This window comes from Carassius gibelio, chromosome B9, assembly GCF_023724105.1.
Source record: "Carassius gibelio isolate Cgi1373 ecotype wild population from Czech Republic chromosome B9, carGib1.2-hapl.c, whole genome shotgun sequence".
Classification (NCBI taxonomy): Eukaryota; Metazoa; Chordata; class Actinopteri; order Cypriniformes; family Cyprinidae; genus Carassius; species Carassius gibelio.
In genome coordinates this window covers 27,036,825-27,158,720 of record NC_068404.1, presented here as the reverse complement: position 1 = coordinate 27,158,720, position 121,896 = coordinate 27,036,825, and the positions used below count along the sequence as shown (strand labels likewise).

At 35.4% G+C, this 121,896-nt stretch overlaps 3 protein-coding genes and 2 long non-coding RNA genes across 7 annotated transcripts; 4 read left to right on the top strand and 1 right to left on the bottom strand.

Moving 5' to 3' along the window:
- Positions 1–10,411: 10,411 nt before the first annotated feature.
- On the top strand, positions 10,412–14,913 carry LOC127964590 (uncharacterized). The gene is made up of 5 exons (XR_008155078.1): positions 10,412–11,155; positions 11,309–11,500; positions 12,870–13,015; positions 14,013–14,364; positions 14,512–14,913. It is a non-coding gene; the product is annotated as an uncharacterized LOC127964590 (long non-coding RNA).
- A 758-nt stretch (positions 14,914–15,671) lies between these two features.
- On the top strand, positions 15,672–18,370 carry LOC127964510 (tetratricopeptide repeat protein 21B). Its single transcript, XM_052564730.1, is given in 7 exon segments — positions 15,672–15,728; positions 16,428–16,604; positions 17,171–17,213; positions 17,216–17,278; positions 17,382–17,399; positions 17,402–17,445; positions 17,852–18,370. Coding segments are annotated over 7 exon segments (468 nt in total). The 3' UTR covers positions 17,918–18,370.
- Positions 18,371–19,294: 924 nt separating this feature from the next.
- On the top strand, positions 19,295–37,616 carry galnt3 (UDP-N-acetyl-alpha-D-galactosamine:polypeptide N-acetylgalactosaminyltransferase 3 (GalNAc-T3)). Of its 2 annotated transcripts, XM_052564719.1 has the most exons (13): positions 19,295–19,438; positions 20,361–20,556; positions 21,555–21,583; positions 21,660–22,139; positions 24,695–24,867; positions 30,547–30,696; positions 31,126–31,360; positions 32,659–32,776; positions 32,964–33,164; positions 34,756–34,887; positions 35,049–35,150; positions 36,020–36,172; positions 37,394–37,616. In XM_052564719.1, the coding sequence occupies exons 3-13, from the start codon at positions 21,570–21,572 to the stop codon at positions 37,505–37,507; spliced, it is 1,872 nt and encodes a 623-aa protein (XP_052420679.1). In that variant the 5' UTR covers positions 19,295–19,438; positions 20,361–20,556; positions 21,555–21,569; the 3' UTR covers positions 37,508–37,616. The 2 variants fall into 2 exon arrangements, with proteins under 2 accessions (XP_052420679.1, XP_052420678.1); XM_052564718.1 differs by having other exon boundaries at positions 19,296–19,438; positions 21,555–22,139.
- An 8,287-nt stretch (positions 37,617–45,903) lies between these two features.
- LOC127964545 (cysteine/serine-rich nuclear protein 3-like) lies at positions 45,904–89,425 on the bottom strand. Of its 2 annotated transcripts, XM_052564764.1 has the most exons (6): positions 89,314–89,425; positions 87,883–87,914; positions 54,188–54,366; positions 50,423–50,682; positions 50,048–50,344; positions 45,904–48,919 (listed from the first exon to the last, which is right to left on the bottom strand). In XM_052564764.1, the coding sequence occupies exons 1-6, from the start codon at positions 89,314–89,316 to the stop codon at positions 47,804–47,806; spliced, it is 1,887 nt and encodes a 628-aa protein (XP_052420724.1). In that variant the 5' UTR covers positions 89,317–89,425; the 3' UTR covers positions 45,904–47,803. The 2 variants fall into 2 exon arrangements, with proteins under 2 accessions (XP_052420724.1, XP_052420725.1); XM_052564765.1 differs by lacking the exons at positions 87,883–87,914; positions 89,314–89,425 and adding an exon at positions 61,998–62,216.
- Positions 56,364–75,720, top strand: LOC127964546 (uncharacterized). The gene is made up of 4 exons (XR_008155068.1): positions 56,364–57,904; positions 59,774–59,936; positions 60,310–60,442; positions 75,424–75,720. It is a non-coding gene; the product is annotated as an uncharacterized LOC127964546 (long non-coding RNA).
- Positions 89,426–121,896: the final 32,471 nt, after the last annotated feature.

Below are 121,896 nucleotides of genomic sequence, written 5' to 3'. Positions count from 1 at the left end.
AATAATAATAATAATAATAATATATATAAATATTTGAAATAAATAATAAATATGTAATTTATTTATTATTATTAAAAAACTACCTACATTGACATTTATATACAATTTCCATAAGATCATAATTATATGAAAAATAAATAATTCATTAAAATGTAGAAATCATTAGTGAACAAACACTGAAGAGCACATTTGGCCACAAAATACATCCGAATAGATCATCGAGAGCATTTTCATGATTCAGAAACTGCTGGCTGAATCTATTAGGACTTGATTAATAATTCATCGGAGACCTCAGATGAGCTCTTATGTGAAGATGACTCAGTCTCCAGTCTTCTTCCCTGTACAGAAGATTTTCTAGTTATTCAATAATACTCCGTCAGCGTTCTCGTTTTTCACCACACCACACCCGGTTATCATGTCATTTGTGGTGTTTATTTCTTGTTTTCCACTAATGGTCATTTTAGATCATGCAGAACAATTCAGTTAGCCTCTCATTTGAGCCCATCAGTAAGACAATAACTTAATAATTTAAGAAAACGCAATTAAGCAATTTGCCAAAACCAAGAGGTTTCCTCACGAGAGCCACAGGCCAGATGCTCAGTCATATCTGCAGAAGCTAATGGCTTCAGTCAATCTGGTTAGGGTTTGTTCTAAATGTCTTATATTTATACTTCATATCTTATTCTTATATCGTATACTTTAGTTAGTCGATCATTTAAGTTTGTGCAGCGGTATGATATTTTAAGTTTATAAAAACTTAACCTGCTCATTAAGAAAATATTTAGAATTTTGAAGTTTAAAAATCTCAGTTGGAATGTTCAGTGCTGCCTCTCATTTGCATACTGAGTTGTGATTGGTCTTCTTTCTTGTTAATTTGCATACTAAATAATCATTGGTTTGGTTTTTGAATATTCAGAATTCAGAGTTTATTATAAGCATATATATATATATATATCCCTTATATATATATAGTTATCCCTAAGGCATTTATTTGATGAAAGTTCAGTAAAAACAGTAATATTGTGAAACATTAACTATTTAAAATAAGTTTCCTAAATGAATATATTTTAAAATTTAATTTATTCCAGTGATGCAAAGCTGAGTTTTTAGCATCATTTCATCTTCAGAGTCATGCAATCATTATTTGCTGATTTGCTTATTATTATCAATGTTTTTAATAAATAAATAAAAATCTTTAATGAATAGAAAGTTTAAAAAGAACAGCATTTATTTGTAGTCTAAATCCTATGTAACATTATGAAAGTCCTAACTGTCACATTGGATTAATTGAATGTGTCCTTGAACTGTATTAAACGTGTAGTATGTAATTTTTGGCCACCAGGGGTCACTCAATCAAAATAATAACATAAGACGTACTTTGATGACGTCGGGAAAGAGCGTAACGCTCATGGGAGTTGTTGTTCATTGGAACACGCGCCATGTCGCTCCCTATCATTCCTCACTCATTCTAACTTAGTATTTTGACAATCACGTCTTTTCGAACGGAGAGATATAGACGGTTTCAACGGCAACAACATAAACAAGCGTTACTGCGCGTGAGCGCTTTTGTGGACATAACTTAACTTCCGGTAGACTTCCAAATAGAATCAATAACAACAGCAAAGTCCCTCTAGAGTAGATATTTTTTGATAACAAACAAAATGTTTGCTGCGTGGATCAGGCGGACTTAATGAAAATGCAAATTCATTATTTGCCAACAGGAGATGTTTTAAAGCATAGACATAAAGCGCGAGAAATAGAAGTTTCCCCAGTAACAGCTGTAAACAAAGCAGAGCTGGTACGCTCACACGCTGCTATCAGGCATATAACATGCAAGCCCTCCTTCAGAAATACAGTGATATAAAAACACCTGTGCCTCGTTTTGATATTTAAACATAAATGTAAGGAATTATTATTATTATTAAACGTGCGGTACGCAACGTTACTCAATGAAGTCTTTTTGAAAAAAGATCAGTTTTAAAATTGTGGCGAGTCTCAAAAAATAAATAAATGTATGGAAAACACACCCCGCAGCACAACCACCTGAGCCCAACTTCTACTCATCACCTTGCCTTTAACTGCGTTTGTAGAAGGCACCGCAGCCAGACCGATATACGCGACCGTGCGCCCGATGAAACCGTCTATATGAATTATGAGACCCCTATCAAATCAATATTCCATCTAGCTAGTAGTAATATATGTTAAAAAACAGGGCCGCCTTTCGTTAATAATTATAATTACGTTATACTATGATATCGAACAAGTTAGAGAACTGCATTTGAAGCTACTTTATTCAGTTAGATATAGAACAAATGTAGATTTACATGAGAGCTAGTCCGTTTGCGTTTTACACAAGACATAATCGTTTCACAAAATATACGGATAGATACAGTTAGCTGATGGATGCATACCTGTTTATCAGAATGCAAGCGAGTTCGGCATCTCTCTGTAGTTTCAGCTTGTCACGAAGCTCTCTCTATCTTGGAAATGCAACTCCAATATTTACCCGTGTCTTGTTGCTTCTCTTGTCCCAAAACCATCTCGGGTCATTTATTTCACCCGTGCGTTTGCGCTTCACAGAACGTGCAGGCAAAGCATAATCATGATCCATAACTAAGTTATTGATTGAGGTTTAAATACGAATATAAACAATATAAATATAAAATATAATAGTCTCGATAAAGGCTACTACTTTTTCTTCTGCGTCTTGTCTTTGTTTCTGTTCACCTTTGTATTTGGCGATTCCGCAGGAAGTTAGATAAACTAGAGGGGTCAAAGTTTATATGACGTCATAGACGGGCGACAAAACGGAAATAAAGAAACGTGATGTGTCTTCGAATTAAACTATAATTTTCTCCGGATTTGAAAGTTCGTGGAAACTGTCAGGATGATGTAAGTACACAACTAAAAAATATATATAACATAGATATAGTGATTTCTGCTATTTTTAAAGCAGAAAAATTACATATTGCGCCTTTAATTTCCTACAAATTTTTTTTTGTTAAAATCAAATTTTTACAAGATGATATGTGTTTGAACTACACATGCATTGTGATGAGGTCATGTGACAATAATGTAGTTCGAGTCTTTTTGAAACATTCCGTATTAAATTCCAAATATACTCCAATTTGATTGTTGTGTGCAACCAACTGAAAGCAGTGTGTCAAAGTGTCAAAGCATCATAACCTAAACCGACCTAAAATTAATGACTAGTCTAGTTGACGCAGGCACTGTAACATTTATGACACATTCAGACAGACACAAGTACAAAAAGATCTCAGTTGCAAAGTTTAGTGCTTAATGACTAATGCTTGTCAAATCCCAGTTTGCAAAATTATATTGCTCATAATCAGTGATGCATTTATCTATCGATCCATTTAAATATCCATTTACTGATTCTCACTTATATCTTATTAAAAGTCCTATGCAACCTTTTGAGATTAAAATATTGAGAGTGTCCTTCCAGTGTGTCCTGAGGTCACCAGATGGATCGATGAGGATAACTACAGGAAAACCACAATGCAGTGAGACACATCCAGCAAATGGAGCCCAGACTTACGATAAGGTTTGAAATGTTCTTTAAGGAGCTGTTGTAAATGTGCAAGAGCACTCACCGTGCTATTGATCAGAGCCTGGGCTGTCTGAGTAATGGTGTATATTGGCCTAAACGTGTTAAAGTGCTTTTGACACTGAGGTCATAAAAGCACAACTTCACCAGCAGCAAAGCTTCTCCATGGTTCAGTCCACATATTTGAGGTGAATTTTGAGGCAATGCATTGAAACATTGAATGGAAACATCATGATGTGCATTCATTGTTAAAGGAATAGTTCGCACAAATATTAATGTACTGCTGAAAATGTACAATGTATTGAATATGAATTTGTTTCTACATGTGAGCAGGTTTGGAGAAATGTAGCACTGCATCACTTGCTCACCAAAGGATGCTCTGCAGTGAATGGGTGCCGTCAGAATAAGAGTCCAAACAGCTGATAAAAACATCACAATAATTCACAAGTAATCCACACCACTCCAGTCCATCAGTTAATATCTTGTGCAGCAAAAAGCTGCATGTTTGTAGCAAATAAATCCATCGAGACACGTTTAACTTGTATTTAAACGTTACTACTTTGTTCAGAGAAAGTAGTATTCCAGGTATTGTCCTTAATCTCTAACATTTGCAATAGCCCAGAAAATAGACATCTTTAAATTGTTAACAAAAATAAAAAATGTGTTAGCTGTGTTTGCCTCAGCGGGACATATGATTGGATAACTAGACAAACAATGACTATCCTGAGCCATCTCACCAGACGTACATAATCTCTCTGTATCATGATCCAACTCATTTTCCAGCGAGAAAGTCGTTTATTGTCTTTGAATGTGCGAGACTTCCCTTGCATTAGGTTCGGTAGGTAAATAAATAGGAACAGTATACCGTAGAGTGTTTTTATGATTATGATAAGACTTACAAAAAATAAGACGATGAAAAATGCCAGTTTGCAATATCAAGCAGCATTATGTGGGCTGTTTTGTGCATGAGGAATAACTGGACTCCTAAATCATTGCTGCGGGTTGAAGTGACCCAAATTACGTGATATTTAGCCTTTGGAATACGAATTTTACATTCTGGGAGACATCTCCCCCAAGCACGACTGGGCGAGTTTTGGACTAGTTTTGAGTAGTAATTGAGTTTTTTTCTTTTTTTTTTTTGATTCTGGCAACCCTGCAACGTGCCTGTTCTTATTCATGGCATTGGCATCCTCACTTTACAGCATTTTTACACGAGTGCCTAAAACTTTGCAAGGTACTAGCTTTGCAGGCAGGTTTCTCAAAGTGTCTTGGAGACATTGCCACAGTTCTTCTGGATTCAGTCTGTCTCAGTTTGTTTTGTTTCTTCATGTTATTCCAGACTGATGATGATGATGATGAGATCAGATCTCTGTGTGGAGCACTGGCTGCTGTCAGACTCCTTGTGCAAGCAAAAACATCACTGGATTATTACAATTAATGGCAAAAATAATGTTTGGAAATTTAAACTAATACTTCCTACTGACGCACTACAGCAAAAGGTAGACATTTTGCACAGTACTGTAGATAAGATGAGTATCACTATCAGACCGGCATGTGTGGACAGCGGTCTGATCATTGTGTGTTTGATGACTCCAGATGCTGATAATGATTATCTGTCAGGGTGTGTATGGAGCTGTTATCAGACAGGCCGGGACAGAATACACAGCCCTGTGTGTTTAGACTGGGACGAGGGCTGAGGACACCAGGACTGATTTACGTGATCGATGAGCTCAAACTGGGTTGTGTAACCCCCGAGTCTCTCATTAAGGCTGATGAGGATGAGAGCACATTTTCATTTCACATGCTGTGCGTACAATGTGAACTGGACAGCAGGAGTCAAGCGGACTGAATGGCCTCTGATAGGGAGTTTATGAAATACTAAAAACTATATTAACCTGTCAAACCTCTATATGTTTTGTGCCAGACATAAATCTGTATTGTGCCCTAGGCTATTTAAAAAAAAAAAGTATATGTGTGTGTGTGTGTGTGTATTTAAAAAACTGTGTTTTATCACAGTTTCCACAAAAATATTAAGCAGCACAATGTTTTCAAAGTTGATAATAATAAGAAATGTTTTCTAAGCTGCAAATCTGAATGATTTCTGAAGGGTCATGTGACACTGAAGATGGGAGTAATGATGCTGAAAATACAGCTTTGAATCACAGGAATAAATTAAATTAAAAAACAGATTCAAATCTAAAACCATATTTGAAATTGTAATAATGTTTCACAACATTTACTGCATTTGTTTAACCAAAGTATGCAGCCCTGGTGAGCAAAATAGACTTTAAACAGAGACAATTTGCTTTAAATAAATAAATAAACAAACAAGCATCTCACCGACCCCAAACCTTTGGTCACTGTATATTTTTCTGTCTATATTTAAACTAGGCCTACATATGAATTTATAGCATGAAATTAAATTCAAGCTCTGATCAGGAGTTATGTCACCAGGTGAAACATAGAGCTAGTTCAGAAAATTATTTGGTTCTTTTCATAAAATATTTTATTAATAAATTACATCTTTTGATGTTATAAACGCCATATGGATATGTATTAATATAAATGTATATGTTCTAAATTTTAGTAACTCAAGTCTACTCGTCTCTAAGCACAGAGTAAAAACGAGGTTGTGGAGAACTGGCTGCTGTGAGACTCGAGGTTGTGGCGCCACCCTGTGGTGAGCAAGTGGAAGTGCGCCACTGTTTCACTGACTCGTCACTTCCTGGTGCTCATAATAATAATAATAATACAGCTGAGCACCAGAATGTTTTGTGGAAATACATGTAAGTTAGTTTATAAGTTGTTTCATATAATCATAAGTAAGAGAAAGGGACGAAAAAAAATATTTTATGGCTCATATAATAAAATGATATAGCGAAGGAGCTCATACTCACAATGATGATTGAGAAATAAACGAACACGTTCCTCCAGAGCCTTGTGGTGATTTCAACTCACTTTTTTAGTATGGACAATTATGTACTGATAATCAGGTAAACCCAAGATCAATCCAGTAGTACGTGTTCATTTTGAAAAGTGACTAACAATATAGTTAGAAGTTATTCTCATGTTTACTTAATAAAAATAAAAATAAGAAAGATTTCACAGCAAAAAGACACGTGAACCACGAGCTAATGGTGGACGTTTTTACAGTTGCTAAAATAGTTAACTATTAATCAGATGACAGTTTTTTAATTAATCAGATTAGTTTTGACGTTGGTCATTTAGCAGAGGCTTATTTTAGAAATGTGTGTGTTAAATGTGATACAGGACGTTTTAGAGAGTAAAGAATCATCTATAATACCTACTTTTTAATAAATGACCAGTCAAGTTTTGATCTGAAAAGTTGCTTGTTTAATAATATATGGTTTTCCAGTATATTGAAAAACTTAAAATGTGCTGAATAATAGGACTGACTCAGTTAATCAGCTTAAACATACAGTATATTCGGTTAACCCTGCTGAATTTATTGCAAGCTTCAAGATTGCATGTTTCTCTCCTGATTAAAACGAGATGACTTTTTCACTGAAGAAAGCACTATTATGAATAGAGGACTTGTATTTTAGCCAGAGGCAAGGGTTTGAAGTTAAACACATCTTAATGATTTGTTTCTTGCAGAAATGCAGCTTTATACATCACAAGATGTTAACTGATGGACTGGGGTTGTGATGTCAATATTAAATGTCTCTTTGTGTTGCATGGAACATTTCTTAGCAAACAGGGTTGGCGTGATATGAATGTGAATAAATAATGACAAAAGATGTCTTGCCTGTATAATGTGATGTGATCCAGGAGCTTCAGGGCCACAGTGACAAAGCCAGAAAGTATGTGGACAAAATGATCAAGATCTCCAGTGGACTTTTCTAATGCATCTACCCTTTAGATTTCTGTTGAGGCGGCTTTTGATGATGGCAAAAGGAGTTATCAATCTGCCTGCATCAAAAGCATAATCTGATGGCGGGAAAAAATTCAGCATCTTGCAAATTCTGCAGCAAGATGCATTATTAAATGTGGCGTGTTCATTCATGGTGATCATAAAACACTACACTATGACTGTTTCAGTTCATAAAAGTATACAGGTGCATCTCAAATTAGAATGTTGTGGATAAGTTCATTTATTTCAGCAATTCGACTCAAATTGTGAAACTTGTGTATTAAATAAGACTTAAACTACTTCAGTCTGTGTGCATTGAATTTGAGTTGAATTACTGAAATAAATGAACTTTTCCACTACATTCTAATTTATTGAGATGCACCTGTATATATATGAATAAATATTTAAACATCAGGGCGCCAAAAGTATAGTATGACTCCTTTAAGTGATTATCAGTGCTATTATAGTAACAACAACAAAAAAAAAAAAACATAAAACTTTTTTAATTTTTATTTAGTTAACTTAGTTTAATGTGCTAAAATACAAATAAAACAATAATAATAATAAAAATAACATTTACTAAAAATGGAATTAAAATTTAATAAAAAATCTAATTCAAAATATTAATAAAAAATGTTAAAAGTATCTCAATGATAACTAATAACTTGGATTATTTCCAGATTGTTCGCATATTTTGCTGTTTATTTAATATAGGGATCATTGTTTTGCAGGGTATTGCACTGAAAGGCTGGATTGATCCACGATCTAACAAAGATGCTTACGCAAAGAAGTCTGGGAAATATTTTGACGAGGCGCTGAAGGAGAAAAGTGACATTTTTGCTCTGATGGGAAGTAACTCTATTTCTGATCACCATTTAATAATTCAACAAACATATATTTCCTGATTGATTTTCACTTATATAGATGCTCATTTTTAAATTACTTTTTTCAAAGGATAACATCTTAAAGATGGTGTGTAAATGTATATATATATATATATATATATATATACTTTTTTTTTTTTTTTTTATACAGTTTAAAATCAAAGTGATTCAGAGGCTGATAAATGTTAATTTCTTGTCTTCATCTCAAAAATATGTTATGTTAAACTACCGTATTTTCCGGACTGTAGGTGCGACTTATTTATCAAAATTAATTTGACATGAACCAAGAGAAAACATTACCGTCTCCAGCCGCCAGGGGGCGCTCTATGCTGCTCAGTGCTCCTGTAGTCTACACTGAAGACATAGAGCGCCCTCTCGCGGCTGGAGACAGTAATGTTTTCTCTTGGTTCTAAATAAATGCGACTTATGTTTTTTCCTCGTCATGACGTATTTTTGGATTGATGCGACTTATACTCAGGTGCGACTTATAGTCAGAAAAATACGGTATGTTAGAGATAATGAAAAAAAGTAGCCATTCTTTTAATGGCAATTAAATAGCAATAATAAAAATAAAATAATGTATTGTGCATAAATGAAAGGCAATGCAATTTGTTTTGTAATGCTGTGACTGTGTGTTTCATTCAGGTACATTATTATGAGCTTTGTCAGAATTATTCTGGTGCTTTAGAGACCATCAACCAGGTGACTGTGAGTTAGCCGTGCTTTCTACCTGCCCTGGTCAAGACGATGAAGCTGCTGTTGATGCTACAGGACCGGGAACAAACTGTGGATGCAGCTCAGAGGTAAAACCTCATTTAATGGTTTCAGTAATAGTTGTTGTTGTTTTTTAAATACATAAATGCACTCTAAACGCTCTCAAAGACTTTCAGAAGTGAGCTGCATTCAAGTGCAAATAGAAATGAGATGTGATTGCATGGATTTGTACAGAAACACTGGATCATTGTTTCTGTTTCCCTGTTGGATGAAGGCCTAGTGAGCGAAAGAATGAAAAGAGCCTTTTAGACCTCAAAGGATCTGTGTGAAAACCAGTTCTCTCAGGTGGAGCTGGGCTGTGATTATTCAAGCTAATTTGTGTACAGTGTTTGCTCTAAAATTGCTTAAAAGAGACATTTTGTAAAAATCTTTGGAACACAAAAGCAGTCTTAAGTGTCTGGTGTATATTTGTAGCAATAGCCAAAAAAACATGATATTATATTTTTATTTTATGCCAAAAAATCATTTGGATATTGAGTAAAGTCAAGTTCCATGAAGATACTTGGTAAATACCCTATTGTAAATATATCAAACCTTTTTTTTTTATTAGTAATATGCATTGCTAAGAACTTCATTTGGACAACTTTAGCTATTTTCTCAATATTATTTTTTTTAAATTCAGATTACAGATTTTCGTCCAAATATTGTCAGATCCTAACAAACCATACATTAATGGAAAGATTATTCATTCAGCTTTCAGATGATGTATAAATCTCATTTTCGAAAAATTGACCCTTATGACTGGTTTTATGGTCCAGGGTCACATATAGTTCTCTCTCTCTCTCTCTTCAACATGTCTCATTTATTTTCTTCTTTTTTTCAGTGTGTAAATCAACTCTCAAATCTGATCAGTAATCTGGACATTAAAGCCCTTCTACAGGATGTCTTTAGCGCTCACTCGAGTGTTAATACTCCTACATGTAATGAATATGGAATACAATATAAATATCAGAAAAAATATTAAACAAAATTAAAGTGACACTATTATAGGTAATGAAAGGTTCACATGTATATATATATATATATATATATATATATATATATATATATATATATATATATATATATATATATTTACAGTAACTCACAGTTTTTTTTAAGATTAAGATATGGTTTTTACCCCTGATTTGCCATATATATATATATATATGGCAAATCAGGGGTAAAAACCATATCTTAATCTTAAAAAAAACTGTGAGTTCTTCGAACAATGTTGCACAGAGACTCTTTCCAGAATATTTTCCCAGAATTAAATAAAAAGATAAAGAAAAGCATTTTTGTAGAAGCATATATCTTTGATTCAGATTCAGCAGTGATCTGGTTTATTAATCCACTTATGTTGTGTTTACACATTGACTCATCCACAGTGCGTTACAGAGCCTGTTTACATAAGCCCAGACTCAGTTCAGCCCACGCTTAAACAAACACACACATCTGCCTAGCGAAATAAAGAGATGCCACATTTTTATTTGTAGACGAAGAGACGTATGTCAAAAAACGAATCTTCTTTCTTTTTTATTTTATAAGCTTTGCCTGGGGAATTAAACTGTACAACATTAGTGAACGGATTCGTTAGCACATGACATGGTCTTAAAGCACACGATGAACAGAATCATCTTTAAAGTTTGGGTAACCTGTGTGTTTGTGTGTGTGTGTTAGGAGCTGTTGTATCTTTGGGCTGTTGTATCAACTGATTTGGGCTGTTTTCACTAGTAAATGGTGTGTGCTTATTTCTCTCCTGATTCAGACAGGACAACTTTTTCCACTATAGAAAGCAGTATTATGGATAGAGACTGGAAGCAATATCTGGAAGCAATGTTCTGAAGTAAAAAATGTCTTCATGATTGATTTGTTTATTATAAACATGCAGCTTTTCTCTTCTCAAGATGTTAACGTATGGACTGGAGTGATGTGGATTATTGTGATGTTTGTGTGGACACTCATTCTGACGGCACCCATTCACCGCAGAGGAGCCACTGGTGATCAAGTTATGCAATACTACACTTCTCCAAATCTGTTCTGATGGAGAAACAAACTCATCTATTTTGAGCATGAGTAAATTTGAGCATGTTTTTCATTTTCGTTAATAAATCTATATAATAAACACTGTGTGGTTTATTAGTGTTATTTTGGTCTGTATTGTAGTAAAATAAATATAATGTTAGCTAGTGCTTTGTTTTTGGGGTTAAAAGTTGTTCTGAATTCCAGCACGAGGCAGCTAAAGTGATGCAGGATGCCTTAAATGAGTTCACTGGCTCTCCAGAGGAGCCTGGAGTCAGAGCTGGCACTAATGTGAGGAGATATGGAGCTGAGCATGCTCAGAAACATCACGTCTATATACAGGCCAAAGAAAAAATGACAAACATCTACTTGAACCACAGGAAAGAGAAACGCCTTTAGGTGAGCTGCTATAGGTAATGCGTTTTCATTTGTCAGATTTACTCCTCATATTCACTACATGTTTTATAGCTTACAGAATATGTTTTTCACAGTGTATAGGTGAATGTCATAAATTCATATCAAGGGTATTTTCACCTTAAAAGCAAAACAATATGTGACCCTGGAGCACAAAAGCAGTCCTAAGTCACTGGGGTATATTTATAGCAATAGACAAAAATACATTATATGGGTCAAAATTATAGATTTTTCTTTTATGCCAAAAATCACTAGGGTATTAAGTAAAGATCATGTTCCATGATCCATGACTTAATTTTTGATTAGTAATATGCATTGCTAAGAACTTAATTTGGACAACTTTAAAGGCTCAGAATCCAGATTTTACAATAGTTGAATCTCGGTAAAATATTGTCAGATCCATACATCAATGAAAAGCTTATTTATTCAGCTTTTAGATAAAAAAAAAAGATGACTGGTGACTTATGACTGGTTTTATGGACCAGGGCCACATATACTTGACATAAAACTTATGCTACACAATTATTGCATAATAATAATACATCTTTTCCTTTTTTTTTTTTTTTTGCATATTCAACTTAATATTTGATGACAATCACATTTTACATAAAATATTATTAACATAACTGTAATTCATCAAACCAACTAATTCATGTGGTGATAGTGTTTTGGGTGGCCTACAGTATTTAGGACAAATAGTCAAGTCCTCATACCTTCCTGATACTCGGCGAAGTCTACTTGATGTTCAGGAGGTGGGAGAGACTCTAGTTGTTTATTCTAATGTTTACATTTGTGTTGAATGCCGCAGTTAGCAAAGATCTTTGTTTAGAAACTCAAATATGTGTTTTTTGTTTAATATGATGTCTCTCTCTATCCCCACGCAAATATTTAGCACACAGTGTAAACAGTGATTCATTATCTGACTGGAAAATTCATTGAAAATCCGGAAAACCCTTTTATAAAAATTTTTATACAGGGTTCCATTAAAGACTTTACTTATTTATTTATTTTTTCAAATATTTATAATTACGGTTTATTATAAAAACTAATTTCTACTTTAATTGTCATTGCTCTCACTGGTGATATTAAAAATATCAATTAATCATTTATTGATAATGCTAAAACAGTACTACTCTGAAAGCATCCAAAAGCTCACCCTACATTCACAACCTCCTAAATTCATTAATTTATATTTCATGTAGTATACAAATATGTTTTCAAGTATGTAACTTAATATACTTTGGAGGGTGAGAAGATGTTGACAGAATGTACATTTTCAAGGTGAAGTGTTCCTCTAATTTCACGCCCAAAGCAATTGTTTGAATTGTTGTGAAACTGTTCTTCCTCCTCTCAGGTGAGAGATGTGCATTCATCAGGAGCAGCCCGACTCTGTGTCTGCGCAGAAGATCTGCAGCCAAACACTGCAGCATCCAGCATGGCTACGAATGAGCCGTCAAGTTTTACAAAGAGGCGCTTGTGTACTGTGAAAGTGACAGCAAGGTCAGTGTGGGCCGGATCAGTGAGTCCAGTGTGTTCCTCTGCAGCTGGATCTGTCCATGTGTGGTGCTGCATTTGAACACAGCACTGCATTTGACTGCAAACAAATCAATCTCAAAGACCAGATTAAAAATGCCTTCCAGGTATTTAAAAAGGCATTTGCTATAAATATAGACTTTATTATATATTATTAAATAGCTTATGTATTTGTATTGTTGGGAATTCATTGAAGTACACAATTTGCAAAGCAAAGGCACCTAATTGTATGTTCTCTTTGCTTTTGAAATTAGATTGACACAAAAGCACAAAAAAGGATTTGATTGTGATTTCAAAACAGTATAAATAATAATGTAAAATTGGCAGATATGGCCAAAACTTAAATTAAAACAAATTGTTATTTAAATGTTAACTTAAATTAAAATATACTATAAAAACCTATTATTTCATATAGCTCTTAAGGCAGTCTCCTTTATATTTAGTTGAACATGATTTACTAACACAACTAAAACCAAAGTGAAAGTGTGCATAAACTATATAGACATGCATACATCTCCTAAAAATGCTGGGTAAAAAATTACAATGAAAAATAAAAATAACATTTGACTCAAAATACGATTAAAAATTGTAATAGGTCCTCACTTATACAAAAAAATAAAAATAATAATAAAAACACTTAAATTAACTTAAAACATATTAAGTTGTTGTTAAAATGAAAATAAATAATATTGTACACAATATATATATTTTATATATATTAAATTTTTTTCAACAAAGCTAATTATAAGCATTAAAGTACAGTACATTTATATTCATGCATTTTGCAGATACTCTTATCCAAAGTGACCCATGTGCCAAATGAAGAAATGTTTTTGAATGTGCAAGTTAATTTATTGAATTATTATTTTTTTTAAATGCATCCATTATAATGCATTTAAATAAGAAATGCATGCAAATAAAAATGTGAAAGTTTTTGACCAAATTTGATTCTTTTCCAAAGCAGCAGATGTTTCAGAGTCCCCTGCGAACAGCTGCGCAGGTAAATGTGTGTGTCTGTGTCTCTGATCAACAAATCTCACACAAGTGGACCAGTCCATTTATTTTCTCTCCATAGTAATTGATTTAAACAGTAACATATAAACATTCAAAACTTTTTTTTAATTCAGTCATGTTAAGGTATTTTTACACTAAAGCTTGCATCTTCTCCCACAGCTCTTAGTTTTTTTGTTTTTCCTTTTCTTATAGGTGAACTTCTCTTCTCTGTGTTTGTTAGATGATGGCAGATCTTATGTTCAGGATGCAGGACTATGAACAGGCTGTATTTCACTTCCAGCAGCTCTTGGAAAGGAAACCAGGTGTTTGGTTCATCTCCTGACCTTTCCAATGATTACGCCATTGTTGCAGCAGCCCCCTCGGCTTTCCTTCCAGATACTCGTCTGAAACACAGGGGAAACCTAAGCAACCAGAAAGCTTTAATGAACTCATTTAATCTCTTCCTCTAGACAACTACCCGACGCTGTCTCGCCTCATTGATCCGCTGTGCAGAGCCGGCAAACTGCAGGAGGTTCCAAGATTCCTCGAGATGGCAGAGAAACACTCATCGAGGGCCAAGTTTGAGCCTGGATACAACTACTGCAAAGTGCTCTACCTGTGCTATGAATGTAAAACATGGGAAAATAGAGGGTTTTGCTTTATGATGGTAATATAAGGTTTCCCAAATAAGGTTTTGTGAACCCCTGGGGGTCCATCAGGTAATGAAAGCTAATATACCAAATCACATAATTTTTATTATTATTCTGAATTAATTTTGATTTTAAAGTCAAAATAAAACACTTCATAAACAAGTTAATTTATTTTTAATTTTTTTGCATATATTTGTGTCATGTGACCATTAACGGACTTCAGACAACCATGAACATGCAAAAAGTATTGAAATATTAACTTAAAATGTATATTAATATTAATAATATATGTGTGTGTACTTTATATATTTATTATGTATATATAAATACACATGCATGTATATATTTTTGAAAAAATATATTTATATTGTAAATATATTTATAAATAATATAAATTATAAAAATTTAAAAATATGCATGTAAAAATATTTTCAAACTATATACATGCATGTGCATTTATATATACATATTAAATATACACAGTACACGCATATTATTTAAACAAAAATCCTTTATTTTTGATGTGATTAATTGTGATTGTTTGACAGCACTAATATATATACAGTATATATATATATTTATACATATACATATATATTTATACATATACATACATATATATATATATATATATATATATATATATAATTTTTCAAACTGTTTAAAATAGGAAATTAATTTAGAAATATTTTTATTCTGATATATGCAATAAATTATAAAAAATAAGGACATGAATGTTGATCTGCTTCTCAAAGGTACACTGGTGAACCTAACGATGGATTACGACACTTTAATAAAGCCAGGAAGGACAACGACTGGGGCCAGAACGCAGTGTACAACATGATTAAGGTTCATCTCAACCCTGACAATGAGACCATAGGAGGAGAGGTGTTTGAGAACCGCGTCCTGATCCGTCGCTCAAGATGCATCCCATTAGTGTCTTTAATTCTCTATATGCTGTATTGCACACATGCACTTGGATGCGTTTGTTTGTGTTCAGAAACTCTACAGAGAAGCAGGAGTCGGAGCAGCTGGTCGTGAGAACAGCGGAGAAGCTCTTAAAACAGCTGAAGCCACAAACCCCAGCGGGACACGTACAGCTGCGCACCCTGCACTACTGATATCTGGCCACCAAACAGAAAGCCAACGTGGAAAGAGCCCTCAACGTCTTCATTGAGATCGCAAACAGTGAGAGGTGTTAAACACACACACACCTACACATGCACACTGCTTTTGTATATGCCTGAATCACTCCTTCAAGACAAACTTAGACTTGAGTTCAGAATATTTATCTAGATACAATGCTTTAAATTCATCAAAAGTGATAGGAAACACATTTATAATAATATATATCAGTATATTAGAATGAATTCTGAAGGATCATGTGACACTGAAGACTGGAGGAATGATGCTAGAAATTCAGATTCAGGATTATATTACATTTTAAATAGTATAAACACAGTATTTTTTATTAAATAAATGCAGCCTTGGTGAGCAAATCAGGCTTCGTTCAGAAACATTTGTAATTTTATATACATATTATACTTTGTCTATTTGTGTCTTTCAGTTATGCACTACATAACCTTAAAGGCTGTTTCTCAAGCAATCAGAAGTCAGAAATCTCCATTTCAGTATCACTTACACCAAACTTTACCGTTTGTTCAGTTCTCTTCTTTAATGCTTCACAATGACATTTACTCAACTAGCTCTGAATGTCTGTTTGTTCGTCACTGAAGGATCATGTTCCTGCGCTGCTGGCCATGGCCACTTCTTACATGATCCTGAAGCGAACCCCTCGAGCCCGAAACCAGCTCAAACGCATGGCCAAGATGAACTGGAAGATCATTGATGCGGACGAGTTTGAAAAGAGCTGGCAGCTTCTGGCCGACATCTACATCCAGTCAGGAATAAAGGTGACACTGAATCCAATCAGCTGCAGTGTATATCACAATTTCTGTGGCCAATTCAGCTGAAAAATAGTAAGAGATAAGCATATTTAGAGGTAGGGTATTTGATTTCTGAGAGGCTAGCAATAGCAACTTTAAAAACATAAGATCCCACCCTCCCTGCAAATCACTCTCCAATGCCACACCTCCTCCAAAACACATGAACAGTTAACAAAGCAAAAAAAAGCACGTAGTCAGAGATGATGTGACTGAATGGAGGCGGGGACTAATTTAAATATTCATGAAACTGTGTATACTAAATGAGGTAAGGGTGCAGAGTTATATTCAAGGCATGAAGAATTTTTTTTTTCATAAGGCAAATATGCCGTTTTGATTATAAAAATGAGTTTTAAGGGTCAAATTGAGTGACTACGGGGGTAAATGTCTCTTTTTAGATGATCCAGTGAATTAACTTGATGAACAAACCAAAAGTGTCCTGAAACCCTAAAACAACAACTTGCTTGCAAACTTTTTGGAATCACCAAAATATTAAAAACTGTTACAGAATGACGTCTTAACGTGTTTTATAACAGTCCTGCTGCAAGTCGTACAAGTGCATGGGCTACATTATGGAGAAGGAGATGCTGCCATGAATTATGATTTGGCCTGGAAGTACAGCAATCGAACTGACCCCACTATCGGTAATATTAAAGCCCCTTTGATGCCCTGTACTGTTCTCGTATGTGTGTGTGTGTGTTTGTGTTCACATCTCTTATTGACATCAGCATGATGTTTGTTTACCAGGCTACAAGCTCGTGTTCAATTGAAGGCCAAAAGACACGTGGATGCTATAGATGTGTGCCATAAAGTGAGTACACAAGAAATCCTGCTGCGAATATATAAACGTCTAAATTAGTAAACACTGTGCTGAAACCAACAGTCAGACTCCAGAAGCAAAATCACATTTTTTACAAATAATGTTTAAACCTTTCTATACAGCCCATACCATACCTTGAACTATTCAGTGATAATAGTGCAATCAGTTTCAGTGCAATCTCAAACAATTGTGCAATATTTATATATTTGGCAATACATTTTAAATATATAATAAATATTTAAAATCAATTGTATAGTAAGTAGTTTTATATTTGTATCATCTTTATTTGAATAATTATAATACAATTTGTATCTAATTATATTATATTTTAAATTTTACTAAAAATAAATAAAAATGATTGCATCTTTTTTTTCTTTCTTGCTTCTCATACCCTCAGGTTTTGGATGCACACCCCAACAATCCACGCATCTTGGACAAATCAAGAAAAGCTTTAAGATCATGACAGAAAGACTGGTTCAATATTTTTCCTTATGTACACAGAAATAAATAAACATTTGAAAACACTTATGTCAGGCCACAGATTTCACAATATATATGCACATTTTCTGTATGCAGTAAAGTACACTGCACAGAATACTGAATCCCACAATGCAATGTGCTTGACCTTGTATTCTCAATGTGTTTGCATCTTTAGTTGACCTGGTTGGCAAACATCAGAACATTTTTGCCTAAAATTAAATCAAAACTGCAACTTTTTATTTCCAAGATGATAACGGTGAGGTCATGTGAGAACAATGTATCATACTACTGTTTGACTGCATTGTGTGGAGTCCTGGCAAACTGCTGACTTCATACTTGTACATGCTATATAATGCATACTCTTTTTTTTTTTTTTTTTTTAAACAATGCAGTATGCAATATGCATGGCTTTGTTTAGAGTTCTTCAAATTCAAATATAAGGCAGAACTTATTTCTCCAAGTTTTCAGACATCAAGAGCACAAAATGGATTTAGTCCCAAATATGTGTTGTATGTGCCACTTGAACTCAGGGCATTTTTATTTTTCCATTACAGATACACAATTATTTAACCATCTAATGCTAGTGTCCACTACAGTCTTTTTAACCATTGATGGTGTGCTGTTGCATCCAATATACATGAGAGTGTGTGTGTATATATATATAATATATATATATATATATATATACACACGTATGTACATAGGTGTGTGTGTGTGTGTGTGTGGATTGGATGCAACATCACACCATCAATGGTTAAAAAAGACTGAATATAAACACACACACACACACACACACACGTGTATATATATATATATATATATATATATATATATATATATATATATATATATATATATATATATACATACACACACACACACACACACACACACACACACACACACACACACACACACACACACACACACATATATATATATATATATATATATATATATACATACATACAAATACATACACACACATTTTAAATAATATTGCTTTCTTTATAATTACATGTATTATTTGAATATTATATTTTATATTATATTAGGCTATACTTTTTAATTTATATGAAGGCATATACCCAGGGATCAATTTCCTGGAATTTGTCCAAATCTACTCTCAGATGCGGGTTTTTCGAGATTTCCAGAATAAACTTTTATCTTGACAGTGTTACGGAAAAGAACTTCAGTTGTGCAATAAATCCACATCAATTTGATGTCAAATAATAAACTTCAAATTTCATCACAAGCAGTTCAAATGTCAACCTCCAGCAAGAGTCCGACTTTCTCACTAAACTCTATTACAGCGAGATTCACGACACAGTGGGAAGTAAAGTCTCCAGGATCCTCCAGATGAACACTCTGAGCCTCTCTGGTATTCTTCTCTTGTCCGGTTCGTGTCCGGTTTCTTTTCTTTACCCTGCAAACACAGAAGCTCTTTATGAAGTCCATGTGCACGGGGACACGGTGATTAAAATCCTCAGGCTGAGCGTGTCTGGTGAGTGTTTTCTGCATCTATCTTCTGTTTAATAGGGCTAATTTATCGCGGTAATACGTCTAAGTGAGATACTTAGTGAGTTTAACGCAGTCGAATGTCATCCATCACTGAGGTCAGATGTCGCGCAAAGTGATTCTGCATGAACAAATGTATTAGAGTCATGGAAAAAGGTGATGCCAGTAACGGGACCCTTCGCTTGTGGAGGATTTAGGTTTGTGTCACATAAATATTTAGAGGAAATGTAGGGTGCGAATTATTATGGGGGTCTGACTCCACTATAATTCAGGTTTAAGTGTCGCATGTAGAGTATATTTTGCATGAGAGTTATTAGTTTGTTACTTATTGTTGAGTTTAAATTATTTATTTAAAGCAAATAGAAATGTTTTTGTTTTATATAAAAAGTCGTAGGAAATTACTAAAATAATTTTTTTTTTTTTTCATAAAAGAATAATAATTTGCTGGTGATTCATATATCGCGTTCATGCTCCTTCTACTAGCAACATCTCCGTGACAGTCGTGTTAAAAAGTATAAAAAGAGGATATAATTTCTTTATTATGTAGAGAGGAAGCTAGAGTCTAAGGACAACCCCCCCAAAATAAAACCTCTTAATTTTTTATTAAAGAGACAAAAACTTTTTTTTTTTTTGGTTAAAATGTTTCCCTAATAAAAAAAATAAAATAAAAAAATACATGAAATGGCAAATGAAAATTTTGTAATTTTATTTTCATTTTCATTTTGCACCAAACGTTGCACATGAAAATGTAAATACAGAAATGCATTGCTATTTTACATATTGCATTGTGATTTTGCATATTACATTCCAAATTGAAAATATTGCTACCCATATGCTTCCATATATAAGAGGAAGAGCAACATCTTTTAATTGTTCAAATGTTGACGTTGCTGGACTCGCCCTAACAGAATGAAGGCACATGTGGCGCTTACGCACGCGTGACGCAAGTCCCGCCCCTTTACCTGAGAGACGCGCACCTGGATCCAACGACGCGGAAGTCCTGCTGAGATGACTACACTTTGACATCGCCGTGGTCAACACTTCTACTGTGGGAGCTAAAAAACTATTTTGGATATGAACTTAAACGATATTTAAACGCAATCGGTATGTCTTTCTGTTTCTTTGCTCTCTCGACTTTGTTTACGCACGATAGCGCACGAGAACTGGACACTGATTCGTAGTTTTAGACAGATGGTGTTATTGTGCTACTAATGATTAACCCTAAAATGACTCAAAATGACGGCTATAAAGCAATGAGTGTCGTGTTAAATTGACTTTTTTATCTGAAATAAAAGGAATACTTCAATTACCGTGTCTAAGTTGTAAATGTATATGGATTTCCCCCCATTTTATGAAATGTTATATAATTATCCCGTTTAAATGAATGTTTAGTAAGAAAGTAAATCGCAAACTGTCATTTGCTTTTCTCCAAAATACAAAATCTTCTGGAACAGCATTTGATTTAAGTGATCATAAAGACATCTTTTTATTGATAAAACATGTTTTGATAAAGAAAAATATGCATCTGTTGATTATTATTTAGGTGTACACATTACAAGGGGAAACCTGCATGCATAATGTTTCACAAAGTGTCAAACCGCACACAGTTGGCTGTCTGAAAAATATTTTTAGTAAAGCATATGCATCTAATTGTATATCATTTTTGATTCACGTTATTTTGGCTTTCACAATATACACTACCCATTCTAGGGTTACCAGAAATGTACAAACAGAGAAGTGTTATGCCTCATGAAAATGTGATTTTTAAAAAGATCGACAGAACTGTCAAGTCTGATATTTGTAATATGATTAATACTTTTCCATTGGTTAAAAGGGCCAATTATCATTTGGAAAGTTTCTGTTCGAATTCTCTCCAAGAGAATGTTGTTAAAGAAATTAAGTTCACAAAATTACCTCTCAAGCGAAGAATGATTTCCCAGCCACCTAAAAGAGGCTTAAATATCAAAGAAAACATTTACGTTGGACATTCAGAACTGGAATTCCTAACTTTTCCGTTCTCAAACGAGTTGTCAGGAGTGTTGGACTTGTTTGCAGTGCTCTGCTGCTCGTATATCAATGTTGTCTTTTGGTCCCATTCACAGGTTTGACAGGCGGTGATGTTACGCACGGGGTGTGTGTCAGGTGAAGCATTGTTTCTCACACTCTGAGTGCCGGCTTCGCCTCAAAAGAATGACGTTCTTCCGCAGGCTTCTGCGCAGACGACTGCACCCGTGGAAGCTGGCCATAGTGGCGCTGGTGTTCGTGACGTTCCTGTTTCTGATGCAGCGAGAGGTGGTCAGTCAGAACCCCCAGGACGAACCCTGGCTCAAAGAGATTGTGGAGAAACGAGACGGCGTTCTTGAGATGGTCATGGGGGCGGTGAATAACCTCCGGGACGCTATGCCCAAAATGCAGATAAAAGCTCCGGTGAGGAAGCAGGAGAGCCAGGGCAGTCTGGGCTGTCTGTCCGGATACTACACGGCTGCTGAGCTCCGACCGGTCCTTGAAAGACCACCGCAAAACCCCACTGCCCCAGGGGCTTCTGGGAAGGCTTTTCACACTGACAATCTGAGCTCGTCGGAACAAAAAGAAAAGGAGAGGGGAGAAGAGAAGCACTGCTTCAACTTGTACGCCAGCGATCGGATCTCGCTCAGCAGAGACCTCGGCGCTGACACGAGACCTCCAGAGTATGTACAGTACTACCTGTTTGCTTTAGACACTTCTACAGACATTTAAAGGGAATAGTTCACATGAAAATGAAAATTAGGTAAAAATGTTCTCACCCTCAGGGCATCCATCAATGGTTCCATTCATTGGAGCACATTTGAATAAATTTAGCATTGCTCTGAAGTGAATGGGTGCCGTCAGTACCAGAGTCCAAGCAGCTGATGAAAACATCACAATAATCCACACCACTCCAGTCTGTCAGTTCATGTTTTGGAAGAGAAAAACTGCATGTTTCAAAGAAACAAATCCATCATTAAGACGTTTTAACTTTAAAACATCGCTTCTGGCTGAAATATGAGTCCTCTATCCATTATATTGCTTTCTCCAGTAAAAGGATGTCACGGTTGAATCTGGAGAGAAATATGCACAGATCCAACACTGTAAGTGAAAACAGTTTGAAACAAATATATGTTGGTGGATTTTGATGAGAAAGGGACTTTTTCACTGGAGGAAGTGTTATTATCGAATGTGGACTGGTATTTTGATCAGAAGAATTGTTTTAAAGGCAATGACTGAAGTGGTGTGGATTACTTGTGAAGTTTTAAACAGCTGTTTGAACTCTCGTTCTGACGGCACCCATTCACTGCAGAAGATCCATTGGTGATGTAATGTTACATTTCTCCAAATCTGTTCTAATGAAGAAACAAACACCTTGGATGGCCTGAGGGTGAGCAGAATGTATTTTCTTTTTTTCATCAGTTGTTATTATTTGGATGCAATATCGGTCTGTTTCACTTTTTTTTTTATTCCCACAGAAATATCAAGGAATTTAATTAAAAAAAAAAAAAAATTATGCCTAGCTTTTAATGATTTAATACGATGAATTTTGCGTTCTGTGAGCCTCATTCTTGAAACATGAGCAAAGTAGATGTGCATTAATCTATTCTTGCATTTAGTTCAATAAAACTATTTATGTAAGTATTAAATTATGACTTCTTTCATGTTTCATATAATAGTCCCTGTAAATGCAATCTATATGACATTTTACCTAGATTAAAAAAAAAGAACTAGAGTAAACATTTTAGAAGGTCCTCGTGTAAAACTAACATGCAACCAACCAAAAATAACATGAGGAGACCACCTTGTAGATCGAAGTGGTAGTATAACTCCATTGCCAGCAAAGAAAAACACACAAATACAATGAGGTCCAAAAGTCTGAGACTATTTTGCATTTTCCAAATTTTTTAACAAATTTGGAATATCTAACCACATCATGTTTTTAGTATTTGTTATGTGGCATATAAATGCTAATTCTAAAGGATTTTGAAAGGATTTTAAAATATGTAGAATGTTAGTGTGAATAGAATCTAGAGGAGAATCTGTTTATCTGTCAGGATAATCAGAGGCTCTGTGGAACTACAGACTAGCTTTTGTCCTCAGACACGTTATTTAAACATGTCTACGCAGATATTGCTACCAATTACAGACTGAGACAAAAGTGAGCTTTTTCTCTAATTAAACACGTTAGTTCTTGCCCTGATTGCTTTAGTGGAGTGATATAGACAAAACCAGAGTTCCTTTTGGTTATTGTAATACAAAGTGTCACATAGCACACAATTCTGAGTCCGCAGAATGAAATCCAGATGAGGACTGAGTGACGTAGCCGAAGTAAATTTAGAAATTTATGCATTTACTCTAAAAAGGCTGAGAAGGATGATTGTAATTCACCATCAATTCAACCAAACAGCCATTATAGCTAAATGAATTACATTTTTATTGCAAGACATAGCATACAATATAAATCTAGTTAAATTAATTATGTAATATTACCACCAATATAAAAATACACGGTACTAAACAAGTATTTTAAGGTGATGCAAATGAAATGTTGAATCAGTGTTGAACTGATTCAAAATCACGGACAGTTTCTGATTCTCAGGAATCAATCTAATCTTATTCAAATGTAGAAATAAAGACAGAATTAGGATTTTCATTTATTTATTTATAGTTTAATCATTGTGATACTGTTATATATTTTTTATTTTGCATCAGTTTTATAATTTTAATTTGTTTAAGTTTTAGTAATTTTGCTGTATGTTTTGGACTTTTTCATTAGTTACCGTTTTTTGTCTATTTAGTTTTTATATATGCATTTTTGTTTAAATTTTAGTTATTTTAGGACAAATTAAATGAACAGACATCTTTGGACTTTAATAATGTATTACTAAATTCAGAAATTAACATAAATTAAGATTAATAAATGTTTTAGAAGTATTTTAAATGTTAGTTAGTTAGTTAACAAACAAAACCTTTCTAAAATGTTACCATTATTTTGTATGGTATATTTTTATTTAATTTTATATTTGTATTGATATTTCAATCAATGTTTATTTTATTTCAAGTAACTTCATTTATTTTTAAAGGTTTTATTTTAGTCTTTAGAAAATATGTTAGCTAATTAGGTACAGTATATTGCCTGGCCCTAATCTAGACATTTCACAGACATCTGTTGAATAAAACAACCCCCCCTTCCCTTTATTTCTCAGTCTGTCTGTTCTCTCTTTTCCTCTCACAGATGCATCGAGCAGACATTCAGACGCTGTCCACCCCTGCCGACCACAAGTGTGATCATCGTCTTCCACAACGAGGCGTGGAGCACATTACTGCGCACCGTCTACAGCGTCCTGCACACCTCCCCTGCGCTGCCCCTCAAAGAAATCATCCTCGTGGATGACGCCAGCGCTGACGGTAACTCACCTCTAGCCTACAGACCGTCCGTGTGTTTTAATGGGCGTCCGGTTTCACTCAAGCATCCCGCTTTGCTGAATTCCTGTAGGCCTGCTGACACCCGGCGCTCGTGAAGCAGGTTACTACAGGAAACAGAGATGTTTGGGAATGTTCTCAGAGGAGTTTTGCTCAGCCGGTGAAGCTATAGAGGCCTATCAGCGGACTCTTAAAAAACAGATCTTTGACCGGTGGAAGAGCCTTAGAGCAGTGGTTCCCAACTTGTTTTGCTTCAGAAGCCAAATTTGATATTAGACCTCAAGTAGCGACTCAATAAAACACAAAAATGCATGAATTTTAATTGGAAGACTTTACAATAAGTTCCCATTTGTTAACATTAGGTCATTAACAAAGATAAATATCTACTGTTACAAGTGTATTGCTCATTGTAAGTCTATGTTAGTTAATGCTTTAATGAATAGGGCCTTGTTGTAAAGCATTTAAATTCCAGCAATATCAATATGCGTATGATTTTTCTGAATTAACTAAATTGTTCTTAGCAACTAAACCATATTATGTACGTTACACAATTGCATGTGGTCATGTCTGGTTTCTTTTACCTTGTGTAGTTTTATCCATGTTTTTTGAGGATGTTTTTGTGCATTACATATGGGAGCCCATTTCCACCACTGAGAAAACAAACAAACAAAAAAAGGTTATTGCGACTTTATATCTCACTATTCTGTGAAAAAAAGCCAGAATTGTGAGATGATAACTTGCGATTCAGACTTTTTTTCTCTCTCGCAATTGTATCATGTTTGTTTCATTATTTCTCATAATTGTGTGATTCAAACTCGCAATTCTGTCTTTTTTCTTATAATTGCGTGATACAAACTGAAACTGGCAATTCTGAATGTTTTCTCAGAATTAGGTGATTTCTTATCACACAATTCTGACTTTTTTTCTCATAATTGCGTGATACAAACTAACAAATCTGTCTTTTTCTCATAATTGAATTATACAAACTCAGAATTCTGACTTATTTTCTCGTAAGTGCTTGATACTAACTCTCAATTCTGACTGTTTTTATCTTAATTGCATGGTACAAGCTCGCAAATCTGTCTTTTTTTTTTTTGTCATAATTGCGTGATGCAAACTTCTTATTTTCCACAGAATTGGTTGAATTGTATCACGCAATTATGGTAAAAAAAACTGTGAGAAAAATGTCACGGTTTCCTTTTTTTATTTTTTATTCAGTGGCGAAACAGGCTTCCATAGTTGCACGACCTGCCAATGATATTTAACTAACTTTAACTGAATGGCAAATAAGTTGGCCCCAAAATACCACATATTTGATCATTAAAAAACTGTAATATTATAAAATATTATTACAATTTAAACGAACTGCATGAATATATTTTTTTCTTATTATGCAAAGCTGAATTTTCATCATCATTACACCAGTCTACAGTGTCACATGATCCTTCAGAAATCATTCTGTTACACTTATTTACTGCTCAAGAAACATATTGTTATACATTTTTTGTGGAAAACTTTATTTATTTATTTTTCAGGATTTTATGAAGAATTTAAAAGTTCAAAATAACTTTAGAAAAGAGAATATAAATTTATATATATATATATATATATATATATATATATATATATATATATATAGTAGGTGTGTAACGGTTCACAAAATTCACGGTTCGGTTCGATATGATACAATGATGTCACGGTTCGGTTCGGTACGTTTTAGATACAGCAAAATGTAAAAACATCTCAACTTTTCAGAATGCTGCAAGCGCACTGCGGGTCATGTGACAAGAACTAACCAATCAGCTTCATCCTGAAAGCTCAGCCGAGATGAAGGAACAGCTGATCGTAGTTGTATATGGATTGCAATTTTGAAATAAATTTAGTAGCAGAGCTACTGCAAGCGATTTTTAGAGCTGCAAATCCATTTATCCTTTGCTGAAATTTCCGCGTCTCATGGAGACAGACGCCTCAGGAGTGCTTTTGCCCGAGCGCTTTGGAAAGGAGGAGAAAGCGGCACGACTAGCGTTTTCCACGCGTTTTTAGGCACGATATGTGAACGGCCCCTTAAGGCGCTCGCTCACTCAGCACGCGCTGAAGGCTCGTTGCAAAATGTCTAATGCATTTAACAGACCAGAAATAGAAGATCCTCCAATAACCAACAGGTCTGGTGTTTGGGTGCACTTTGGATTCCCTGTAAACTATATTGGTGTACCGGTGTCTAAATGCTGCGGGGATAGTTTGTTGCGTGTATATTTCTCCTCTTTTTCGTCTTTTCCCAGATACTGACACACTTAAGGTGATGTCGGCGTAAATGAGTTGACATGTTTCAAGTATTCCCGCTGGTTTTTTTTTAAAAATTTTATTCCCGCTGATGTACCCTATTGTCATGTAGCAGATGCGACATACCGTTGTTTTTTTATCCACCACTCTCTTGCCATCACCATTATAGCTTAAAGGGAATCCAAAGTGCACCCAAACACCAGACCTGTTGGTTACTGGAGGATCTTCTCATTTCTAGTCTGTTAAACGCACTGGCCACCGCGTACCGTGCATGAACTGCTCGCTCACTCAGCGCGTACTGAGTGAGCGAGCGCCTGACTGAGTAGCCTAACATAAACATATAAGTTGGTGTTTTTTCTTCTTCGGGGGTGTCAGGGGCGTTGTCTGTTACGTCGTTTGGGTTATTGGGCTACCTTGTTGAACGCATATCATTATATTTCTCTTTTTTTTTTTTTTTTTTTTTTTTAAATAATTAATTAGTCCAACGAACCGTTCGGTTCATAATACGTACCGCGTACCGAACCGAAAGCCTCGCAACGAACGGTTCAATACGAATACGCGTATCGTTACACCCCTAATATAAAGGTAATGGTTCTTTTCATGATTAGTTGTATTTAGCTTAGATTAGTTATTATTGTTTTCACACTACTGAACAGATCAGAACAGACCTGCTACTATCCATTATGGGTTGAGAACCACTGCACTAGATCTCATCTATCGTTCCCCTGGTTGAATCACACAGGGACTGAATTTTCTCTCTTGGCTGCACGCCATGCCAGAAATTAAAGCCAGGGAATTGGCTTTCAACTTTTCTTTAACACTCCCTCTTCTTTTAATTACACCCTCGGTCTCTCTTTCTCAAGCAATTCCAGCTTCTGCTGAGAAAGACCAGTTCTGTGTGTAGATCCCCGCCCTCGGAGCAGGCCAAAACCTATAGGACGTCCCGCTGCGCTGCTGTGAATCATTTCAGCCGCTTTCAGCAGGCTTAGTGTTGCACCTTTACTCTTAAATGATTCTGAGGAGGATAATACATATTATGTGATATCATAAATCACAATGTCTGGGTCGGGAAAGCCACTATTAAACTGCAGCTTCCCAAGAGACTCATAATTTAAAGTAGTTAAATGGTCAAGAAACTCTCCCTGCTGATTAAAAAAAATTGCCTTAACCAGACCAAAGAGGTTAGACTGGCCTGTTGTGATGGTTTAGGAGGATTTTCAGGGACTTGTCAGTTAGTGAGCCTGAGAGACCATCTTAAAGACCAGCAAACCAGACTGGTTTAAGCTTTTTTTTTGTAATGTGATGTAGCTTTAAGGGGTAGTTCACCCGAAAAAGCAAATTTTCTGAAGATATTCTGAAGAATGTTTTTTTAACCAAACAGCTTATGTTCCCCATTGACTTCCATAGTTTGGAAAGAATACTATGTAAGTCAATGGCTGTGTTAACTGTTTGGTTCCCGACATTCTTCAGAATATCTTCTTTTGTGTTCAGCAGAAAAAAGAAACTCATACAGGTTTGGAACAACTTGGAACAATTTTTGGGTGAGCTATCGTTTTTCATAGTTAGATTCACTACTAATACACTACTATTCAAGTTATTGATTTTAAAAAAATAATAATGCTAACTTGAAGACTTTTCTACGAATCGGTGCTCTTTCCAACAATAAATCATTTTCTGTTCAGTTTAGTCCTTTTATTTGTGCATTCGTGACACTATTTTTAGGTAGTTACTCCTCAGTTCTGTATAATATATAATATTATACCAAAGTGCTGGTCAGTGGCTTTGCCCTGAGGGCTGCTGGGAGACTGTAGACTGATGAAAGGAGATATTTATACTTAATGAACCCATACACACCCATATCTACTAGATTAAAGGTGCTGCTTGAGCTTTCTCCTGATCCTTTGCTAAAAGAGTATTATTATGTCTTTTACCCCAGCATACTGAATCTAAAACATACCCTGACTGAATACTGAATCAGTTTGAAAGAAGAACATTACATTTAAACATACACCTTTTTAAAAGTAACAACTTTGGAAGAAGTTGGAAGAGCACCAGGTGTAAAATAAGTCTGAAATGTGTTCCAAAACCTATTGAGTAGCATTGCTGTATGCAACATAGGCAGCTGCCTTTTCAGGGAACATCCAAATATTAAAGGGATAGATCACCCCAAACATTTTTTATTCTGTCATTAATTACAGATATTAATTACTTTGTTCATCTTCAGAACACAAATTAAGATATTTTTGATGAAACCTAAGAGCTTTCTGACCCTCCATAGACCGCAAGGATCCTTACACGATCAAGGTCCAGAAACGTAGTAAAGTATATCGTTAAAATAATCCATGTGTCATCAGGGGTTCAACCGTAATTTTACGAAGCAAGGAGAATACTTTTTGTGTGCAAAGGAAACAAAAATAACAACTTTATTCAACAAACTGTCTCCTCCACATCACCCTAAAGCACTATTTTGGAGAGTATCACATACGTAAACAACATATGCAACGTATGTACGCAGATACGTTATTTACGTTCACATGAATGCACAAACAATGCAAACAACTTACTACCTTGCTCTCTATGCGAGGGTCAGAAAGCTCTCAGATTTCATCAAAAATATCTCAATTGGTGTTCTGAGGATGAACGGAGCTCTTACAGGTTTGAAACGACATGAGGGTGCGTAATTACTGACAGAATAAAAAAATTGGGGTGAACTATCCCTTTAAAAATATACTGTTGTTCACAAATATGCAATTGGTAAGAGTTTTAGATTTTTTTGAAAGAAGACTCTTTCTGCGCACCAAGGCTGCGTTTATTTAATCAAATATACAGTAAAAAAAAGTTGCAATCATGAAATATTATTTTAATATAAAATGTTTGATCTGTGAATTTATTTAAAAATAAATTACAAAATGTATTTCTGTGATGCAAAGCTGAATTTTCAGCATCATCACACCAGTCTTCAGTGTCACACAATTCTTCAGAAATCATTTTAATATACTGATTTGCTGCTCAGGAATCATTTCTGATTATTATCAATACTGAAAATACTTAAAATTGTTATGGAAACTGTGATACATTTTTTTGTTTGACGAATAGAAAATGTAAAAAATATGGTAGAATTTATTCAAAATAGAATTTTTTTGTAATATTATAAATCTTTCACTTCACTTTTTATCGATTTAATACATCGTTGCTAAATAAAAGTATTAATTTCTTGGCAAAAAGATTGTCTAATTGTCTAATTTCATCCACCATCTGGATGAATATTTTAATGCATTCTGAGAAATAATAAATTCATTAGAATTTTGCAAAAGGGAAAGTCTAACAATAATTGACTCTAAAATGCACAAGCCCACATTGTTTTGACATTTCTCTTTCTCACAGAGCGACTACAGGACGAACTGGACGAGTATCTGAAACAGCTGCACATCGTTCGCGTGGTCCGTCAGCAGGAACGTAAAGGCCTGATCACTGCGAGGCTCCTCGGGGCCTCCGTGGCCTCGGGCGAAACCCTCACCTTCCTGGATGCCCACTGTGAGTCACTTTAAAGAGCCAGTCCCTCCCACTCAAATGTGCTGGATTCACATTAATAGGGTTTGTCTCTTAATAAAAACACACTCTTTATAACAAGCCTGTGGTCAGTTAGAGCTACTCAGCGCTGGAACGAATCTGATGCTTTTTAATTCCGTCTGAGTTTAGGCTTGTTAAACATTCATGAAGTGTTTCTGTCCTCCGCTGGTGTGGTTGACGGAGAAACGGTCAGCCAGAATGCAGAAATGAATCAAATTTATTAAGAAGACAGTCTTATTTATTCATCTGGGCTGTGTTGATGCATTAGGGTGTTTGTTAGTAGGTACTTTTGAAGTAAATGAGAGTAAGAGGTGATGGTGTAGCCTAAGGAAAGGAATGTAGTGGAAGACTTCAAAGTGATTTTATCATGCAACTCCTGCTTGGTTTGTTTAGGTGAATGTTTCCATGGATGGCTTGAGCCGCTGCTGGCCAGGATAGCGGAGAACTCCACCGCCGTAGTGAGTCCTGACATCACTACCATCGACCTGAACACGTTTGAGTTCATGAAACCCTCACCGTACGGACAGCATCATAACCGGGGGAATTTTGACTGGGGCCTTTCCTTTGGTTGGGAGACCCTTCCGGATCATGAGAAACGGAGACGCAAAGATGAGACGTACCCTATTAAGTAAGAAAACACAGTTCAGAACAGTTCACGCAAAAAAATAAACAATGACTTTCCGGACCTTTTAAACTTACTTTTATAAAACGGATGGTTCTGATCCTTGATTCTGATTGGCTGAGCTGCGTTCGAATCTGTTGTAAACGACACTACAAACTAACACAGTTTGTTTACTTTTGTGTGTTGCTCATTGGAACACCAACTGTTTCTGAGGAACTATATTGTTTGGTGGAAGAATACTGAATTATTAATATCATAACATAACACTTTATTTGCTCTGTTTTATTCTGTGAAACGTATATGGAATAACCTTTTTATAAAAGCACTGAGCCCTGTGAAGCCGTGGTTCACAGTGAATTTATAACGGCTAAGTGGTTTTTAGTAACACCCCTTAGCTGTTATAAATTCACTGTGAACCATAGCTTCTTGTGGCTAATTGCTTTATTGAAAGAATCACCAAGGCTGCATGTAATTGTAAAAAAAAAAAAGTAAAATCAGTAATATTATTACTATTTGAAATAACTACTTTCTATTGGAATATATTGTAATAAAGCAATAAGCCACAAGAGGCCCTAACAACACCCCTTAGCTGTAATAAATTAACTGTAAACCACGACTTCACAGGGCTTATTGCTTTTATAAATCGGTTATTTCATACGTTGTAATTTTTACAGAATAAAACAGATCAAATAAAGTGTAATGATTTAAACACCGTACAAGCTAACCGACACTTGTTATAGCACTTCTATATCATTGCTCATTTTGTTGTTTTTGATTGCTTCCATTGTCTTCATCTGTAAATTGCTTTGGATAAAATCCTCTGCTAAATGAATAAATGTAAATGTAAATAAACTGTATTCTTCCACCAAACAATATAGTTCCGAAATAGAACTTCCGGAAACAGTTGTGGTTCAAACAAAGTGGTTGCCAAGCAACACACAGAAGTAAACAAAGGTGTATGTTTATAGTGTAATTTACAACAGCTTTGAACGTTGCTCAGCCAATCAGAATCAAGGACCAGAACTATCTGTTTTGTTAAATGTAATTTATTCCTGTGATGCAAATTCTCTTTCTGTTTAGTGCAAGAGAAAATGTCACACAGGTTTGAAACCGCATGACTATTCTTTAAATGATTTGACAAAATAGATTTGATAATACTCAGGCGCTTATTGGATTTCATTGTTTGTTTTCCATTAAACCGTTTTATTATCCATGCACACACAAAACACACATATCAGTCATTTTCTGTCTAATGAAACACATTCAAAGAAACATTTACCCTCTAATCACATTTGCCCTCGCAGGACGCCAACGTTCGCAGGGGGATTGTTCTCCATTTCCAGAGATTATTTCTACCATGTAGGAAGCTATGACGAGGAGATGGAGATTTGGGGAGGAGAAAATATTGAAATGTCCTTCAGGGTGAGTCAAAATAGGTTTTGCATGCATCTTTTATTATAAATAAAAAAAGATTTTAATGACATTGTCTTTATTTTAATATTTCGGTCATGTAGTTTCCTAAAGTCTGTCTGTGTTTGATTGAATAAAGCTTCCTTTTCTTCTCAAATTAGTTGACATCCTGACCTGCTGCTCTCGTCTCATCCTTCAGGTTTGGCAGTGTGGAGGGCAGCTAGAAATCATCCCCTGTTCAGTCGTGGGCCACGTGTTTCGCACAAAGAGTCCGCACACCTTCCCTAAAGGCACGCAGGTGATCGCTCGCAACCAGGTGCGTCTGGCTGAGGTCTGGATGGACGACTATAAAGAGATCTTCTACCGGAGGAACCAGCAGGCCGCTCAGATCGCCAAAGAGGTAATGTTCCCAGAATCCCCAGGCTTTTTTGTAACAAAAGCAAAATTGCAGTTCTGTTAAGATGCTATGATGGATTTAATTGGAGCAATAGTATGGAGCAAAGAGTAGTGTGCTGCTCCCAGCATATGAAGAGCTGTCTCACTCCTGTTACTGATCTTCTGTCCTTCTCTTTTGCCTTCATTTGAAAGGACAGTAATAAAAGAAATAAATAATTTTTCATTTAAAAAAAACACACACACACACACACACACACACACACACATATGTCTGGTCAGCTATCCTTGTGGGGACTCTCCATAGGTGTAATGGTTTTTATACTGTACAGACCGTATTTTCTATCGCCCTACACCAACCCTACACCTAAACCTAACCCTCACAGGAAACTTTCTGCATTTTTAGATTTTCAAGAAACTTCATTCTGTGTAATTTATTAGCTTGTTTACCCGTGGGGACCTCAATTTGGGTCCCCACCGTGACACGAGTCCCCATGAGTCTGTGTGTATTCAGGTTTAAGTCCCCACCAGAATAGAAAAACAAGTACACACATACACACACACACACACACACACACACACACACACACACACACACATATATATATATATCTGTGTGTGTGTGTTTGTGTATATATGTATGTGTGTGTGTGTTTATAACTTTACACTTTTTTTTTAAAATAAATGTATTTTGTAAAATCTTGTTATTATTATGAATATATGTTCATCAAATATATGTGGCAAAAGGGTTATGAACAAAAAATAATAATGATAATAAAAAACAGTAAAGCATATATTTAAAAACCATTTTAAATAAATGCAATTGTTTTATTTGTTTATAAAATAAATTATTAAATTGAAATGAAATTGTAATTATTTAATGTTCTTATTATTGATCATTACTGCATTTAAATAAAGTATTTAACCCTTATAAAGCATTTTAACCCTACTGAGATCATTTTCTAAGTATTTTATTATATTTGTGTATTTTATTAATACATTTTTTATTAAACTGCCACACAACAGTTGGGTTACACAAAAAACTGCAATTGTTTTTCAATAAATAGAATTATTTAAATAAATAAGACAATTAATTCAATATTGAAATAAACCTCTACACTGACATAATTAAATTTCTTTTATTTACACAAGTCATTAAAAATATCTTATGTTGTTACACAAATAGTTTTTTAAATAATTAAGATTTAATACAAAAGTTAACTAAATAAAGCCTTATACTCACATAATTTTAATTAACTAAACTATTTATTATATTATTTACATTTTATTTACATAAACAATTAAAACTGCCAGCCTACACTTGTTACACAAATTGGTTTTGCCTGCACTTGTTGTAAAGGCATTGTGGAGTTAAGAGTTCAGCGACTGAAGGCCTTCTGGCAGGCTTTCATCGTGCTGGTCTTCTGCGACATAAACCACAGAAATCCCTTAACATTCTCAATGTGCAGCCAAGACCTGCTGCTGGTTCATAAGCGTAGACAGACAGCTTTAAAGTGAAGCCTCAGACAGCCTGTGGGCAGCTTTAATATGAGATTCAAAGGCAGTTTCTGTAATGAAGCTACCGTCTCTCTCCACAGCGCTCTTTTGGAGACGTCTCAAAGCGTGTAGGTCTCCGGGACAGACTCCAGTGTAAGAGCTTTTCCTGGTATTTGAAGAACGTCTATCCGGAGGTCTTCATGCCCGATCTCAGTCCGCTGCAGTTTGGTGCGGTGAGTGTGTGTACAGTGGCTGGGACGTCCCTGTATTTCTCTGGTGTTTTGTCTGGCCGCTGTGCTTTCCCACCGTGCAGCGGATCTCCGTTCTGTAAAAGCTTGTTTGAACAGCTTTCATGTTACAATCCGTTCCATCTCCTCCTTCTGTCTCCCTGCAGATAAAGAACGTGGGGAAGGAGGCCTGCTTGGATGCGGGAGAGAGTAATGAGGGAGGGAAGCCTCTCATTATGTACCCCTGCCACGGGATGGGAGGAAACCAGGTAATTAAAGCAGGAACAGATTGTCCTGTGAATCAATCGATGGAATTGATCACATGAAACCACTCTCATTTTTAAACTGTTTTGGTACATAGAAATAATAATCACTGAATTCAAGTGAAGGTGATTTATTACTTTCTTTTACATAAAGGAACATTTTCTATATATTTATAAGCTATAAAACTATACAAATAGTCCATGGAATTTGAGCTCTCTCTCTATATATAAATATTATATAATTATAATATATATAATTTAAATCAGATGAAGGTGCTTTTGAAGTACTTATTTTATCATATATTTTAATTAATTGTTTATAAAAGGAACAAAAAATACTCCATGCACAATTTCGATGTTTTATTTATTTATTTGTTACCGTATCAGTAAAAAAAAAAAAAAAAAATAGTCCATATAGCTCAAGCACTATATTATATAATATATTAAATATCAGTTTATTTAATATTATGTAATAATTTAAATCAGGAGAATTTAATTATTTATTTTTATATATAAATGAAACAAAAACTACAAAATAGTCCTTGCAATTGCATTGGATGTATGTATGTATTTATTTTCCATTACAGGAACAGTAAAAATTTAATAAAAAAAACACTGTTATGTAATAATATAATATAATATTTTAAATTAGGTAAAGTTGATTTTATTGAGTTTTATTTTACATTGTTTGAACACAAGCATAAATGATATTTGAATGATTTTTAGTTTCTATAGGTGCATCTCAAATATCATTTTAATTAGTTCCCCTAGATCTGTTTTTCTGAAGCTCTCAGGAGTTTCCAGGCAATCATCTTTATCTGTTTCATGAAATGTTTTCTGCTGGTGAAGGTCATTTCTCTCCTCTGCTCGTACAGTATTTCGAGTACTCGACCCATCACGAGATCAGGCACAATATTCAGAAGGAGCTCTGTTTGCACGGGACGGATGGAGTCGTCAAATTAGAGGAGTGCCAGTATAAAGGTCACAACACCATCACAGGACCTCAGCAGAGATGGGAGCTCAGAGAGGTACAACGCCTTTCTTCACAAGCCTCTGATCTTTAGACTAAATCTCAAACAGCCCGAGGCCATGCTGTGTTCCTCAGCTCACCCCTCTCTAAAGCCAGCATTGTCTTTAGAGGCTTGTCATCTCCTGTTGTGCTTGGTAATGCTCGGTTTTATCAAAACACTGATGTGCAATATGTCTGGCTTTGTTGCAAAAACTAGTGAGCCTCCTTGCTGTTTGCGGTTTACATAGACAGCTGCTTTCTAAGGGAGCATCCAAACCATCATGTGACCTTAAACATGATAGATTTGGAACAGCAATGATGCAAAACTCTAGCAAGCATATCCAAATATTGAGCAAAATACATGCCAATTGAGATTCTTGTGCTCAAGGCTGCATTTTATTGTTTACATAAAAAACGGTAATAGTGTGAATTATTGTTCTAAATTAAAATAGCTGTTTTCTATTTGAATATATTTTACAATATAATTTATTCCTGTGATGCAAAGCTACATTTTCAGCATCATTACTCCAGTCTTCAGTGTCACATGATCCTTCAAAAAAAAAAAAAAAAAAATTGTTATTTGCTAAAATAAATAAGTTAAATTAATTCAGTATTTTCTGCTCAAAAATTATTTGCCTTTTTTTTTATCATTAATTTAAAATCCTTACTGAGCTAGAAAAACAGCTAGATCCAGCCATAGATGGATATATTTACATTCCATTATTTAATCAATGAATCCAATTAATTATATTGTGAAATATTATTATAATTTTAAATAACTATTTTCTATCTTAATATATTTTCAAATGTAATTTATTCCTGTGATTCAAACTGAATTCTCAGTCTTCAGTGTCATGTGATCCTTCAAAAAAAAAAAAAAATTCTAAACTAAAATAAAAATCTTATTTATGGTAATTAATTTGCCAAGTGAATTGAATTAATTCAAAGTACATTTATAATCAGCATTTCTCTTGCTCCATCTTCAATGTGTTTTTATTTTTTACACCAATCTTATGGCATTACACTATGGGATTGTGTGCTAAAAACACCTATAATGCTTTAAAATGCAGCCTACATAAGAAGCTCATCGGTGTAACATCAAAACAAAACTTTCTGATCAGACTAAACCAATTCAGGAACAAAGAAAACGATAGAAAAGAGCTTGCCGTCCATCTACTGCTAATGTTTGGTTTTGTGGATTGGCTGATAGATCCTGCTCTGTTATTTACTCCCTTCACAGGATCAGCTGTTCTATAACAAGGGCTCAAAACAGTGCCTGACCGCTCGACATGAGAACCCCTCTCTAGTGCCCTGCAGTCCAGCTGACAAGTACCAGCTCTGGGTCTTCACATGAACGGCGGAACCAGTGACACACACACACACACACACACACACACACACACACACACACACACACACACACACACACACACACACACACACACACACACACACACTCTCAGGGTCCAAAACTTAACTTCTTGCCACAGCTGCCAATGAATTCAGAAAAGTTTACATGCCAAAATTATTTCTTACTGGCCATGAAAATGTCGTTTACAGTATTTTTTTTTAAAATATTTATATATAAATACATTGACAATTAAATACAGAGCATATTGGTTTGTAATCTAGAATTTTTTTTTTTTTTTTTTACCATAAATTTCACTATTTAAAACAGTTTTTAAAAGATCTATTTTGAAGAACCTTAAAAAAAATCTAAAGAACCTTTTTCAACTATAAAGAACATCTTCTGCATTTGAAAGGTTCCATGGATGTTCAGGGTTCTTCACAGAACCATTGATGCCAATAAAGAACCTTTATTTTTAAGAGTGTGTATGAATGGAATTTCTACTCTTGCACAGTACAGGCTGTTCAATAGAGTTTGTTTAGCAGAAAAAAAGTTATATTTAAAATGAGTGTTTTCAATTAGATTTGAACCGTTTTATCCGATTGATTTGGTATTGGATGGTTTATAAGTATATTTGGGAATTACTTAAAAATATGTTAAAACAAAGATGCCAAAAGTTTTAATGTAAGGGGGCCAAATATCTAACTTGATTGAGGGCTAAAAGTAAATGGTGCGGGATATCCAACTATATTGTATTAAAATGTTACATTTTTAAGTAAAGAAAAAATAAAATATTAGGTTTTTTTTTAATCCTCAAATTCACTTTGTCTTTTTTTATTCCAATGCAAATATAAATCAAACCACAACAAAAAATCTTACAAATATGATAAAAAAATTTCACCTATACATATATATATATATATATGTATATGTATATATATGTATATGTATATGTATATATATATATATATATATATATATATATATATATATATATATATATATATATATATATATATATATATCAAGGTAATTACAGACCAAACTGTGGGCATCTTTATATTACAAGTATTGAAAGCATGACCAGAATTATTAAATTCTCATCCTTATTTATAATTAACATTTATCTTAACTCATTCACCATCTTAGACTTTGCCTTCCTTTTCAGAAGATGCTTTTTTATGATTTATGATCAGATTTATATACGATCAGTCTCAATCACAGTTAAAGTGAGTAATATTGCTGATCTTTATAATAAAGTCAAAAACGAACCATGTGTTATTTACTTGCCAAAGCAAAAATATTTTGTGTCTGATGCATTGCAAGTGTTAATTTTGGACCCTGAACACACACAAGCACAAATTACCGGACAGAGTCTTCTGTATGACACAGACCTTTAATTTATTTTTGTATGTGGAAAATATTGCTGCTGGAGAAGCTGAAATTTCTATCTAAAGACCAAAAACGGAGCACATACAGACATTCCTGACTATAGGGGCTGAAGCACGTACAGTGATGTGAAGCCTTTCTCTCCATTTCACTCCATTATGTCTGAAAGACTACAGGAAATGTGTCCTCATGCGGTGACTTTTCTAGTTTTTATACCAGATGAGCTCAACCACAGTGATGCTGAGTATCAGTTGCATTCTCTTCAATAATTCTTCAAATAATTGAAAGCAACATGCAGATATCACAGCACCAAAGACTTCCTGAAAGTATTTGCTTCATATTCACTTTTCACAATGTGAGTCTATTCGTTTCTTGAAATGCAGTGAAACAACGTTCTGCAACACATTTTCTGCTCTGTAACTTATTAAAAAAATAATGTTCTGTTGTAATTTAAGAATTATTTCTGTAAAATGATTCGGCAGACTTTCAGAAATAGGTTCTGGTCAAACTGAGACACTTCAGCTTTCAACTTTTCAGCGAGGATTGACAATTTACACTATTATTAAGTCAACATTTGGTAGTATTAGCTGCAGAAAAAATTTAATATTATTTTTTTATTTTAGAGTGCAGAAACATGATAAAAATGAGATTCACTAAAACTAAAATAGTAAAATTAATGTTCATGTAAAATGGTTTCACCATCTAAAATTGAAATTTAATACTTTAATCAGTAAAATGAGACATGATGGAGACATGAAAATGTGTTGCAAAGCAGGAATGATGCTCATTACAGGTCAAAAAATGTTTTTAATGGAATTTCTTTGGGATGGTTTAATGTTTTTAGCCATTTAAACCATTTTTTGTTTTATTTGACCAAATTTAAATATGTTGTGTTTTATTAGATTCTACTTTTGTATATTTTGACATGCTGTTGAACATTGTGAATATTTGATTAGAGTAATACACAGTAAGCCTGAAGGCAGAGTATCACACAGTGGATGACAGACACCGGCAGTAGAGGGCGCTGTTATACAAGCGTCTGCCTTCACAACATTCAGTCTTGACATGAAGAACAGAATAAACGGCAAAAGATCAGGCCAGAAACCTGTTTTTAAAAATGACATCAGGTGTTTACATCAATCAGAAGATTCAAAAATGTTTTTTTGAAACACCGTTCCATAATAATGCCATGAAGTGATGCAGATTAATTGTCTTTGCTTAGAATATATTTTGTAACATCAAAAAATAAAAATGAATGAGTGAATTTTTTGTAAGTGTTTCAGAATCACAGAAATGTAATACTTTAGATGCTTCTATCTATCTTTCTGTCTGTCCTTCTGCCTTTGTGTCTGTCTATCTGTCTCTTGTTCTGTCTCTGTCTTTATGTGTGTTTGTCTCTCTTTCTCTTTGTCTGTCTGTCTCTCTGTCCTTCTGTCTGTTTGTCTGTCTCTCTGTTCTGTCGTCTGTCTGTGTCTGTCTCTCTGTCTTCATGTCTGTCTCTCTGTCCTTCTGTCTGTTTGTCTGTCTCTCTGTTCTGTCGTCTGTCTGTGTCTGTCTCTCTGTCAATTCAATTCAATTCAATTCAATATTGCTTTATTGGCATGAATGTAAATTATACAATATTGCCAAAGCTTAGTGTACATATATAGAAGAAATAGAATAAATTATAACAAAAAAATGGACATCACAGTAATGGAACTGATTATAATAACATCTTATAATATTAAACTAACAAATTATAACATTTGTGTGAACGTTTGATTCCACAGTCTTAAACTTACATATAAATACACAAACATACTAAGGGTCACTGTGGTGCACAATAGGGTCAGACACACTGAGGTCACACACACACACACACACACACACACGTTCACCTGCTGTCTCTCAGGCTGTGGCACGTCCACACGTATCTCGCAGCCAGTGCTGCTGTGTGTCCCTCTCCTAATATTATTTTTAATTTTTCTGTTTCACTAATTGCTGTAAAGTTCTGTATTAAATTTGTGAATTTGTTCAAGTATAGTTCTCTTATGGAGGTGTATTTCTGACAGTGCAGGAGGAAGTGCGTCTCTGTCTCGATCTCTCCTGTCTGACAGTGAGCACACACTCTTCTCTCTTTGGGTAACCAGCTCTTTCGGTGTCTGCCCGTCTCGATGGCTAGACTGTGCTCACTGAGCCTGTACTTGGTCAGGATCCGTCTCTGCTTTGTGTCTTTGACACTCTGGAGATAATCTTCACATTCATAATCAGATTTTAGGGTTCGATAGAATTGTAATTTACTTTGTGTTTTAGTTTCTTGATCCCAATGTTCCAGATATGTATTTTTAGATAGTTTGGTAATTAGGTTGATTTTGATGTTTTGGTGAAAAGCAGTGCTGGTCTGAGACTGGTTAGTGTTAGTAGAGTTAGTCAGGTTAGTAAGTCTCAGAACTAGCTGACTGAGTGGACTCTTTTCAGGGTTCAGTTCTTGGGTTTGTAGCGCTTTAAAATGAAGCGATTCTGTGGGACTTGATTTCAGATGCATCCAGAATTTGAGGGATCTTTTTTGCATATTGATAAACAATGGGAATCGGCCTAATTCTGCCCTACATGCGTTATTGGGTGTTCTTCTTTGTAATTTTAGAATCATTTTGCAGAATTCTGTGTGTAGGGCTTCTGTTGGATGTCTGTCCCATCTAGTGTAGCTCTGATCACTGAGTGGACCCCAAACCTCACTTCCATACAGTGCTATGGGCTGAAGCACACTATCAAAGATTTTACACCAAATTGGAATCGGTATTTCAATATTTTGGAATTTTTTCCTGATTGCATATAGAGCTCTTCGAGCTTTATCTTTGAGAGCATTCACTGCCGAACTGAAACTCCCCGATGCAGTGAGGGTCAGACCGAGGTAAGTGTACTGCATCGTGTGTTCTAGAGCGGTGCTGCCTAGACTGAACTGGTGTCTGTGTTCCTGACACCTGGGCTTCTTCTGAAACACCATAATGTTGGTCTTGTTGAGGTTTACTGCCAGGGCCCAGTTCTGGCAGTAGTTGTCCAGCAGGTCCAGCTGCTGCTGTAGTCCCTGTGGGGTGGAGGACAGCAGCACCAGATCATCTGCGTACAGCAATAGCTTGATGTTCTTGTCTTGTAGAGAGAGTCCAGGGGCTGTAGACTGTTCCAGCTGCACCGCTAACTCATTGATGTAAATGTTGAACAGAGTTGGACTCAGACTACAGCCCTGCCGCACTCCTCTTTTCTGGGTGAAGAATTCTGTATGTTTGTTGCCAATTCGGATCGCACATTTGTTGTTCGAATACATTGATTTTATAATGTCAAAAACTTTACCCCCTACACCACTTTGTAAAAGTTTATAGTATAATCCGTCGTGCCAAATAGAATCAAATGCTTTTTTGAAATCGACAAAGCATGCAAATATTTTTCCGTTTTGGGTCTGTTTTACGTGTTTATTGATTAGGGTGTGTAGGGTGTAAATGTGGTCAGTCGTTCTGTGATTTGGAAGGAAGCCAATCTGACTCGGGCTCAGGACATTGTGCTCGTTAAGGAAGTTGTGTGTCTGTCTCTCTGTCTTTGTGTGTCTCTCTGTCTTTGTGTCTGTCTCTCTGTCTTTGTGTCTGTCTCTCTGTCTTTGTGTCTGTCTCTCTGTCTGTCTCTCTGTCCTTCTGTCTGTCTCTCTGTCTTTGTGTGTCTCTCTGTCTTTGTGTCTGTCTCTCTGTCTTTGTGTCTGTCTGTTCTGTCCTTTTGTCTGTCTCTCTGTCTGTCTCTCTGTCCTTCTGTCTCTATGTCCTTTTGTCTGTCTTCATATCTGTCTGTCTTTGTGTCCATCTCTTTGTCCTTCTGTCTGTCTCTCTGTTCTGTCGACTGTCTGTCTTTGTGTCTGTCTCTCTCTGTCCTTCTGTCTCTCTGTCCTTTTGCCTGTCTTCATATCTGTCTCTCTGTCCTTCTGTCATCTCTCTGTCTTTGTGTCCGTCTTTGTCCTTCTGTCTGTTTGTCTGTCTCTCTGTTCTGTCGTCTGTCTGTCTCTCTGTCTCTCTGTCTTTGTGTCTGTCTCTCTGTCCTTCTGTCTGTCTCTCTGTCTTTGTGTCTGTCTGTTCTGTCCTTGTGTCTGTCTGTTCTGTCCTTTTGTCTGTCTCTCTGTCCTTCTGTCTGTCTCTCTGTCCTTCTGTCTGTCTCTCTGTCTTTGTGTCTGTCTGTTCTGTCCTTTTGTCTGTCTCTCTGTCCTTTTGTCTGTCTCTCTGTCCTTTTGTCTGTCTCTCTGTCCTTCTGTCTGTCTCTCTGTCTTTGTGTCTGTCTGTTCTGTCTGAATTTCCCATTTACTCCTTTTCCCATTTAGAGATTTATGACGCAACAAGAAGCACTTTAACAAAGAGAATTTTTATTCAATACATACCGTTTAAGGAACGCACAATAAATACACATCATAATAGATCATTCATAAGAAATACTGAAAACAGAACGAGAACTGCGATTCTAATTGGTAGCATGATATGACGACTCCTGTCTGCTGCCAGTTCATCTGGTCCCGCTGTAGTACAGGCTTCAATGTACATGTGTCTTTCATATCCCATAATGCTTTATAGACTGAGGTCTGTTGTACCAGCACTGTGTGTGTAAGTCAAGAGGTGAAGTAAAGACAAATCTGGACCAATGTCCAGACAATAAATCCTAGAAGGCAAAAGCACAGATTCAATTGCTTTCATATAATCTGAAACGATGGTAAAAATTAATTAGAAAATGAAGGCATTTGCTTTTAAGTAAACCATTGGTTACTTAAGCCAAGGCAGTGATCCAATGCTGCTGCCCAGATTACCATTGCAACATTAAGATTTTCAGTCATTTGAAAACACACACCTATCTTTATTAATTTTATCTTTAAAGGCGAAGTATGTCATTTCTGCACTACTGGCAGCCATGGGTGTTTTTTTAGGATGTTTTGGGTGGATGCTCAAAATTATGAAATTGTCTAAAATACGACTTTAAAAGTAAAAAGTGACAAAATTCTGAGGTATACAGTCATAATAGTGACAAAAAATATCGCTGCCAAAGACAAAATTGACAAGAAGTAAAAAATTATGAGATAAACTGTTTGAATTTGACGATAAAAAGTCATAATTATTATAAAAAGTTGGCAATTATGATGTCAAAAGGGGAATGTGAAAAAGTCAAAATTATCACTTGTAGTCATAATTGCATCATAATTACATCTAATTTTGACTGTGTCATAATTTTGATAAGTTTCTAAAAGTTTTTTAATAAAAATTATGACATTTTTATACCTTATTTATTTCAAAGATTTTATATTTTTGAAATGTATGTCAATATCATGTGCCGAAAATGAGTTTCCATACAGAAAACTAATCGGACACCACTCAAAGCAAAACATTATGAGGTATATTTCATGTTCGTAGCATAAAGAGTTGTTTCATGTGTGAGGTTAAAGGTCCTACTTCTAGTTCTGCATGCTAAAGCTGGGATACAAGTTTTAAGCAACACACTTCACCTTTAAGGATCTGGTTATTTCTTTAACGCCCCACGAGGTCACGCTACTGTGTTGATGACATGAAAGGCATTTGATTGTCCTGTCTTGAGCTTACTGAGGGACATTCTCCATTGGACAATGACTCTCTTTCATCAAGAGGATAAACAAACGGACAGATGCATCATAAGGTTTGTGCGTCAAAAACAGCTTCATCTCAACTCGTCAGTGCTTTAAGGTAATATTTCACACAAAAATGATTATTCTGTGATTATTTAAACACCCTCATGTCATAGCATAAAGATTATTTTAAAAATTCTCTCTTCTTAGGAGACAAAATAACAGTGTTCGAGTTCGGAATGACCAGGATGAGGGTGAGTACATAATGACAGAATGTTTATTTTTGAGTGAACTTTCCCTTTAACATGGGAGGAAATCTGATGTGAAATAAATTCACTCTTTTCAATGAACATTAGCTTTCATGTGTGGCATTATCACACTGTAAACTATTGCACGTAACAAATTACTCTTCAGAATTATTTATTCAGTCAATGCTGATTTGTTAATTAATTAACCATGACAAAAAATATTCTCTTTTTTTCCTCTCAAAATCATAAGCTAAGTAAAGGAGAGAATATTTTCACTTCATGCCATAAAACATTTATCACTATAAATTGAGAAAAATCACCTTCCTGGCCTCCTTCCATTCAATGCATTCATTTATGCAATAAATGTAAAGTATTACCTTGTACAAATCTAATGTGAGTAAATTTGTATTCTAGACTTAGTAATTTAAACACTTTTAAAAATCATCTTCGCCTGACAGAAACGGAATGCTTCGTTCGCAGTAACTTGATGCATTTCAAAGTGCATTTTCATCAGAAATCCCTGTATTATCCCAAAGGTAATTTAAGACTTAAGTATCTCAGAGTTTCATAAGATAAAGAGTCTGATCATTTTCATTATGGTAATATTGTTTAAAAAGTTAAATCTGTTATCTCACTACCTTCTGTCTACTATCTGCCATTTTAAACAAATGCAGATACAATATATATATATATATATATATATATATATATATTTTTTTTTTTTGTTAGTGTCATGGAAAAATCATCCTTCATGTCTCCACTAAAAACTCGGAGATATGTTATAAAAACATCCTTTAGGGCTGTGTTCAGAATAGCGTGCTAGCATACTATTATATAAATGCAGTATGTACTGCACACCATACTGTATCCAAAAATTTAGTGCGCTTCATAAAAGTAATATAATGGGACAATTTTGTTTTTCCAGTTTGTTTTCTAAAAGTCCTTTTTTTATTATTATTTTAAAATAATTGATAGTATAATAAGAAAGCTTGTTTCTGGCACAAGATAAAAATAAAAGGTAACTACCACTTTATATCTTACAATTCAGAATGCAAGATGTAAATTCGGAATTGTGAATTTAGTCAGAATTCTAAGTTTATATCTCACAATTCTTGTATATATATATATATATATATATATATATATATATATATATATATATATATATATATATATATATATATATATATATATATATATATATAATATTTGCCATTTTCTTTCCTTTTATTTTGTGATAAAATAGTTTAGATTTTACAATAAGCATATTGGGACTGATCACAAGGCTAACAGCGCTGACATATATATCTCACAGTCCTGAGAAATAAAGAAGTCATCACTGTGAGATAACTTCAGTATTATATGCAAAAAAATAAAATAAAATTGAGATATAAAATGCAATTACATTTTTTTTTTAATCTGTGGTGGAAACAAGCTTCCATAGTACACAGATAATATACTACGCAGTAAGTAGTAAGCAAGTATTCAATTCCGAACACAGCCATAGTCATGGCACGGTACCAGATAGCCCCGCCCCCTTTAGTGCTCAGGTAACAATTGGTTGCGGTTCTGTATAATATCAGCCAATGGAAAAGTGCAATTATGTTGAGGAAATGTATTGTGTTCACAACTTAAATATCATGGTTTTGGTTTTGTAAGCAAAGGCAAATGAACAGCACACATTTTAAGAGCCGTTTTCATGCTTTCACCAACACTTTAAAGCATGAAGTATGTGTACGAAAACGCAACAGTATTATTTTCTCTTTTACAGTACATCGAACTCTTACAAAACCATAAACCAGCGATGAAAGCTAAAAAAAAAAAAAAAAACATGCTTTTATCAAACTTTTAGATATACACTTACTTCAGAATACGAACAGCAACAATATGTTTTTCCAAGGTTTTTTTTTTTTTTTTTTGCACCACTGACACAAGACACATAGAAAAGTTCTATCCACATTTCTGCTCAAAACTAGAACTTTTGAAATTACAAGAAACATTGCATGAGCCTAAGGCCAGGAATATACTTTATGCCAGTACGTAAACGCTTGGCCACCGTTTTGCAAGTGTGGACCTGAAGTTCACCCAAAAAATTACAATTCTGTCATTTATTCACCTTCATGTCTTTCCAAACTTTCCTACTTCTGCAGAGCACTGCCAGAAGCTAGTGTGAACAACTTTGGACTCCTAATAATATTGGACCCCATTTACCTTCATTTTATGGACAAAAAATATATATTTTATTAAATATCATCTTTTGCGATCCAAAACAAGTTTGGAATGACATAAGGGTGAGTAAATCGTGACAGTGTTTCATTTTTAGGTGTTCTGTCCCTTTAAGTTCTTGGTCTAGTGGTAATAAACTTCAAGGGGGCGCTATAACACCTACTTATGCCTTTAGATTCAAAAACAATGGGTCTCATTAATCACATTGCTCTTGTACGCATGAATTTGTGCTTGAAATCAATAACTTCAGTACTAAAATTTAATGTAAATGTACGGAAAAAAACTTGGAGCAACTGAAACCACAAGTATGAAGAAATCAAATAATGGTGGCATTATATCAGTTAAGATTAAGTTAAACGTTTTATAATCATGTTAAGATGAATTGTCACCACCTTTCTCCCCGTTATGGATGGCCCTGGCTGAAAGCGATAAAAGAATGCTGAAAATAAAAAAGGTTGTGCGAAAAATACCCTTATATGGTGATGGCTTGGGTGTGTTTTATGCAAATTACTAAATTGAGGTTGAGAACATATATATAGACACACAGGCAGCTCTGAAGTACGTACAAATGCTAAATATTTCACACAATTATTAGTAAATAAGACCAATTTCATTATTAAAATCAAGCTTGCGTAGCTAGAAGCGCTTGCGTTAACGTACTTGCGTAAAGTGTTTCCAACCTAAAGCTTATACGCTCTGATTTTGCAGTTTAAATCTTTTTGTTCTTTGCAAAGTTCAGTAAAAATACATATTTTTGGATCCGCCAAACGATAAACAGGAAAACGAAATGTTGATTTCGCAGGATCGAAGGTTTCTTTTATACTCTCGCTCCGCTTTCTGAATCTAAACTGGAGTGGGCTCAGCGAAAGCATCTAGTAAAGCAGGTCCTTTTGCGTTGTCCGCTAGCGAAACTTCGGGCAGGTTGTGAGACATCTCCTTTGGCTGTTCAGCTACGAAACAGCTCCCGTTGGCGTTGTAACTCATATCCTGTGTATTGTTGTTCAGATAGTTTTGGAATTCCATCTGGCTCTGCTCTCCTGATTGGCTGAGGAAGGTCCCTTTGGATTGGACGCTTTTATCTGGCTCCGATGTGCAACAGCCAATCACAGCCAAGTGGTGATTGGCATATGGCTGTTCGGGCTGCTGGGAGTAGTCCGTGTATTGGTCAGGGGTCACATTGTAAGGACCCTGAGACATGACCCTACTGGAGTCATTAACCCTGTCTTGATAAGACGCAGTGTCCCCTATGTAGGGCTCACTAGATTGGTTGGCGGAGGCTAAAAGTGTGGGCGGAGTAGCATTTTGCATTTGATAGTACTCCGCAGTAGAATTGATGAAGTAGGAGTTTCCATTAGTTTGGTTGTCAGACGCGATTGTATTCTCAGAGTAACGCATCACAGATGGGGGCGGAGCCACTTCACTATTGGCCAATCCTGTGTCAAACTCCTCCGTTTTGTCGTCATCCTCATTGTCGTCTTCCTCCTCAGAGTCGCTGTTCGCTAAACTCTGCGTGCTGGAATCGGATAGACTGCACAGACTGCTACTCTCATCTTCGTCCTCATCGTCTTCTTCATCTTCCTCATCTTCCTCTTCCTCATCCTCGTCATCTTCTTCTTCTTCCTCCTCCTCCTCCTCCTCCTCCAAGGCGTCGTCCATGTCGTCGGCGGCCTGCAGATGCATGATGGTGGTCTGCGGGACTGTATCCGGGATCGCGTATTCCAGCGCATGCTGGCCCGTAGCCATTGGGCTGCAGTGACCGTTCGGGTTGCCGTGAAAACCATTGCCTGTTGGCCCGACGATACCGGAATTCTGCTGCTGCTCGCGGCTCTTCTCGAGTTCCAGCTTCATGATGGTGTGCAGGAAGTGAGTCCGAACTCGTATGGGGTTAAACTCGATCCTGCCGGCCGCGTTGCTGCAGCCCTCTTTTGTGCAGCCGCACGGGAACGACATACGGTCCACCTGTGGACATCCAAGAACACTTGAGCACAGGTCAGTTTAGGATGGTTTGAATTACACACAGCAGGAGTGGTCTAAATAAAGCTCCTCATTCTTTTGAAGACATTGATGCACTGAGTAAAATTTAACCAGCTGTATCAGTAAGATCTAATCGGTTCTATCCGGGCATACCTCCGTTAAACTTTATCTCTGGACATCGTAATAATTTATGCTTGTTAGTCCGCCATGTTAAATTTCCGTGACAGGGTTTGTTTTACTACAGTACGGCAAAGGAGGGCTCTCTTGAGGAATGCAAATCAGCTCCTGATGTGGTTCTAGCAACTGGATGAGTCTTATACAACATGTGACAAACATGTTACTTCACCTCAAAATAATAAAAAAATGCTCAATAAAGACTAATTTTCGGACCAATAAATTTTTTTTTGCATTATAATCATGACAGTTAAGCACATTTTAACACAAGTGTCATTAGTGTCATGTGATTTATTTATTTAATTCCATAAATTATATAACATAAATGCAAATGAAGTCTTGGATTTAAAAAAATAGAATTATGTATAAATTTTTCAAACTAAAAAAATGTAAAATAATAATTGCTAATATAAAAAGAATCTAATATAGAACATTTACAATGTAAAATATTTAGACATCGTGGTCATATTTGATGTACTGCATTTCATTCATACTGTTTAAAACATATTTTAAAAGACTGAAAAATACATTATTTTTAAAATGAAAAAGTAAAATGTTGGTACGTTAATACAAATCTGACAGCTAAATGATGGCATAATACAATAAAAAAAAATTATAAAATATTGCAAAACACTACAATATATTCAATAAAAACCTGATCTGAACATTAGTAGTAAATATACAATTATTTACATAATAAAAATGTAAATTACAGTGCATTATTTTAATGGTGCTAAAAATTATTGTAACATAAAAGTAATACGCACATTAAATTTATCATCATTATTGCTGTTTTAAGGTGAAAAGTGGTTTATGTTTGTGAGACCAGCCTGAATATTTTGTTATTAAATTATGAATTATTATATAAATAATTAACTCTAGAATTCCTCTGCAATGACATCATGTTTTGTGTGCAATGTGTGTGTTTGCTGATCATACCTGACACTTGATGCCAGCGAGGCTGCATGTGCAGGTCTCTGGGTCACAGAAGAGTCTGCAGTCGCAGCCACAGTCTTCCCTGGACACCCTGATGGCCCGTAGCTCATGTTTCTCCTCCACATCGAGCTTCTTGACGCCGGATGAACGCAGCAGAGCGCGCCGCTTCTTAGTGGTCAATGGCTGAAGGAAAAAGTATTCATCCACCTCTGTGTTATCAATATCCAGGTCATCATCAGAGATGTCATCCAGCGTGAGAGCATTGGCCTCCTCGGACTCCACCGAGCCGTTCTTCGTCAACTGAGGACCATATGAAAGGTGAAATTTTAAAGACATTTGCACAGCATTATATGCGTGAAAAAAGAATCGTTTGCTTACCCGCAGCCGAATAGAGTTGAGTTTCTCCTCTTTCAGGTGATCTCGGAGCATGTCTCTGTGGATCCTCTCCTGCTCCATGGCGAACTCTCCCAGTGTGTACTGCCGCACGCAGGTGTGTCTGTTAGACATGCCCAGGGAACTGCCACCCTGACTGGGCACGCTGGTGAATCCCTGCCTCCGGCTGAAGTAATACACCGTCACCTTCTCAAAGTGCACCCTCCTCGTCCTCATTCGCTTCTCCCTCTTCAGTATCGAGGACGCTAGAAAGACATTAAAGGTAAATAAAATTACAGTTCGGTTATTCAATTTGAAGGACACTGATATGCATCTTTCCGGTAACAGTACAGTTAATCGGAGCGATACTTGGACTGGGTAATAGGGCTGAGTGATGCATTAAATATTTACAATATATTAGAATTTTACTGACTACATAAAAGTACTGATATGGTGAATTTCACAATGATTAATTAGCATTTACATGTAAATGCATTTGGTAGATGCTTTTATCTAAAGCGACTTTTCCTTTCATGGTTACCTTATAAGTTCATCCATTATCTGGGATTTTAACCTATGACCTTCACATTGCTAGCACCATACAATAAGGCATATTCAGTATGTAGCATATACAATAAGGCATATTCAGTATGTAGCATATACAATAAGGCATATTCAGTATGTAGCAGCTTTGATGCTGAGATTGTTCAGAAGTGTGTTTCAACAGATCTGTTCTTTTAGATTTAATCTAATTTATTCAGAATCATTCTGATTTAACAGTTAATTAACATTGCCTCAGCATGGCATTTTACTTGCTTTAAAATGTGTGTAGATAGATAGATAGATAGATAGATAGATAGATAGATAGATAGATAGATAGATAGATAGATAGATAGACAGATAGATAGATACATTTTTCAGGATTCTTTGATGAATGGAAATGTACAAAAAAAGCATTTATTTGAAATGGAATTCTTTAGTTATTAGTATTTACTACTATAAATGTTGAAATATATTCTTTGTAAGCCATGTCATGCAGCTGTACTAGTAAGATATCCTCCTCAGTGCGCCTCTAGTGGCCTCCTTCATTTCTCTGCATGCCACCGGCTCCTATTGTTTGGCTATTTAAAGGGGGATGGTAAATATACCCTGTATAAATATCCCCAGTTTTGGCCTCCACAAGAGTGGAGTTTCCCTGATACTCTCTCCCACAGTTCCCTTAATGTCTGACACAAACAGGACAAATAAGAACCATCTGCTGCTGCCGGTCCCCCGCCCAGAACCACCAACAGAATACATTACACACACACACACACACACATGAATGTGTGCACTGCGCTTAACCCAGTCTGACTCAGGAACTCCAGCACAGCCGTTCACTGCAAACAGAGCTTTCGAAGTACAGCGGCTCAGTGTGGAAGGAGAATTAGGTGTGAGTGAGATGTATCTTATTTAAATGCCTTTTGTCTTTGGACATGTACATGAAATGGTGAACCTCCAAAAAAAAAAAAACTGTCTTTTTTTCTAGTATTTACCTAGTTCTTTATTTTTTAATCTGAATTTCAAGATTTAAACATGGGAATTCTGAAAATTCTGAATTGTGAGATGTAAATTCAGAATTCTGAAAAAAAAGTGGATGAATTGTGAGAGATATAAACTCACAACTGTGTGAAAAAAGTCTGAATAGTGAGATAAAGTCATATTTAAATATACGTAAGCTTCCAGAAGTTTCACCCCTAAAATAAAATGAGAAAAATAATACAATTTATTCTGCATGAAGAAATTGATGCTGGTTTGGAAAAATACTGGTTTCTTTTTGCTTCTCGTTATTCTCAGTGGTGATTCTCATTAGGTTCTCATTACTGTTATCAAGTAACTTTAAGCAAAAAAAAATTCCTAAAATAGGTTCCAGTTTATGTGCAAAATATTCAGTAGAAAAAAGGTTTTCACAAAGCAGCACAACTTTGATAATAATCAGAAATGTTTCTTGAGCAGCAAATCTGCATATTAGAATGATTTCTGAAGTATCGTGAAACTGAAGACTGGAGTAATTATCAGAGGAATATATTACATTTAAAAAAATATATTCAGATAGAAAACAGCTATAATGATTTTTTTTATTATTTCACAAATTATTCTTGTTTTTACTGTTATTTTTCCTTTACTTGAATAAATGGAGCCTTAATGAGCATTAAAGAAAGTTCTTTCAAAATTATTAAAAAAATCTTACTGACCCTAAACTTTTGAGTGGGTTGCATATCATCTGCATACCCAGGTATATGAATATGGCAATCATTATCACACCACAGGGTTTGCATCTAACAGTCACTGGCTATTCGTCATGTTTACTTAGCTGAAAATAATTCCAAGAATCCATCTCAGCAGGTTGATCTGAATGTCAGTAATTTACGATTATGAGCTGCATTTCACATCACCTCTGTGCTGAAAGAGTAGCGCTTTCTAAAGGAGGAAACTGACGTCCTCTGGGACTCGCTGCACCGTGGGTCATCCACAGACATCTGGTGCACATAAACTCCTAATTATTTTTAATGACAGAATCAAAGTGAATGAGCGTCACAAAAGAGAGGTGATTGAGCTGAAGAGCGTCAGGAATGCGAAAACTGCCCTCCAAAATCAACCTCTCGCTTTATTGGCCGTTAATTAATCTCTATTTATTTTAGAAGTTGCAGACAAAAAAGCTTCCCAAATACTGCATCTTTCTAGAAATGATGACTGATGCTGTTCAGGTGAACTGCTCTTCAGCTTATCGTGAAGTCAAATCCTGGCTTGTGCGTACTTCAGCTTCTTAGCGGTTAGCGGCATGAGGCCAGATGTTTTACGTTTATTGTGGTGATGGATATCTCTCAAGCCCCTTTCAGACAAGCATGATGACGATCAATATCAAATCTCAGTGATGAATTTTCCTTTCAAAGGGCCATTTTTTTTTTTCTGCTACCAATTTCGAGCTAGCGTTTTCCCTGGGGAACGGTATTTCCCATCTTGTTTCTCATATACCCATAATTCAGTGCTTTAAAGGGATAGTTCACCCAAAAATGAAAATGTGATGTTTATCTGCTTACCCCCAGGGCATCCAAGATGTAGCTGACTTTGTTTCTTCAGTAGAACACAAATGAAGATTTTTTACTCAAACCGTTGCAGTCTGTCAGTCATATAATGCAAGTGAATGGGAATCATGGCTTTGAGAGCAATATATCATCACGGGCCACAGGGTTTAATATATATTTTTTTTTTTACTTTCAAAGCCGCGATTCCCATCACTTACATTATATGACAGAATGCAACAGTTTAAGCTACATTTTTTTGCTTGTGTTCTACTGAAGAAACAAAGTCACCTACATCTTTGATGCCCTGGGGGTATAATTATTAAAAAAAAAAAAAAAATTATAAAACTTAAAGGCGATTTTCTCAATATTTTGATTTTTTTGCACCCTCAGATTCCAGATTCAGAAATAATTACATCTCGGCCAAATATTGTCCTGTCCTAAGAAAACCATACATAAATGGAAAGCTTATTTATTCTACTTACAGATGATGTATAAATTTTGAAAAAGTTACCCCTATGGTTTTGTGGTCTCACTTATTTATTATGTTTCATTTAATTTTGTCCTTAAATTTTCTCGTCTTCCATTTCTCTTCATCAATACTGCAGAAACCCTGTTATTCTTTTATTGAAATATTTGATCTGTAATAATGCTGAATTGTCACAGCTTTCTGGATATTTCACCCTACAGCGTTTGATACGAGTCTCACCTGTCCGCTGCAGTGCGTGTGTTGATGATGAGGATGAAGGGTTGACGCTGTCGCTGCTGTCTCCGCTCTCAGTGCTGGATATCTCCTCCTCCTCAGACTCCCTCAGTGAGGAGCAGGGCGACGCCCCCTCCACCTCCTCAAACTTCCTCTTCAGAATTCCACTCATGGCTGCCGTCAGGCTGCGCCAGAGAGAGAGCACAAGTAAAAATCACATTCATTTTTTGACATTTCAAAGACATATTGTGTTATTCCAGTGATAAGTGCATTCGGATGGTACATGATTCAGTCAGTGTGATTTCGACTACATTTCCATAAAATTTTGTTTACTCACAATACTGGAAAAAAATCCAACCAATCAAGTCACTGTTACTATAACATTACACATCCATATGTGACTTTATACTTCCATAAACCATGCAAATGATTTAATAAGTCTCCCGAAATCGTTGTATCTTGACCAAATATTGTCCTATATATATATAAGTCAACTTTCTGACTTTAATCCATAATTTGCTATGCTACAGTTGGAAGATTCCCACATTAAAGACTTTTTGGTGTTTTCACACACTTTTTGCTTCAAATAAAATTCTATAATGTAATTTAGTCTCAGAGCTGGTTTGAGATATGGAGAAAATAAATGGGGAAAATATACTTCCAGAACCCAGGCCACTGAAGAAGTTGTTGCTCTACAGGTGCTGGTCATATAAGTAGAATATCATCAAAAAGTTTATTTATTTCATTAATTCCATTCAAAAAGTGAAACTTGTATATTATGTTCATTCATTGCACACAAACTGATATATTTCAAATGTTTATTTCTTTTAATTTTGATGATTATAACTGACAACTAAGGAAAATCCCAAATTCAGTATCTCAGAAAATTAGAATATTGTGAAAAGGTTCAATATTGAAGACACCTGGTGCCACTCTCTAATCAGCTGATTAACTCAAAACAGCTGCAAAGCCTTTAAATGTTCTTTCAGTCTAGTTCTGTAGGCTTCACAATCATGGGGAAGACTGCTGACTTGACAGTTGTCCAAAAGACAACCATTGACACCTTGCACAAGGACATTAATAGAGAGGTGAAGGGAAGGAAAAGATGTGGTAGAAAAAAGTGTACAAGCAATAGGGATAACCGCACTCTGTAGAGGATTGTGAAACAAAACCCATTCAAAAATGTGGGGGAGATTCACAAAGAGTGGACTGCAGCTGGAGTCAGTGCTTCAAGAACCACTATGCACAGACGTATGCAAGACATGAGTTTCAGCTGTCGCATTTCTTGTCAAGCCACACTTGAACAACAGACAGCGTCAGAAGAGTCTCACTTCAAAAAGGACTGGACTGCTGCTGAGTGGTCCACAGTTATGTTCTCTGATGACATTAAATTTTGGATTAGCTTTTGATATCAGGGTCCCAGAGTCTGGAGGAAGAGAGAAGAGGCACACAATCCACGTTGCTTGAGGTCCAGTGTAAAGTTTCCACAGTCAGTGATGGTTTGCAGTGCCATGTCATCTGCTGGTGTTGGTCCACTGTGTTTTCTGATGTCCAAGGTCAACACAGTCGAATACCAGGAAGTTTTACAGCACTTCATGCTTCCTGCTGCTGACCAACTTTATGGAGATGCAGATTTTCCAACAGGACTTGGCACCTGCACACAGTGACAAAGCTACCAGTACCTGGTTCAAGGACCATGGTATCCCTGTTCTTAATTGGCCAGCAAACTCACCTGACCTTAACCCCATAGAAAATCTATGTGGTATTGGGAAGAGGAAGATGCGATATGCCAGATCCAAGAATGCAGAAGAGCTGAAGGCCACTATCAGAGCAACCTGGTCTCTCATAACACCTGAGCAGTGCCACAGACTGATCGACTCCATGCCACGCCGCATTGCTGCAGTAATTCAGGCAAAAGGAGAACCAAAGTATTGAGTGCTTTACATACTCATACTTTTCATGTTCATATTTTTTAATTGGCCAAGATTTCTAAAAATGCTTTCTTTGTATTGGTCTTAATTTATATTCTAATTTTCTGAGATACTTAGTTTGGGATTTTCCTTAGTTGTCAGTTATAATCATCAAAATTAAATGAAATAAACATTTGAAATAAATCAGTCTGTGTGTAATGAATGAATATAATATACAAGTTTCATTTTTTAAATGGAATAAGTGAAATAAATCAACTTTTTGATATTCTAATCATATGACCAGCACCTGTATATCAAGCTTATGTTGTTCGCTGCGGTCCTCAAAGCACTCAATTAGTGATAAGCGTTAGAGCACACATCCTCTTCTCCTTTCCTGTCCTCCTCCTCACTGCCATTGATCACCAGGCCTCACAGGACCCCAGATGGAAGCAGAGAGAGAGAGAAAAAAAAATACTAATTGAATTCTACCTCAACCTTCCAGGAAGTCCATTTTGTTTGTGTTTGATTGAGTGTCTTCAGGAAAGAAAACCGATGAGTTTTCAGAGTTGCACTCATAAAGCGGTTACCTCAGCTTCAGGAATTTATTAATCAAAGTACAAAGACACAGTATGACTGAAAATAACATGAAATCAGACTCAAAGGCTCAATGCTGCTTGGAAAGACATGTTCGGAAGGATGTTGTAAAAATAAGTGGAATCTTAAGAACAGAATAAAAAATAAATCAATCTTGTTTTTACAATGAAGTGCAGTATCCAAGGTGCTGTATAAAAATACTGCCCAATGCCAGTTTATCCAATAGGATTTTTACTACCTGGGTTACCAGTTGGTGGAAAATGCATCTTATTGTAGCCATGGAAGCCAGCAAACAAACTGAGTCAGAGATTGCAGATTCTACCCGACTCGAAAAGTCTTGGTATCCACCTAAAAAGCTCTATGAGCAGAGAACTTACAGTATAAGACTCATCACCTTCTATTGTCAATTGACCATTCGCAAAGACCCGCCCCCCTTGGTTACTGTTGCTATGTTTGACAAGCCATGCATGCTCTCACTCCACACATCATGTTCTCATACAGTCACAAATACATCGCAGATCAAAGAAGGAAGACACACAAGACAGAGCAGGTTACTTTGTCTATGAATCAAAGTCACAGCTTTAAAATATTATCTCTTTTTTTTTTTAATTCAAACAATAATACCAGCTTATGTTTTTTTTTTAATGCATCGTTCGTGACAGATAGCCATAGCGTTTCAGTTGGCACAAATGGCACATGAACCGATCATCGCTTACTTTTTACTATTTACACTATGAAATAAAACATTGATAAACATTACAAGGTATTTTATTTAAACCGCAGTTTTCAAGTTCAAGTCCATCGATGGTAACCAACTCTGCTGTCAATCAATTGTACTCATTCCTTTTTCTTGTCCTCAATCTGGCAACCAAAAGAACCAAATCTGAGTTTTGCACAGGTAAGCACCACTTTCATTGTCTTTATAAAATGTGAAAATCTCGTTTTCTGCTCTGGCGTGTAATAAACCTGTTCCTGTTGTGTTGAGCCTGTTGGATTGGACAGATTTCACACAGATTTCACCCTAAACCTGCAGCAGCACATCCTGACAGTATCTTTTCCCTCTCGTCTCCTGCTTATTTCTGTAGCTTGAATTGAGCCAGCGATGAGAAGAGGGGAAAAAAGAGACACACACACATTCACACAACAGAGGAAGCAGTGCGCCAGAGTCTGGAGAGAGAGAGAGAGTCGACAGAGCTGATGAACAACTGAGATTTTGGAGGTGGGGGAAATATAAAATCTGATGGTGATTACATGATGCCCCATCCTCAAAAAATCCTAATAAATAAAAGTGAAAAAATAAATAATATATAATAAACACAACAACTACATATTGTTAAAATTAGAAACACCAAAACTGACACAATAAAAAACGAAAATACAATTGTATTATTTTATAATCGAGTAACTAATCACAATGCATACATTTAATTTGCATGTAAAGCAGTTTTATATCTTCTTTTTAATGATATAATTACTCTATATTTCTAGTGTAGTTGATTGATGAAATATAAAAATGTAAACGTTGATGATAAACGTTTTCATGACATATTTATTCAAACATGCATGAAACATGCAAACCTTTCATGTTCATAACCTTTGCCAGAATGTTCTGAGAGCATTTTGCTGTTTGCCTCGGACTCTAGTCTTAAGTGTTACACGATCTTCCAGAAATCATACTAATATGCTGATTTGCTGATCAAAAAACATTTCTTATTATCATCATAATCTGTTAAATAAGTTGTGCTGCTAAATGTTGTTTGCGAAAACCGTAATACTTTCAACAAGAGATGTTGAATTGGGTAATTTTTAGATTTAGTTAACATGATATATGAAATATGACTATAATGCATTAATAAAATACATCAAGGGATCCTGCAGCAGAATGGAATCTCGCATGACACCGAACATTGTTCCTGCTCGTTCTGGCCCAGCTGAACCTGGGCAAGACTAACCTCGGCCCGCAGGCTGCATGGGTCTCAGCTGAGGCCTATTGTTTCTGTGTGTGTGTGTGTGTGTGTGTGTGTGTGTGTGTGTGTGTGTGTGGTGAACACAGCAGCTGGAGAGCCTCCAAACCACAGCAGCGCTGCGGAATGTGTCTCCCTCTCCCTCCCATAAGCACAGAACATGGCTCTGTTCTCCACAGACACACTCAAAGCACCTACTCTCAACCTCCAGCAATTTTGTCCGGATCCAGCTCAAAATTGTACTACAGTACGCACTACAAGGACACTAGGTTACCTTTAAGGCAGCTTCCCAGTAATTATCTTAAATCTATTGATTCCAACAGGCAAATATAATCTACCTACCGGGGTAGTTTACATTTACACTTTTATCCAAACCAACATAGTGCATTCGAACGAGGTACACATTTTATCAGTTCTTGTTTTACCTGGGAATCAGACTCATAGTCTTGGTGTTAACAAAAAAAAAAAATTCTAAATAAAATAAAAATTTCCTTAAATTAAGATAATTATTTAATTATTAAAATAAAATAAAATAAAATAACCATAATTATATATATATATATATATATATATATATATATATATATATATATATATATAATTAACATATATAAGTCATTAAAACTGCAATAAACTTATCAAAATATGTAAACATAAACACAATACAAAAAATAGTAAAACTTAATAGTAAAAATAAAAAATAAATTTAACCAATGACTTCTCATGAGTTCTTTTGAAGAAGAAAGACTGAAAAAATATATTTTCTTGTAAAACGTACTCCAATAATCTTTGTTTTATTTACAACTTTGAAAAAATAATTATTAAAAGTTTGGAAAAGGATTTTAAAGTAATCTTCTAGACTGATTTCTATTTGTGTATCGGGTGCCACTTTTGAATTAACTGAAGTTATCGATTAGTGCACAACTGTAGAGAGAGATGCAAGTTTGACTTTTGCTCAAGACAACCTTTAACCAGCGTCAAGAACATAGTGAACACCGTTCGTGATTCCTACATGATTCCTGAAATTACTGTGTGATTGTGTGATTCAGTTAGATTTGAAAAGAGAAAAAGTGGTTTTGAGAAGAATAAGAATGCTAACGGTTATATTTTTTTTCCCATTACAGACTTTCCAAGCTTTCAAGGACTGCATGGAGAAACATCGTTCCTGAAAGCACCAAATATTCCCTTGATCTAAGCCCCGGACCCGTTTGAATCCCGCAGCAGTCCGGCGAGATGCGGGAGGTTGGCAATAATTGGAAATGGCTCCTCTAGTTTCGGAGACACAATGTAAGTCAATTTTCTCGTAATCATCATAATTAGTTCCCCTTGTTGAAAATCCATTCGCATTTTCCGTCCTCAGCGGATGTCGCGCTGCTCTGCGATACCCAAAGCAGTTGCCATGGAGACGCTAACACACTCACACAAATAGTGAATTTCACATTTGAGAGTCATTTTGCTTTTTTTTTTTCATTTGTGGAGCATCAACCCAACACACACACATACACAAGATTCAAAAATAAACGCTCATGCAATGCCACATCTGTAATCAGAGGGAATTCACTGGTGAAATGACTGTAAAAAAATAATCGTTTAGGAATATGATTCGGGTTTGCACTAAAGCTGCAACATTTTATGACATTAGTATTGTATTTTTACACAGCAGATGCGTCTTGCTGCTTCAAAGCGGTCGATGTTTAAAAATCCCACACTCACGACCGGGACTACAGCCAGAGGAGCAACTTTTCCCATTTCTTGACACAATGAATCGGCATGACATCTCCGGCTAACCTGAGGTAACAGGAGCTGACTGCTGTACTAGTTATTTCTCCTCTACATCTCTAGCTCTCTCTCTCTCTCTCTCTCCCTCTCTCTCTCTTTGTCTTCTCTTAGCTGCTGTAGTTTTCCACAGCACACTTGCAGCATGTTACAAGTAAAAATCCTGCAGCAGAAGCCAGCAGAGACAAAAACAGCCACTCCCCGGAGGAGCTCTGTACAATACGGACACACACATGAACAAATGCACATGTACAGTACTTCAGCGTTGTCAATGCAGCACTGACAACTTACAGCCATCAATACTTCTGGGGTGTTATGAGGAGACCTATAGTGGGTTGGGCTGGATGACCACAAGCTTTTATCACGATATGACACATGCTATATCACAATTTCTTCAAATTCAACAGAAAAAGATTATTTGTGTAAAAATGCAATCCTGTAGTAATACGTAATTTGGCATAATCCATATTTAACACATTGAATTTCTAAAAAAGGTTTATATGCTAATAAAGTAATGTGGTAATAAAATAAAAAAAGGCTTTTATATGAATTCAATCATGTATTAATGCATATTTTGGCATAATTCATATTTAATATGTTTAATCTGTAAAATAAAGATTTACATTGTATGATTTTAGATTGTGGAATATAATCTATAACCTTGTGGAAATGCATATTTTGGGATAATAATATATATTAAATAATTTATCTATGGAAAAAAAGTTTACATATATATTATCACATGATTGTAATATATTTAATCTATAAAATAAATTACATTAAAACAACTATGTGATAATACACATTTTAGGATAATCTATATTTAATATATATGTATATATATATATATATATATATATATATATATATATATATATATATATACAGTTTATTTAGTAAGAAATCATGTGGTAATACCCATTTTAAGATAATCTATATTTAATTTAATATGGAAATAAGTATTTTAGGATAATCTATATTTATATATTTCATTTTACAAATAAAAGGTGCTTCATTTTAACATTTCAATTGATAATTTTCACTTCTTATATGAAACTTGATGGAAGCTGACCAAAAGATTATTCGAACAACTAACAAGTCATCTCTCTCTCTCTCTCTCTCTCTCTCTCTCTCTCTCTCTCTCTATATATATATATATATATGTATATATATATATATATATATATATACATATATAAATAGTTGATATATTTTTTATATAATAAACAGACAATGTAGTGATGTAAACCTATGATGCACATTAATTAACTTTATTTTTTATTATACATTAATGAAGCAAGTTTTAAAGTTGCTTGGCAAACATATACAGTTAACTTAAAGCCCCTTAACAACAAGTTTCTCTTCTTGACTGGTTTGGGACACAAATCTACCACGTTACAATACGAAAATCTCTTCAGGTTAACACATTCCTATTGACATCTCATATAGTGCAGGTCAAAGCAGCAGCGAGCGCTAACAGCAGCTGACCTCAGATTTCCCATCAGGCCGTGCGTGACGCATCAGAACAGAAACACAGTGCACGAGTCATGCATCACTTCAAAATGCACCAACCTGTGTCCGCCGCTGCTGCTTTACTCTCCTCCCTCACACCGTTCAGAGCCAGATGAGACGGTCTGAATGAAGGCCCTCCATTGCACTTGGACTCGAGAGGAGAGAGAGAGGAGACCGGGGCGAGAGAGGTAAAACCGGTCTCCACTGCTGTTAGCATGCACTCCGGTCTAAAACAGACCGAAGACTGGCTCTCAGTCGCTCGAGCCACACAAAGACTCATTAGCTGCAGCCGGCGGAGGGCTGGAGATTGTGCACAGCGACGCCTGCCTGAGAGATCACATGGGTGGGAGAGAGAGAGAGAGAGAGAGAGAGAGAGAGAGAGAGCTCTGCCTGTGTTCCTGCTGTCTGCAGATATTTTTACCATCATGAGAGGGAGGGAGAGAGAGAGGGAGAGAGCGAGAGGGAAAACAGACAGCGGAGAGACTGTCGATAGCAGGCACAGCACCATAATCTGTAGAGGTGAATGAGGGCAACCAGAAAGCAGCCAAAAACACTCATATAAACAGTCAAACACACACACACTTGGGCTCAATGGGATTTGTGCTAATGAACTTGTGCTGCACTTGTGCTTCATAAATACTCTTTTACAGGCGGGGGGTGTGACTCACAGGCAGTCTCGCATTCAAACACATTAAACATCAGAGCTGGATATACAGTGTGATGGTAGAAATGCATCCGCTGCTATTTACTGTACTGTACTGTATACACGACATGTTTCTGAAGTTCGCTTTTGCTCAACAAGGCTGCATTTATTTAATTAAAAAAACAATAAAAATAGTAATATTGTGAAAAATTATTACAATTTTAAATAACTGATTTATTATTGAATATGTTGTAAAATGAAATTAATTTGTGTGATGCAAAGCTGAATTTTCAGCATCATTCCTCCAGTCTTCAGTGTCAGACGATCCTTCAGAAATCATTCTAATATGATGATTTGCTGCACATAAAACATTTATTTTTATCGTCAATGTTAAAAGCAGATTTCTTCATTTCATTAAAAATGTCTTTACTGTTACTTTTGATAAATTTTATTTTAAAAGAACAACATAATTTTAAATGGTATGTAAATATTTCTGATTATTAGAGGGCAAGGCTGTTTTTTTTTAGAAATGTGCAACATTTTCTTAATATGAGAAATAATGTAGGTGCTTGTTAAGCATAATGCTAGTTGTCGACGGCTGCCAACAATATGATTCACTGCATTACTACAGAATTCGGTTTTAAATGTTCCTCAACCAATCAGACTTTAGAATAAGAGCAATCTGTTTGAATAATCAAATGAGATGAAGTGGGTTTCATTTATGAAGAATTTGAGTCCCTGGATGATGATACACAAACAAACATAGCCACATTAATAATTATTATTCTAACTATTTTCTGTTGTATTTCAAAAAAAAAAAAACATTTAATGTAAGATATATTGTTAGTTAGTTTGTGCAATAAATAATATATAACACAAAAGTAATACAAAAAGAGAGTTAGAAAAAAATGCAATGACCATTTTAGGTTTGACTTTTTCCAATATTCATGACATCATTTTAGCAGAACTAATTAAAATGATTTAAAATATCATGATTGTTTTTTGTTGTTTTTTATCCAGCCATTAAATTTTGACTTGTTTGTGATCCTTTCTTGTCTCATGCTTTTCAAAAACAAATTTGAAGGCTTCTTTCATTTAAACTTTAGTCACAAAAACAGTGTTAGAGCTGTTCGATTAATTTCTCTGATTATTTCAGTGAATTGATTCAAAAATCTGATTCAGTGATTTATTTGTGCCATCACAGAATGTTCAAAGACTTACTTTATGTGGCATTTTTCATATATATGAAAATATTTAATAAGGATAATTTGTTTTTTATGATTATTTATTGTTTTATTGGTGCAAATGAATGACATTTCATTTTCCCGTATTTGACTTCTTGCTCGAATCACTTGGAATCTAAAGACTATTTATGAACAATGGCTTTTTTGATTGAAAAAGGTTCTTCTGAACGAATCATTTCCATGGATACACATAAATATCATGAATATCTCAAACAGACTGAAAAATATTGTGATATAATTCACCCGACCCGTCACGTGATCAGTAAATAAAGCAGGAATTTGGGTTAAGAGTGCATCTAAATTAGTCTGGAAGCTCCTGGGAGTAGAGCTGTGGAGCTATCGTTAATGTTAGCAGCATTAGAGTTCTTGCTTCAGGAAATCCTTCCTCTCGGCACAGAGAAACACAAACAGAGAGTGTGGTCATCCAGCTATTAGAGGTGGAATAAATGCAGTGTCAAAACAGCTTTGCATTCGGACCTCCTGTAATTAAGCTAAATCTGAGCCTCTCTCTCGAGTAATAAGTAAAGTCCAGCAATTAAAAATGTGGCAAACAGCTAATACCTCTCTGCAACAGAAAGCCCTAATTCCTGCTGTAATTATTCATTTTAAGCCTATCTAATTCCCGCTAATCGTACTGTATTTCCACTTGCTGGACTTAATGTGATATGAGAAGAATCTAAATCAACAAATCCTTCAAAGAAAGAATATTTAAGCACCGATCGCTCATTTTAAAGTGCTTAATCCCACCTATAACAGATTTCATAGTGTGTTTAAACTGTTTTAGTGGAAAGGCAGCTGGCTTCAGGAGGAAAGCGCTTGAATGTGTGTTTTGGATTTAATAAAGGTTTAAATCGGCGCTCTGACTGGGTTTCTGGCCGCTGATGGATTTATCCTGGAGCAGGTTTTCTTTTGGAAAATGTCTTGAGAGACAGCATACAGCTTCTATGTTACCATCTGATTTGTGGAAAACGAACCATTGAAAGCGTTTTGTGACATTGAGAAATTCGCAGCATTACAGTAGCACATTCTTGCGTTCTGCTTCTCCACTGTAAATGATTGAATACTTCATTTCCTTCCTTCTAAAATGTTTATCCTGACTCGAATCTATGGCCTTGCGGGTCCGTGACCCATTAGAGAGCAGAACAGACAGCCGTGAATGGCTCAGTGCTTGATTTCACCAGAAAAATCAAATTATTCCCTCTCGTTTCCTCTCCATCTTGGAATGCTGCCTATTGTATAACAGTCATATCTAATTTGCATTCGCTCTCTTTCTTATGGGATATCGTACCAGGAGCTCCATTACGTAAAGATGCAAAACATATGACTGGTGGTCGACACACACACACACACACACACACACACTGAGGCTCTGTTCCAAAACCTATTGAGCTGCCTACGTGGGTAGCATTTTAAGTCCTCACAGTGGGAATGCTGTTCTGAAATGCATGATTATGTTGCTTTTTAAGATTAAGCATGTATTCTTGGTGCACAGGTCAATCCCATAATGCATTTCCCTGTCCCCAGTGAACAAATCCAGGATGGTATACAAGGTGAAAGAAATGTTGATTATAAATGTATAGGTAGAGTTGATTCAATACTGAGAAGTGTAGATACAAATATTGATTTATTAATAATCAGCTATTGAAATCTATTGAAAGTCTTATTATGCAATCTGTTTAAAGTCTTTCTTTATTGGACTTTTTAGCAAAACCCTTGTTTTTGTTTTTCAGTTGAATATTTTATATTTTTTAAATGTATTTATACTTAACATTTCTTCTTGCTGCTTTCTAAAACAAGTAGAAACTTAAGACCTTACAATTTAAAATAAAATAAAATCATAAATAAAAATGATAAAATATGATAAAAAGTAAATATGAAAAAAATCAAAATCTGCAACAATGTCTGATTTTAAATTTATGTCATCGACATCACAAACGTCAAATTATCATATTATAAAACAACAAAATCTTGTGCATTTTATTGCATATGCTATTTAATAACGCACATAAGTCATTTGTATAATGCTGTGTGTGTAGAGGTCTCATGATGGTTTGGAGAAAGCAGCTCACTGGGTTTTGTAACAGACCGTGACTGCATTGCTCGAACGCTTATATTCATGTCCTATTTTGTGATTTCATGCATATGAGAAATATCGAGAATGTAAATATATTGCACTTTGTTTGCATAGACGTTCTCTGACTATATTTAGGCCATATGCAAATGAGCAGTCTGGTTTCAAATCAAATCATTGACTGTGACGGCGGCATGAAAAATGGAAGGCCGGAGCCAAAAAAAAGTCATTATTTCTGCCGCCTGAGGAATTTAAAAGCGCTTTGTAATAACTGGATGGCTTTTAGCACGCTGTTTTCTGGTGGTAGTACTGCTGATAAACTTTGAAGAAAGAACAATAAGCCAAGTCTTGACTGACAGAATGAGAGAGAGAATAAAACATACGTCATATGAACTACTCATTCAGTGCCCAAAGCGATGACTCAGCGGCAGTGATTAAAGTTTACGAGCGCTTTACAGATAATGTTGTTTCTTGGCTCTGTTTGAACTCGAAGAACAAAACCAGAAGTGTGTCACTGAGAGGCCTGTGGATGGTGCTCAAAACAACTTGTATCTTCACACAGTGAACGTCAGAAAGTAACACGTCTCTGCCTTGAACCTGTCAAAGACGTAACCTTTGAGTTTTCTCGTCAGTGCAGGGCTTTTGAATCTCGACACCCTCGTTCTGTAGTCTAGGCGTCCCTAATGAATGTTTTATAGGATGCTAGTAGTTCTGTGGTCTGTAATTAGCCCCATACTAACCTCTGCCTGCCCTCAGGTCTGGGAAATCAGCACACTGAGTCATACGGTTCAGTTCAGTATGCCTTTTTCCCCCAGCTCTCCAGATGGCTGGAAGATCTTGTGTGAGTCATGCCGATAATCAAACCCAGAGGGTGTGTGAATTCAACAGAAGTTAATACTGTTTTATGTACATCTGAAATTGGATGCTTATTAAAAGTCAATATGACATCAAAATTACTTAAAGGGGGGGTGAAATGCTATTTCATGCATACTGAGTTTTTTACACTGTTAAAGAGTTGGATTCCCATGCTAAACATGGACAAAGTTTAACAAATTAAGTTGTACGTTTGAAGGAGTATTTTTGTTCCCAAAATACTCCTTCCGGTTTGTCACAAGTTTCGGAAAGTTTTTTTCGAGTATGGCTCTGTGTGACGTTAGATGGAGCGGAATTTCCTTATATGGGTCCTGAGGCACTTCTGCCGGAAGAGGAGATAGCAGAGCAATGAGAGCACAACAGACTTCACTGATCAGAGCGAGAGCGTCGCGAAATGTCACAAAAGAAGTGTGTTTTTGGTTGCCAGGGCAAGACAACCCTGCAAAGATTACCAAAAAAAAAAAAAACAGCATTAAGGGACCAGTGGATGGAGTTTATTTTTACAGAGCATCAACGGAGTTGTGCAAGTGTTTTTGTTTGTTCCCTGCATTTCGAAGATGCTTGTTTTACAAACAAGGCCCAGTTTGACTAAGGATTTGCGTATCGTTTATTTCTTAAGGATGATGCAATCCCAACGAAAAAGGGTCACGATCGTATGTTGGAACCGCAGGCGGTGAGTAAAACTGCTTCAAATATCTCTGCCTCCTTGTTAGTGCGTCCCCTCCCATGCCAGAGACTCGGGTTCGAGCCCCGCTCGGAGCGAGTCGTTGCTGCTGCTGCTCTCATTCAGTTTCAGCCTCGGGATCTGATTCTGGATCATAAATAAACGGCTGAATCTGACTGTAAGCCATGGTTTGTTTAGGATGATGGTTTTTCCCTCATGGTAATGTCACAGCTTCCACATGCTCTCAATGCTAAAGCCTACTGGCGCTCGTGATTCTTTTGCTCCGCCCACACGTCATGCCTCCAGCCGGTCGTGTTTTTCCGGGAAAAATCGTTACAGACTATCTTTCTCTTATGAATATAATAAAACTAAAGACTTTTTGGAGATATGAAGGATGCAGTACTTCTCTATAGGTACTCAAGATTAACAGGATATTGACTGAAAACGAGCATTTCACCCCCCCTTTAACTCCGGTCGATTGTCTCTTTGTGGGCAATTCATGTGTGTATGCTGAAAAAGATTGATATATATATATATATATATATATATATGTGTGTGTTTGTGTGTGTGTGTGTGTGTGTGTGTGTGTGTGTGTGTGTGTGTGTATATATATATATATATATATATATATATATATATATATATATATATATATATATATATATATATATATATATATATATGGCATATATTAACATGTCCCGCCCCAGAAATGACATTAAAAATCCCACTTTTTCACCTGACCTTCTATATATATAAAATAGTCGAATAATTGTATTAGTCGCTTAGTTGCAGAAGAAAAAAAAAGTCACGCAGTCTGTGAAGGACAGATCGTTACCAGCTAGTCTATGGTAATACAGGACATTAGGCAGCACATCCAAACACTCACCTATCATTTATCCTTCTTAAATATGGCTTATCATCTGAAATATGTAAGTATTAGCAACTTTGCAAGGCCGCTCAATCAAGTGTTAACCTAGAGAAATGTGTGCTTTTCAAGTTTTCAAGTGTCTGTGAAGAGTGTGAACAGTAGCTCACAGCAGGACAGATCTTAAAATACTCCCTCATTTTTGGTCATACAGATAAGAGTAACACATCTTTCAAATCTGTAAAGATTCTAAGTTTATTTATGTGCACAATAACAACAACCTGTTTAAAAAAAATAATAGCAAACAGGATGCACTTTCTGCCGTCTCGGTGTCTCTGAACATTAACACAGAACTCTGTGTATATCTCTATAGAGAGTGAAATATATACTTTAGTTTCAAATAAATCAATTCAAATGGAAAACAAATATTCTCCTTACTGGTCCCCCCCCCGACACATTCATAATAATTTCTTCTGCAATGTGGCAAGCTTTATGCGTGTGCTTTAGTGCTTATTAGGATATGTAGGCAATTAAAGTCTCATTAAAATGATTTAAACGGTTTCTTAATAAACATGTGATTAGTCGACTAATGCTTAAAAAGAACGACTACTAGTCAACCAGAAAAATCCTTAGTCGAGAGCAATCCTTATATATTCAAGTTGTAAATATCTCAATATTGCAATTCAAATAATAAAAAAAGCTGCATAAATGTTCTTCACCTTAAGTGCTCCACTAAAAAACATCAAATGGATTTTGGGACGACATGAGAGTGAGTAAATAATAAAAGAACATTCATTTTTATCTAAACTATTCCTTCAATGTTTACTCCAATGAACTGCATTTGCTCTTTTATGTTGCAGTAATTTGGTGTCTTGCTGCTAGACGTCGAGGGGTGTTTGGTCCACAGAAGAAGGGGTCAGATCAGTGCATGACAGGCGAGTGAGTCTCTCTCTTTCGGTCTCGTACTGCAGCCTGCCGAGAGGGAAAGCCAGGGCAACCGCAAAGTACAGTGAACACACAGTCTCACTGGAGCCAGAGAGAGAGACAGAGACAGAAAGAGCATGTAAGAGCGCAGACAGGGAGGGAATTACAGAGGGGGAGGGAGGAAGAGCCGAGGAATGAACACAAAGGCTCTGTTCCAAAACACAGTCGGCAGCCTACAGAGGTAGGTGGCACCCTATAGCATCATAGATGGGCTTTAGACAGCATGATGAGGCAGCCCTCTAAGATGACTCATATTTGATACATACTAACTAAAACAGCATAAAATGCACTGCAAAAAATCCTGTTATCAGTATATTTTGTTCTTTTGCAGTAGAAATATCTAATAATGATTAGAATGAAATTTAGAAGAACAACTTAACATTAGTGTATTTTATGCATATTTTATTTTTGTTTCTCTTGTTTTTAACTAAATGTGTAAAACAGTGACAAAACACATATGAAAAAAGTTGCTTTTAAAGTAACTTTATTGTATTGCATAGAAATTGTGTTAAATATACTTATTATAATGAAGTATTATACTCAATATTATGTGTTTTATGCTTATTAGAGTTTAGTCTAATCGATTTAGATTTATTTGTGTAGTGCTTTTCACAATAGACATTGGTTGAAAGCAGCTTAACAGAAAACCATGATCTTAATGTTTATAATATCTTAATATCTTCATGCCTCATATTCACGTTTAGCAGATTAGAGGTGGATGACAGTATAGATTACATTTTGTGAAGATACGAGCAATCAAGCAGTTGAGATTTGTTATAGTACATCACTCTTCACCAGTATACTGTATTTATGCAGAAAATTTGGACATATTTTATACATTCAACTATATAAAGAGCTGGGCGAAAATATAATAACGTAATATAAAAACATGAAAAACAACGCAGTTGAGATGTGCAAACCATAAGTTGAGTTTCTTGTCTTTCTTCTTATTTAGTAACATTTTTATATGCTTTTGTAATGTCTCCTAGTTTTTTATATTTGTATTCAGGTTTAAATAGATTTATTTATTATGATTTATTTACTAATTTTATTCAACTAATCAGTGAAAAATTTCTCATTTAAGTTTTCCATCTCTTCATATTTAATTTTATTTATTTTTTTCAGTTAACAAATATTATTTTTTAAGGTGTTCATTTTTATTAACAACTATAACACACCAGAGTTTCTGTGCATATCTAGCCAGATGTAATGACAGAAATTTAACTACAGTTTTTCAGTATTAGCTGTTTTTAAAACAGAATAGCTCCTATATCAAGCTACGTTTTTACAAGTAATGTCTCACTATGGTATATGGTTTTATTTTTTGTCAACTGAAATTAATTGGCACATGCAGAATAACAAAGTGAGCTGAAGCGATGTATATATTTGTCAACATTTGAAGTGGATCACAAAAGTTGTCTTTAGACAAAAACACATTTTGGATTTAGGTTTTAGGACAGCTTTGATGAAAGGTTTTGCTCCACATCAAATGTTGACTAGTATATTTACAGTATAATGTCATGGTAGTATTTTTTGCACTAATTCAAATTAAAGATACATTGTTTTGAAAATATTGTTAACACTTTAGTATAGCATGCCTATTGTTAACACATTGGCTGTTTATTAGTAATTATAAAGCACATATTTTGCATGACCATTTTCTACATCCCTAATCCTACACTGTAAAAAATTACTGTGATTTTAACAGTAAAAGACTGTAAAAATGCTACGGTAAAAACCTGTTAACTGGTTACCAGTAAGTTTACATACTATATTCGGTAAATAAATGTAATTACATTTAATGCAATTTTACAGCAAAATATTGATAAAAAGTTTTTGGTTTTTTTTTAAGTGAAAAAGAAAATGTCATTGTACAATTTAACAGTATAACAGTAACAAACCATAAACTGACACTCTCAGAATTTCTTGCATGGTGATTCATATTTGATGTTTTTTTTCTTATCAGTTGTGTAGGGGTAACCTATCTTACATCTAATGTTGTTAAATTAATGTTTATTGCATTATTTCAGTATCCAAGTCACCGTGATGGGGTTTAGTGTTTATGTGAATGACGCTGTGTGCACCTATATATATATATATATATATATATATATATATATATATGGTTCATCGTGAGTTTCTCATCACCACCGTTTTTGTGGTTATCAGTGCATTACAGTGGTCCAATGGTTCAAAACAGATAATAGTACTTCACTATGTTGGTATATTAACTGTTTATTAAACATCAGTTAATAAAATACTGTATTTTATTGTGAATTTAAGTTAAGTCTGTAAAAACAAAAATGTTGCTTCCGTATTTTTTTACGGTGAAGTTCTGGCAACCACAGCTGACGGTGTGTTACCGTAAATGTCACAGTTTTTATTTATAATTTTTTTTATAATGTACCCAATACCTAAACTTAACAACTAATTACTAACTATTAATAAGCTCCAAATTAGGGGCTTATTCAGGGCATAGTTAATTGGACCTTAAAATAAAGTGTGAACAAAATATTTCGTTAATTCCTGCAGTTCGTACAATTCCATAATATACATTTAGGATGTTTTCCAGTTAGTATCACAGTTTATACAGTATCGACATTCTCAGTGTTTTTATGCCTAAATACTTCTGATTTTGTTAGTAGCTTAGTGTTTGCCTTTTATTAAAAAGAGTATCTTGACTGTTAGTTTAACTATAAATTATGAGAAGGGCCAGTAGCTTCCCCAAAACATGGCAAAGCCTGTGTTTAACCTTATAAATCATGTCACGCCGAGCCATAAAGAGCAACCTTGAGAGCGCCGCCAGGTCTCATCTGCAGGAACTGTATCCTGGTATAATTATATATCTGAGGATGATGTCATTCTGCCGATGTGTGCGGCCCGGCTGTGTGTCTGTGCGAGTAAACAGAAACGCAGACTTGATATATTCCATACTCCACATCAGTGTTAGGAAGAGTCACAGGCCTCTGAATAACAGCATGAAAATGCCAAAAGAAGAAGAATATGTTTGTAAAAGGTCACGGGAAGCATTCATAAAGCAGACCTACTCAAAGCATGCAAATTATACAGTGAGGTTTACCACGGTGTCCCCTGAGGGAAGCCTTGTTGTCCATGCAAAGAGATCCATTTAAATAAAAAAAAGGCTAATGAAATTTTCATCACAGATCTTGCAATGTTTTTAGAGACTGCAATTTGCTATAAACAATGAATAAACATAAATAAGAATTAGACACTTAAAACCAAGAATATGTTGGTCACATTTCATCTTAAAAACAAATTAATACTGTATATGTGTAGTCTTTCATTTGGATTATATAATGATTTTCAATATTTTTGCAAGAAGTCTCATATACTCAACACGGTTGCATTTATTTGATCAAAAATATAGCAAAATCTGTAATATTTTTTAAATATTATTGAAAAGAAAGGAATGGATTTCTGTTTTATTTTAAAATATAACTATAACCATTTTTTCTGTATTCTTTGATGCATAGACAGTTCATTTGAATTTGTTTATTTGTCACTGCAAATATTTCAATATGATATTTGAATTAATGCTTAATTTATAATAAAATGTTTTTCCTTTAGACGTGTTTTTATGAAATGCACTCATAGTTGCAAGTTATTTAATTTTATATATATATATATATATATATATATATATATATATATATATATATATATATATATATATATATATATTCTTTTATTGCTAAATATTTTAATTTTTTACATACTGATATATATATATAGCCTAAATGCAGTGTAAGTTGCTTTTGATAAAACCATCTGCTAAATGCATAAATGTAAATGGATTTATTTACTGCCAGTAGCTAATTCAATTAGCCATTGCATGCGTCATATATTTATTAACATTTATTAACATTTGTTTAAACATGACATTCTCTCTTGTAGTAAGGTGAGGGGTTGTATCGACATACATTAATTTCATTAGAAATACGATTCATTGTAAGCTGCTTGAGAGGCAAAAGCAATTCAGTATCATTGCACGTGGACTGAGCTAACCTAACATATGCTGTTACGGCATGCTAAATTTGCTGCATATTTAAAATTATACACACAACACAACTGATACGCAATATAATGGGACATAAACTACACTCTTGTGATAATTATAGTCTATTTTCCTATTTTACTGCACTAAATATTGCTCTGTTATGTCTTTAGATCCATTTCCACTGAAGAGTCAGTGATTCAGAGACCTACAAAAGGTGCAATCCCAATAAACATACACAGATAGCTAATAAATCTTTACTGTTGTGGTGTGAAGATCATTTCGGTTGAGCAGCTCTCATTAAAAGATGGTTTACTAAGTAAACCGTAAGTGCAGGACTTGAGAGTTTTTAATTTTTTTGCAGAACAAGTAAGAAAGCAGAACACAATTAGAAACAAAGGAGCCCATTTAAATAGTCGCTCTACTACATTGGGTGCTTTATGGAAATGAGGCTTCATTCCCGCTTTGTACATTTGTTAACTTGCTGTTGCCTGAGGCTGTAGACATCAACACACACACACACACACACACACACACACACACACACACACACACACACACACACACACACACTCTCTCTAACACACACACACATGAAAGAAGGAAGACATATCTGGATGCTATTCAGTACCCAGCACACGGAGCTGACTGCTGCAGCTCGCATTGATCTTCTCCAGAACAGCAGTGGAAAAAACACACTGTTCTTCCATCAGTCGCTGTGTGCAAACTGAAGCTGTGAACTCAAATGACTGGCATATGGAATCTGATCCAGGATCTGTGTTTGAAAGCACCGCTTTCTATGTTAAACTCGCCCAAATTCCACTGCTATAAGCCATGTGTTCTCATTTTAAAGGAATAATTCACCCCCCAAAAAAGAAAAATGTACTCAGCCATAGGCCATCCAAGCTTTAGATGGGTTTGTTTCTTCATCAGAACAGATTTGGAGAAATGTAGCATTGCCTCACTCGCTCACCAATGGATCTATTACAGTGAATGGGTGCCGTCAGAATGAAAGTCTACAAAACAGCTGATCAAAACATCACAATAATCCACAAGTAATCCACACCACTCCAATCCATCACTTAATGTCTTATAAAGCCAAAAGCTGCGTGTTTGTAAGAAACAAATCAATCATCAAGACGTTTTAACGTAAAACCATCACTTCTGACTGAATACAAATCCATAATAACGCTTCCTACAGTAAAATAAAAAAGTATTTCCCCTGTTGTCGTCTCACATCAAAATCCAACAACATATTAATGTAGAACTGTTTTTAAGACTTTTGATTTGTGCATATTTCTCTCCTGATTCAGATAAAATGTATTCTTCACTGGAGAAAGTAATATTATGGATAAAGGACCTAACCTTTTGAAGTTAAAAACATCTCACATACACGATTTCTGGGTGTAGTGTGCATTGATTCTTTCCAATAGTTCTGTTGCATAACTAATGCATTTGCATACAGTAATGAGATCTGCAAATGTCTCAGTGTATTCATAATTGTAAAGTAATTAGTCAGACTGACTTAAAATGTCCACCCTGTAATGGACAAATAAACTGTAAAAATCAAGAGTGTATACTCTTATTAGATATCACAGTAGTGATAACTTACAAAATTAAGTGATTATTCATGAATTGTGTGTATATTTCTTAAAATTTTTACTAAAGATAGTAACTTTCAGTCAAAGCTTTTGTTTTTGAAGGACACAAACAAATACTGTTCATAATTATTTTAAAATCAAAATTTTGTTTTGGTATTATTTATTACTGATATTATATTGATAAATAAATAAAAAATTATAAAATTAAAATTTAAAGATATATTTAAATTAAATTGTTAAATAATATAAGCTATAACCAAAAGATTATATATATATATATATATATATATATATATATATATATATATATATATATATATATATAATATTTTAAATATGTTAATATAAAGATATTTCTTAAATAATTTATAATTAAAATACAATATAAATATTACATTAAAATTATTTAAAAACAATATTAAAATACATAATTTATAAATATTGTTGAATTTAATCATTCATATTTATTATGTAAGGATTTTTCATAATATCCTTTCTCACACTAACCCTATTTTGTTTTAAGATGCTGCTGGGAAGTGAAACGCACGAAGCACCTTCATCCTTGAAGATCTGAAAAATGATGGGAGTCCAGTTCTTACAAAAGGATGAGATCCAGCGGTCTAGACAGGCCAAATTCAATAAGTACTTTTTCCACACGCTGAAAATGGCAGAAGAGCGAAAGGAAGGAACTGATTGGAAATGTCTGATTTCCACACTCAGGCTGTAATTCGATCTTACACAGATGAAGAGAAGGAGTTTGAACTTTGCAGCTCGGCTGATCTGCTCTGCTCGAGAGCTCATTCCAATCACGCACGTCTGTGGCATAATCAGGTACTTTCACCCTCGTGTCAATCACAATGCACACCTGAATTATTCATAAAACTATATTTTATTTATGTCTGTATTTCCCCCATGCCACGGAAAAGTTGGAGGAAGCCGAGCTCTCTGACAGACAGCGATGCACACAGCACCTCGCAAAGCAAGCGAGGCTTTCATCTTTAATACAAGCGCTGGGAGGCTGAGAGTGTCGGGGGTCTACACAAGCCTCAAACACACACACACACACACACACACAGGCTCTCATTATTCATTCACTTTCTCCAATAGATCTTCTGGTCTGGTATTTTCATATGTAAAGTGCTTCAGTGTGATGTCTGGGAAGATCTTTGAAGCAGCTCTTGTTTATGTTTCTGGTACAAAAGAAATTGTCTCGTTCATAACGCACAAAGACATAAACAATTTGTTGCGTCTCACTTCAAAAGAAAATCCCAAGCAAAATTAGAAAGGTGAAGGGCTATTCAAACTTTTTAATGTCAGCTGATAATATGTATATATGTATTTAAATTAGATAATAAAAATAAAACATATGTGTATGATAATGCAATTTTTACAATAACTATCATTTAATAGTAGTTTTCCTAAGAATATTACTTTAGAAAATCTAAATTCCATGAAAGTGTTTCTGACATTCCAAAACTTAAAAAACAGAGAGATTGATTATGTTGGTCAAGAGAGCATCATTACAGTCTGTGAAAAGTGTCCATACTTGATGCGCAAGATAAAAACTCCCATTGGTAAGATAATAACTACCTTATCACGAGTGTATCACGTGTATCTAATATTCAGCATCTGTCATGTAAGATCTCTAAAGGAGGCCTCCAGCGCTGATTGGCAGCTACCTCACAGACCGAGTGCATGCAGTCTAAAATTAGACGGGTGTCTGTGTGGGTTGAGACAGTGTGTGTGTGTCACCCAAAGATGACTAAACCCCTCATTCATGCCAGAGAAATGCAGTCGAACTGAACAACCCGAGCAGTCAAGAGTTTCCAGACAGCTGATAATCAACAAGCTCGCTTCATTGTTTACCACAAAAAAAAAAGTGCTCAGAGGAAGATTTACTCATGGGGGAGCTGCTCGATGTTAATTAGAAGCGTAACGGCAGCAGTTTCTTATCTGGGATATTAGGCAGATGCGCGGTTGCTGTCGCGTCCTCTGTGTGAATAGAGATGTGGCATTTATTGTGATGAGCATCTAATGACGTTCCCTTTCTAGTGGCGGAGGAGTTTGCTGACTGCAACCCGATTCTGTCAGACATCACAACCATTTCAAGGCATTACCTCACCGGATGATCCCGCGAGAGAAACCCTCACCGGGTTTCATTGCGTTCCACAAGTTTAATTGTGGATTTTGTTTTGAAGTCTAACTCTTCTGTATTATTTTTTTTAGATATACTTACTGACTTGTGGGAACCTAAAACTTCCTGGCAATTTTTGTGTTCAATTTGAATTGATGCAGGTGTAACGGAGGCCAGCGAGTAGTGCTGTGCAGGTTAACCTCACTAGTGACAGACACTTGTGGCTGTAGCCATTTATCCTCCTTGTTAGTGTGTCTTCCTCCCATGCTGGAGACCCAGGTTCGCGAGTGCGAGGAGCGTCAGAGAAGACCTGGGAGAGAGGGGTTACATTGGTGCCGTGACCCGGATGGGAGTGAGGTTTAAGGGGGTAAATGTAACGGAGGCCAGTGAGTAGAGCTGTGCAGGTTGACCTCACTCCCCGATCTCAAGAGACGCACTAGCGACAGACGCTGGTGGCTGTAGCCATTTAGCCTCTTTGTTAGTGTGTCCGCCTCCCATGCCGGAGACACGGGTACGTGCCTCGCTCCGAGCGAGTGCGAGGAGCGTCAGAGAGGACCCGGGAGAGAGGGGTTACATTGGTGCCGTGACCCGGATGGGAGTGAGGATTAAGGGGGTAAATGTAACGGAGGCCAGCGAGTAGTGCTGTGCAGGTAAACCTCACTCCCCGATCTCAAGAGACACACTAGCGACAGACGCTAGTGGCTGTAGCCATTTAGCCTCCTTATTAGTGCATCCGCCTTCCATGCCGGAGACCTGGGTTCGAGCCCCGCTCGTGGCAAGTGCGAGGAGCGTCAGAGAGGACCCGGGAGAGAGGGGTTACATTGGTGCCGTGACCCGGATGGGAGTGATGTTTAGGGGGGTGAATGTAACGGAGGCCAGTGAGTAGAGCTGTGCAGGTTAACCTCACTCCCCGATCTCAAGAAACGCACTAGCAACAGACGCTGGTGGCTGTAGCCATTTAGCCTCTTTGTTAGTGTGTCCGCCTTCCATGCCGGAGACCTGGGTTCGAGCCCCGCTCGTGGTGAGTGCGAGGAGCGTCAGAGAGGACCCGGGAGAGAGGGGTTACACAGGGATGCAGAATTACATTTCTAATTGGGAATTTAAAAAAAAAAATTGAAATTCAAAGAAATTAATTCCTGCTTTTATTAAAAAGCAAAGTTTAAATATCGGCTTGTTTGAACTAAGTTTCAAAAACGTTTAATGTTTAAAGACATTTAAAGACATTATATAGAATGATACTTAGAACAATAGATGGATGGATGGATAGATAATAGATAGATAGATATTACACACATGTAGAGAGAATGATAGATAGAATGATAGCATCCCAATCTCTAGCTGGAGTGCACATGAGCTCTGTTAGAAGGCACTTCGTCCTGTACCCTTTACCACTCACCCCGGACTCCATTTCCCATAATCCTCTGCCTGGACACATCATCAATTGCAATCACCTGTCTTCATCAGATCTCATCATTAGTTCACAGCTGTCTCACATTAGAAGGACTTTAAAAGTAGCACACACTTTCACTGACTTCACTGGTGGTTAAATGTTGTATATCTCTTCTGTACTTTCTAGTTTCTCTTCTTTCTTTGCCTTCGTGTTTAATTCCTGGATTGTTTTCTCGTTTATTATTGTTTTGCTGCCTGCCCTGACCATTGCCTGATTTTCTGGATTACTCTTTTGCCTTGCCACTGCCATCTTTGCTTGCTGTTGTTGACCATGCCTGTTTGACTACACTCTTATTAAAGCCTTGCTTTTGGATCCCCACTTTGTCACACCTCCCTCATTAAAGATAGACGGACGAATGGACGAAAAGAACAATGGATGCATAGATGATAGACAGGTAGATATTACATTACATTACATCTAGGTAGCCCGTTTCTGTCATCTAGCAATTTTGAAAAAGTATTCATACCTTTATATTTTATATGCGGGTGTGAGCCAATAGCTTACAATAAGTTTTAATTTATTAGATTATTGATGGGTTTTCATAAACACCAGCATATAACATTTTAGCACTGATTCGTTACAGGTTCGAGGTTCATTGCAGGGTCTGGTTAATTAAAAACAAGGTTTTCCATAATCTGGCATCCTCTTATATTTAACTGATTTTACATGTACACAAACCCCAAAGGAATCTAAGGTCATCTAACCAAATGATTTTAGACCTCCCTAGTGCAAGATTAAAATTGAGTGGTGACCGGGTATTTTCAGTGGTGGCCCCAAAGCGTTGGAATGGTTTGCCTTTTATATCTTTAGACTTTCACCTTCATTGGGCTCTTTAAAAAAAAACTGAGACTATATTTATTAAAGTTAGCTTTTGGCTCAACTGATTTGTATAAACTTTGCTCTCATTTTCTCCTGTGATGTTTGTTTTATTTGCTCACTTATCAGTGACTTTTTATTTTTAGCTGTTGGTATTGTTTTTATTAACTGTTGTTAGTTTATTTTACCATTAGTTGATTGTACAGCACATTGGTTGTTTTAAATAAGACAAACAAACGATTAGATATGGAAGGATTGATGTGAAACTTGAAAGCGATCTGTACTAGCTGCAGTAGTGATGCAGTACTGTTGCTGGTGATGTATACTGAACATTAATCAGGTTCTGAGTCACACTGGTGATGCATGATTGACGTCATATGACCTGTTGACTCCGTTTCTTTTTTTTTTTTTTGCTGCACATCTAGAGATTTTGTGTTTGCATCATAGTCTCTGTACTAGCACTGCTGCTGTAAGTGCAGACAGTGAACATCCTCCTTAAGAAGCAGCTATTCTAGAAGAATGACTAAGAATGATGTATCCTCACTCAACCCAAGTGCTTCACGTGCACAGATGCACAGCGGCAATCTGGATCTGTCCTAAACATCAACAGTAAATCATAAACTGTGATGCGGTGAGGACAGTAATATTCTCTTTGCTAACAACTGATGGCTAATTATGATTTCTAACAAATTATCTGCCAGTTTTAATGTCACTGGCGCATCGGTCCAGCTGCAGCAGACTGCGCCAATTAGCATGTTAGTCATTCATATCTGATGGACTGACTGTTGCAGCTTGGTTGTCACTAGCGCAGACATTACCATACGGCAACTGTCTTGGCGTACAGCTTTTTTCAGTCATATTAAATTTGGTTTCCATAGTGATTGGTGCAGACAAAAAGCAGTATTATGCACAGATTTGCTAGATCCATTTATCAGTCAGAGTGATGAAATATTTGTCCACACTGGATGATAATCAAAATTTTCAGAACGTAATTAATGAAAGGTTAGTTTTGTGCGACATTAGGGCGTTAGTTAATCATCAACTATCTATCTGTGTGTATAAAATATGTAAATACTGTGTGTATTTTATATATATATATATATATATATATATATATATATATATATATATATATATATATATATATATATATACACACACACACACATACACACACACACACACACACGCACACGCACACACATATATATATATATATATATATATATATATATATATATATATATATATGCAATGACAAAAAGGTCGATTTAAAGACATACAGTGTGAAAAGGTAAACGGACAGTCACGGACCATAGCAAAAATGACTGTGTCATTTCATGTTTTGCAAAACATGTCAATGCACTGATATAAAAATGATACATTTGAAAATCACATTAATGATTACATCACATCATAAACTTCAAAGCATCTATGCTTCATCTGGATCAATTTTCCTCTCTTTTCCCTCTCTCTCTCTCACTCTTTGCATGTACAAACAGACATACTGAGTAATTCCACACTCTGATAATTAGAGATGCACAATTAAAATTGATTATTAAACCACAAAAGGCTGCGATTTAATTAAGTGGTGTACTGCGTGCTTCACAATGAATGGAAAGCGCTCTGTTTTCTGTCAACAAAACCTACTCCAAAAACATCACTAGAAACTGATGTATACATCTAAGTAAGCTTTGCTTATGTGCATTCAAAACACAAATCATTTTATTTTCCTATTTGCGTAATTCTAAATGCAAACAGAAGTGACAGAAATGAAATCTTTGCATTCTACATTAGAATTAGCATCAAAATACTGACAGCATGATGGCTGTTAGATTAACATTTACAGATGATATAATAACAACAAACCTATTTCACTGCTGTGCACATAGCAATTAGGGCAGGTACTATAAAACCTGACCAGACTGCTTCTGAATGACAAGTAGGAAAATTAAAAGGCAGCACAAGTTTTATTAATGCATCTCTTTTATGCCTGAAAACAAAAGCTGTCTGTGTTGTGCCATCCGCTGTGATGGCCTTCAGGACGCTGAGATAAACAGTCACACCTTTAATAATGATGGCCCTCGATGGTGCTCTATTGAATTTCAATAACATTACTAAGAGAGCCGTAATTAAGTCTGGCCGATCAAGAGGTGATGAGACTCCATAACTTCCTGTTTATAAAACATGAGCTCTGCTACCACAGGGTCTCACTGAAATACAAATAATTAGAGGTTTAGATGTTCTGGGTGGTTTCCAGGGTGTTGCTATGTGTGTGTTGTGTTGTTGCTAGATGGTTTCTAGGGTGTTCCCCATCATTGCGCAAGGTCAGTTATTCTTTTACCATTCTGTTGTTCCATTTCTCTAGTGTGTATGTGTGTCTCTAGTGTGTGGGTGTATATATATATATATATATATATATATATACTTATTATTTTACTTTAAGGCATATTGGCTGATTTGCTAAGTTAGCTAAGTTGCTAAGTTAATGCCACTGAAAAGAAGTAGAAAATTATAAAAAACAAATACAAAATTAATGTTTTATATACATTTTTAATTCAGTTGAACTATTTTATATCTGTACTTTGCATGTGCTGTACAGTACAATACTGTTTTTTATTCTCGCTTCAGCCACTTTTTTATTTTTACAGAGCTTGTCATAATGTATTAAGGAATAGCCTTCTCTAAGAGAGATACAAGTGATGCTGCTTTAGAATTCGATCAAAAGAAGGTATTTTACAAGGCATGTAATGTCCATACCTTAAACAAAGCAAGAAAGTTGAATGTTTAGGGTTAGGAGTTTGTTTAAATCCATAGGGAAGAAGTGATGTTTAATGGAGGTGTTTGAGAGCTGACAGTGAAATGCACGCACCTCACGCTACTCAATCAATAACCCTCATGCCACATCACGCAGAAGTCAAACACGCTGTATGAAAGCATCAAATCACTCGCTGCACGGGAAATGGAAGAGCAGCGGGTCACGGCAGCATATTATCCATCATTTCATTTGTGTGCATGTTTGTTTGCTCTTTATGCCATGTAATTGCACGATGCTCGCTCAGAAAAAAAAGCAGTGCACTCTCTCTCTTAGACTCATAATAGGCAAGACACAGACTGAACATTCCATACAGGCGTCATGGCAACCGGTCATGGCTAAATCTCGGCATATGAGAAAGTCGGACTGATGAGGAGCATCAAACACTGCTCATCTCTAACTGATCTCTAAGAGTCGTTCTATCACCAACAAAAAGCTTCTACTGACTGAATAAACATCTCCGTTCAACTGACGGCACTATTAAATAAACTGAGATGGGCTGATTCTAATTTATAATGACAGACTGCACTATTTGAATATTTATATGCTACTCAGTATAAAGGAATGCCATACGCAAGCTAATGAAACAGTGAAATGAACAATTCTCAATGGCCAACCACTTCACCTCTGATAATTCAGTATGAATGAGAAGTTGTATGTTACAGTGATTTTACAAAAGCACAAAAATGTGACACTTAATGCAGTGCATGCATATGCTTTTGTGATGAGGTTAATAGTTAAATGTATGCACCAATAAAACTAAAAACATGCTTTAAAAAAAAGAAAAAAAAAAGGTTAATTTCTCTGCCATGAGATTACATTACATGCCATGTTTTACAATAACACATACATAACAATAAACAATCAAGCTTATTTGTCTAGAAGGATATTAGTATTTTATAATTTTTAATATAATTTTTTTTAAATATATTTATCACTTTTAGAATACATTATAAAATTACCATTTAAAATTATACAATTTATTATTTATTTATTTTGATTGATTGTCACATAATAATCTGATGCTAAAATCAGCCGTTTGCTGGGTCAGTACAAATCTGAACTACTGGCTCAACAGACCCAGACCTGCATTAGCGGTGCAGTGTAATGTACAATGCATCTGAAGGAATTCCCATATCAGAGACTTAAATATAAGCATGGACCCGTGCCTATAAAAACACAGCCCAGAAGCACCCTGTATGTTTCACTTCACTACCACAATATTGCTGCAGCTAGCGGCCTGGAAATGGCTTTGTTTCTCCTCATTGCATTTGCTCTGTATATCAGAAACAGATTAGGCCGTTCTTTCTCCCGCTCTCTGTTTTTCTTCCCTTTTCGGTCCGTTTCCTGAAGGCATGCATGCATGTTATAGTACAAAGCGGGCTCATCGATCAAAACGACGCTTCTGTCTGTCCACCGGCTGCTGGTTTTCCTCTTCCACTGGGGCAGGATGCTTCCCTGACCTTTTACAAGCTGTTGTACAAGTCCACATAAAGAGATTGCCAGGTCACATTTACATGCACTTTTCAGCCATTCCTATACTAAAGGGAAGCAAATTGATTTGGCTGCATGCATGTAAGTGCATGTGTGAAGACGTCATGTGGAGAGAGACAGAACGCTAGGCTGTTATCAGGGAAAACGGCGCGCCACCTCTCCTGTGAATCTTTAATGGATGGGATCCGGTGCTCTGGCAGCATTGCCATCTGTGCATGGGTTAGAGCCATGCATGGAAGATTTAGTTATTCAAATGACCCATCTTAATCAGCCTCTCCTAGCAGACTGGAAATCCATTCTGTAAATGTTGCCGTGTCCTTTGAGTGTGTCATATAGAGTAATTAAATCATGTTCCCACGGGGAAGATTTGAAAGGATAAACAGATGCAGTCAGGAGTGGTGTGAACACCGAAGCTCTTGGATCATGATCTGAAAACATCTAAAGGTGTGTAGGCAAGAGAGGTGGCTTGTGTGCTCGGCTCCGCTGCGTTTGAATGCGCAGGAGTCGCGATTAAAGCAATAGTTCACTCAAGACATGGAAACTGTCAACATTCACACAGCCTGGTGTACATGAAAGCTGTATCATGTTCTTGCTTCCTTGAAACTCCAAAATGTAAGTCACTATTCACTGAGATCTTCCTGATTATCTATCTATCTATCTATCTATCTATCTATCTATCTATCTATCTATCTATCTATCTATCTATCTATCTATCTATCTATCTATCTATCTATCTATCTATCTATCTATCTATCTATCTATTCAGTATATACTGTAGTCTTGTGTATTAACTGATTAAATGCAATGTGGAATATGTAGATTCCCAAAAAGTTATATTGATCTACATCTCAAAATGCTTGTAATCAAACTAAAGTTACTTTTTTTATTGATTACAAATGATTCACACAATGTTTTTAATTTTTATTTGGAAAACAGCCTACAGCTTACATACATTCAGAAAGCCTTCTAGTTTTGTGGACTTTAATACAAAGACCAGTCATCAGTCAGGTGCCTATAATTGGGGCAACACTGTGTTTGACCACTGGATTTACAAAGCAAAATCATTTCAATTTTAAGACGTTCATTCATCAACTGCCGATGAATATATTACATTTTATTTGAATTATTTTATCATTACATCACCATGTATTACTATGCCTTTTGAAGGTTTTTGTCTTTCAAACACATTAAAATTCACAGTCACAATATTTCTTTTTGAAATGTAGACTGAGTGAATATACAAAACCTCACCTTTTGTGAAATTATTATGCTGCTTTTGTGTTTTTAACTGCAGTATAAATTGCCATCCACTTTTGCTACATGGAAAAGAGCAGCATAGACTTTCTATCAAATATCTCATGTAATTTAGGATCAGCAAGACAGTATGAGAGTAACGACAGCATTTCTATTTTGGGAGGAACTATTTCTTGAAATAGGTGTGCATGATATTATTAAATATATATCCCTGAAAATGAAAGTGTGTAAGATTTTATATACAATAAGACAATATATATATATATATATATATATATATATATACAATATAAATGTTCCCAGGGAAAAAAAACAAACCCTGAAGAAATGTCCTCATTCCAAAGGTATTATATAAGGTGAGTCTATGGGAATTATAGTAAAAAAAAAAAAAAAAAAATGACAGACTATTTTGCCAAATCATTGCAATATTGTTGCTAAGGTGTTCTGGGCGGTTGCTAGCACATTTTTACAAGGTTGTTAGGGCGTTATGTGGTTGTTAGGATGTTCTGGGTGCAGGGAATCTCCATGCAGTTGTAGCACATTGCTATGCGATTACTAGGCTCTTCTGTGTGGTTGCTAGGGCATTGTCATCCAGTTGTTAGGGTGTTGCTACACGCTAGTTGATGTGCAGTTGTTAGGATGTTCTGGGTTGTTGCCAATTGCAATTGTTAGCGCGTTGTAATGCAGTTGTGAACAAGGGCGCAAATTTCATCTAACAGTAGGTGGGACAATAAACATAAAATTTTCAGAGCAGTTTTTTAAGGGGACACAACTAATACAGCTAAATTGTACTTATGTGTACACAGCATGTATACATATCATGGAGACCATGTTTAAATATGAGTTTGGTTCATAGGTTCACCACGCCGTCATATTATAATTAGTCAATTATTTTGTGTCCTCCACATAGTATTTTAAGTTTCGTCTGGGACTGAAGACGTCTCTAATTTAGATATTCAAACGCAGCAAGCTCACTGCACTTATATTGAGCAAAACCCAACACATAGGTAGAGCTAAAATATTAGCCTAATATCAGTTCACACACAGGCTTATTGCCATGTTAGATGACTTACTATCCAACAAGCTACGGTATTAAACAAGCTAAGCTAGTTAAAGTGTTAGTTCACCCAAAAATGAAACAAGTCCATGTTTTACTCACCCTCAATGCATTCTAGGTGTATATGACTTTCCTCTTTCAGATTTTTTAAAGAAAAATATTCACGCGCCGTACACGCATTCACGAGAGAATGCAGTTAGGGTGTTCTTGGTGTTGCTAGGGTATTGCCACACGGTTGTGGTTTTCTGAGCGGTTGCCATGCACATGCCTTTTTCTGAAAAGTTGTTAGCAGATTTTTATGTGGTAGCTAGCTCAGATTTATACATAATCTGGTCTTTAGGCTCTGATTGCTCTTTCAGTGTAAGATCTGTATTATCATGCATTAAGGATAAATCATAAATTTGATAACTCCTAAATGTGCAATACTTCAAATATAAGCAATATTAATAATGATGCTTGCTTTAGCAAACCCCCTAATTAGTCTATTTAAAGCATAACAGATGTGAAGCAGGCCGTTGCAATGACCTACACACACAATGTAGTTCTGCTGTTCCTTTATGTTATGAGGACCAAACCTCCCCACAAGGATAGTAGTATTTGTTTTAACCTTGTGTGGCCATTTTGTTCCAAATATATAAATACACTTTGTACACTATACAATGATTATGCCTATATGCTCTTTTAAAACATGGAAACCCAACGTGTGTGTGTGTGTGTGTGTGTGTGTGTGTGTGTGTGTGTGTGTGTGTGTGTGTGTGTGTATGTGTTTGCTCATGCTGTGCTGTGCTGCCATTCTCAGATGGTCTCTTCCTGATGTCAAAAGAAGCTGGTAGATTTGCAACAAAGGAAGTTCATAACAAGCTGCAGTGGCAGATTTAGACCCACACAGTCTCTCTCTCTCTCTCTCTCTCTCTAATACTGAATACAGCTCGGCCTCTGCGGACCACTCTTTTCCCAATCACACCTTCTCCAGCTCACATTGCTACGTCTTTAATTAGTAAAACTGTCACACAGTTGCGCCATGCGTGTCCCTGCAGACTACAAGCCAGCTACAAACTCAACGGATGAACAATCAGTCTAAGAGACGTGATTTTATTCCGCAGATTTAACATATGACAGAAGAATGAATCAGAGCTGCCTTTAAAGCCATTTCACAATCCAATCAATTCACAAAAATCAAATCTCTGCTGATTTGCAAAAATGTCTATGCTACCTAATTTGATGATGCTGAGGCATAATGTCTTCAGAATCATCCATAAATGTGAGAACTGACTTAGAACTGAACAAATACTCGTAATCTGGCTCAAAGAAAGACAGGAACCATGTCTTATTGGCAAATTTTCAGGCAAGATACTTCACATCATAAATGTTTGTTGAAAACAAAAATGCTATGAAATACATCATATTTTGTGAGAAACATACACTGTTTTTGGAATCAGCAACCAATTTTAGTAGCTATGGGATTTTAATCAGCAAATATGTTGCAGGGGATAGTGTTAAATAATCCCAACCTTTACTTTTCCTGCAGTATCCTGTTTCACTTAAAATGTGTCACATTACAAGAGCTAAAATGGATTGCAGACTGACTTCAAGTTGACTTGAGGGCATTTCTCCAGAAAGACAAATGACTGATGACCCTCATCAATTATTAATCTGAGCAGAGGCATTATAAGCATCAAATCAGCTGAATTCAATGAATGCATCATCAATCTCGAGCTAAAGAGACCTCGGAACAACTGGTTGTTTTCATAAAAATCAAGCAACATTATTGTATTGATATCCAATTTGCATGAGCAATGCAGGAGCTTTTATGTTACTGGGTTTGATTCCCAGTGAAACCTGTAAACCACTTTGGATAAAAGCTTCTGCAAAATGCATAAATGAGCATCAGTAATATTACTGATGCATGGATGTACACACACACACACACACACACAAAATAAAATAAATCAGTTCTCTTACCTTGAATTCAGAATGGGACAGGATCTAATATTCTGTAGAAAAATAAATAAAATAAGGTGTATTAAAACCACAATTGTACATTAAAACCATGTTACGGTTGTATAGGGAAAAAGAGTTCCGTATGACTGCAACCCGTATTTAATCTAACAATTTTTAAAGCCATCATTCTGTTTGCTTATTATTATTTTTTTCTCTGTTCAGTAATGGGTAAGAGCAGCCATTACAGCCCTGGCAGTAGAGTGGGCCGACACGGACCCTTTCTGAATGCTGCCTCATTACTGGGGCGAGTGTTCCCAGGGGAGGGGGCAAAGCAGAGCACTGCCTGACACAGCTGCACATTCTCAGGGAGAGATGTGATGGCAGCCTGCCTCCTCTCTGGAGCTCTGCTTCACTGACCTTCAGTGGCAGGACAACAGGGTTGTGAGAGGGGTCACACACATCAATGAGTTTATTTGCAAATACAGATAACTGGAATGCACAATGAAAAAAAAAACATGATTTTTTTATGATTATTATATTTTCTTTTTAATTATCTGTTTCTGCAAATGCTCTCTCTCTCTCTCTCTCTCTCTCTCTCTCTCTATATATATATATATATATATGCTTCACACTCATAGTGAAGTCACCGATGTTCACTTTCCTACTTAATCTATTATTTTTATTATTTTAATCACAGGTATTGTTACATATACTGTATAGACTGACAGTCCTGAGGGTCTGCAGGGGTCTTCTCTATCTCTATCTATCATTTCCTGTTTTATGCTTCTTTTTTTCTCCATATGACAACAAATGGCTTCCTGCATGTTAGTTCACACCTTTTTGTTGTTTACTTACAAAAATGTATATATTATATAATCTAACGATATATTAAAACAAAATTGCTTACTTATTAAAGTGATTATGACAAAAAAAATAAAAAGTGATATATTTTTTTCTCTCTTTATTATTACATTAATCACATAAATAAATAAATAGGAAGTGAATACAGAATACAGAAATTGTAATTGTTCGTCACAGAAAAAGTGCATTCAGGTTTTTTTGCATGAATTGCATTTTTTATGTATCTTCGGATAATTTTGGGACAAAATAGCTGTCAGTAATTATATCTATTTATATAAAACTGTGAAATCTGATAATAATAAGTATTATTTTCACTGTTTGTGAACAACTAATTAATAAATGCCGAGTTCAAAGCTGAATTAATACAACAATTAAAATATTATTTCTGCAAATTGATTAACAAACACTTAGCTACACATAATCCAGGGAAAAATAATAATAATATTGATTGATATCTAACTCCTGAAGTCTGTAATAGAGAGGAAGACGCATTTAGAAGCGCTTTATGAATGTATGGGAACAGAGAGCGTTCACGTCACTCCGTTATCGCGTCCATTCAAAACCGACATAGAGAATAAACGTGCGACTTACCATTCATACTGCTAAATCACCTCTTTCATCATATAATGTACGCGCCAGATGAAATCATACGCACATCGCAGATTTTACGGCTAGCTTTACAGTCAAAAAACCGGCATCTGCCGCAGCTACACCTCTGACAGAAGAAACAATGGTGCAGACGAGCCCTCTAACTACTGATCCTACTACAGCAAAGGCTGAGCTCATGAATATTAATTAGGTCGTGCCGACGCTCTTGAGCTACCTTCCAATGGAAGAACGCCTGATATATGAATATTAAGTAGGTAGCGTTAACGTTCTATTGTCACCGTCCAATGGCTCGGCTCTGCTCTTGAATATTAAGAAGCAGGTCTTCCCCGTAGTTGGATTCGTAAAGTGGCTGCAGTGAGGATTGAGTGTGAGCCAGCGGCCACTAGAGAGCCACACAAGTGTCTTCCGAGGGGATTCATGGTTTTCTCAGGCCGCTCTGTCTCCTGGGTCTCAGCCAATTTAATTGTTCCTCATAAAAACACGTGGGTGTGTGGCAGGCTGTTCAAATGGGATTGCGCAGGATATTGATCATAAATACAGTGTTGTAGGGCGTTATGAAATTGACCCGTTTGGGAAGGTAAACTCATGCATTTAACAAGATATAAATAAATTAGTAAAATAAATGTTTAAATCTTTTTAACAACAGGATTCTCGTGATGGTACCGTTTGATATTTCCACTGAGCTTGATGCACATAGTAAATAAATAAAAATAATAAAGATGAATGACTCCTGAAAGCATCTAAAATAAAAATAAAATAAAAAGTATATATTAAACAAATAAAATAATATAACATTAAAACGTAATAAAAATATAATGCATCGTTTAAAAATAAAAGAGATTCATTATCAATGAACTATAAGTGCCTGTAGCTATGTGTTCATTAAGTTTCTTTATAACAGTGTACATTTTGAATAACTTGACAAACTTTTGATCAAGATGTGATATTATTTCTTTCTGACTATGCGACTTTTGTGATAATTTTTAGTGGTTGTTAAATACTGACATCTAGTGGCAGATTAATAGAATTGCACAGACAATTTTTTATTTTCTTTTTCAAGTACATTTCACCATGCCAGTAACATAATGCACCAAATATTGTGATTTTTATTTATTTATTGGTGGTTCAAAGCCCGGTTATGTTATGATCACTTGATGAGGTTTTCAAATCCGTGTTACCTAAAATAAGTCAAATTAAAACCATAAACAGTTTAATGTCAAGTAAAATAATTGTCGTATATGGTCATAGTCAAACTAGATTCTGTATATTGCTAAGTTAACTGCTGAAGTAAATTGTTTTATTTTCATTTTGTTTAACTAGAGGTTTTAAAATAATAAAATTATAAAATAAAATAATTACGATAAACTATAAAATTACAGTAAAAAAAGAAAACCTAAAAAAATATAATCTAATTCAAAATATTTATAGAAATGATGAGCATATCAAGTACAGATGCTTGTGTTTATCATAGCCCTCTGTTTGCCTAAACCAAGATGTTCAACAAAAATCATGACATTTCTTGGTAAGTAATATATGATTCTCATATTGACAGGCATTTATGTTTGAATTTATATCTGATTCACCTTCTATTAAATGATTCAAATGATTTGGGGTTTAGGTGCCATGTGATTAATCCATAAACAATATACCACAATTGACTCAAATTCCCAGCGTAGGATTTAGTGTGAAGAGCAGCTATCAAAAGATTTGGAAGATAAATGGCACGCAGTAATGAGTCATTTTAATCTGCTGTGCTCAGGAGCTTTTATGCTGATTATTGTGATTGATGCAGCTATGATGCAGTTACACACAGCTGATCTCCTGCTGTTTTAAATGAATTGAATCTTGGTGTAAATAATTCTAAAGTCACTGTATTATCCTGGTAACCCCTTAACCTCGAGCCCCAGGATCTAGTAAGTGATCAGTCACTTTGCATTTACATCTTAAAATATGCGTTGAGCTGAGTTCCCATGTGCAATGATGATGACACAAAACAGATCTGACAGGTCTAACGGAAATATGAGGCAATAAACAGAAAGAGAGAATGGAAAGAAAGTGCTGGGAATGTGAAAATGCATTAACAGCATTGATTTAGGTTTGCTGCAATCTGAGTTAAAGTAAGATTATTATATTCGCTGTATTGATTTTGATTGTAAGTGTTTCAAAAAAGGCATTGGCATCTTCAGGAGATTTACTGTTAAATTGGCATGACGTACTTATTTAAAAAAAAAAAAAAAATCAGATTTTTTCCAAAAAAAGATATAAATAAAAAAAACTGTATGTTCATGTAAAAGTGAAAAAATGAAGATAAAGTCATGTTTCAGAATAATCTTAATGCACTTACAGCACATAAACATATTTCATCAACAATATTCTACTGAAGATTCTATCTCTGCACATAGCAATGCAACTCATGAGATGAATATTTCAATAACAGTTGGTGATTTTAACAGATTTATTTCAACAAGAGATATACGAGGACTATAAGACAGACCAGCTACAATTGTATGGTGTAAATATTTCCTAAGAAGAAAACCTTTGGTGAATAACTTGTTGTGAAACTCCAGTAAAATCTGTTCAGGGTTTTCTAACTTAAAGTTGTTATGCATAATTGTTGAAGTCAATTCTATGAAATACTATAATAACCCCCGAACACAAACACATTATTCAGTTACTTCTGATGCTGGTTTAATGAAAGCTCCAGTCTATATTTGTACCTGTTTTACTTGGAACCTTGTTGAACCTTTCCAATCAGGGGCGAATTTTACGTTATATAAACATTGTTTTTTCTCTCACAAATGGAAGTGTAATAAAAAGAAAACATACAGAATAGAAAAAGAATAGAGCAAGCCAGTATTAGTTTAAAAAGAAGAAAAGAAACTGTAACTAAATAGTTCTAAAATAAGTTATTTGTTGCAGTACTTGCTGCCTCGTGCTATACTATGACCGAATGTGTGATACTATCTAATGTAATTTTCCTGTCATGTTGACATTGCTGTATTATTGTGAGAACAGCAGTCAGTGGCTCTATACTGTAGGTCACACCGCAGATTCATGTATAACATGATGTGACAGCCCTATTATATGTAAGGTCATGAGGTTTCTCAGTTTACTTTTGAGGTGATGCTCTTTTAAACCTTTTAATCGCTGCTGTTGACAGCTCTGAAGCATCAAATGGACTTAATGCACTGCCCTTTATGTCAAGTTCTTTAAATGCAGTATCTAACTGAGGATTAATGTTTTAAAGTACAAAAAGAACACATTTATTTCATAAATATTTAAGTGTTCAATTTGAGCCAAAGAGTTTGGAGTTTTAAAAGGCTACTGGACATGAATTATGCAAATGGTGTCAGGGTTTAAAGACATTGACATTTACTTTGTAAATTACCGTCTCTGCTTGATTATCAGAATGAATGAGGCCATATGTCTTTATTCTTCAGTGACATAGCATTTGTAGACGGAAACAGTGCTGCATAAGAAGTTGCTATTATGTTAGAAGGGTTGCCTTGTTGTGCTGCTGCTAAGGTGTTTTGAAGCTATCTATCTATCTATCTATCTATCTATCTATCTATCTATCTATCTATCTATCTATCTATCTATCTATCTATCTATCTATCTATCTATCTATCTATCTATCTATCTATCTATCTATCTATATAAGTTATGACAACAAACTGTTAGAAGAAAGGGATCATTGGGGTTCTATATAGAACCATAGGGTTCTTTACTCAACTACAAAGAACCTTTTATGCTAAAAAGGTTCTATAATGACAAGAAAGAACCCTTTTGGCACAAAGAGTTCATATCTTGAATTTTGTGATCATTCACATGCATTCATAAATGCATTTGAATACACCGAATAATGCAGTGAAAGAACACACTCAAAATGCACACGCGCACTAGTATGACTTCATCATTTATATTAGCCTAGATGCATGCACTTTTTAGGAACAATTTGTTTAGTTTTTGAATATACTTGAGACTGTTAAAAGGCACATCATTAAAACAAAAAATACGAGTTCACATTTCACACCTAAACAAGCGTGGAAAACGTAATTATAACTAGCTACTAAATTAGTTAAAAATGCCTGTCCATATGATTTGCGAACCCCAAACTGACTCAAATGATTCGCGAAACCGCTACGAACTCCCGAACTGATTCAAATGATTAGCGATCCCCAAACTAATTCAAATGATTCGCGAAACCGCTACGAACTCCATAACTGATTCAAATGATTCGCGATCCCCAAACTGATTCAAATGATTCACGATCCTCAAACTGACTCAAATGATTCGCGATCCCGCTACGAACTCCCGAACTGACTCAAATGATTCGCGATCCCGCTCCAACTCCCAAACTGGAGTCAGATGACTCAAATGATTCGCGATCCCGCTACGAACTCCCGAACTGCTTCAAATGATTTGCGATCCCCGAACTGACTCAAGTGATTCGCGATCCCGCTACGAACTCCCGAACTGATTCAAATGATTCACGATCCCCAAATTGACTCAAATGATTCGCGATCCCGCTCCTGAACTCCCGAACTGACTCAAATGATTCGCGATCCCGCTACGAACTCCCGAACTGACTCAAATGATTCGCGATCCCGCTACGAACTCCCGAACTGACTCAAATGATTCGCGATCCCGCTCCTGAACTCCCGAACTGACTCAAATGATTCGCGATCCCGCTACGAACTCCCGAACTGACTCAAATGATTCGCGATCCCGCTCCAACTCCCAAACTGGAGTCAGATGACTCAAATGATTCGCGATCCCGCTACGAACTCCCGAACTGCTTCAAATGATTTGCGATCCCCGAACTGACTCAAGTGATTCGCGATCCCGCTACGAACTCCCGAACTGATTCAAATGATTCACGATCCCCAAATTGACTCAAATGATTCGCGATCCCGCTCCTGAACTCCCGAACTGACTCAAATGATTCGCGATCCCGCTACGAACTCCCGAACTGACTCAAATGATTCGCGATCCCGCTACGAACTCCCGAACTGACTCAAATGATTCGCGATCCCGCTCCTGAACTCCCGAACTGACTCAAATGATTTGCGATCCCGCTACGAACTCCCGAACTGACTCAGATGATTTGCGATCCCAATACACATAATGCTATAAAAGTGTGCACATCCAGAGAAATAAACAGCAGATGTTCATGTTAACAACTTCTTGAACTTGAGCAAACGCTGCTAATACACATTTGTTAATAAAGCAAATAAAACGAAAACATGAATGTATTATGCTACTGAATAAAAATAAATGATCCTCTTGAAAGTCTCTGCTCATCATGACAGGACCTGGATCAGTAAGTAAGCTGCGTCTTGGGCCGATGACGTCACTTCCATGGAGGCATGTTGTACACGCCCCCGTCCATAGAGTCCGCCCCCACGTTTAAACAGTGCCACAAAGAGTGACGTGCAGAAAAGTGAAGCGCAAAGGAAAAATGGTGTCGCAAGCTCAAACTAGACTGACACACAAAATAAAAGCAGCGTTGCAAATAAATTAATAGATATGATCATGGAAAATATGTATCGCAAAATCATTGCTTTCGCGCTGTTTTATTTGTTTTGCAATTGTTAATTTTTGTTTGCAAAAAACAAATGTATTTTCCTCAATACTTTAAATAAAACATTTTACATTTGTTTTTGTTTTTATTGTTTTTGTATATTTTAAACAAGGTAAATCTTTCTGATTTGTTAAAATAAAAAGTCACATACATGGATTTTTCTGGGCTAAGCCCCGGATCTCCACTCACCCTAGAACCACCCCTGTATATACTGTGTGTGTGTGTATATATATATATATATATATATATATATATATATATATATATATATATATATATATATTTTCTTAACAGATATGCTGTTAAACAGATATTTTGTTAAAGACATCAATCTGCATTATATCAACAAAACCCCTTAAGATAAGATGTAGAAAAAACATATCTTAAGCATGCAGAATAACATAAGTGGACTTTGAACGATTAATTACCACTTTTAACGATTTCGTAATTGTGGCATCCATTGTAATCGCGATTAGAAATCCGATTAACTGTGCATATATAGATACTGGTGTAATTATTGTTAATTGTAAATCGCTTTAGGATAAATGCATTGCTAAATTCATAAATATAAAAGACTCTCCTGTTCTCACAAAACTAGTAAAATCATTGAAGATTAAGAATTAGTACGATTATTATACTAATCACTGTCGTTATTGTTATTGGTGTGAATGTCCCTGCGTGTACAGTAATAATAGAAATGCTTGTCTTGGAATAAATAATAAAATGCATGAATAATAATCAGAATAAACAGTTATTTTGCTCAAGATATAACTGTAGCCTAACCGTTGCCAAGCAATATCACAACTGCGCTTATTAATGTAGAGTGTGCGTTTACACATGTGCATTTATAGCCATTACCGTGACATGTCGCTCATCCAGTCAGAGAATGAAATCTTCTATAAATTTCATTAAACACTAGTGGACATTGTCCCCAATTATTTTATTCAAATCAACCTCGTTAAAATAAAAATTCACATTCAGTGTTTACAGATTCTGCATGCATGTTTAAAGACAGTTTTTAAGCAAACCTTTTAATTTCACATTTCATCTGTTGAACTGAATGGAACAGTGCAGTCACACTTGTGCGGATGGCCATGGTCGACTGCACCGCTCTCCAATTACCTTTGTTTAAAACTGACATTCAGGCTGGCATACTTAATCTGCTTGGGACCTTGAGTGTGCGAAAAGTGTCTCTCCTTTGATTTCAGTGTGGCTAAAAATAATACCTACAGTATGAAAGCGCACCTGTGCCAGCCGAGGTAATGCCTAGCAACAGTGCTGCTAGCGCTCACGTGTGTCCCTGACTAGAAATGACACTGGAGACTCGCCTATGAACTGGTTTCTGATGTGCATCTTAACTGTTAGAATAAAATTTATGGGACACGTCAACTGTGAGTGCTTTATGTTGTAGTATTATTTTAATGGGAGCTATAACAGGTTTTATGGTTTCACTAAGTAAAAGCTTTGTCAGTGTAGCTCTGAGGATGACAGTGTACGCCCCCTGCTGGTCTGTGAACTTGTCACTGGCTCTGCATTTGACACATCATGGCTATATTGGGAATGGTGTATTAGGCTTACTATTTCTTTAGTATACTGCATAGTGTGCAATTTTTTTTTCATGCATCAAATGTTCTCAGGTCCGCATATTACCCAATGTACTTGAAAAGAAGATTAAATCTTAAAATGAAAAATATTTTTTAGCAAAAATAAAATCAAAGTTTGCTAAAAACTATATTAGGTTATACACTGATAAAACAGATTTTTTTTGGTGAAGTAAATAATACAGAAAAACAAATGCAATTTCTACATGAAATAATTTTGTTCAGTAAATTCAATATTAGTACTCAATTAAAGCTTTTAGAATTGAAAGTTTTAGCTTATAAGTATATTTTACTTGGACTTGTTTATATATATCAAAGTCATGATCCCGCTGTTCCCATCATGCACTTGGGCATGAATAATTAATAAGGTTCATTTTGTTGCGGTTTTTGATAAGTATTTACACTGTTTATGGTTGTTTTTGTTGTTAGGTTAAGTAACTTGCTGTTTTGTGACATTTTTCTACTCAAAATAACCCATTCATACTCAGAAACTGTTCACTTATTGTTACCATCTTTGTGTATCATGTGCCAAGTATTGAGGTTTCTGTGTTCATTTACTTAGAAACTACCTTGAGTCATCATATTACCTTAAAAAAAATAAAAAGCTGACTTCTTGCTTACATACATGCTTTAAACCACATGCTTTAATGGGCATTTTAGTGCCATTTTGTTTTAGGAAAGATTAGAAATTGTGGCTGAGTGAAATGTAATTAAGTTTTGCAGGATAAACTTAATATTATTAAGTGGAAATAGTTCATCAAACTCTAACTGGACACATTTAATTTACTCATTTCCTTTTCTAATTTTACTTAACTTAGTTAAGTAGATTTTACTTATTGTACTTATAAATTGTAAATGAGACAATAAGGAACGATTAAAATGCAAAGAATAACTCCAACTTCAAGTTTGTGTTTTTGAAGTAATTTTGAATTAATTCATTTAATTAATCTTCTAATTACTACCAGTATATTCTCTCAAAAAGGTCACTGTGTCATATTGTTGTGTTCTATTTTTCTTTTTCTAAGTGCATCTTAATGATCCTGTTATGAATGATTAAATTCATGTTTAATTTTTTTAACTTGTTATGGTGAAACAACAGACTTGTGTTGTTGACATATGCTGGACTTTTCCAACCACTTAGTCCACTTAGTATATCCTTTCTTAAAATCACATGCCAACTTGCATTCAGATCAGTTAAACCCAAGCCTCATCCTTACTTTTTTTTCTCCTTTTCAATAATCTGTTTTTATTGGGATGTGAGTGGTTAGTGAGCTCATGTGACAAAATAGTATAGTAATATTTGAATTATTGCATGCTTTTACCGCAATATATTGCTAGTGGAAATAACAAAGACAACTTTTTTTTTTTTTTACAAAAATAAAACCTAACATTGCAAAAGAAAAGTGAAAAGTGATGACTAATATATGACTTATAATAAAAATTCAAAATTTCATATTATCAATTTCATTCTATTTATTCATTTAATTTATTTCATTCAATTTACAAAAAAACAAATGACTGTTTACTTGATATGTATTGTAGGCAATATTTAGTGTTCTAGAATAGCATTCAGATCTCCAGTCTGAATATTGCCCAGTTCATTCCCTCGACTGTTTGTGCTTTAAGGCACATCTTGTGCATGCTAAAAGAAAAGGCTAAGCTCTCTTTAACATAAGTGATGTTTATTCTCCAGAGCTGTGGGATCAGACTACTCCCAAAATGATTATATTCTCACATTCTCCAAATACTTAAATTACTGTAATGTCATTGAAGGTAATGCTTTTTATTGTTGAACTGGTCTTGATGAAACCGCATCATGAATGCACCACATTAAGTTTTGTTGTAAATTATGCCAGTGTGATGTGAAGAAATGCTGCCTGACACAACGTATGTTTAATGTCGCTATTTTATTTATTTATTTTATTTATTTATTTTATTTAATTTTTTTGGTAGGCTGCACAATTAATTGTACTTGAAAAATTTTAATTGTTTTTTTTTTATTGTTTTTTTTTCCCTCTGGAAACAATAGTGATTGTGATTTAAAAAGTAATTACAGGTTTGTTGTAAGGCTTCTTAATTTCCCCCAATTTTTGTGATTATGTATCAAAATGATAATAATAATAATAATAATAATAATAATAATAATAATAATAATAATAATAATAATAATATTTACTTTAATATTTCATTTGAAAACAATGAAATTACTAAATAAAAACTAAATTAACAAAATTACTATTGGAATATTTCACCTTAAAATGAAAACACTAAACTAATTTTAGTTCACATTACAGCTGTAAAATTAGAATGCTAATATGAATAATTTTTATTTTAAATAGTCATATAACAATATCACTTGTTTGTGTATATCTGAATGTCAATATGCATTCATGGAACTGTAATTCATTCATTAATTGATTATTCATAATGAATTCCTACATTTTTAAATGTTTACAAAATGTGAAATGTTTGTTTATAACTCATGTTCTGGATTGGTGAATAGTATTTTGTGAATAAGCCCCAGTGAATGGTATTTGAAATGTGCACTTGTTAGTAATGTGTGAATGTGAATTAGTTGGTTATGCATTTGTGAATAATAAATTGTGAATATATTCTATTACCCCGCATGCATTAACTCCTTGGAAACAAGTGAGATGTTTTTAGCAGCTTGATGTGCTGCTCATGTGGTGATTGTGTTTGTTGTAGATAGCATCATGTGATGTATTAATTGGAATCCGGGCATATTAAAATAGCATGAAATTTTGACAGCTCAATGTGCGTCGTGGGAGAGGAGGTTGGGATTAATTGATGCCAGATTTTCAGGGCTGTTGGTTCTCTGCAGTTTTGATTAATGGATGGAAATTGCATGTGTATTAATGAAATTCACTTGTGTCCCTGTATGTGCATTTTCACTGTAACCTTGCACAGTATTCACCTGAGAAGCCCTGGAGCCTTGAGCGCCACGGCCTGAGGCTTTGGAGCTCCATAGCGTGAGTTTCACATTTTGATTGGCACATAACTTCAAAACATCAATAAAATTACCATATTATTATAGGCATATCCAAATAAATAATTAATTGGATATATTGCAATAACCATTGAGTCTGTGTGGGGCCAGTGAATGATTCACTTTCACTGTCAGCATCTTATGCCTGAATAGCAGTGATGGGCATGATGCTTTAAGCGGTTCTTTGGCAGGAGAGAGTCATTAGGGTTTCCCGAATAGAATACAGAAACCTGAGAGCATGTGGAGACCTGGATTACACGCTCACATTACACTGGCTTTACTGAATAAATCATCAGCCTTAGATAAAGCCAGCTTCTCTAGTGTACTTCAATCATCTCTGTTTGTGCAAACCGTCCATCAAACTTCATTCATTCCTGTCTGTAGCAAAACACACTCCTCCGGCTGAACAATTGACAGAGCTTTCGCGAAATGCCCGTTCTCTCTCTGTGTTTGTGTCTCTTGACTTTCAGCAGGTGACCGGGGTTCTGTGAGAGAGCGATTTGGTTTCCTAACAATGGAAACTCAATCACAAAATGGAGGTGCTTTAATTGCTTCTGAACTCCAATCCCTCGGCCTGCTCTCTCTCTCTCCCTCTGTTTCTCACTTTCTTTTTTGTCTTTGTGTCCTTCTGACTGTGCTGTGGTAGAGGTGATGGGGGAGAGAGAGTGAGCCTGGAAGGCCAACAGAGAATAGGGAATCTAACACTGAACTGAGAGCTGCTAACTACTGAAGACTGCACATCATCAACAGGTGTGTGTACTTCTCTCTACTCTGTCTGTCTGTCTGTCTATCTATCTGTCCGCCTGTCTGTCATTCTATCTTATCTATCTATCCATCTATCATCTATCTATCTATCTATCATCTATCTATCTATCTATCTATCTATCTATCTATCTATCTATCTATCTATCTATCTATCTATCTATCTATCTATCTATCTATCTATCTATCTATCTATCTATCTCTGTCTGTCTGTCTGTCTATCTTTCTATCCATCTATCTGTCAATCTGTCATTCTATCTGTCTGTCTATCTATCTATCTATTAGGGCTGTGTATTGCCAAGAATCTGGCGATACGATACGATACGATACAGGGGTTGCGATACGATATGTTGCGATACATTGCGATACTGTCAGCAAGCCGATATATTGGGATATTTCTTATTTTAGGAATAGAATATATTTTTAGGAAAGCTGTCATTAAGAACACAATTCAATTCAAGTTTATTTGTATAGCACTTTTTACAATACAAATCGTTGCAAAGCAACTTTACAGAAAATTAAGTTTCTACAATATTTAGTAGTCGCTTATGTGGTGACTGTCAGGTTATGTACATATGGCAGAAATGTATGGAAAAATCAATTAAAGATGTAATCAAACAGACGGTGAACACTATTAATAGCAATTCTATTATATGATACAATCAAACTTATAGCAAAATTTGGTAGTTCTATATGTTGTAAGAACACACCACCATATGCAAACCTTAGCAATAAGTAAATAAAAAATATTTAACCAGAGCACATTTGGATCTGCATTTGCAATAATCAGTCCCTGTAACATTCAAGGTTATTGAACCAATTTTTGTGCAGTATGAGTAAAGGGTGGGGGTGTTGGGAATTAAAGTGCTTGCAGGATCCTTTAGATAAATGTATAATATGGTCTTTTTTTATAAAATACATTTTTTACATATCTATATCTATATCAATATCTATATATATATCTATCTCTCTCTCTCTCTCTCTCTCTCTCTCTCTCTCTCTCTCTATATATATATATATATATATATATATAAATTGTGAAACAATAAAATAAGTACAGATGTCAAACCTTTCCACTTGGATTTCACAGGTTTTTCAACTTGTATTTATGTTCTGCATGGAATTTCCAAAACCGTGACGCGAGCACTGCCCCAACTGCACAAAACGCCCCCAAAATGAGAGAAAGCTGCAGCTGCGCCACACTGAAACCCTACTGCCCTCGCCACGGCTAGCCCAAATGATGCCATATATATATATATAATATATCGATACTCCGTTTTTGAGAATCGATACAGTATCGCCAAACAAAATATTGTGTGTACTCATGTGTATTGATATTTTTTTATAATCAGAATCATTACAATAGAAAAATGGGATGATAGATAGAATAACAGATGGATTGACAAAACGATAGATAGAACAACAGACAAACAGATAGACAGATAGATAGATAGATAGATAGATAGATAGATAGATAGATAGATAGATAGATAGATAGATAGATAGATAGATAGATAGACAGAAGAACAGACAGACGGATAAATAGATAGATAGATAGATAGATAGATAGATAGATAGATAGATAGATAGATAGATAGATAGATAGATAGATAGATAGATAGGCAGACAAACAGAAGAACAGACAGACGGATAAATAGATAGATCATAGATAGATAGATCATAGATAGATAGATAGATAGATAGATAGATAGATAGATAGATAGATAGATAGATAGATTTTGTCACTCTATCGTCCTATATCGTTTTGTCTATCCATCTGTTATTCTATCTATCTATCACCCCATTTTTCTATTGTTATGATTCTGATTCTGATCAATACCGGCTTATCGATATAAACGCTTATTTATCTCACTTTCCTTTCATTCACAAGGTTTTCTTTTAAGTCTTTGTAGTTCTCATCAGTATTCTCGGACTGTTGTAACGTTTGAAGGGATAATATTAAATCTGGCATTTCTGTAATGCCTCAGCCCATTTGCCAATTAAACGTGTCTCTCATGAAGAGAGGGAAAGTGCGTTGATTAGACCTTTAGAACACGTCCAATTGCACAGAGACTATAAAACCGCGCTGTAACTAAGTCGAGCCAGAGCACGGTTCACGTCCTCTCCCGAGAGATTTCACTGCAAAGTGTCGCTGAGTCTGAGGGAGATGTTGTTCTAATATCGGCGCATTGTAGCGAAACTCTATAAACGTTTATGGAAATGTAGAGTTTAAATGCAGCTCAGGTCCCTTGGCTGTCAAGAGAGAGAAAGAGAGTCGTCTTAGGCTTTCATCAGTCCCTTCTTAATCTAAAGAGAAAAAAAAATCCCCCAAACCTCTGCCCTCATTATTGCTCAGTGATGTGAATGTTGTGACAGAGGTAGGACGTGACCTTGCACTCCTCAAAACTGAGTTGTCTGAACAAACGGAAGCTTAAATTAAAGCTTGTCGTACGTACATCAGTGTTACTTGATGGCTGAACAGTGAAAAGAAGCTCAGGTCAAGGCCTGCGTCCTTGATTTAAGCAGTAAGCGAGAGTTTGAAGGGAAACATTGCCTGATATAAGACTCTTAAGTCAAGGCTGAGAGTGAAGTGAGGTGAGTTTATTCACTCAAGTTCTGTACAGCTGTGACAGTCCTGAATGTCTTATACTTTATAAGGAATAGTTCACACATACATTTTGTAAATGCTTTCTCACCCTCGTGTTCTTGCAAACCTGTATGATATTATTATGTGTGAAAAATAATTACATTTAAATCATTAGTCCCTACAAATCTTCCTCATATGTCACATTTTGTTATTATTCATTTGAATATTCAGACTGGTGCATTGCATTTAACTGTAGTGCACTCAAGTACAAATGATTTTTTGGCAATATATCTCTTACATGGCTTCAGAAGTCTCATATGGACTACTTTAATGCTACTCAGTGCGTTTATGATTCATTTGGTGATTAAATCATGCTTTTTACATTTTGTAGCTTGTCAGATGTGCTTATTGAGAAATGTCAATGATTTCAAAATGCTCTTTAATGAAATAAATAACAGCAATGCAAGTTTAAAATGTCAGTGTGAGTAATATCTGAATAAAAACTTTGTATATTACAAGTTACAAATACAGCATCAGTTTTGAGTGAAGAAAAAAAGACTGAAATTTACGTTGTTAGCCACTATAAAGCTTCCTCGATAACATATTGTGTTATTATTCATTTGATTATTCTGATGCATTGCAATTGACTTTGCACATCAAATTTGGTGCTTAAATGGTGCTTTTTTATTTTTGTAGCTTGTCATAATGTGCTTATTGAGAACTGTCATTGTACAGAAGTTAAAAATGTGCTCTTCTGAAAAAAATTACAGCATTTTTAAATCGCATTTGATTGTGCCACACTCTTTGGTCATGTTTTCATGTGGTTTTAAGAAGGCTAATAATATAGAGCACAAGCTGTATGGAGTACTTTTATGATAAATTGTTTCAGTTATGCTTTTCCCCTTTTTGGAGCTTGTCAGATGTATAACAAGTGAAACATATGCTCCACAGATGACTTCTAAATTGTCATTCTTTGGATGAACTATTATTCCCTTAAAAGCTATGCTGGTATGAGCACCGTTTTTATTTTTTGAGTATAATTCAGCAAATGTGGACTTCTCTAAGAGAAGCCATTTTCTTCCAAATGGGAGCTATTAACAGGATGAAATGCAGGAGTTTTGTTGAAGTATGAACTGTGTTAAACTGTGATTTTCCTCTCCACTCGGTGGAAACTTGTTCAAACGACAGAGTTGTGTTTTACTTTGTTTGACAGGGTATTTTTTGCAAACCTATTGATCCTTTTTTCCGAACCGGAGCACTTTCCTCTTGCACTAAAGCCGCTTTAGAGTTATTTGCAAGTCATTTCTCCCTGCTCTTGTTGGGGGCTTGTGTTTATGAAGGCAAATCTTATTAGGGGAGGCATGAAACGAACCGTTTCGAATCATAATTCATGGTCACAGCAAGAGATTCATTCAGTGTAGAGCTTTACAGCTGCTTTATGTGTTTCTGATGCCTGCACGCTGCAATTATAGAGTCGACCTGATCAATAAGAGAGCATATCCCTACTCCAAAGTTAGCTATAGCACACAAATAAAAGTCTAAAAGGCAGATTTTTTGCACTCATTAGTTTATGGTCGATCTCTTGTGTACTACTAGTTTTGCTTACTAAACCAATAGTGTATTCATCGGCTCTGTTCTAAATCTAATTAGCTGCTTACATAAGGCAAAAATGGTTTAAAATTCATATTAAACATCTCTAAAGTCCAAATATAAAAGTATAATTTTATATTTAATATTAATTTGCCATATTTAATGTAGTCGTTAATTATTTATTTATTTGCATTTACATTTATTTATGTTCATATTCATTCATTAGTTTATTTCTAGAACTCTTTTTGATTTCCCCTGAATGCGCAGGGGGCAGTGGGCACTTGATTGGGATTTGGATGTGTTGATTTGGACCACATGCTGTGGTCAGTTTGGGTCTCGCTGGTCTTAAATCATCAGAGTTGCTGCTGGAGGATTACGCTGCTGTTCTGCTGTTGGACCCTTGAATGAAGTAGGATTAGAGGAGGTCTTAACAGCAAACTTAATTATAAACAGACTGTTTTTCTGCACCACAAAGCTTTATCTGTCACCTCTTAAGTCAGGACTTAGCAGGGCAGGAACATGTGTTTGTGGCTGTTCTCTGCGGGAATAGGAAAGTGCTACAAACACCACTACAGGGCTTTTAATGTGCACAGTGTAGTGGACAGCAGGTATGTGAGTTATCTATCTACAGTTTTGATGCTGTGCAGCTGATATGAAAAACTTGAAGCAATAATAATAAATAAATTCTGTTATAATTTAGTGACCCTGTTGTTCCAGGCTTTTTTTCCCTAAAATGTGAGCTATTCAATAACAGTATAAACAATCAAGAAGTTAAGATTTCCATGCCCTATTAGTTTATATATTTGAGCAGAATATAGATTATAGATCATACCACTGTATAGTCCATGTTCAGATAGCCTTATGTTAGTAACAAAGCAAAATATTTGCATCTTTTTCTCACATGAAGTTATTATACGGCTTCTAAAGACTTCATATAATGTAATATAATTCAGAAGTCATGTGGGTTTTTTTATGGCGTAGCCTACTTTCATCATTATGGAGCTTGATCAAGCATAAGCAAGCTTTATGAAAATTCTAGATGAGTAAATAATGAGTTGTTTAATTTTTAGGTCAACTACTCCTTTAATTTGCAATTTAATTTAAAATGTTTTTAAAAGGATTTTCTTATTATAAGCAAATTAGAGTCCTTATTGCTTGTCAGAGGAAGTCCCTGGCTCTTTTATGAAGTGTACATCCATTTATTTCAATGAGAACATGAGCGCGGTCTTATTCGCTTCAATTATACAGCTCTGTGACCCAGAACCTGCTCATTTGGTTCGTTCATAAATCTTAATGAGCAGCAATCTGTCTTGTCTTTTTGGCTCTTTTCCCCACGAGTCAGGCTTTATCTTCCTCCGTCCGATCCTGACGGTTGACTTTTCCTGCATCAAGGTCATCGCAGGAGAATGAGGATCTAGACGTGATTGCACAGGACCGGATGCCATCGTAACAAATAAACATATGCCGTTACATTAGCCAGGAATGGAGCTGGATGATAAATGTAGTCTCTCCTGCTGTGCATTGATTGTGTGTCAACATGACTTTTTGACTGCGGTAGGCCTAATTCCCGCACATTGTGTTGCAAAGAAAATGAATCCGTCTTTCTTATCCACATTCTCGTCTGGCCGGCGCATTATGTGGGATTAATTCTGATTTGTGAGACATGGCAGAGAGCGTGATCGAGACTCGGATTGATGGGTTCAGAGGGAAATAGATCTTTAAGCGTCTTCTAATGAAGACAAATTAGCAGTTGGGGTTGATGGGGGTCGGTGAAGGATCACAGCACGTTAGGAAGTGAATGATGGCCCGATGGTGGTTAATACCGACGCCATTTTCGTCAGAGGTTCACCTCCAGAGCAAGACCTTAACTTGTTTCCGATTAGGAAGTAATGCCACGGTCATGCGATGGTTGATCATACTATAAAACGGCAAACTGATGGGCTGTTTTATAGTATGTTCATCTTATGCGATGTCTGAGACCACATTAAAAATTGTTTATTTACATTTATGCATTTAGCAGACGCTTTTATCCAAAGCGACTTACAGTGCATCCATTTTTTTTTTCATCACTTAATTCTATCGCTAGTATTGCAGATTTTACACAATAATAACCACCTTCAAACAGGTTTCCTGAACACTCTCCATTTCCTGGCTGCCATTGGTTGGTCTAAGAGATAGTCCCTCCCCCAAACTCACATCATTGGTTGAGCCTGTGTTGGGCTGTTTGAACAAATAAGCCTCGCTTTTGATAAGTAATAAAAATGTACACTTGGGAATATTAAACTATTATCTGAAATAGTCATCTTAGCAACAGTGCTATATTATACTATATGTGCTATTATATTATTTTGAACTGGCTCCATTATATTTTCCGTTTTGATTTTAGTTAATTTAGTTCAAGTTTTTGTAATTTTGCTAAGCTAGTGCTTTGATCTTTTTTATTGCTACGTATTATTATTTGTATGTATTTTTATTTGGTTTTCAATTTCTTTGTTTCAGCTTTGCTTTTAGTAGTTTTAGTACATCAGCTTATTTTGTAATGTGCTTTGATATTTTTATTCGTTTGTTAAAATATATTTAAAAAATAATATTTATAGATTTAGTGTCATTTTAGTACTTTAACTTCAACTTTTTATTTCAGTTTGTTGGTGGAGCAACGTTTCTAATTTTTGTTTAAATTTCATTTCATGAGTTTTTCATTGTACATTTATATTATATTTAATTTTAGCTTCATTTCAAGTTATGAAAATGATGTTTAATAATTTTAGTTATCAATAACAATAGTGCACTATTTCAAATGTGACTCTTTGTACAGATGGTCAGATGTTTTGGTTCCATTGAAACTCTAAACGCTCTTTGAAACATCTCAGATCATGTTGGATTTGATCCCATTCCTTAGTTTTTGTTCACATTATCTGCAGTGCTGCTGTCATTAAACAGTTCATTCTAAATTATATAAAGTTTCCAGTTCAACTTTTTAATCAAGTAGCCTTTCAGATTAATTTAGTTAAAAAAAATGCAAAATAAAGGCATTTTACTTTTATTCTTTTCAGACCTTTTGACCTTTGAGGATTTGAAAATTCAGAATTAAATGCATGTGTTTTGCATTTCCAGCTTCAGCCACATGGAGTCAGTGTGATGTTTGTGAGAGCCGTGGCCTCACGGTTCTTTTATTTTGACTCATTTTTGGGGTTTTAATACCCTCTCCAGGTGGGAAACACGTCCTTTTGAGAGAAGCAAACGTCAGGATCGGGAAGTGAGTGATTTTATATGTCTGATATAGTTAAATTTTATTTTTTTGCTGTGCCTTCAGGCTCAGCCTCTTAAAGTCTTCAAGTCAACATGAAATCAAAATAGATCCTGTTTACTTTGTAAATTCATACTGCTGGTCTTATTTTGCACCAGTCATGTTATTCCAAAGATGTGTCTTTATCCAGAGATTCTAAAGATGTTCCAAAGATTTATTTTTGGAATCTTTAATCAAAATGTAATAATTGCTGCTTCTGAAACAACCAACAAATTCAACTCTTTCCTTTCAATCATCTGACTCTGTTCTGGTATATAACACCCACTATTAACAATCCAGTCGATCTTTAATGGATAAAATCAGGACTGATTAAACTGCCTTATTTTTGTCCATTTTTGTGATGTGGTGCTGATTGCATGCATTACCAAATGTCTTGAAAACAGGAGCGAATGCACAAGCGATGTAAACAAATTATTTTTTTTATTATTTTGCATTCATTTCGTTCAAGCACACATTCCCCAATGTCAGAGAACAATATCAAATGTCTTGTTTCTGGCCGCATCTGTCATCTCGAAGCTTTGATAAAAACCCTCTCATGTTTTCTGTCAGAATCTTTCTCAGCTCTGTGTTGTCGGCTCCTTTTCTGATGTAGGGCAAACTATTCTCTGTCATATGAATGATCAGAAAAGAAAAGAAAAGAAAAGAAGGTGAGGAACTGTCCCACATTGTGGCGGTGGTGGCCTCCTGTGAAGAACGTATGTAGGTCACGTCTTGGTCCTTGTCGTGACTCTTTCATCACTTGACTGTTATATTTAGCTTCTCTTTTGGAGATTTTTAGGGCTGAGATTGGGTGTCAGGACTGATGGTCGGATACGACCTGCCGAGGCTAAATATACATTCTGTTTCCATGAATGTTGGTTTATGTTCTTGCATCAGGCATTCTGGGATCTCTGAGCGGTAATCGACACTTGTGATATACAGAACGTCTGTTATTGCCATATTCTTTTATTGGCATATTCTTTAATAAAAATTGGTCAGTGTTATAAAAATGGCAACTGAAAGTTTGGGGTCACTTATTTATTTATGTATGTGTGTTCATCAGTGAATGCTGAAAAAAATTTGGTTTCATGATTTCTACAGCATTGATAATCAGAAATGATTCTTGAACGCCAAATCAGTATATTAGAATGATTTCTGAAGATCATGTGACACTGAAGACTGGAGGAATGATGCGGAAAACATTGCATCACAGAAATAAATTTCACTTTAAACTATATTAAAATATAAAACAGCTATTTTAAATTGTAAATATTTTATATGTATAAAAAAATATATTATTGTTATTTTTATCAAAAAATAAATGCAGCATAAGAGCCTTCATAATTTTTTACCAGGTTTGTAAAAAAATAAAAATAATTAATAATAATAATAATAATATATATATATATATATATATATATATATATATATATATATATATATATATATATATATATATATAATTTATGAATACATTTTGGACATTTAATTATTTTAGAGTATTTTCCACATTGCATCACAGATTTTCATTGTCCTGTGCTCCGTCGGCTCCTCCTGTCCTGTGAAATTAGTGTATTTCAAGTCGCCGTCATCCGTGTTTACAGCACAGAGCACAGTTGAGTCAGTTATGTTATACAGTCTGTGTCTGTTTCACACTGTGAGCGTAAGCGTGGCATAACTTCGACAGCATGTGTGTGGTGAGCTTTCACTCTGACAGCAGAACACATAAGCATAAGAGGACTAGCAATGGCTGGTTACTAACGGATTACACATAATCTGGATTACATAATCACATTTTAAAAATTTAGTACCTCTTAGGTACTAATATGTAACTTTAAGGTACCAATATGGACCCTTTAGGTATAAAGGTGTGCCTTTTGAAAGTGTACTGCCCCAGTGACAGCTTTTGTATCTTTTGAGTGTAGATTATATAGGCTAACATTTTGAAATGCTCATAAGACTACAGTTACTTTTTATGGATTACATGATTACATGTCATTCATAAAATTACATTCTGTTACAATACGTTCTATATTAATATAGCACAGTGTTAAATGGGAAACACAAAAATTGTACAGTGACACTAATGAAATGTATCACTTGGTAGAAGAATAAAGAAATTAGTATGAAATATTCAGATTGCTTCATATTGTAAATATATATATTAATAATGAATCTTTCTACCAAGTAAAAAAATAAATAAAATAAATGTTTCTATTTGTATGCATGAATCTCAGGTTTTAATCTAATGATAAGCAAAATAGTTTGCGCTTTGGGGAAAGAAAAATACACATAATTCAAGCTATTTTACAACTGACAATTTATTTATTTATTGGTTGTTATGTGCCAAAATTTGAGGTTTTTCCCTCTTTTTTTTTTTTAAGAAAAAGCATAACAATTTAGGGAAAGAATAAATATAATTTAACATATTTTCTCTGAACAGTCTTTGTATAACAGTTTTTTTTTCGTCAAAAAAGTTATTGTTTTAAAGACAGAAAAAACTACTTAAAAGATTGTTTTGCCGTGTAAGCAACTAAAAGCTGTCTGTTACAGTGATTTTTTACCATGTTTAAGAGGGATTATACACTCATGTTGTGCCTTCTGCTTGAACACCTTACAAATGGTAAAATCATAGTAATGCATAGTTTTTATAATGCATCATTAATAGCAGCCCATTTCTGCAAGTTAGGATGGATTGCTTTCATATCGATTGCAAACTGTATCAAAGTTTGCATGAATCCCATGAACTTTTTCAAGCAGAACAGAGTTTGGAAAACCACTCTCACTCCAATCAGACTCAGATGTCAAACAGACTCGGCTCCTCGCCAGAAAGCTCCAGTGTGAAAGCGGCCTTACAGGCTACAGATGGTCCCTGAGTCCTATTGAATGTGTCACTTTAATCGTTCTGAGTGGGTGTGGCGAATAACTTCCCCCATATTTTAAATTTTAATGTTGTAAAATCCATTTCTGAATTGACAGAAGATGTAATTAGGGAGCGTTTGTGCAATGGGATCCTCTCTCAGAAAGCCTAGAAATCAGGGGTATGAGAAAAGAAGATACGTGGCATGTCACCTTCAGCATGCTCTGTCCTCTTCTGCATCCATCTCTGTGTGTATTAGACAGAGAAAGAGAGAGAGAGAGCTCATGTATTATTCCCCCTTCTACCAATCAGAGTGTCTCTCGCAGTCATCACTGGTCATTCATCAACCTGACATGACCTCATCTGCTTCTCTCCAGCATGAGACAAATGTTCACCACCAACACAAAGCCTTCTGCAAATTAAAATTTCTAATCTGACTCTTCAGTGGGAAGCCAAGTGTGTGTGTGTGTGTGTGTGTGTGTGTGTTTGAAACCTCAGCCAAGCTTCAAGATGCTTTTCATTTGAAGTAGATAAGCTACAATCAAGCTACAAAGAAAGTGTTTTGCAAAAAAGTAGCAAACTACATCGAAGCTACACTGAATGAGGGAGTTTCTTTCTGTATGAAATATTGATAATATCAATATTATCAGTAATATTTTGATTTAATTATTGTTTAAAATTAATATTTTTTTAAAGAAAATATTAATATTTAAAGATAAATAAAAATATCTATTTTATTTTTAAGTTATTAGTGAAAATGTATTTTAATTTGAGTTAAAATCACTATAAAAAATTTACTTGTTGATTTCTATTCATTATAAATAATGCAAAAATAGTTTGTGCAGTTCAGTAATTTATTTTAGTTAAATGATTGCATATTTTCCATTTTATTTTATTTTATGCATTTTATTTTTATCTTGTTTTTTTCCCCTTGTACTGAAATACTGAAGCCCATTACTGGTTGATCCATTGCCAGTGAACATGTGCTACAATGTATGATGTAACATGCAATTTTGTTGCTAAATTAGATGGCAGTGTAGATTTTGTGTACATTAACCCCAAAACATATAAAACGAAAACCATGTGAATATGTGAGTATATTCATTTTTAGCTGTGCAAGCTTTTTGTGCAATAAAAATAATGCAGATCATAATGTATGCATAAATTGTATAAATTGTCTTCTATAGCTAGTTTTGCCTTTCAGATCTTCTTCTCTCTTGGCAAAGACTCTTGCAGAGCAATGTTGTAAAATGGAATTAAATCTGCATATTTATAACCAGTTACCTGAACAATGGCATGAGGGTTTTAGGGTGTCCCCCTTTAGGCTTGAGCAATGCAAAATGCATGCTTGCGTGTCGGTCAAACATTTGTTTATAGCCACTATCCTGTGGTGCAATCCAGCGCAGTATTTCTGAAGCACTCATTTTTCATCCTTGCATCTAATTAGAGCTTCAACCAGAGCAGCAGAGCACATCGTTCAAGGTTTTGGCCGCAGAATGAACTCGAATCAATCGAAAAGCATGGCACAAGGTGAATTATAACTTCATAGACGTTATTAAGAGGCAAGGGCATTCAGTCAAACTCCTCAAAGATTCAGCCTCAACACGGTTCAGCCTTGTTTACGGGTTTTAAGTCGGATCAATCTTTGTCATCATATGAAGCTTCTGTTTTGAATCCTTGTGTAAAGGTGTGAAAAGCAGCCACGCCGAACAAAGCAGGGTGAAAGCAAGGACTTTTCATAAACTGAGCCCGGTTGCCATGGCAAAGTGGATTTAGAGGCAAACGTGAAAAAGCCGAGAAGGAGAGACAGAGACAAGCTGAGAGAAAGCAAGCATAAATGCTTGTAAAATGAATTGCGAAGGTCATATCATCTGTGTGCTTTTGTAAAATATTAACAGTGGAACAAGAGAGCAGCATCATTAGTCTTCAAGTCTTCCTGGCACACTCTCTCTCTCTGAATACCTGCATGGGAAACAGCATTGTCCCTGTGAACCCAGTTTGCCACTTAGCACCTCTTCACCGGCGGAAGAACTGAGTCATCTTTGACCCTTGTGCTGAACCGGTGGGTGTTTGAAATAATGCTTCTGTCCTCACTGGAGTGAAGCACACACACTCAGAGCCTCTTGTTCATGGGCTAGTGAGCTGCCTAGTGCCTACGTAGGCTGCATTTGAAGACATTATGGGTGTGCTGTTCCAAAAGCAAATGCTGTATGACCATGCCCCCTTCTCGGATTTCATTTTGTCCAAGGATGCAGGATTTGAATTAAAAATCGAATGGAAACCCAACAAACATGCAAATCAAAAATAGTCGAAAAGTAAATAATTTTTTTTTTTTTTTTTACCATGCACAAGTTCGGAATTATTAAGAAGACTTATATGTCTCTTTTGCTCATCGAGGCTGCATTTATTTAATAAAAAATACAATAGAAATAGTAATATTGTGAAATATTATTACAATTTAAAACAACTGCTTTCTATTTTAATATACTTTAAACTTAATTTATTGATATTGAATTGCTGCTCAAGAAACATTTCTTATTATCGAAACAGTTGTGCTGCTTCATATTTTCCAAAACTTAAACTTAAAATATGGTTTAAAGTTTTGAAAAATATGAAGCAGCACAACTCAACGATTTGGAGCAAGTATGCTTGAAAGAATCCACAAGGATGCATAAAATTAATCAAAAGTTACAGTAAAGGCATTTTTAATGTTGCAAAAGATTTCTATTTAAATGTTGTTTTTATAATAAGGACCATTATTAATAATTAGCTACTAATAGTGATTGATAATTGAACATCACAAAAGCAGTCTTAAGTCTCTGGGGTAGATTTGTAGCAATAGCCAAAAAAATTGCCAAAAATCATTAGGATATTGTGTAAAGATCATGTACCATGAAGATATTTTGTAAATTTCCTACTGTAAATATATCAAAACCAAATTTTTATTAGTAATAAGCATTGCTAAGAATTCATTCTGGTCCTTGTTCACATATTAGAATGATTTCTGAAGATCATGTGACTCTGAAGACTGGAGTAATGATGCTGTAAATTCAGCTTTGTTCACAGGAATACATTACAGTTACAGTACAGTATTCCGCTAATGGGACTGAATACCAAGTCACTGCAAAATTAAGTATTTATTTTGTTTTTCTGACTAGGCATACTTATATACAGTAGATAGTTGGATTTGATTTATTTAGCAATTTTTGTTTCACCAGAGCTGCCTATGTAGAGCGTTCCAAATGAGTAACGAGGTTTCATGTCTGTTAGGATGCTGCTTCAGAAGGCAGCTGACTCTATGTAGGCAACATACACTGAGGCAGAGCACTAGGGTTTGGAACGGAGCCATACACTACTTACGGGAAGGGAGGAGGGGAAAAGTGTTTGGCTTTTTCAGATGGTATAAGCTGTGTCTGGCATCTGATGAAGGTAGTGGAGGGAAGATTTGCATTCATTAAGCTTATGCCAAAATGAAGGTGAGGGAAGATATTAGGGCTGGATTTAGTCTTCTTTTGTGGATTCCGGCCCTTGATGAATTTTCAACAGTGGCTAAACTAGTGTGTGTGTGTGAGAGAGAGAGAGAGAGAGAGAGAGAGAGAGAGAGAGAGAGAGCATTGATATCACTGTGCACATGTTGGATATGATTCTTAAGATATCCTATGGTATCTGTGGTAAAGGATGAAACAAAGCAAAAATAAAAAATAAAAAAACTTATATTGAGCATAGAATCTATTTAAGTTGTATTATGGTTAAGAATAGAAAATACTTTTCACATTTTTATATTTATATAGTTATTTATATTTGTAGTTGGCCTAGCTATTTTTGTATTGAACAACTGAACAATACTATTAATATTTATTCAATATTAATTATAATTATGTAAATATGTAAATATGTAATATAATGATAATCTAAATAATTATTTTAACATAAATACATTTATTAAGTATATTAAGCATATATAATTTTACTATTTATATAATATTAATAATAAAACAGAAATTTTTCTAAAACGTGACATAAATGGCAAAACAGAAATGGGACGGAAGTTATTCGGGATAGAAGGATCTAGTGAAGGCTTCTTGAGAAGTGGAGTGACAGTAGCCAGAAGGAACAGAGACAGTTAAAAGCCACTTATTAAAAAAAGACAACAAACCTGGCCCGACAGTGTCAGCAATGAATAAAAAATAAATAAATAAATTAGGATTAGGGTTAGGGTTGGGAACAGAGAACCGGTTCTTATTCACTATTTTTTAAATAGTTGTTCAATGTTTTAATGGAATCGGAATCGGAACCGCTAGTCGGAACCGGAACTGGAACATTTCTAATGTTTCCCAACACTATTTAGGATGTATGATGACATTTAGGAAATTAAAGGGGGGGTGAAATGCTATTTCATGCATACTGAGTTTTTTACACTGTTAAAGAGTTGGATTCCCATGCTAAACATGGACAAAGTTTCAAAAATTATGTTGTACGTTTGAAGGAGTATTTTTGTTCCCAAAATACTCCTTCCGGTTTGTCACAAGTTTCGGAAAGTTCTGCCGGAAGAGCGCGCGCTCCAGTATAGCAGAGCACTGAGAGAGGCTTAGCACAGCCTGATCAGAGCGAGAGCGTCGCAAAATGTCACAAAAGAAGTGTGTTTTTGGTTGCCAGGGCAAGACAACCCTGCACAGATTACCAAAAGAGAAACAGCATTAAGGGACCAGCGGATGGAGTTTATTTTTACAGAGCATCAACGGAGTTGTGCAAGTGTTTTTGTTTGTTCCCTGCATTTTGGATTGCACATCGTTTATTTCTTAAGGATAATGCAGTCCCAACGGAAAAGGATCACGATCGTGTGTTGGAACCACATGCGGTGAGTAAAACTGCTTCAAATATCTCTGTGTTGTTAACTTAGCTATCAGCGCATAAGCACATCAAGTAAACAACATGCGATGTTGTCATCAATGTGTACTTTCCACATGTACAGCTTAAAAAAAAAAAAAAGACGACATAAAGTGGAACTTAGTCATTTTCCAAAACCGCTAAGCAAATATATACAGTTTCAGTACATACCACATAGCATACCGCCTTTGCTGATGCTGCTCTTGTTAAATTTCAGCCTCTGGGTCTGTGTCACAGCTTCCAAACGCTCTCAACTCAAAAGCCTACTGGTGCTCGTGATTCTTTAGCTCCGCCCACACGTCACGCCTCTAGGCGCTCGTGTTTTTCCGGGAAAAATCGGTACAGACTATCTTTCTCTTATAAATATAATAAAAATAAAGACTTTTTGGAGTTATGAAGGATGCAGTACTACTCTATAGGTACTCAAGATTAACAGGATATTGAGTGAAAACGAGCATTTCACCCCCCCTTTAAGGATGTATGATGGATTTAGAATGTATGATATTCATTGTTAATTATAATTATTTTAAAATAATTTTTAATAATTGCATTTTAAATAAATGTGTATTTAAATAATTATATTTGAGTATATTGCACCCATAATTATATTATAATATTGTAAAAATACAATGATAAATGATAATAATAATAATAATAATAATAATAATAATAATAATAATACCACTACTACTACTACTACTAATATTTCCATGATATTCTAATGCATGTAAAATGACCATTTTTACATTGCAGTGGCAGCACAATTGATTTAATTATTTTGAATCTTTATTTATTAATTCGGTTTGATTGCTTGCATTCAAACATTTTAAGTACATGTTGCATTTGAAAATTACATTAATTTTTTTATTTTTTTTAACATTAAAATTAATTTAACGATTTGCACCTTGATTGTTATATTGTTTAAATAATAATAATAATAATTATTATTATTATTATTATTATTATTATTATTATTATTATTATTAATGCTTAAGAATAATTTGTATTGCTGTTATAAAAAAAGGGTACTTTTCTTTTTTTGAGAATTAATTGTTTTTCTTCATTTCTGTGATTCGTAACTCCGTCTTTTGTAAAAAAAATAAATAAAAAAAAAGTCTGTTTTGCTAACTTCTTCCTACCATAAAGGACTGTTGTAGCCTACTGTCAAATAGGATTTTAGTGCATGCTTTGAAGCAGTCTTGTTGACAGGCTTACTGATCAGCAAATCTAAACAAATCTTTAGATTCAGTTCACCAGAAAGATTCAAGTCCATGGGATGAATCAAAAACATTCATAATGTCTCAGACAGCATTTTAGTGCAGGCTTTGAGGGAGCGCTTCCTTCATGAATATCAGCAAATCTAAACAAATCTTTAGATTCCATTCACAAGTTCCCAGGATGAATCATCAAAACTCAGATCACATTTAATCACACGTCAAGCAGCACTTTGAGCCGGACCAGTTCATCCGGCTAATTACCATATACCAAAAGTAGCCTCGGGCAGAAAGTGGCAGAAACTCTCGCCTGTGGGCCCACCGTCTCTTCTCCTGCAGATCAGAGTCTGCACCGTTGCAGAGATCAGGGAGCTGCGCACAACCTGTGTTCAGTGGAGCACTAACAGAAACGCAGCATCCGCGTGGGCCGCGCTCGACGGGCTCCGGGGAGCTCTGACCTGTGTGCATCAAAGCTTCTGGAGACTTCCTGGGAAAGTTGCCTGTGTGGGCATGACACACATTATGGCTTCTTGTAATGAAGAAAGATTGTGTCAGACGAACACTCATGACAGAGAGAGAGCCACGGGACAGAGAGAATGTAGACAGCGCTGATAAAATTGCAGCGGTGAGGTGAATTTGATGGGATGGATGACACAGATGGAGGAAAATATCAATTTTGTGAAGAATTCAGAGATCCGCTGATCGTTGGGAAACTTTTTAGAGAGGTTGGCAAAACAAGTCAATGTAAAGAAAGCCCAAATATACCATCTTAAAACTTCTTTCTAAAAATATAAAGGATGCTATATATATTTTCAAGCATAAAAAACAGTTTAAACTGTGTGAAGTGCTCAATTTTAAAGACAACACGTTGTTCCCAGAAGTAAATAATTGGCTTTTATATGTCATAAAGCCACAACAGATTGTTAAAGTACTATCAAGAACATATTTACTTGTTATTTAGTTAACTAAAGGTGTTTTTCTACTCTGTATTAGTTACGTGTGGAACTTAATAAAAAAAAAAATATATATTGTTACTTTTGATAAGAAACAACATTTCATCTTTTAATGGGGTCATATGATGCTGCTAAAAAGAATATTATTTTGTGTAATGAAATGTGTTTATGCAGTTTAAGGTTCAAAGAACACATTATTTTCCACATATTGTACGTAATTGTTTCTCCTCTATGCCCCACCTTCTGAAACGAAAAACGAGGGATGCTCTGATTGGCCAGATCGCTGTATAAACTGCAGAAATTAAGTCTGGAGAAGAGTATTTCACAACATATTGTACTACTTGACCTGTTAGTGATTTCTAGATATAAATCTGTTATGAAACAAGTTATGACAGCCGCTGTGTAAATTAATATATATCAACAACAAATAAGCCTACATCAGATCATTTAGAAGTTCATTTAAAAACGGCATTATGTGCAATTTATATGTTTGCATAATTTTTTTTTTCTTAAAGTTGAGTGTTGATTATTGTATTTAAAAAATACATTATAATAAGATTTTATTTTGGGCTAATGGATAATGTAAAACATCCCCCTATAGTTTAGAGCATAAGCCAAGTTAGATTTATATCCTTAATATAATTGTAATTGTAACTGTAACTGAATTTATTTAAAGAAACTGCAATTTGTTCGATAATTATTTAATAATAAATACAAATTACGTACAGTCCCCCCCCCCCCCCCCCCGTTGTACTGAAACTATTCCCAACCATGATGTAAAAACCGAGGTACATAACGAAACCATCATGTTTGTTAACCATTACACCCCTTATGAATATATAATTTAATTTAAATGTATTTAAAATGTAATACAGACATGCTATTCATAAGTTTGAGATTGATAAAATGTTTAATGTTTTTCTCTTCTGCTAACCAAGGATGCATAAAAAGTACTGTAAAAAGAGCTATGCTGTGATATATTTTTATATTTTAGAATATGTGTTCTACTTCATTATATTCTAGAATGTAATTTATTTCTGTGATGCAAAGCTGAATTTTAGCCATTACTCCAGTATGTGCAGTGTCACACGATCCTTCAGAACAAAACTTTTTGAGAAGAAAGTTCAAAAGAACAGTAATTATTTGAAATCATGAAAACATTCTAAATGTCTTTACTGTCACTTTTGATCAATTTAACACATTGCTTGCTGAATAAAACTATTAATTTCTTCTCCAACAAAAAAGTAGGGTTTTTATTTCAGTTCAATAAAGTAGATGATAAATATTAATCCCTTGTCTATCCATTCATTTGTCCATTTGTCTGTGCATCTCTCTGTTCATCCACCCCTTAAATATGAAATGTTGTCTCCTGAGTGTCCATCCAGAAGCTCTGGGCAGTTCATTGAAAGCCAGTCTTAATTTTTCTGTAAGTAAGAGGGACAAGACTAAAGCCGAGTCCCACTGTCCATCCCTGTGGGACTGTATGTTAAATGATGAGCCTCGGGACAAAAAACGCCTGCCTTTTAATTCAACACTTCCTCCCAGTGTAGATTTAAACACAAACTCACCCCTGCCAGCTCTCTCTCTCTCTCTCTCTCTCTTCCCACAGGCCACCATGGAAAAGCTGTTAGCAAGAGATAGAGCTTCTTGCCTAAATCCCCTTGATTTTTCACCCCTCCCTCGGTGCGCTCGCTGGTCGCCTCCATCTCCATCTCACATCTGCTTTATCTGAGCCATCAAATCTGTGGCTACAACATAATCACCAGCACACAGCGGTCTGACCGCTGCCCTCGGCCAAATCAGCCACCCGCCTGTCACTCTTCAGTAAAGAGCATCATGCGGCTGTTCTTCACACTGACCTTTGTGTAAGAGGATGTTTTTTGTATCATTTCACTTGGATTTCGGAGCACTCCACACCTATGCATCTTTGTTTTTGGATTGTGTATGTGTGCTTCAACTATAGGTGCTTTAGGCCTTTTGGGTTTTTAAAGCGAAAGAGAGAGAGAGAGGAAAAACTCTTTTCATTCTATGACTAGTTTAATTTTGCTTTCCAGCAGTGATTAACAGTGTACAGGCATCCCAGAAGAATTGCCATTCTGATTAAGAAACTGCTAGTAAACAACTATATAGTTATTTACAAAGAAACAGCAAGTAGCATTTCATAATAATAATAAAAAAACATAGACCAATAATCTTTATTTAATTATGTATTGTCTGTTTTACATATATGTATGTATTATATATATATATATATATATATATATATATATATATATATATATATATATATATATATATATATATATATATATATATATATATATATATATATATATATATATATATATATAATACTTTAATAATAATTATTATCATTAGTAGTATTGTGATTAATTTTATTGTTATTATTCATGTTTTTATTTAGGCTTTTGTTTAATTGTTTTATGTATATTATTAACTGTTAATGTTATTATAGTATTCATTTTAATATTAATTATTATTACTACAAATTATTATTCAAATAATTTAGAGAACAGTTGTACTTTTTTTGTGCAAATTACGAATATTTAGGAATTTTAAGATTGAAAGTCTGAGTTTGTGCTAGGGGTAAAAATCTAAGGAATTAAAATCAAAATGGCATGACGTTTCCCAGATTGTTTTAACCTTCATATAACAGAAAAGGTTGAAATGTGTAGATGGAATAAATCCTTGGAACCAAAACCCGGATTGTGAGCTTGAATTATGTGTATAGATGGGATCTGTAGTGTGTTTGTATGGGTCCACAGTCACACTAATGTCGGTGTGTGGAGTGTGTTGAAAGAAAGAGGTCTGTGGGTTTGGTGGAGGTTTATGTTGCTTAACGGCAGCCTGATCCCTTTTACAGCTCTCTGATGGAAAGCCCCTTTCTGTAGGAGCAAGTGACCAACCACTAAATTTATCCTGCTCACATACAGAGACTGAATCCCAAACCCGGCTGGATAACCCGGCGGATCAGCCCGCGCCTGAAATACGGTACACACACTCAGAGTGAAAGGGAGTGAGACAATTTATAGTGTGTCTCTTAATAGCATCATCCTCTCTGCAGCTGTAAGTCCAGTGTTTCACTTGATTGCTGGACAGAACGAGAAGAGCCTGACAAAGTCCTGTCTAAATTCTGAAGGCTGTTTAGCGCTTTGTTGTTTGGCCAGTTTGAGGAGTGGTTGGTATAAGACGTTACTGAATTTTTGCTATGGTGTTCTCAGTGATTGCTAGGATTGGCTGATAGGGTATTCTATGGTATGCTATTTGAGTGGATGCTAGAGGATTTTCAGCTGTTGCGATGGTGGTTTTTAAGATGTTGATAAATAGTAGGGCTGACATTATCGACAAGGTTGACAGTAAAAAATTGTCACTGAATATTTTTATTTTCATATAATTAGACCTAATGTAAGCACCTGTAATAATGTGGTTTGACCAGTGTGGCGCTGTAGAGCAAGACTATAATTCAGCCCTCCCACATGCAATCCAATAGAAAAAGACACACTTATGAGATGTTCAAATAAAGCCAAAACAGTAGAATGTGGGAACGTTTTTTTAAAACTACAATCAACTGAACTGTTTCGAAAAAATATCACACATCAAAAAAAAAAAAAAAAAAAAAAAAAAAAAACATGCCAAACATGCATAAAACATCTTTTACAAACCCATTGTGAAAATTTTATTGAAAGTAAATTGTATAAATTGCAATTAATTAATAAAATAATATCCTAAAAAATAAGTGTCTGTATAATATGTGTTCTTTTCAATTTTAAGCGTTTTTTTTTATTTGTTATGTGCATGGCTTAGCTAAACCAATAAGAGACTATTAACTACAATTATTCCTTTTAATTATACATATGTCTCATTAAAATGTCTATAGACACTTGTTCAGTGGTTTGCTACAGGGAATCTGAATCTGCATGATTTGGGTTCACAGAGATCATCAGCCCCTAGTGAGGAACCATTGAAATTTCGTAACATTTAGAAACATATGACATAACGAAGCCTCATTTACTGAAATCACATGACTTGATACATGCTCCTAACCACTGTTTCAAAACAAAATATTCATAAAGGTTTTGAGGGATCTTGCAGCTGTTTTTTTTTTTAAGTGGCCACACTAGACTTGTATACAGTCCCCGATATACTCCTGCCAAAGTTTTTTTTTTTTTTTTTCATTTTTTGTCTAGGGGGAAAAGGAGGTCAATATAAGCAA

Bases quoted from the DNA above. Each gene is read 5' to 3' on its own strand.
- galnt3 (XM_052564718.1), top strand. From the start codon at position 21,643: ATGACGTTCTTCCGCAGGCTTCTGCGCAGACGACTGCACCCGTGGAAG. The intron at 33,165-34,755 runs GTAATGTTCCCA...CTCTCTCCACAG, and splicing joins CCGCTCAGATCGCCAAAGAG to CGCTCTTTTGGAGACGTCTC. The intron at 36,173-37,393 runs GTACAACGCCTT...CTCCCTTCACAG, and splicing joins AGAGATGGGAGCTCAGAGAG to GATCAGCTGTTCTATAACAA.
- LOC127964545 (XM_052564764.1), bottom strand. The intron at 50,345-50,422 runs GTAAGCAAACGA...TATGGTCCTCAG, and splicing joins TCAACTCTATTCGGCTGCGG to TTGACGAAGAACGGCTCGGT. The intron at 48,920-50,047 runs GTATGATCAGCA...GGATGTCCACAG, and splicing joins TCGCTGGCATCAAGTGTCAG to GTGGACCGTATGTCGTTCCC.